Genomic DNA, 144179 nt, shown 5'->3' with positions numbered 1-144179 from the left:
ACTCATTGTTACACAGTAGTTTACCACATATTAAAAAATACTTAGGTGTAAATAGTTTAATTAAACACAACAAAAAACTAGTAAGATCATGAAGGATCATGCATACATTGTTGTTATGAAACTGATGAAACTAGTGAAATTAGCTAACATGTCTCACACATGCATACTTAAGACATTAAAAATTACTTGTAGATACATTTGATGGGAGTTGTTTCTTTCATTCTTCGGATAATACATATTTTTATAATCTATTACACTAACAAATGGTAAATATAATAACTTGTCATAAAGACTGTTAAGGATATGAAAGCAGCCATAATATTTAAATCTGTTAACTGTACCTTCTAGGGTGACAGGGAAATAATTCCTAACAAAAATTAGCAAAACTTGTGTTTGAAAATATAAAACAAAGATGTGTTTCTAGGTCATTTACCATTTTGTCCTTTATCCACTTCCTTCACACCGATAGGAAAAATAGAACCCAAGAGAAATTCATGATGCAGGAGGCAGCTTGCAAGCTTGGGCTTTATTACTTGATCAATTTTATACACTTTTTAAAAATGTTGAGCTTAATTTTCCCACACGGCTCATTTGATTACGTTCTCCTGATCGAGTCACTTTAAATATAAGCTAATAGTTTTATTTATCTTAAGCTTATTTGTAAACAGAGTGTAAGTATTTATTCGACGTACCAAAATACACAAAAATGTACAATTGTACACAGATCAGGCTGTTTTTAATATTTCGTTGTAAGCCACGAATTCGTTGCTTCTCGACAACGGAATACGAGTGGAGCGTTTATGAGCGAGCATTCATACTTACCTACATGACGACGTCGTAGATCGTATAAAATGAAATATTAGAACAAGTTTTATAAAAAATTGCTAGAAATTTGAAATTTTACGATGAGGCGGCGGGAAGCAATACATATTCTTGGTGAAACCAGCCCGTAAATATTGATTAAGTTTTTAGTTAAATAAAATTACGAAATTTATTTAAAATTTAATTTCTACATTAATAAATACAGTTATGGATATGCGATTAAAAAAATGAAAATGGAATTAAATAAGTAGAAATACAATAGCCATTCATACATTTTTCTCCGTAAAATTTCGGTTATCTAAATGTAGGGACTTCTCCGTAAATTTTTTAGTTATCCAACTAAGTTCGCTAGAATATTTTTTGTTGACGATGTAAGAATTTGCTCGGAAAATTGCATTTAAACTTAATTGAAATATGCTACAGCTCCCAAACTCAAGCAATATCGAATTTTACTACATACTTATCTCGTAAAATTAGACGTTGTAACAAAAAATAAATATGATTAATAAATTTATTTTTCACTAATGTTATATAAATATAAATTTTTAAACAATAAGACTATCAAGAAAAAAATTAAAATCGCGCAACATCAGTAAAATTTTCTCTCGAAGCATTTATTCATTGAATTCAGAATAAATATTATTCTCAATAAATGTACAAAACCATATATTATCTAACGAAAATACCACTCATTTCTCATAACATAGAACATAAATCATGCACAGAATACTTATATACACAATATTTACTAGTATTTGTCTAATTAGTCCGCAAAATGACATTTTCACAACCAAATGTTGATCTAAATAAATAAATATATACAGTAACACTATTGAATTTTATCAGCTTTTTGTTTCGATACAAGAAATTTGAAAAGGCAAATAATCTCATAAACTGTTATACCTATATAGAATACATAACATTATTTTAGTTGAGAAATTCACATGAAAAAATTACTATGAGAGGTTACTTAATTACGAAAAAACAAATAAAAAAATTGTGAATTTGTCCAAGAATATTCAACCTAATCCTATTACTTCTGCGATCTCCATAATTTCTGCTGTCATTTTTGCTGCACATAATTTTTACATTCTGGTAATTGACTATGAACCGATTCGCAAAATTTAAGGCAACAAGTGTTCAGTAAGTTTCACTTTTACAGACATAATTTGTAGCTCCGTAAAATGAACTTGACGTTTAAGTTTCATTTAAGCTAAATAATACATAAATGTGACAATGAGAGTGATAATACGTCCCAACAAACATTTAACAACACAAACTAAAAGTTAGATGTAACATGAGCAATAAATGGTAACACTTTCAGAACAGAAACATTAAATTTATATCTACAACATCAAAACTAGCAAAAGGATTGCAACAAACTGTAATAACATTACACTAATATGACTCAAGTGTGTTGTTGTTTCACCCATAACAAAACGACTCTAAATACTAAAATACAAAATACCAACAGTAAAAAAGTGCATTTACGATTTGGTCAGGTGACTCATATAATGTTATTAGTATTATTATTATTTCTGACTCACTTCTCGGTTGCTTATAGTACAATAAATATAAACAGGTACATAGCTAACCATAAGTACGCCATTTTAATCAAACTTTCTACCGATATTGACAAAAACACTAGAAAAAATCATTGAGCTTATGGCATTGTTAGTACTTAAAGGAAACCCTATTCAAGTTACTTATTAAAAAACAAATTTCTTATCATGTCTTTAAAGCTTAACCCAAGCTGAAGTTTCTTTTTTAACCAAGTTGCCTTAATAAAATCACTTCCTTTTTCTGCAATCATCATAGTGGGTCCGTTTGTATTACCCCTAACAATCCTAGGCATAATTGATGCATCGATGACTCTCAAATTTTTAATGCCATACACTCTTAATTGTGGATCTACCACTGCTGTAGGATCGCGTTTTGGTCCCATCTTACAAGTACCAGAATAGTGGTACATAGTACCAGTGTAAGAACGCACCAGACAGGCCCAGTATTCATCTGTGCCAAATGTAAATTGGTTACAAGCAGGCATTGGAGTTGTTACTAAACGGACGCCGAGTTTTTGCAAAGCTGGTGTTTTTAGCAAGTTTAAAGATTGTTTGATTCCTTCAACCATTTTTGCCACGTCAATTTGTTGCGAGAAAGTATTTGCATAAATTATAGGGTAACCGAAGACGGGATCCGTGTTATTGAGTTTAATAACCCCTCGACTTATTTCGTTCAGTAAAATGGATCTTATGATAAAGCAGTCATAATATGCTAACGGAGTTACTTTTGCGGTGGAAGCTAAAATCGGATCGGTTACTATATCTTGGACATTACCACAGTCAATAGAATACTGTATATCAGGACGCTCAGGCTCAATTTCATATTTGGTTTGAACAAATGCATTTAACTGAAGAGGACCTGTTGATGACAAAGGCCCGGCCTGTTCTTCTCTGTAATAAATTGCATCTTGAGCTTCCTCTTCAGGAGTTGCCAATGTTGAGGTTTGATTTGATATTTGGAACAGTACATTATCGAGAGTGGGATGATCCATCAAATTGTACCCTACTGGGAGGTCTTTGAGAACCTGAATTCCGAAATTTTGCAAGTGATGAGCGGGACCCACTCCACTTAACATCAGTATCTTCGGTGACAATATGGTTCCACATGAAACAATAACTTCTTTCCTAGCCATAGCTTGAACGATTTTTCCATTTTTCACATATTCCACACCATAAGCAACTTTGGTTTCAGGATTTATGAGTACTCTAGTAGCATAAGCGTTGGTTTCAATGACCAGATTTTTTCGTTTGTTTCTTATAGGTCTAATAAAAGCCACATTTGTGCTTTCCCTTTTTCCATTCCTTGAGGTAGTTTGTAATATGCTAGCACCAATTTGATGGCCTGAATTTTGGTCATAAATTGGCAATCCTGCTTCTTCCAAAGCCTTTAACATTGCAATTACATTTTGATCCCGGTACTGAAATCGTTCAACACTTAAATATCCTCCTGTTCCATGAACATTAGGTGCTACGTTCGGCACATCGTGGTTGTCTTCAGATTTTATAAAGTAAGGAAGTACATCTTGATATGACCAGCCGGGATTACCGTATTCCGCCCATTCATCATAATCTCTGGGATTTCCTCGTAGGTAAATCATGTAGTTAATAGTCGATGATCCACCCATAACTTTTCCTCTAGCCCAAGCACACTGACCATTTTGTCTTGCAAGGCAACTATAAGGATTAGGTTGCGTCATGAAACCCCAGTCAATGTTAGAACGTTGTAACAGTGGAGCAAATGACGGAACATCGGCCGCTTCAGGTTCTTCATCGCCAGCTTCAAGTAACAAAACCTGTAACATAATAATAACAAATAAGTTTGTGTGTTGCTGCAACGTTTGTTTTCCCAGACTTTATAGAAAACATTCCCACTGTACCGTAAATCCTAAAGTAAGTTTGGAATACAAACATCTCTTTGAATAAGTTTTACTGTACGAGCCGTATGACGCATCGTTAAATCTTAGTTTATATGTAAAAAAAATTGACAGGAAATATCTAATTGCTGTGGTTATGTGTACTTTTCTGTCGTTCTTCGTCCAATTATTGTAAAATTTTGCATGGAATCATACGATTTTTTAGTTAAATTATGTATTGCTATTAAATATAAAGTCGATTTTCGGATGGCGTACAAGAGATCGGAAACCTACACTTTCTACATTATTTATTATTTCAGTAAAACTTTTTAAAAAAGTAGGAAATCACAAAAAATGTGGAATAACTCCTGCACATTTTTATAATTAATAAGTCTGAATCATAATAATTTTATTATTATTAATATTATTATTATAAGATCCACTACAAACCCGAAAATAACAGGCATTCAGGCAAGATTTTTTATCATTATCATCATCCTCTTTGCCTTTGTTATTATCACTCTAATACATTTATTAAGGATAATAACGTATACATTGTAGTTTTTTTCGGTAATATCGTATCTATTGATTTCTCTTTCTGTTCAAAGTTGAAGTTTTATGTCATAAATTTTAATAAGGTTACAATAGATACAGCGCAGTTCGACATCCGTAAAACGAAATAATTTAGTTAAAATGTAAAATTACGTGGTCCTTCACGGTTAAACTTAATGTACCGTATATCCATAGACTTAACTCCGCAACCATTATGTTCTCTCAAATTTTCCATCTTAAATTTTCCACTCTTCCTGTTTCAGTACATATAAAAAATCTTTTTAACTTCAATAGAAATTCCATTAATTTACCATGTAATCAATGAATGAATCAAGACTTCGCGTGTGGTTATAATGCAACACTATAGTTTCATTACTTGGTTCAGTTTAAACTAGCTTTAACGTTACAAAAAAATGTTTAGATCCGTTGACGACTGAGAACAAGTAAAACTTAACCTTGACTTAAACACTGTGCGAACAATATAGGTAACATTGAATCAAACTTAAATAAATTTTCCTATTTGTACGCATAGTGGTAACAAAAAAAAAAAGTGCTACATAATTTTTAGAGATATTGTTATTAAAATTACAGAAGTGGAACAAAATTATTATAACAAAAATGGATCTGGTCGTGTATACTAAAAAATGACTTTGCATCACTGACATCACTTTTTTGTATTTTATGGAATATTTGTCAAATAACATTTATCTAAAATAAAACTATCCTTGAGACAGTTTCGCCTTGTGCGTAATTTCAAAGGTTACTTGCAAAATTTCAGGCTTGCATATATTTTTCACTATAATCTTTCAGAATTCAATTGCATCGAAACCACAAAATCCGGAAAATAAGTACTCCATTGTTAAATAACTTTTTATCTGTATTGTGTATTTGTAAGAACTACTCTCATGCACCTCTTTTCACTCACAACATTTTTAATTAGATGACAGAAAAGTGAGAGTGTTATTAATAGTAAGTAAGTAGTAAATCGTTTTTACTGTAATTAATGAATTTTGTACCCAGAAATTGTGATTATGTCACCACGATGAACAGCACGTGAGCCTATTCTGGTAATTAAGATGGCAAAATTGGTAACTATGAACACAAAGGAAAAATTAATTTTAATAAAATTGCTTTATTGCACCTAAAGCACTCCTCTTTTGCACATTATGGGAACGTTTATAAGGAATTTTAATTAAACACATCTTAAAATTCATTTTCAATTTTTATTAAAATTTTTATACAGAGGTTGTAACTAAAGTATGGAAATATTAACTTACTAATTAGTTAAAAATTCTAACATTTTTCTAAACTCTAAAACCCGAACTATATCGCGTTGATCAGGTCGTTTTTGACACTATCAAGGCTTAATATTTTGAGAACAGATAAGGACATTGAAATTCTGTAAAATCCATTGTTTTTAGCGTGAAGTAGTGAAAACCGATGTTTTTCTTGAAATAATTAAATAATTTGGACGTTCGTACAGAATTTTCAGTTTAGAGAGAAGAAAGCAATGTTCAGCCTCTGCAGCTTTTTAGTATTGCATATAATTATTGTTTAATATTCAAAGAGGTAGTAATTATTCTAATTTTAGAGCACGTACAACGCTGGCAATAATAATATTACCATTGAAAGAGTTTAATGTCAATAACGAAAAGCAAAACATTACAAACTGGATAAAAAAGAAAATGCAAGGTAGAGGTCTCGTTCGCAGACAAATGAGTCACGGTTTAACTGACTTGTCATTCCAGTTCAGTTCAAATGCAGAGAAGCAGAACAACACTATAATAAATCATTGATGCAGAGAGTGTGTTGTTGAATATAGTAAATAAACTATTGTTATTATAAGCTGGTATAGATATTTAAAATACACCTGGAATGTCAAAGCAACAAAGCTGTTTGCATAATAATTGAATATTGTTTGCACACATAATCTGCACTTCTAACTGGTTCATCTTACAGTTAGAATTACAACAATAAAATGTTCATTAAATAAAACTGTTGAGTGCTTAAACCCAAAACTAAACCGATTTAATCAAAATTACCAATAATACGACACGAAGACTAACTGCAGTTAAGTACTGCCATATTTTTAGCAATAGTAAATACGTCACTAATTTGTCAAACTCCATTTTAATTTTTAAAAGGCACATTGCACAAGCCACCTTTAAATGGTCCTATTCAGTTTCACTAAATTCGAATCGTAACAACTATCTTGTTTCTATTTTTTCTGGGCTACCCTTATTATAATTTCTTACCAATATTTTCTAAGTAGGATATTAAAAATAAATAAACTGGTGAAAAAGCTCTCATCTGTAAAAACGTGACTGTGATATAATGGACTGCGTTCAAAGGATAATGATTTAAAAGTAAAAACGAACGATACGGTTGGTTCATAATCGCCTTTGTGAAACTTTAATGAGGAAGATACCTACTTGAGGTTCTAGATGGAATTTTAACCAGAGACATTACATCTGTCACATGAGAATAATTATAATATAGTATAAAGTTTAATTTTATTAAAAAACTCATTCAATGAAAATTTTACACTAGAAAAATTCTATTTTTGCGGAATTGCATAATTTTATTGTTGTCTTTTAAAGGTCATAATTTACCACGTGTCCGTAAAAGATTACCGAAGGCTTTGCTTTATTGTTACCATTTTGTTAGAGAAAATCTATTTTCCTGTTCTATACGATTGTCATTCAATTGAGTTTGCAGCGAATTTAAGTATGATTTGCTAAAAAGTTTTGAAAATAATTTTTAAAGTGTTCTAAAAATTACTAATTAAAATGTTCATAGCATATTTAGTCACTACTTGACATATTTTTATTTCCATTAGTGGATTACAAACGGTGCGTTAATTTAAGGCCATTAATTTATAAAATCCAAAGTACACAGCAGTAAACTGCAGCACCGACTGCCACTTCTATTGGTAGTAAAGTTATTCAAAGGGAAGGTCTACAGACAATTTTTCCGCCAAACCGCCCAGTTCTCAATTTATACACAACAACTAGTTGATACCTTAAAGTTGTATTGTTTAAGATTATGTTGTCAGCAAATTTCAAGGAAATAAATAAACTGTTGTTGAGGCAATCATCAAAATAAAGAGATCCATAAAGCAATACATACTGTGCAGACAATTGTGAAATATAAAAGAATATCTGTTTCATAAAAAATTATTTAAAATTTAGTACCCAGGTTTGAAATCAGAACATATTGTCTACCAAAAACTGTACTTAAACCCTGTGACCCGAAAGATAAAAGTGTTACTAACTTAATCATGCGGTTAGTTGGTCATGTAATTAAATTCCACAAATCGAATTCTCGAAATTAAACCTCATGCGTCATTAAATGTTTAATAGCTCTTTAATTTTTAATTTATTTCTATAAATTACTCTAGGTTTACTAAATTTATAGTTACTTTGAATTTAATGTAACTATCCATATACATTTCACAGCTTGTAAGTGCACTTCTAAAATTAAAATCAGCACGTGCACACACTTTTAGTTGAACATATAAATTTATAATCATTTATTAAAACAATCGAGTAGTTAGAATATAACTTCTGAATTTTGCTTTTTATGACAGTAATAACAGCAATAACTCTTAAAATATTTATTATGGGGTTTAAAGACTATAGCATACAAAAAAGTGACAAATCTTTTTCACATAAAATATTAGTAAAATTTTGTTTGAGACCAGTGAACTGGTAAAAGCGTTAAAATTTAGGGACCTTGTTATCATTTTGTAACAAATGTTCTACTGTATAATATAGGTACTTAAATAAATAGAAGTGTTTGCTATTAAAGAAATTTGACTGATTCATAATAAAACCTTCAACTTTGAGTTCAGGCCAGAGACCGACACTAGTATGTGTCATGCAGAACCAATGTATTTTTTAACAGGAAGTTTTTCCTAATTTTACAAATCATTTTAATTAAAAATGTTTTTACGCTTTACCTACCACAAAATCTCAATTAGTTTTTAGAACAAAGTGCTGGTTAAAGAACTTTTAATGGTTACGACGATCTAGTTACTCACATCAAGTTTCAAAGCAGACAGACGACATAAATTTGCAAACTTGCAAGGCTGCAGGGGAATGCTTAGAAATAGTTACGTTTGTTGATGTTTAGAGTTCAAAACCGATGTATGTTGAATATCTGTGTAAAAATTGTATGTGCTCAGTTTATAAAAATTTACTCCAGATCACTTCGTAAAAAATCGCTGAAAAATCAAAAACCATGTAAAAGCATTTCATGTTTACTAATTTGCTATGAAAGACTTGTGTTTCAAATTTAATAAATATTTGATGTCTTTTTTTAAAGAAACTATTGCTCTGTGGATAAAAATTGAATCACAAGAAGACATGGAACTAGCAGTCTCAATTTAGATACGCAACATTCTCGGGAACATCTCAGAAAAAAATTGTATTTCTGAATCAGAGAAAGAATCGTTGATAAAATTGAAAAAACACAGGTTTTTAAAATAAGTTCCTAGAATTTATGGACTATGCTTACCGCTTTATTCGTTGGAATTTCCAGATTTGATTTTTAAATGAGAAAAGTTAAAGGCATAATTTTTATATTGGCGTAACAATCTTGCCTCTCATACATTACTTTGTAAACATGAAACCCTTAAAATTGTAAGTGAAAGTAATTCTTATTACTTTTAAATCACCCATGATAACAGAAATTGTATTTTTTTTAAAGCACTGATTCTACATGGAACTAAACAAGTACGGAAGTACTTTGAACCTTATTATTAGTTATTTTCCACAAATTAACTAAAGAATTCCTTTTTTCTACTAGATATTAGAGAGAAAATGCAAATAACCTTGTTTTTGCATTACATAATAATTCAGCGTAATTGAGAATACCATTACTTATTAATATTATATTAACAGACTGTAAAATAATCAGAAACGTTCACATGAAGATGTAAATACTATCACCTCCTAACTGCGAGTAAATAGGAACAACATGAATTGCAGAAAATAGTGTGATACTTACTTGAAAAGTAATATCATGTAGTTATTAATTTATAAAGTCATGGGAGCCAGTGTCCCAGAAATACTAGCCATAAAAACAATATAAACGATATTCTTTCCTACCTCGTGTTAATAAGCATCCATTGAAATGGAACACTTATGTAATCACGAATACTGGCAATAATCTATTCGCATAAAAAAATAATGAATTGTGAATATAAAACGGAAGAATTATCTAATATATAAAATTTCCCGATTTTTTAAATTAATTTAAATTCTTCAAAAAGGTGAAAATTGAAAACTACAGTTTCTTCACATCGTATTCGTAATTATTATTACAAATGACCCTTAACGAGACAAAATATTGTGTTTCGTTAAGGGTCGTTTGTAACAAGAATAAGATAAACTTTTAGTTTCTACGAATGGTTACTTCCTCTTCTCATCGTATCCTTCCATATTAAATAAAAATATCGTTTCTCCTTAACGGTCGTTTGTATTAAGAATTAGATAAACTTTTAGTTTCTACGTGTTCTTGCTTTCTCTTCTCATTGTACCCTTTCGTATTAAATGATTTGTATTTTGTCTCTTTATATATCGTTTATAATGACAATAAAATATAAATTAAGTAAATATCTAGTTTCTAAGCAGTCTTTCTTTTTTCCTGAGAAAAAGTCTTCCTGCGAACTGTACCGATTGAAACACTTTTTCATTCGCCAAAATTTCATTTTAAATTTTAATAGAATTTAATTTCACCTAGTCGGGCACACAAACTTTCTTACTGCCGGTATATTTTCACTTCATTTCACTTTTTTTTTACTATACTGTTTTCAAAGTTAAAGAATCAAGTTTATAACATTACAGTTTTTATTTTTCAACATTCACTGAAGCAATTTTTCAAACAAAGGAGACATCTGTTAATAAATCTACCTCATTTTATATCCTTGAATTAAATTAATAATAATATAATGCAAAACAATAAAATTAATAAAAAAGATAATTATATAGTACTTTATAATTACATTTTTTTATAAATTTTTAATACATGCATGTCCATATTTTTATTTTTACAACTTCATGTTCCTGTTGCATATCTAATAAAAAATAACTGGAAATATTTAATGGTAACTGTATAGGTTCATCCAGTACCGAATTAATATGGAAATTGTTTCCTTTACTTAAATAAATTTGTTCCTAAGATTTACGGAAAAATGAATGATCTATTCGCATGTTTTTGTCTACTTGTATAATATTCATCTGACATATCCGGAAGTATCATAATGCAATTAGCGTCATTTTTCCAATAAAATTAAAAATTTTCCAAAACGTCAAACTGTATTTTTTTTTTTTTGTTAGGCTAAGTTCATTCCAACATCTTATCTTAGAATTATTAATTAAATACTCGATGTAACTTACCCTCCATTGAGGTATTTCTGTTAAACGGTTAGCTAAAACGCATCCGGCACTTCCTGCACCCACCACGATAAAGTCATATTCCTGGGTATTTTGCTGATTATACTGTTCATCACTGTTATAATCGCTAGTCCCACCGAAATATTCATTATATCCTGTGCCAAAATTATAGCCGCTTTGACCGGAACTATACTGAGAATCTAAAGAATATCCAAATAATTGCGTGACGAGTTGCAGGAACAAAAACGCTGGTGGCTGGCAGGTCGTAATGGTGGTTTGCACCGCACATGTTTCTGCTAAGTTCTGTGGTACCCAAGACATGCTGCCACTAATGCGTACACTAAACTAATCGCTCCACGATCCGCAGGTGTACAAAATATGTCCTTAGATAGTATGTGTAAAGTTTTTTTTCCACCAAAATCCGTATTGTCACGCCCTTCCAAGACGTGCTTTCACGAATCGGTTTCACTCAGTTCAAATAAATCGACAGTCTTTGTTTAACTTGGCGGGCTTTATGCAAATGCCTTATTCGGTTGGCAATTGGAACAAAGGTAAAGGTTTCTCCAAACGAGTGATTAGTTTATTCTGTGCCGAAAAATTGACGCCTGTTCATATCAGTCTCTAAACCACTCACTAGGATTTACATTATTTAGAAAGGAATCACACATAAGTTGGTGGACAAAATGTGCAATTTATCTATCTCATAAAAATTCTTTTCAGCCCATAATTAAACGAAGCAAATGCATATTTTATTGGTGTTATTTACAAATTAATTAATACGGACTAGTCTATTAGAACGTGATCGATCAATGCATCCGGTACAGAGACAAGTCAGGAAATTGTTCCGCTTCAGCACTTGTTGAATCTCGTTATAGTTTTTGCATAATTTTGACAAATTAAAACACTTGCAAAAATTCTCCGGACTGTATCGAATTTTCTAAAATTCGTAACCAATCACGGAAAATATTGACGTTTTTGTTTACATAAAATAAAAAAACTTGTCTATACTTTTGTTCACTTCCTTCTTACATAAATTACCAAATTTTTAGTGGTTAACTATCAACTTTACGCTTTTAATTTGGTTAAAAAAGTCGAAAAAGTTTCTACCATTTCAGTGAAAACTAGGTGCTGTAATTAAAGCATTTCTCAGTAAACAGACTAATATTGCGTTGTGGTAAACCACTTAAAATAGTTCGCTGGCTGGTACATGTTTTTAAATGTAGTTCACGTCGTTATTCGTACTGTATTCTGGAGTTTTTTTTATGAACTTTTAAACAGCGGATTAATAGGATTGTTGGTATATCTGAAATTTTCAACAGTTGTATCCTCAAAAATTAAAAAACTTCATGCAGAGGGTCCATAGTATGCGGATTAAAATCCACAAAATTATACTTTATATTATACTTTATAGATTGTAAAGTTATGTACACAATTTTTTCTCACATGTAAAGCACAGAAGTACCCACGTGTACCTTAGGGTTTATTTTTTAGCACAAATTTATTTAATTAGTTTCTGGTGCGACGATAAATACTGTTTTGTATTATATATTACACTATTTTACTCTCAAAATTTCAAAAAATTAATTAAGGACTCCAGGGAACGATCCAGACAATTTTTACTCTTTCATTTTTCACCAATACCTTACAGTAATGTGCAAATAATACATTTTTTCAGTACTGTAAAGTCAGTATATTATAAAAAGATATAATATAAGTAATCAGCTAAATCAATATTTTTTGTACAATTCATCCCCAACTATGAAATAAGAAATCCGGATATAATTTGAACAAGAGAAGCATAGCTTATATTAGAGACTAGCTGACCCCGTGAACTCCGTTTCACCTACAATTTAATTTTGAATCTGCAAAATCGAATGCTTTGAAATCTTGCAGATGTTTTAAACATATGATAAGCATAATAAATTTTTATTCAAAATATATTTACTTATCCCCTCCAAAAAATTGATGACGTCAGCCCAAAATTTTGACAAATGAATCCTATCTAAAATGTCCAAAATAGGATGAGACTATACTTGTGATTTATCATTCCATTCATATTTTTTAGTTTTGCTTATAGGGGGTGTCTCAAAAAAATTAATCACTGAGTCAATTTATTTTATTGATTGAATCAAGAATTGCAAAACTGAATTTTGAAATATTGCAGACGTTTTGAAGTTAAGTTTGACATGGTCGGTTTTCAATCAAAATATATCTGTTTATCAAGCCCAAAAACTTGAAGACGTCATCTCAAGATTTTGCCGAATAAATCCTATCTAAAATGTGGAAAATATCATCAGTATATTTTCGTAATTTATCACTGCATTCATATTTTTTTAGATTTGCTTTTACACTGTAAATTGTTAAGAATATTTATTTATTCCCCCCAAAAAATTGATGGAATGGCTCACTCGATTTTCGCAGATAATTTTGGGAATACAATACAGTTATTTTTAGTATTACACTGCACCAATCCAAGGTGGTATATCAACGTGTTGATAGTAAATGTTGATTAGGTCATCACAAAATTGTGTGAAGAAAAGACTCAACTCGAAAATGCTGAATATGTTTCATTATACTTTCGGTGCGAAGGAAGTTCTGTCGAAACAACGTTCGATCAATTTTTTGACAATGGTTGATATAAATAAAACTCAGTAGATGCTCATACTCGAAATACGAAGTATCTACTCGAATATCAAATCAAAATATTTCTAGTTTTTCTAGATGATACTAATACTTCAGTAAGTAACAGTTGATGCTCAAGTAGCATCTCGATACAACAAAAAAAGACAACAGTGACCGTGTTCAACCATCAAGGCAAAAATCGAGTTACCAAAATATAAGTTAGTATGGGGTAGACACCTTGAGATGGGAATCTCTATGGCCAGTGTTAGAAAAAACGCACTGCACAATTTATGAATAAATAAAAGTTAATTACATGAAAAGTTTTCGATATTCCTGCTCCTAATGTGTTTTTCAAACTGAATGCACCTTTTGACGACGTTCCACATTCATGAAAGTCACCATGTTTAGTTAAAATTCACTCTTACAACGATCCTACTGGTTTTCTAAGCTACTTTACAGACAGCTCAGTTATTTGCCACGCCGATGCTCATTTCTAGATTAAATGCTCACAAAACGCGTAGATGTTCAGTTTGTGTTCGGAGAGATACAATGTTTCCCAGTAGGTACTCAGTACATAGAGTAGATGCTCAGGTATATAAGAGTAATAATGAAGTAGGTACTTCGTACTTCGAATATATACTCAGTTTTATTCATACCACTCAATGTCTCGCTTCAATGTTTGATTATGTTGATTATGAGCACAACGCTGATCAACTTCCATATCCGAATTACCCATGAAATAAATCATTGCGGTTTGCACCTGAGGTAGTTCGTCGCACATTTGATTGACTTCGTGGACCTATGTGAGGTTGTCGTCTTCTCGGCATTTTAATGAACTTCATAAAACGACACAGAATTATTTTTACAGTCAATCAAATCTGTAAATTTTGTCTTGAGAATTTTAAAATATTGAAAACTTCAAATTAAATCTTCGAATAACGGTAAAGTTTGAGGTTTTGTCGAAACCAACAAAGTGAATATAGGTAAATAGAATGGCAGATCAAAATTAATAAGAAACTTTCGCAATGTGTAATTAAATTCACTTTAACCAAGACTTTTCTTAAAATAAACGACGTTTTTTTTACGAAAAACAAAGAACGATTTGAAATGCAATATACTTTTCACAATTGCACGGAAGAATTAGTTTTGTATGACACGTCAGTTAGACGACAGGTCCGTCAGAAACGTCAACTATTGAAATTAATTCGAAGTGGCCATTCCCATGCAAAATTTTTAGAATTTTTTTATTTTTTAACTGTTCTTTTAAGTTTTCCTTATTTTTTTATTTATAAACCATCTCCGTAATATAAAAAATTCTTCAAATCGGTCAAGCCGTTTTTGAGTCTTAGCGAGACTAACAGGAACAGCAATTGATTTTTATTATATAGACGATTAAAAAATGGGGGTTGGTGGTAGAAAGGTGACAATTTAGGGTTATGTGTATTTTTTGATGCCAATTCTTAAAAAAATAAAAATAAAAAATTTTGTCCAAAAAAATAGACAAAAATTTTTTAGGGTGGGCCACCCTTATCACTTAGGGGTTTAAAAAATAGTTTACAACCTATTGTCAGACCTACCGAATAGACACAAAAAATTTCATACAAATCGGTTTACCCATTTCGGAGAAGTTCGGTTACAAACATTGTGACGCGAGAATTTTATACATAATGCATTATTATTTTAGAACAAATTTCATTACCATAAAAAAGGTTATACTGAGTCGACCTTAAAAGATAGACATATGCTGTCGCGGACTTTTCTTTAGAACTTTTAGAGGGGAACAATTTCGTCATACATGATTTTTACGTAACATTAACCGTTTAAGCAGCGTAAGCAACGGAAGCTGTCAAAGGAGGAATAATTTTCCCGTTTTTCCGAATTTTTCATTGCTACTTCGCTCCTAATGATCGTAGCGTGATTTTATATAGCCTATATGTAGATACGATACATGGACTATCCAACACAAAAAGATTTTTTGAATTTGAACCAGTAGTTTCTGAGATTAGCGTGTTCAAATAAACAACAGCTTCAGCTTTATTATAAAAGTATAGACAAGATTAATATGCGGAATCAGAAATTTATATTTATTTCCAGAACAGTGAAAATTACATTTTTCTTCAAACGTCAGAAATACGGGTCATTGCATACCTCAATTGATAAATACAAAGTCCCACTTCACTGCCTTGACAGGAAAAAAAATTTCTGCTTAGGCTGCAAAAATTTTTTGCTGCCGCTGAATCAACCAATGAAATTTAAGCCTAGCCGTCTTATGTGTTGATGTTGATGTTCTCACTGTTACTAGTGTTTTGTGCTGCCAATGTCAATCAATGTGACAACTGTCATATGTCATTTGTCACAATTCAGTCGGTCAGAGTCGAAGATTTGAATTATAACTGTCACCTAAATTAACCAATCATCATGCACAATCAAGAATAGTCATAATAATATAAAAAGGTAAAATTTTACAAAGGGCACTTCACGATTTCGCACAAACTGTTTGCACACAACTCTTCTACAGCACCCCCTGAACACGTTCCTCACCTTCAAATGTTGTAGAAATGCTTACTTTTGCCACAAAAAATTGTTAAATTTCCCACACTCTTCAATGGGAAGCCGTTTCCAACATAACCTAACTTTTTATAGTCAACAACACGCGTACATGTAATGTCGGGTATTTAGTGAAGGCAGGGCGCTTCGCGCCCTGCGCCCCATTGCAAACATACCCCTAAACGTGGCACTTCTTGCTCCGTGGATCATTGTCATTGGAATTCGTGCGAATTCAACTATGTGTGTAGTTGGTTGCCTACATGTGGCGCAACTAATAGGGTGCAAACCATAGGGCGAAAGGGGCGAACACTAAATATTTTTTTGTGACACAAGGAAGCATTTCCACAACTTTTGAAGGTGAGGAACGTGATCAGGGGGTGATGTACAAGAGTTTTGCATAAACAGTTTGTGCGAAATCGTGAAGTGCCCTTTGTAAAATTTCACCGAAGTAACAACATTTAAAATATTGTAAAACAAATAGTATTTGTAGGAGTACGTGATGGAATCAAAGGTATTTTGATTGCTAGAACTTGTCCTCTACAGATTTTAAAGGTGGCATATTTAGGTGAAGGTTGTTTTAAATAGCTGAAATTGGAATATTAAACAAGAAGAAAAGGCCTCTCGGTGAGTAAATTTGCCACTGACCTATTTTCACATCAAAGTGAAAAACTATATCGATACTGAAAGAAAAAAATCACACAGTTATAGAGTATAGTGACTCCAATTTTTCTGCCTAGGCTGTTTTCGCATTTTTTCTGCCGGTCATCAGCGGCAGAAAAAGTGAGGGGTAGGTACCTACCTGTTTGGTGATTATGATTTATGATCAAGTGTCTGAATGTTTTAGACCTTAGAATACAAGTTGGTTATCGTATTAGTGCTTTAAGAATCAGTTCTAAGTGATTTTTGTCACAATTTCTTAGATTTCAACATTTTCATGTCCAATAAATTGGATCCAGTTTCACGTTTGAAGAAAAAATAGCATGTTTTATACGGAGAAAAATGACTTTTCGTGGCTCATCTGTAATTGCCGGCCTCGCGCGCTCGGCCGTCAAACCTACAGATTCGCCACGAAAAGTCTCATTTTTGCTCCTTATAAAACAATATACTATATTCTTCACATTATTTCGCAAAATTCATTTTACTAAGTGGTAAAACCAGTTAAATCCAAATGGAAATACTTAAGTTGTCATATCTTGTTTATATTCAATAATGAACTGAACTAGAACTGTCTCTTTCAACCTAGTGAAGGAAACCGCAGCGAATTTGTGGTTTTTGGGAAATTTAACTTCGTAGCCTTGGAGATTCCGATTTATAATTACTCCCATATAATTTCTTGAAGAAACTTTTGTTCGTATTAACATTAATCGTAATTGTTATGACCTCCTTTTCTACATCTGAAAAGACAGAATGATTCAGATCTGTATCACTGTGGTGATTCTGACAATGACGAACTTTTGCACGTCTGTTTGTCCCAGGACTGCCAGTTTTATGTTTTCTCGACGTTTTATGACCCCTAGAGTATCAAAAAAGTGGTCCCCCGACTCTGTCTGTCTCTCTATCTGTATCGATTTATATATATTAGACAGCCCGATCAAATTTTATATGTATTGTTACGTTGATTGTAATTAAAATCGGCATGGATAAATCTCAAGAATTTATTTCGCAGTAATACTAAACTACACGACTAACTATACAACAATTATGTACAGAATAACTCCAACTCGACTGGAATCTATTTGACTAGACACTACTTCTCCCATTGTTTGAACTTCACTGACTCCTCCCGACGGTGTTTCCCATTTAGACAGCCACGCGGTCCTTCTCGAAAAGTGGCTGTCATCGTTTCTGAGCTTGTTCTGGAGCACCTATTGCGACTTCCGCTTCCGGGCCTTTCTTGAGCGAACGCCGTCCAACCGCCGTCACCGGTGATGAGTCACCATCATCGCTGCACATACTAGAAAACTAAGGTGGCGTATGGGTTTATTTCGTAACACTGCCCCCTTCCTTCAAACATCAATGGTGCCATTTCTTGAGGCGGCCTAAGTGAACAATCTTCATTTTCCTCTTCAACACTTCTCGAATCCCGTAAACGACATCATTGATCCTGGTCACGACAACATGGGTCTTCCCAGTATGGTGACAACTTCGGGCAACGACGATTCCTTCTTTAGGGGTTAAAAAACCATACCCAATCTCCTGCCTGGAACCCTCTTGAGTTGTCCCTAAGATCGTAACGTGTCTTCATTCTACCACTCGCCACTCTATTCTTGTGGTGCAGCATTTCGTAAACGCTCCGCAGCTTCTCCTGTAACCCATCTTCGTAGCAGTTGTCATTCTTCTTGTAACTGTTCCCTTCTTCGGTTACTAGGAGGGGACCCGCTATGTCTCCTGCAGTTCGTCCAAAAGACGACCCGACATTGTATGGTTGCATCGGCCCTCTCGCCCTAATCTTGGGTTTTTTAACCGCCGCACAAGTCCTACACTGTCGTGCTTTTTCGAAGTAGTGCCCTGATTGTAATGGCCAGAACAACTAACTGCATTGTGACATGCCTTCCATCCGGACTTTCCCAGGCTTGCTTAAGAAATCCGTTTTCGACACGCAAGGGGTCCCATTGAGACTATAATGTCTTGAGGGAAGGTGACTCGTCTGATATCTCCGACCAACCTGGCCGTTCTACACCATCTCCTTTCCATTTGATCAACGGCCTAATATCCACGTCCTCCTCCTGGTTTTTTATAAACGGAGCTGTCATCTTCTACGACTGCTTTCTTTCTGCGGTTGAATCGTGTTTTGCGCTGATCAACCTCATCGCAGTGTTTGCAGTTCTGACAAGGGATAAATTTTACATGCTTCGCTTCAAAACAACGCTGATTCATCTTGAACTCTTCATTTCCAAGACATAGGATTTCCTTAACTGGGTCAACAGTCAATCCATGGCGGCTAACCAAATCCATTCCAAAAATGAAGTCATCTTCCATGCTAGCCACGAGAGACCAGTGTCTTATTCTCAGCTGACAAATACAGATTTCTACCGATGCTTCGCCCATGATCGGCGTCGACTCTCCAGTTACACAATCTGATCGTTTCGGGTATAGTTTCTACATCTTCAGCTCTCACGAATTTTCTACGTACAATGAATACCTCAGTACCAGTATAGATGATAGAGTTCCATTCATCTTTCCGGGTGTAGCTGAACCTTTGGTGAAACTTCTTGTTTTCACTTCGCTGGCTGCCTTATTCTCACCAGCGAATCCATTCCCCAGAGTACTGGTTCCTTTTACATCTCGGTGATATCTCTGTTGCGTGTTTCTTCTTGGAACTGGTGATCGAGCACGGCAATCACGTTTGAGATGTCCCTTTCCACTTCCAAAGCGCGTATGAGAGCATCAACTGACCTATGACATCTAAATACTTGTATACTTTTGGAAATTTCATTCTACCCTAGAAAATTTTATTGACAATAACGAGACGGACAGTAGTACAATGGGAAGAAATATTTATGGCTCACACCAGATCACCCGAGTTTTCGGAGAACATTTAGCAGGTAGTTGTACTCATAAAATAATGGTCGTTTTCGTTCGGGAGTAACGATGGTCCCTGTCCGAACCTGGTTTTCTAACATCTGGGAATTACCGGCACTCGACAACTTTAAGTTGTAAATATCTCTTGTACTACTGTCCGTCTCGTTATTGCCAATAAAACTGTAACATCTTCTTAACTTCAACGTCGCGAGTACAGTTGATAAAAGTTTCTGTCGCAAACCTCTCTTGAATAGTCAGTGGTGCTTCGGAGTATGCCAGACGTACCATTTTTTTGACATCTGCTGGAAATTCTTGTAGAGATTCTCCAACTTTCTGTGTTCTTGTCTTTAATTGGGCGGCAAAAACTGCGCTTTAGATGTTAATCCCCAAATCGCAGTTCTAGAGCAGTTGTTAAGGCACTATATTTGCTTACATCGTCGTCAGACAAGGTTTGAAGTATATCTCTGGCGCTGCACCTCGCAGAGCTATCATCAAGACTTGCAGCCATCTGTTCTTCTTCCCAAGAATTTGCTGTCGCTGCTCCTTGAAACTGCTTCTTATGCGATGACCACGGAGTTTGGCCATCATGGTGGATGGTTGAATTATTCTGGGGGCCGACGTTACAGATGAACCAGTGGTTGCTGCATTTTTTATTGTCTTTTCAAATTTCTTCATTCGATCTTCTATAGTTTTCATTCGATCTTCCACGCATTTATGCATTGATTTTTCTAATTCACTTTTTAAATGATGCTCGACTTTTTACTTTTTGGTCTATTAAGATCACATTTTCTGCGACAACATCTTGCGTAATTTGCAGATTTGTTTTCATGTCCTTCATTCCTTCTTTAATCTCTGTTATTTCATTTTTGTTTGCTTCCACATCCTTTTGTAATGTTTCAGTTAGGCTGATTATTTATTTTCACGTCCATCATTTCCATTTTTTCGTTCATTCTTTCGTCTCTTGCGTCCATCTTCTAACCTATTATCTTGTTTCTTGCGTCCATTTTTTCGTCCATTTTCCCCATTCTTGCATCCATTTTTTCGTTCATTTCTTTATTTCTTGTGCCCATTTTTTTGTCCATTTTTTCCTTTTTGGATTCCATTTTCTCGTCCATTTTTGGGTCCATTTTTTCATCCACTTTTGCAAACATAGCCATCATCTGGTTTACCTGATCCTCCATTCCTGCTGCAGTTTGAGCCATGGTCTCGACAGGCGTAAATTCTCCGAATTCTTGTCGCAAACTGCCCATATATATTCCGTAAAATCAATTATTGATCTAGAATCACACCAGTATTACGTTGATCGTAATTTAAATCGCCGTGGATAAAACTCAACAATTTATTTCGCAGTAATACGGAACTACACGACAAACTATACATCAATTATGTACAGAATAACTCCAACTCGACTGGAATGGATTGGACTGGACTCTCCCATTGCCTGGACTTCATTGATTGCTCCCGACGGTGGTTCCCATTTAAACAACCACGCGGTCCTTCTCGAAAGGTCGCCGTCATCGCTTGTAGGCTTGTTCTGGAGCACCCGTCACGACATCCGCTTCCAATCGACCCATCATTGCCGCACATACTAGAAAACCCATAGGCGTCATACCGGGGCGGCGTATGGGTTCATTTCGTAACAGTATATTAGGAATATCATGCAGAGGGTAAAACGCTAACCAAAATTTGGCTAATCATCCGCAACAACATTTCATGACATCATCTTAAAGGATTCTGAAGTAAAATAATTTAAATGTTATACAATATTATACAGGGTGCCGCATCCAAGTCTGGATATAGGGAATTAACATGGGAATTGGTTTTTATTTTATAATATCTCCCCAGATCACTTTAAAGCTATTATTGAGTGATGCCTTTGTGGAAGTCGAAGAGGGCTATCGGCCAGTATTTTTTTCAAATCGTTGCATCGCGCTCATTCACTGTAAAAAGGTTTTAAAAATCGTATTTTGAAATTCGCGCCCGATCCGAATTGTCGCGAAGTGTTCCGTCGTACTGTCGAAGTTCGGCGATCGCGTCTTTTCATTACCCATGCAAAATTCAAATGTCAAAGTGAAATTAGAAATTATTCTCATCAGAAATCAACGAACAAGTCAAACTGAATTATTTTATCCAGTGTGATGATTATTGTAGGACAAATTAAACGGAATAAATGCACAAATTGATCCATTCATTCGTCATAGTGCGCGACCCCGTCAAACGAGCCATCTCGAACTACAATCAGACCGTATACAAAAAACCCAAGATGAAGACTTCGAGCAGCTGGTTTTCCTCAAAACCCCATCAAAGCCCATCGGCAGCATTGTGAGATTTTCTGGGAACCCTCAAGTTAGGAATGTACTCGGGCTGCCTCACTCAGTAATCACTGAACGACTCAAATTGAATTATTTTATCCAATATGACGATTATTGTAGGTCAATTTAAACGGAATAAATGCACAAACTGCACAAAATATTTTATTAGGTTATGTTGCTGGTGCTGATCGAGTCTTTATTACTAAAATCTGATTAAAATGCCATCTTCTACTGCGATTAGATGAAAAAGCGAGGGTCCGCTTTTCTTATTGTGTGATGATAAGATTTACCATTAAAACAGCTGGCGCTTTTGAAGAGGACCTTTTAATGAACCATTTAGATAACTACAAATAACAAAACTTAACAATTGTTGATGAATGACGTAATGAAATATTGTACGAATCTGGAGAAGTATTGCACTATTTTCAAGAATTGCTCAAAAAGACTGCTCTCAGCAGCTGTACAGCAAGTAAGCCAATCTTCAAAACTCCTACGCGTGTTGATCAGTATTTTAGTTGAAATCTGAAGACAATATTGCTGGATTGCTTGTTTCAGCGCTTCTTTGTTTGTGTAGCTTGTCTGAATGCAGATGGTCGTGAAGAAATCTCTAAAGAAAAAATTATCAGGGGTTTAGATCCGGCGATTGCACAGGCCAATGGGACGGTGCAAACTTTCCATTCCAACATTACGGAAAAATACTGGTTCAAATAAACAACATTTATGCGAGCTGTATGGCTGGAGATTTGGTTCTGGATGTAAAAGACCTGCTGCAGATGCCGCACCCTTCGAGTCCCAGGAAGTATTTGCTGAGCTAGCATATTATCCTACTTCTGAGCATTCAATCCGGATTCGATGAAAAAAAGTGCAATGACATGATGTCCTAGAAGCCCCAGTCATACACTGACAATTGCACGCCATTGATAACGAAAGTCATGGACCACGTGAGCGTTATGTAATGCTCAAATTTGATCGTTCTGACGATTATAACTTCCCTTAAGACCAAATGAACGTCAGTAAAACAAATTTTCCTCAAAAACTCTCCATCAGCCTAGATTCTCTCAAGCGTTCCTTCGTAAAACTCTATAGGTGAGAAGTAGTCCTCAGGCTTCAATTTTTTGTCGTGATGCTTTTTGAAATTCTTCTATCTCATCTGTTTAAGATCCCTAGAAAACGTCGTGCCCACCTGATTTTATGTAATTTTTATCACCTTTGAAAATAAATGTAACTTTATTTTGCGAAATATTATTTTTATTTTTGTTGTTGTTAACACAATAAACAAATAAAACAGTAATACAAAAGTTTCTGAATCCCAAAACACATTCGTAATAGAGAAAAATACTTTAAAATGTTGATGAGTCAATGTTCTACATTTCTCTCTCAAAAATTTCCTGTAATGAAGATGCTTCCTGGAGGCAAAAAATCCATCCCTGCTTAAAGAATGTAAAATCAATTGACTTCCAATCTTTAGTGATTCCAAAAAAAGGGGTGAAATTTATCCATATTACCTACTAATTAAATTAACCGTTGAAGAACATGCAGGCCCCCGCTTTTTCATCTAATCGCAGTAGAACATAGCATAACCTAATAAAATATTTTGTGCAGTTTGTGCATTTATTCCGTTTAAATTGACCTACAATAATCGTCATATTGGATAAAATAATTCAATTTGAGTCGTTCAGTGATTACTGAGTGAGGCAGCCCGAGTACATTCCTAGCTTGAGGGCTATCAGAAAATGTCACAATGCTGCCGACGGGCTTTGATGGGGTTTTGAGGAAGACCAGCTGCTCGAAGTCTTCATCTTGGGCTTTTTGGATACGGTCTGATTGTAGTTCAAGATGGCTCGTTTGACGGGGTCGCGCACTATGACGAATGAATGGATCAATTTGTGCATTTATTCCGTTTAATTTGTCCTACAATAATCATCACACTGGATAAAATAAGTCAGTTTGACTTGTTCGTTGATTTCTGATGAGAATAATTTCTAATTTCACTTTGACATTTGAATTTTGCATGGGTAATGAAAAGACGCGATCGCCGAACTTCGACAGTACGACGGAACACTTCGCGACAATTCGGATCGGGCGCGAATTTCAAAATACGATTTTTAAAACCTTTTTACAGTGAATGAGCGCGATGCAACGATTTGAAAAAAATACTGGCCGATAGCCCTCTTCGACTTCCACAAAGGCATCACTCAATAATAGCTTTAAAGTGATCTGGGGAGATATTATAAAATAAAAACCAATTCCCATGTTAATTCCCTATATCCAGACTTGGATGCGGCACCCTGTATATTTCCTATACTTGTGGCTGGTGGGATACGAATCCGTTTTCAGTGTTTTCCCTAAACGGCCAAATTTCGCCAAAAAATTAACACAGTATAATTACATTTTACCACTAACATAGGATATAAACCTCCGTGGCTTATGTATCAGTACGCGGACCTGTGTGTCGCACGTTCGATGCCAAACTTTACTTTTTTTTTTCCTTGTGTTGTGAGTAGTATTATCTATGTTGATGCCGTCATCACAAATTTTTGTTACGGAAAAACTCACTTGAAACATACGCTCCTTTTTCGGTTTCTCCATTGCAGTTTTTTAAAGAAATTTGTCCTCTCCTGTCTTTGGCGGAGACAAAAACAATCAAATTTCCTTTCCTTTTAACGCAGCTGCTTGTCAACGAAACGCACTAATAGTGAATTCTTTGTAAGTATAAACATAAACAGTCGAACTTGTGCATGTAATAATTAGACACTGAGAAAACCTGTTTTCTCGTAATTATTTGTTTGAAATATACTAGATTTTGTCTCCACTTGTATGGAGGGCCCCGTGGCAATTTGTTTGTGACTCGAAAAAATAAAGAATGAGTTCATTTTCCCGAAAATTTGGGAATACAAATCTATTATTATTACTGTTAGACTGCCCCTTAGACTGCCCCTACCCAAAATGATATACGTGTACGTACAAAAATGTTGATGACGTCTTTATTACAGCTTATAGATCTTATAAAAAAATAAAAGTCAAAAAGTCAAATTTTGTAATTTTCCAAAAAAACTGAATATGACTTCTTATAGGTACTTCAGAGGCGAGAAAAGTCCTGTCGACCAATTTTTTTTGTTTTTCAAAAGCTTATTTCGGAAGTGTCCGTCGCAATTATACGTCGATACTTCGGAAAATCAGGAAGACACTTTTTGGAATCTTCCTTTTAGTATAATCGTATCTTCTCCGAAGTAACAGTTGTCTTGATATTAGTTATATTTTTCGAAAAGTCGTAAGACGTGCTGGTTGAACACTTAAACCTCAGTTGAAGAATTTTATTAATGTTTCGTTATAACATTTTCTGGAGAAGAACGATCTAATACTGAGGATCAAAAAAAATCAACATAAGAAAATAGGCTCTGGAATGGCTGTCAGTTTTTCACTTGCAAAATGATAGCAACTTGTGCCGCCAATTGACCTCATTATTTTGATTATCCCCTCCCACAACTTTTGATATTTGTGTAACTGTAGTGTCACTATATTCATTCAACTTGGTTTAGTTACAAAGAAACAAACTGGGGGTTCTCTGAACACACCTATCTCGTTGTAAATAAATACAATAGTGGCACGAGTCTGAAAACCGCACTAAGGTAATAATACCTAAGCATAAAACTATTTCAAAGCTGTTTTTCGACGAATATTCATCTAATTTTTTTTTTTGTAAGCAAATATGCGACTCCAACCGTGAGTTTTGACAGAGTCTGAAATCTGATCAAGCCGAAAGCCAAGACCCAACCGAAACGTAGTACGCCTGACCCCAACTAAACCCGAGAACCAATTTCTAGTTATGATGTTCCTGATGCATTTCTACTTCGAAGAAATTTGTTTGTTGCTTCAGTTAGCTTACTGTAGGTAGATAATTCGAAACCATTTTGGTGCAAATTTACATATTATTAATGCTTCACTAACATACACAGGTACGTTTATACGTAGCACGAGCTTAATCAATGCTTTATCGTGTCTGTGCAAAATCTGCTGAGTGTCCAAGTCCGACGCAGTGTTTGCATCCGACCGAAACCCTAAACCTAAGACCGAACTTTGGCCGGCGAAGCCCGACCGAGTAGTCTGAAATATTTTTCTGTCCGTCCAAACCCGCCCGAAACTAAGGCGACTGATGTTCGCCCGGATCGAAGGTCGGGCCGGGCTCGGTTTCGGGCTAAATTAAATCCATCTCTTGTTATTGTTATTACGGAAAGGAATCTGGCTTTTTGACCCACTTTTACAGTATTTTTTAGTGAAAACTTTTAAAGTAATAGCAACAAAATAACGATATATTAATTGTTTTAAAAAGCACAAAACCCTATATGTACTTCTTACTTTTGATAATATTTTCAAATACGTTTTCAATTTTCATCATAATTATTATCTTAATTTTTCACATAAATAATTATATGTAAAAGTTATTTTTTAATTCTTCAGATTCAAAACCAAATGCACAGTTTTACAAAATGCATAGAATAGTTCGGTTCGGTTGTTAACGTATTTTTCCCTTGGGGTATAAAAAAAACTGACGAAAACATTTTGTAGCACTTCTATAACTACCTTATAATTATGCGGAGTATGCACTATATATAAACGTAGGTACACCAAAACATTTAAAATTTTATTTCATTTATTTTTATAAAAGGAATGTCTAAAGTTATTTAACCAAAACATTGTTTGTCTCTAATACACGACCTCAAACATGTGTGTGTCAGACTAAATACCTCTTTTGTTTTATGTAATCAACACATATTAATTTCATTACAACGTTACTCCGGTTTTCCGAAAAGTATAAAATCCGTAAATTGTTCATTGTAAAAGTAGAAACATTACTGAAACTATTTTGAGATGTACACACAAAGTCACACCAATTTACGTTGTGCTGAGAAAATTGGTAAAATACAACAATTTATACAGTGATTTATTGATGGATATTCCGTAAGCAAGCTTTTTGAGGGGATGAATTAATAAATTTTATTTAATGTACCGTAATGTCCAAATTAAACTTAGCGGTGTACCGCGAGTGGTTTCTGAAAAAATGTCTGTCCTTAATGATAAAATATAAACCCTTGCATGTAAAAATAACAAAAAAAGTTAAACGGTGAAAGGGCAAAGGAGCAAGTTTTAAGTTTTCTTAGCAGTATCCAATTACGCAATCTAATCTAAAATATTAAAGCCAGAAATCGACGGTATAATAAATTTTCAACAGACGACATACGGACAAATAGATAAATAAACATGCAAACGGAAACGAGCACTTTCCTATTCTGTAAGTAAGTAAGTGAATGCTAATATACAAAATTAGACATTCACTAAAATAATACGATTTACTCAAAACAATGAATTTCTTCTTTTTTTTTAATTTGCATGAGGTAATAAATTATGGATGACAAGTAATAACGTATTTTTTAATAACTACAATAAACTAAATAAGTTATCAGATTAATTGCATTTTTTAACAAATTGATTGACTTAAATATGTAGTTGTATAATGAAATAAATTCTAGCCTTATAACTTATGTGGTTTTGAAAGTAACTTGAAAAAATATTTTAAATGGTCACATCAACTGAATCATCCAAGCAAATTATTTATACCAACACATATGCAAATACTATTATTAATTGTTAAAATTGTTAACTGCTGTTAGCAAATAACGGCACTTTCTATTCAATAATAATTAATTTATGATATGCATTCTAGTTATCAGTGCTATTTTAAATTCACAACCACTCACTAGTGGAAATAAAATAAAATATTATCAAATAATTCTGTTGAGTTTTCCCGATTTTAATGCACCAAATCTTATTTGAGAGTGTTTGTGAATGTAAAATAACTTAAATTGTCAGTGAGAGTAAGTGGAACTTGCTACAATTAAACAAGACGTAAATATCATGTGTGGTTTAATATTTAGAGTTATATAATCGATTAAATTGGGTATCAAAAATACACAGTTACCCAACCGTAATTGCAAGAATGAGATTTTAAAAATGAATAATATTTACATGCGTACATATGATGGCTGTGTAATTAATATTAAAACCGGTTGTATCGCAAAATCATAATTTTTGGACTTTAAAAACTTTATTTCCAGAAATAAATCGTGCAATTTATTTATTATTATTTATGCTACCATCATACTTATCTCTGTATGATATATTTTTTGAATTTGTTGTTACAGATTAAGTAATAATTTGTATCTAGGTAACGCATGTGTTTGTCTAAAAGCCTGTTTTGAGAACATTGTGTGCTACATTATAAACTGCTTTACCAATTATGAAGACTTATGGTGTAGTGCTGACCTGAAAAGCAAACCCGATGGACATATTCTATTCAAGTAATTAAGGATTATTTGAAGAAAAATGCCAGTATTATTTTTAACAATACCTCCTAATATTCCAAGTTCTGAGTCTTACATTTGTTTTTACGTACATTTATCAAATCATCACACACTTGGTTAAAATTTTGCAAAATGTTAAAATTTTGTGTGGTTTTACTAACGTTTTAATTGAAAGTTTATATGTCATTTCTATTGTTAACGGCTGTATATACTGAGACCATGAATGAAAATTTGAGTGGTTGCACGTCATTATTAAAAGGAGAATATATTCCACACTTAATTGGAAGAAAAACTTATTAATTATTGTCTTCATTTTTCAATGGTATGTTCAGTGTGTTAATTACTACTTTATTGCAAATCAATTTCCAAATTCTCAGTAATAAAAAAACACATTTGCTGAATTTTTCAAAAAAGTTTTCGCACAGGTTACAAATAAAGATTTTTTTTAATTTAAAAACAGGAATACAACCATAATTGCATAGTGAGAATGTTTGTGTGTACTACCGTCAAGAAATATAGTAAAACTTGAAGTAGATTTTAAAAAAAGAAGATTTAAATTAGCGGACGTTATAAAGTCATAACGCCCGTTATCTCGCTATAGTGCCCTAGGGTATTATGAGGTTATTGTTATTGTTAATAGCAACCGTTTCTAAGGTATTATAAGTATATAGTTGACAGGTGAAACATATTTTTATTTATTTGCTATCTCATAAGATGTTCCAGATGTCTGTATTTTGTTCAACGATATTTCTACATTTTGATTATTTAGTATGTCAAGTCGTAAACAAATTGGATTTGCAACAAAAACCTATATTTGATTTGTCAAAATTCTGAAACTTTAACGACTACATTTAAGTCAAAACAGAATGACACCAGTGACAGATGTCATGTGCCTTCAAACATTCACACATTGAATTATGGCTAAACCCACATTTGTTTATAACGGAAATTACATTTTTTTTAATCTTTTCCATCACGTGACTATTTTATTTGCAAACTTCAACAAAATTTACTGTCCTACCTTTGATTAAAAGCATACTGGAATACTTGCAAAAAGAAATTCGTACGTCTAGCCAGGCAAAATAAGTTTTTCTATTATTTCAGTTCAGTGTCTTCAATTTAAAAGAAATCACAATAACACTGGTACTCCATCATTGGTCAACGTGATCTATCAATTGCATTACGGCCTGTGTTCATGTCTGCTTTTTAACTGAGGTTTGGCGTATGAAGGACGTGAGACTTGCAATATAATTCTATCCGATGCAACTACTAAAAGGATATAAGTCTATGGTATCAATGTTGCTCATGTCCCCACCTTCTAGTAAGCAAGTTGTTGTCACAAACTGGGACTCTGGCGGAGGCAGACCACAAATTTCAGTTTCTAATCCAAAGTCTGGAAAATTTGGTACCTTGTAATTCTGTCAGAATTAGTATATAACTGGCGATCGGCCTCGGGGCGTTAAGGCTACAAGGAAACCAAATCGTTGTGAGAACGGGGAAATAATTGTGATCGGCTCGGGAAAAATGGTTAACAGACATTTTCCATCGATACCAGAACCACGGAGGTTCTTTTGTTGGGCCCGGAGCCAGGTGTGGAGTGGTATGGACCCTCAATGGTGTTCTTAAAAGTCTGGTCCTTCAAACTTGGCAAGCTCGCTTGGGTGATGGTTCTCTGCCTTTGCCGTGGAGACAGTGTACTCTTCTAGATTGCAGATTTATGAGCAATTGATGAAAATGTACAGCGTCTCACGTCTTGTAGGTTAACTAATACGGCTGCCTACCTCTTTCATTATGATGGTCTTCCTGCATTTTTCCTTAAAGATTATTCGGTTGTTTTATCTGAACCATTGATGCAGATTTTTAACTTAGTTATTGAAAATGAGGCATATCCAACAGTATGGAAGAAGTCTAAAATTATTTCTGGTCACAAAAATAAATGTCGGAATCTTCTAAAAAACTACAGACTAATTTCCATTAGTGATAATTTTCAGCAACTCTTTGAACTATTGATTCATCACTGACTATATTTTTGCCTTTCAAGGTCGATTTCACAGAGTCAACATGGGTTTGTGGCAACACTCACTAATTTATTCTGTGTAAGACATTTACCAATCAATTGATTGCGGCCTACAAACAGACGTTATATATCTAGACTTTTCAAAGGTTTTTGAACAACTGGATCATGGTATACTTGTGAATAAGCTTTAAAGCATTGGTTTCTCCCGATCTTTACTGAATTTTTTCAATTCATATTTGACTGAACAGAGACAATATGTACATGTTACAGTTCATCGGTGCTAAATGTTACGTCAGGTCAGGTCAGGTCAGGTCACGTCACACAAATACCACGCAATAATAATAATACTTTATTCTCAACAGGTAATAATACACCCACTTACAGGAAAAAAATTAATAATAATAATGAAGTAGTGCAGTAAATACAAACAAAAAGGAAAAATATATCCATTAGGGTGATTCAAAAAAAAAAAATATTTTTTTTTTCGTGTCAAAGAGGTTCAAAAGTTTCTTTTCAACGTAAAAAAATACCAGTTAAAAGTTGAGCTCTTAATATTAATATTAAGACCGTCCGCATCGCGTTTTTCTATTTCCCATAAGAATAACATGGGAAAATTTTTGTTTGCACCTTCTGATTTTTATTGCTAGCCCGTCGTGTGTCGTGAAAAAAATTCAATCACATATTTTTATAGAGAATTGAACGCTCTACAAAAAGTGTCTCCTATGATTTTGCGAGAAACCTGACTATGATTTTTTAACCCACTGATGCTGAAAATGTTCGGAAAGAGTTTTACTGGCCTTATTATAGCATAAAATTATAAACAATTACTGTTTAAAAAACTAAATTTAAAATGTGTATAAATTTTTGTGGTGATTTATTCCAATAAGACCATCAAATTTATTGTAATGCATCAAAAACGTCAAAATTTGGATAAATTGAACTTTAGCCTAAAATAACTCTTCAACTATCAGGTTTCTCGCACAATCATAGGAGACACTTTTTGTAGAGCGTTCAATTCTCTATAAAAATATGTGATTGAATTTTTTTCACGACACACGACGGGCTAGCAATAAAAATCAGAAGGTGCAAACAAAAATTTTCCCATGTTATTCTTATGGGAAATAGAAAAACGCGATGCGGACGGTCTTAATATTAATATTAAGAGCTCAAATTTTAACTGGTATTTTTTTACGTTGAAAAGAAACTTTTGAACCTCTTTGCACGAAAAAAAAAATAATTTTTTTTTTTTTGAATCACCCTAATATCCATATATAAAAAATTATTGACTAAAATAAAATGAAGTAGAAATAAGTCAAAAACGCAACTCTTAACTCATGGTTGGACTACAATATTAAGATTTTAGTAAAAAAAAAACAAAGTAAATTATTTTTTACCGCAGACTTTATAAATGGTTTGAATAAGAGTACCTAAATTATCCGCTTTTATGTCGCAAAATTTAAATATATGATTAAATAGTTCACACATGAGAATTATGGGTGATCTACGTAACGCATTTGTTCTGTTTGCTAATGAATAAAATGTTAAAAACTGTCGAGAACGAACACGAGAATTGTACAGTTCATTTTGGTAATAACTAAGTTATGTAAAAAAAAGTGATTGTATGTATAATACGCCTAATTTCTAAGACAACGAAATTGAATTGATTTAACAGCACTACGTGATCACACCTCCTATCAGGAATGATAAATGACATGAACGATATGACAAAAATTTCAGGAACTTACGTTAGGCGGATTCTATATTTTTAATATGGATTTCCCAAATTTGAAACCATATTAGTACTCCGTATTCAAGTTGAGATCTGACTAATGAGTAATACAGATTGCAAAGGGTAGAGATATTGAGAAAATCATTACAGTTTCTGTAAATGAAACCTTACATCCTGTAAGCTTTTGACACAATTTCTGTCATATGATCATTAAACATTAGTCTATAGTCTATGGTCAAAGGTGATTCCAAGGTCTTTATACTTTTCTCCACGATTTAGGATAACCACATTGAGACTATAATTATTCAAAATAATAGATCGTGTTTTTTAGTATACGAAACTACAAAACATTTCTTTTTATTTAGTGATAAACAATTGGTGTTCCACCACTCAACGACAGTATTAATGTTGATTTGAAGAATCCTACAATCATCAATAGTGTTAATTTCCAAAAACAATTTCCAGTCATCTGCAAATAACAACTTTTCAGAAGATATATGTGCAACAATGTGATTCATAAACAGTAAAAACAAAAGTGGTCCCAAACTAGATCCCTGAGAAACTCCAGATGTCAGCGAATATATTTCTGAATAGAAGTTACGATATCGTACTGACTGCACTCTACCAATAAGGTACGACCTGAATAGTTTAAGTAATGACTCAGTGAAGCCAAATTGGCGCAGCTTGTCATGGAGAATAAAGTAATCGATCTGATCGAAGGCTTTAGAAAACTCCATAGTCCATATATATCGCGTCCACTTGACTTCTACTATCAATTAACAGAGATACGTATTGGGAAAAACATACCAGATTCGTCACAGTTGACCTCTTTTCAACGAAACCATGTTGGTATGGTGTTATAAAACATTCCACAGATGAATAAATTAGCTTATTCATTACTGATTCAAATGTCTTCACAAAATTACCTAATAAACTTATGGACCTGTAGTTCTTTACATCAGCTCTATCTCCAGAGTTAAATATGGGAGAAATGCAGGATTTTTTCCAAAATTCTGATACCTGACAATCTTTGAGAATAAGACTGAATATTCTAAGCAAGGGAATCACAAAGATATATGCACAGCCTTTGAGTAGAAAGCTAGGAATGCCATCAGGACGGGATGTAAATGTGTTTTTAGAATTTTCTAAGGCAAAATGAATATCTTTTTCAGATAGTGAAGTGATAGCAACTGAAAGCTGACCTGCTGTTACATTCATAGTGCGAAAAGGAGCTAAACAATCGGACTTTATGGCTTGTGGACAACATCATTCTCTGTCATCATAGCGCATTAAACCAGGAATACGTGTTCTCCCTTTGTTGTTATGAAGAAACATTCAAAATGACTTAAGATGTATTGCACCATTATTTTCAATATTGCGCATGTACATTCTATAAGCATTTTGAATAAGCACTTTACACTTGGAACGATAGAATTTAAATAGATGATAGTGATGAACAGTTTTACATTTCTCATACAGTTTTTGCAACAAGTATTTAGTGCGTATAGCATTTCTTATTTCCTGATTAAACCAGGGAGGATATTGTCGACGATTATTATTATTGAATTTGAGTTTAAATTTAGGAACAGGAAGACCAAATTGCATGGAATTTGGCATAAAACAGAGAACAAATTTCATCAACACTACCATCAGTATCTAGGAAGTCCCAGTTGCAAAAGTAAAGCATATCATAAAGAACTGGAAAATTGGCCTTTCTAAAGTCATATTGTTCTAGATTATTCATAGGGAAAAACCGATCAAAGGCAGTTACAGATTTTATAACTATACAAAGAGAAGAATGGTAAACATCATCGTCGACAAAATTGAAATCAGAAGCCTCTACCTTGAACTCGATATTAGAGAAAACTAAGACTAGAATATGATGATATTTATTTTGCACATTATTATGCTGGTATAAATTAAAGAAAGAGTGGAAATTATTTAGAGATAGAGTTTGATTCAAATACCGTTTTGGCATTTGAGAAGATGGCACAAAGCTGAAAAGAATGGTATAGAATCTACCCTAAAACACTCGATAATACTTTCACACCACTGAAGGTCACTCAGAGCAACACTTTATACGTGTATTAGTTGCACTTGCACACGCAATGAAATACTCACTTAAAAAATCTAGTATTGCATTTAATTACTCTCTGGGGAGAGCTGTATTGGATAGGCCTGAATTAATTTCTCACCTGGATGTTACGTTTGATGCAAACTTTCATTATCTGCTCTTATTATTAAAATTTTAATTGAAGCTAAGAAAAGTTTAGGTTTTTCGACACGTAATGGTTGTAAATTTCTACACAGTAGTACTTTAAAAAGACTTTTCAATTCTTTTGTACAAAGTAGGCATCACTGATCTGGTTTTCCCATCATATTAACCATATATCTAGTACTGAAACTGTACTGCGTAGATTTTTGAAATATCTGCGGTATCGTGATGAAAGCGTTTATATCCCTTGTTGGTTTTCCGCAGGAAGATCTTCTAAATCGGTAGGTACAATTTAACCAGGAAGACCTATCCAATTTTTTTATACAAGTTTCTGCATTGCCATATTGACTGTCCTGCTATTCTAAATCAATTGTTTTTTTAACATTAGTAACAGGTCTCTGGGTTCTCGTCATTATCAACTTTTCTTCCCACCCCAAGAACACAAAAATAAATTTAACCCGTTGTTTAATCTTTGTTTTGTAGGTAATGTCATCAGTCATGTTGTGGATCTTTTTAACTCGTCGTTCAAATGTGTTAAATCGTTTGGCCATAAACAAACTTTTATTTTCAATCATGAAAGAGAATAATACCAACATTTTTAGTGAATTTTGAAAATATTATAATCTGATATTCGGAATTCAAGTTCTGTTATTATAAATTCACCATTGTTCCATAATGTCGTTTACATTTTAAACTGATTGCTTATGCTACAGCACGTACACTATTAATTGAGTCAGCGTGTTTTTTCCGTGTGTCCAAAAATACATAACAGCATCATAAGTCATCATAAGCAACTTTTATTGGATTTGTGCAGAATTCTCCAACATAAATCTTATCTGTTTGAATTTTTGCGATATAACATAAAATTCCGTCAACAAATCGCTTTTGAGGGTTAGCAGCAATTACTAAATGGAATGTGATTACGATGAGTACAATAGACAATATGGCACTAATCGTCTTAATAGCTGTAGGCAGCCGACTAGATCGGAGGGAGCTCACGACTCAATCACGATGTGAAAATTTCGCCCCAATATTCTCGCAGGAAAGTCGATCGCTATCGTTGCAGTTGCGCTGCAAATTACGCCAGTCATAATTACGTGAACCTCTTAAAAGATAGAGAAGAATTAAATAAGCATATCTCCTACATGACCGCAGGATTACTGCAGCGTTGCATTTGAGTGCATTTTTCTAAGCACGATTTCACAAATACGAAGAGACAATTGAAAATTGCAATACCGCAGAAGTTCGTTTCCAATTTACAAACGCTGCATTCGTCCTTCATTTGCTGTCGGCATAAAAAAGGAGGAGTTAGACCTGGCGAAAATTTGGCAATGAAGCTATAATATATTTCAGTCAGGTGTGTTAAGACGTAAAGGTAATTTAAAGGAAGTAACAGCGAAATGGTCCATAAAGGATATCATTTGGGCACGAGGAATAAAATCGAGGATTGATGCAAACAGCCGGTGGGTTTTCGGGTAACGGTCTGTACCATAAAATGTCCATAAATGCAATTTCTAGGAAGTCAATCGCGAAGTGTGGTGTTTTGGGGGTGGAAGAGGCGGCGTAGCACGTGACGCCAATGTTAAGCGATCGGATGTCCTCCAAAGAGTCCAGTTGTAGCCTGAGACAACAACCTCATTCAGATACCAAAACAATCTTAACTCGAGGGTTTATTGCTCATCGATATTGCTGCGCACCGATCGATTTTTCATTTCATTAATTTTTTCTTATAAATTTTTAGAAGCTTTTTTATGACTGGGATAACGCACAGTTGTATAGTCAACGATGGGGTCTACACAAATAAATTTCTCCAACGCAATAATGTAAAAACCAAAATAAAACTGCAAATTAATTTCTTCATTGTTCAAAGTTAGAATTATAATTAATGATCTTCATAATGCATAGCTAGTATGTACATTAAAAAGGTTCACTTTATTGTAGAAGAAAAACTCAATGCGATTTTGGCAAATCGCCATTCCACACTAACTTAGTAAATAATAGCGGAAACAATAAATGGAGCAAATTTTTGAACGCTGTATGAGTTTTAAAAACTTTATAAGCTAACGCTATAGGTGTTAAATCGATTTTCTAACACCATTACGTAAGTTTTTATCTTCATAAAACATAATTTAATGAATTTGTCTGGCTTCTTTCCATCTTTGTTACAAGCGGATAACGAAGCTAAGAGATTTAATTAACGAAAAATACAAAGTAAAATATGGCATAAGCTACCTTGTTTGTGTTATGTATGAGATCGGTAGGGTGAGTGTTACTAAGGGAGATTTAAATCAAAATGATTTAATTTTTTGATGTTCAGCTATTTGTAACATTCATACAAATTAGTAAAATTGGATAATATTTTATATGTTGAACCTCTACTTCAGATTTGCAGTCCGATGAATCTAATGTTGGTTCAATATAAGTTTAAAACATTATTCAAAATTCTGTTTGTAAATATTAAGAAGAGGCAAAGTATAACCAGCGTAAAAGCTGATGCCTTGGTGAGTAAGATATCACAGATAATATTTACATGTAGGTACTTCAAAATTAAATGAAATTGATAGCGTGAGTATTCGTTAAGTTCTACCTGAGAAAGGCTAACAGTACATCAAAGAAAAATGGAAATGGCATTGTTTTCAAAATTTCCCATTTACTGGCTAGTGCCACTGTTTTTTTAATAACTAATACTTTATAAATTCCAAAAAAGCTGGCAACAAAGACCAAAATGAAAATCCTCTTCTCAGTCGAAAAGCGGTCTCATTTTTATTAACACACTCTTTTTAATCTACAGGAACAAACAAGGCACAAACAGTTCACCGACTATTATGGTGGTGACCAAAAATTCGCGAAAAGGAAATGAGTTACAATTTGTTACATAACATCAGAAACAAACAAAAATTCCCAAACATTATAATTTTGTTGCTCTGGAAAAACTGAAAGTTCCACCAGATATCTGCTTAGCTGTTTTCTCTCTTACAGAAAATATTACCTACAAGATTCAGATCTCTAGTGAAGTGAATTTTAATATAGACAAGCTAAAGATTTTATTAGGAACAAATTTTATTTTAGCGGTCATTTTTAATCCGAAATTTTCAAGCCACCTTCACACTAGCCTTTTTTGAACTCTTGCACAATAAAATAACATTTTCTATAAAATCTTCTATACACTCTTTACTACTTACTAGAATTAAATCTATTATCCATGCCCTTCATTTTTAATTTTGTAAAAAATTTTTCAAGCTTAGGCCAGCAGCCAATTAATAAAATTATAAATCAAGTAAAATCAAACTGGCCAAAAACGAAATTAGCAATCGATAACTTTATTATAAACCATGGTATCGTTTTTTCTGTGTAAATTTTTATTGAAACTTCACGTCTCATCTCCACAAGCAGATTTTAACAACGTTGGAGGCAAGTTACTGTTCTCGTATTCCCTTAGAAATTTGATTCCTTTTAGTCTATTATCGAAGTGCTCCATCAGCTATTTATTTTCTCTTACTGGATATTTTTCGTTTAATTTATAAACTGACGAATGTAAATGGTGAAAATTCTGTTTATATTATCTCAATAATCGAACGTGTAATGATTTTATTATCACACATTCGTTAGTACAACAATACATATACAAGTAATGACTAATTAGTCAGGACTGTTCCCATCAGGATATCCATTCTACGTTTTCTGGTCACTTGCTTGTATTCTGTTAACAATCTGATCAATACACTTCCAATGCAACAAAGTTGAAGCACTTTTATGATAACCAATTTATGATCAGACTAATACAGTAAGAGGTCCAGGATTTCACAAAGGGAGAAACAAATGATTAAAAACCAATCTGTTAAGGATTCCTAATACCCTTTAATCTATAAATTTTTCATTCTGGAATTTGAATTATCTGATATTAAAACGACAATATCTTTTGTCGTTCGTTATACTTCCCTCGTTTTTTAACTCTTCCAGACTGTTTCTACGAGTATAAAGCACAGATGAAACTGCACTCAAAGAGCATTCTTCGGAATTTATCTATCCAATGAAATCTTCAACAAACGACAGACGACGAGAGACGACAAACAAGTGGAAACGGTAGGTTGACTTTTTCATACTCTAGGGCTAGGAGCTATGAAACGTCCAGAAAACATGGAACTAACCGTTCAGCGGATGGATCCTAGTACAATATTTCTCTAACTTACGCTTGAAATGTAAAAATAAGACGAAGAGAACTGCTGATCAATAACTTTCTTCTAAACCTATTCCAGTAGTTTATTTCGTATACTTACTCTCAGTGACCTGCTTCATTTGTTTTACTTGCTTAGTTGTTGATATCAAAACATAAAGTCAAAAAACATTACAATTTATATTTGATTATATTATAAAGTCGTGTCATTAAAAACTTAAAAATAAAGTCAACAAACCGTTATAATGTTCGTACTTGTTTTCATTTTAAAGCTTTGTCCGTCACAGGAAGCTTATTTATTAATTTATTTGTGAAGCTTGTTTGCTACATTAACCATTTTATGAATAGACCTCAACTCAATAACATTTCTTTATTTTAAAACTCATACTTTTCTGTATTTTTTAACCATTTGTTATCACTAACAAGCGTACTTTATTTTTTCAGTTTTTTTTCATCTAAGTTTAAAGAAAAATCTGATAAAATTTTGGTATTTTTCTTTATAACTCTTATTATAAAGTATATACAATATGCACATACACATATTGAACATCTTTCACTCATCGTGCTCCCTTTAGAATAATTTCTTCTGAACGCATAAAGATAAACTTTTAACGTTCGGATCCGTTTAACCCCGAATAAAAAAAATGTTTCACCTGAGCAGCTCCCGGCGACGATTTGTGATAAGTAAACAAACCATTTTACAATGTTTACAACATCGCTATCACATCGTCCAACTATACGCTAACAGAACCGACCCCACGCAACAAATCGATATATCGAACCGATAAATCATTTGCATGGAGTTATGGGCCCTATTCCGACAAGATTTCAAAACTCGTTTTAGTTCCTCTCGCATTTTTATTACAACATTAAAATTGTGGCAGGCTTTATGATAATTCATACGAATCAATCACTACCACAGTTTATGACGCTGTGTCTACCAATCACCTCTATAAATTTCTTAAGACTTCCAGTAAATTTCTTCTACCCTGCCCTTATATAACGCGGTCCATCGACAACTTGTTTTATTTTCGGATTAATGTAAAACCACTAGGGAGAAATCGGGCTTTTACGCAAGGGTTAAAAAAATTGATTCTGTTGAAAGGGACAAATTGCAAATTTTCCTGTTTGCTGAACATTTTAGATACCCATTTTATGAAAATCTACCTATCGTTTCTGTCGTTAGTTACAAAAACTAAGTTACTCCATTATTCCACATGTGTATACTCTTAGCAGACTACCCACTCGATGTTATAATTTTTAGTAGAGGAAGGTAGTCTAAAATTATCAGGAATCGACTTAAAAGCACAGCTTTTTCTGCAAGCACAGCTTAGTATAAGCATAGCTTATTGACCACATATTTAAGGGTGTTTGCATTGTGCGTTGTTAGCTTTGGTAACTTTCTGCTGCAGTAGTTGTGCTGCTTTAGTAAAATTCGGAGTTCTCCGAGCTATGCGAATATTCGTGAATTCCATTGTCTTCATATTCCAATTTTCATATTCTAAAAAGTGCTCAACGTCAATACTATATAAACATACGCCGCATATTGTCGCATCAGTGCGTGTAAAAAGCTACCTTTATTTAGGTTATTTTCTTTGAAGCCTTCTATAAACGATGGATGTATTGATGAAGTGCAAGTTATTCCCCACAATGTATTTATAGAATCGGTACCTGTTTCAAAGTCACTATTCCTTCATCACATCCTGTTTGTCAAACTAACATTTATATGTTTCCATTTGTAGTTCTAATAAAGAAATCTAAATATAGTCGAAACTTTGGCATGTGACACTTCTTGCACGAAACTTTGCAATTAACATGTAGTAAAGCACAAAACAAGATTAGGATTATCACCTTATTTTTCACAGTATGCATAGAGAGTCGAAGGTAGCACAATTATTGATTAGAAGTTCTTTGGAAACTAAATAAATAGAAACCTCTCTCTCTCCAAGACTACTACAGTCACCGCAACGGTCTAGCTGTAGGCAGTTACGTGAACTTCCAGTTTGGTTGGGAACTGGGACGAATGCATACTTTTATTAATTATTTCATTTAGTTTTTTAAAAGCAGGAAGCCGAAAACAAGATGTTCCTTGTTAACAATTTCAACATGTCTTGTGTATGAATTACATTGTCATTTCTAAATTTTAAGAAATATTGTTACTTGTCTGTAGGTACACGGTACCAGATCAACTATTCCAAACGCTGGACCAGCGATTGTTACAAATTCTAGCAAAAATTTAAAACTGCAGTTGCTTTTTCTAATCCACATGACAACGAAAGATTCCTGGATAAAATATTCCAAATCTAACTATAAAAGCATAATATTTTCTTATTCTTTCTCTCCAACGCTTCTAGGAGTGAAAGGCACCAAATTGCTAAAAAACTACAGGAGCAAGCAGCTGGTAGGAACAAAAAATTGGACATGAAATACGAATCAGTCTGCAGATCGTGATAATGAAAAAATGTTCCAGAAACAGATTATAGTCTCTCATCAGAATTTTAAATTACTTATATTCTTTTAGAATAATACTAACGAAGATACTACATAACCACGAAAATATAGGCAAAAGTAAAAATAAGGGAAAGAAGCCTTTGCGGCCAAATGCAATCATCGAAATACGTCAAGTTAACCCAATCATGCAAACAAAAAAGTTGTTAAAGGATAAAAACAACATACAGAAAAAACGATAAAAAAAATAACTAAATATATGCAAACAAAATTCTAAAACCAAATCAATCTCAGAGTAGTAACGACGGAAAATCTCAAAGTGTTGATAGCAAACTAGATGTAGTTGAACACTTTCTGGAACTTCATAAAGCTTTTTGTCATTTGTTTTAAATATTAAGAGGTTACCGTTAAGCACAAACCAGTCTTATATTGAGACTGATATCTAATTAGGACAAATATTTAGTTAATTATTAATATAATAACTTAACAACTAGTATTTTTATTAAACACAAATCACAAACCAAACTTTCCGAATACTAAGGGCCGTCCACTCTGGTAAAAAATGCATAAAAAAAGTATCTTTTAAAACCACAAAGAAATACGAAAAAAATCAAAAAGAATAAATGTCATTAGCTTCATTACTCTGCTTCTCAAAACTAATACATAACTTCCTCTTCGCTAAGTTTTGAATTAACTATATAACTTGAAAGTTGTAATATGACAGAAACAGAAATAAAATATCTTATAACATAACCCGAAATACAGGGTTTTTATAAATCATTCCACCGCCTGTGTCACTCTAGACATGCAATCAACAGATTTGTCCAAACTGACAGTGTCAACAAAAGAAAATATAAGGTGATAGGCGGCACGCTTCCATGACGTACTTAGACCCTATAATCATTTATAGAAACCCCGTATACGAGGACGATATCATGTAACATGACAAAACACATGAATCAGGAATTTTAATGTTAAGATTTATATATTTAGTGTTTTTACTTTCAGAGCCTAACCTCCAGAGTACGAAAAAGTGATCTCCCGTTTCCGCTTGTCTGTCTGTCTGTCTAATTAGCGATAAGTAATCTCCGAAAGTACTGAACCGATTGTTGTCAAATTTTATATGTATATTAGGAATCTCACGTAGATGGTTAAACGTCAACTAAAATTTGACTAAACATCCCCACCACTAATTTGATGACGTAATCGCAAAGAATTCAATTTGTAAATGATTTAAGTGTTATAGAACAATGTACTCCTATGCTTGTGGTGAACGAATCCGCTTTGAGTTTTTTCCCTAAACTCATCCAAATCATACTACTTTCTACGTGACATTCTTTCGATGTATAAACATCAACACTTGAATTTAAGCTTATTATTAGCTGAGAGGACATTTTTTTCGTTGGTTATCGACTTTAAATATATTTTACATTATCCGTACTTAGGAGTGCAAATTCTTAATGTAGGGGGTGTGGAGGTGTTATTTATGCCGCTAGTTTTTACTTTATAGAGGCTATCACATTAACGAAAATCGCAAAAGAAAATTTGTTAATTTATTAAAGAAGCGGGATTATATTTCAAGGAAAGTTCTGTAGAAATAATCTTCGACCAATTTTTTTATTGAGTCATAATAAATTTCATTTACCTAGTTTTAACTCATTTAGAGTTAAGTGCAGAGAATGTAACAGACAAAAAATACGATGATTTGCTTTTATAAATACTTGAAATATTATACAATTACGCACTGAAACGATTTTTATCTTTTTGCCTTACATTTTATACATATTTGTCCGGCTTGAGAGCTTTTCAAACAATTAGATGAATCGAGATATCATATTTTCTGATTTTTTGGCCACTATCTTTCCTCGGATTGTCGCCTAATTAGTATGAAATTTACTTTACATTTAAAAGAAGAAGAGCAAAAAAAATATCCACTGCAAGCATACTCGTGCTTTTTAAAAATAGTTCGTGGCAGCCGACTCGGGGCGAAATGACGTCTTTAGAGCAAATTCTGTACAAATATTCTTTATTTTAATTATCTAGCAACTACAGTAATTTGCAGTTTACAAATTCACTCATCCCCGAACCCAACTATACATGTGCAAAATGTATATTTTTATAATAATTTATTATTCATCTAGCTCAACAAGTCCAATAGGCCTAAAGCTTGATTGTAATTTCACTCTTGTTATTCTTTGAAACTACGGCCCTCCACACTTGCCTGACCAACGCGTTTGTCTCTCGTTCATCGACGTTGACACTTCTGAGGTCTCTCATCACACTGTTACACCATCCAGGTCTTCTCTTTTTACTTCCCGAGTTCGTCGACCGACTCTCTACTTTTACGTTTTCTCGCCATTTCTCTTCCGCTTGTCTGTCTGTCCGTCTGTCCGAATGCCTGTCTGTCCGTCTGTCCGAATGCCTGTCTGTCTGCCGTCCCCATTTTTATTAGACAGATTAATTGGGTTTTAAATTGTATAAAATAACATAGTTCTACACATGTTGAGTTTTTACCCGAAACGTCCAGATTTTTGGAACAAAATCAAAATTATAATTTAATTTTGAATCTGGAAAACCGAATGCTTTGAAATCTTGCAGATGCTTTAAAGTTATGACAAGCATGATAAATTTTTAATAAAAATATATTTGCTTATCCCCGATTGATGAGGTCAGTTCAAAATTTTGAGTCCTTACTTGTGATTTATCACTGCATTAATATTTTTTAAGTAAATTTATTTTAATGATTAAATCAGGAACGACTCATTGCATTTTCCCGGAAAATTTTGGGAATGCAATACTGTTATTTTTAGTATAAGTGTGCATCAATCCAAGTTGATGACGTCATAAAATTGTGTAAAGAAAAAACTCAACTCAAAAATGCTGGATATATTTCGTTGTACTTCAGGAGCAAGGGAAATTCTGTTGAAACAACTTTCGACCAATTTTTACTTCCCGAGCGTAAGCAAAGGAAGTATTGTAATCGAGTCCGTCGGCCGACTCTCTACTTTTACGTTTTCTCGATCTTTCATGACCCCTATAAGACGAAGAAATAGGTCTCCCATTTCCGTCTGTCTGTCCGTCTGTCCGTCTGTCCGTCTGTCCGTCTGTCCGTCTGTCCGTCTGTCCGTCCGTCTGTCCGTCCGTCTGTCCGTCTGCCGTCCCGGATTTTTATTAGACAGATAATCTCCGAAAGTACTCGACCGATTGTTGTGAAATTTTGTACTTATATTAAGAATATCATGTAGATGGTAAAACGCTAACCAAAATTTGTCTAATCATCCCCACTACTAATGCGATGACGTCACTTCAAAATTGTACATAGTAAATGGGTTTTCAATTGTATAAAATAACATAGTCCTACACATGTAGTTTACAACTCTGAATCGACTTTTCACCCGAACCGTCCAGATTTTTGGAAAAAAAATCAAAATTATAAAACAACATTTTGAAATTTAATTTTTAATCTGCTAACCAGAATGCTTTGAAATGTTGCAGATGTTTTAAGGCTATAAAGAGCATCATAAATCTTTAGTCAAAAAATATTTGCTTATCCCCTCCAAAAACTTGATGACGTCAGCTCAAAAGTTTGTGGAATAAATCGTATCTAAAATGTACAAAATATGATGAGTCTGTACTTGTGATCTATCACTCCATTCATATTTTTTGGATTTGCATATACAGGGTGACTCAAAGAAATTAATGAATGCGTAAATATATTTTACTGATTTACTCAGAAACTACAAAACCGAATGCTTTGAAATCTTGGAGATGTTTTAAGGTTATAAAGAGCATAATAAATGTTTAGTCAAAATATATTTGCTTATCCCCTCCAAAAAATTGATGACGTCAGCTCGAAAGTTTGCCGAGTAAATCCTATCCAAACTGTAAAAATATGATGAGTCTGTACTTGTAATTTATCACTCCATTCATATTTTTTGGATTTGCATATACAGGGTGACTCAAAAAAATTAATGAATGCGTAAATATATTTTATTGATTTAATCAGGAACTACAAAACCGAATGCTCTGAAATCTTGCAGATGTTTTAAGGTTATAAAGAGCATAATAAATGTTTAGTCAAAATATATTTGCTTATCCCCTCCAAAAACTTGATGACGTCAGCTCGAAAATTTGCCGAATAAATCATATCTAAAATGTACAAAATATGATCAGTCTGTACTTGTGATCTATCACTCCATTCATATTTTTTGGATTTGCATATACAGGGTGATTCAAGAAAATAAATGAAAGCGTAAATTTATTTTACTGATTTACTCAGGAACTACAAAACCGAATGCTTCGAAATCTTGAAGATATTTTAAAATTATCATAAGCATGGTAAATATTTGATCAAAATGTATTTGGTCGTCCCCCCTAAAAAATTTATGACGTCACCACAAAATTTTGCTGAATAAATCCTATCTAAAATGTACAAAATATGGTGAGTCTCTTCTTGTGATTTATCATTCCATTCAAATTTTTTCGATTTGCATATACAGGGTGACTCAAAAAAATTAAGGAATGCGTAAATTTATTTTATTGATTTAATCAGGAACTACAAAACCGAATGCTTTGAAATCTTGCAGATGTTTTAAGGTTATAAAGAGCATAATACATTTTTAGTCAAAATATATTTGGTTATCTTCTACAAAAAACTGATGACGTCAGCTCAAAAGTTTGCCGAATAAATCGTATCTAAAATGTACAAAATGTGATGAGTCTGTACTTGTGATTTATCATTCCATTCATATTTTTGGATTTGCATATGCAGGGTGACTCAAAAAAATTAATGAAGGCGTGAATTTATTTTATCGATTTAATCAGGAATTACAAAACCGAATGCTTTGAAATCTTGGGAATATTTTAAAGTTATTATAAGCATGGTAAACTTTTGTTCAAAATGCATTTGTTCATCCCTCCTAAAAAAATTGATGACGTCACCCTTAAATTTTGCTGAATAAATCCTATCTAAAATGCAAAAAATATGATGAGTTTGTACTTGTGATTTATCATTCCATTCATATTTTTTAGATTTTCTTAAGAGGTGGTTCAAAAAAATTAATGACGTCAATTTATTTTATTGATTAAATTAAAGGCAACACTTATTATTAGTATTACACCCCAACCAACCCAATTTGGTAGACACAAAATTTGTCAAAGGAAAAACTCGGTTGAAACATAAGGGTAGCACGCTTATTTACATCGACCTTAACATTACAGACCTGCATTTGTTTTATGCGCTCACTTGGTTCCGCGAATGTGAAATAGACATGTTTATAATAATCAACCAATTGTGAATTTCACCGTCAAGAATTAAAATAAAACCCAATGTTTTATATAATAAGCGGAAGTCGAAGCAATAAAACCGATGGTCGTTTTGTTTACAGTTTCTCTGTTTGACTCTCACGTATGCTGCTACGCTTGTCATCTTAAATTAAGAATGTTTATACATAAACGATTTTCAGTTGCCTTTCATATTAGTCTAGACAGCGGATTTTTGTCGGGCTACGTCACGATTATAGGTGGGGACGCGCTGGATCGCCGGGACTCAGTAGCGGCTGAATTTAATCGGTACTAATTCCATAAATATAATTAACGATTTATTAATCAAACGGCTAAGTAAATGAGAACGGGAATTAACAGCAGAGTGCAACGAAACAGCGTTATTCTAATCTCAAATAAACGAAGTGCAGTCCGCAACCGCAATGAATTCGCATCCCTTAACGAGCCGTACGGAGTTTGGCCTTGCCTAGCCCGACAGAAATCCGCTCTCTAGATATTACACACCGGCGCCGTATACGTGAGTAAATTGTTTCGTTATTTTATTGATTATAAGAAATCAATATTCAAAACGACCCAATTCATTTTCCCGAAAATTTGGGAATACAATAATTTTATTCTTAGTATTACACTACATCTATCCCAACTGAAATACGTGTCCTTGCAAAAATGTTGATGACGTCATCACAATTTTTTTTTAAATTCCCACTACAAAAATGTAATGAGAAAAAAAAACACAATAGGCATGCAGTCGTCAAGTTTCCGACAGCGAGGGAAGTACTGTCTAAACTCTTTAGACCAATTTTTTCTACTTGCCCACTGGTTCCCTGTAAATTACATATAATCATTGTAGCTTAGCGAACATAGTTATGCTTGGTTCCTTATATAAAGTTTGAATTTCCATATTCGTCCTTCTTCTCCATCCCTCCTCAATTTTTATTCCTCCATATGTGCATTTTAGTATTTTCCTTTCCCAGCTCTCTAAAACTTCAGGTCTCCCCTGCATAAGTTACTGAGTGTCCGGTGTACTCCCACTTTTATTTTTCTTGATAACTATTTTGATTTCATTAGAATGGATACATACACTGCCATATTTTTGACTTTCCCCCTCTAACTTGTTCTTCATTTCCAATCTTTATTATTCGCAGATGATTTTCTTCGTCACCTCCTATGTTTTCCATTGTCATAATATATCTGTTTATCTTCTTTTGATTAATTTCTAGACCTAGTTTTCCAGCCTTTTTTCAACTTTCGGTATAAGTCTTTGCAGTTTCATTTTTAATTTTGCTGTTATTGCTAAGTAGATCATCCGCAAACGCTAATACCTGTTGTTCATTGATGAAAATAGTACCGTAGATACGGAATCGCCCTGTATGAGCTTTATGTTCACTTAAAATTCTTCGGATTTAAAATCTTCTCAAATTATATGGTTATATGTATATCAACCTGAGTACGGTCTATCACATTAGGTCACTACGTTACTAATAAATATCTCAAAATTCACTCTCAAGAGGTGAGATATGTCACCTGTAGACGTTACCAATTAAAACCTATTAAAACTGACTAATTGCATCGCATTTCATGGTGATTTCAAAATATACGTGTCGGGTGTCCCAAAATTTGTTGTTCAGCTTGCAGTATTCTTTCTGTCCTATCACGGCCACAATCGTGAGTTTGAGGTTGAAGGTACCATGATCTCGGAGATGCTGTACCACTGATGCAAATGTTCGCTCACACCATACAGCATTACCATATCGACACACTCTGAATTGGAAAAATTTACTATAAACCAACTCCCGACCGTTCGATGCAAGCAACGTATAAATGACTGGCCTTTTCGTGTTTTTGCACGTTTCTTATCAGTCACTCTTTGGTTCTTAATCCGAGTCGTTCTGTGCCATTCATTGAAAGAATGAAGTCAAGAAACACTACCAGCGGCGTGTATAACAATTTATATTTAATTTCAAATAATGTTTTCTAAACATTGCTACCACTTTGGAACGTGAATTTTACACAGTGAAACAATCTTATTGTGAGTTGTTCCCCATTTTGTTTATGCCACATATTTCGAAATCAGGCTGTATATTGTACTGCCAGCTATAGATTCATAATTCAAATTGTAGCATGTCGACTTAGAATATCATTGCCGAGCTTCATTCCTTAGTTAGTCTTTCAAAAATGAACAAGGTGTGAAGCAAGGTGTATTTTTATAAGCCCTATACAAATAAAATTCTGAATTTCACTAAATTTAACTTCACCAATTTAGTACGTAAACTCGAATAATGGACCATTTTCTTCCCACACAATTCGAACGTGATTTTGACTGTGCCATGTTCGTTATTGTCGTTTTATGAATAAGCAGTGTGCACGTGGCGCCCATTTATGTTATCGAATTTGGTGTTAGTGTTAATTATCATATTATTCGGGAGTGTGCGTTGATGTAGTGAATAACCTGAGCAAAAGGACGGAAAGTCGCAATTAATTCCCGGAGCTCGTCGTTTCGTTCCGGACTAGTCGGGTTTGCTTGTCGGACCAAACAGAAATAATTCCAAGGCACTGGAGCAACGTTCATTTCACATGAGAAGCATTGTGAAGTGGAGCGACCGCTCGACCAGACAAAATACTTTCGGACTTCCGAGTTCGCATAAGCAACCGCAAAGAAAAGAAAATGTCTCAGTTTTGATTTATACCATTATGTTATTTTGCTACAATAACATATTTTACAGAACAATATCGTAAAATGTTCGTTTTTATTGTGTTTCATTTTTTTGTTTGCGACGTTTATACATTTACGTTCCATATACTTTTGCTTCGACGTTTCGCTTATTTATGGAATAATACTTACTATAAAAATTTATTTTTTGAACTTCGGCAACGTACTTCGATTAAGTTAACTGCTCTAGTTAAGTGTAAACTACTGTATAATTCATTCAATTCTTTAGAGTAAATGCAGTAATGTTTTCTAAAACTATTCCAACTCAAATTCTGAAACAGCAGTGAAAAATTTAACTTCAGTAAAGTAAATAATCTTTTCCTTTTTTGTGAGTACAAACAAACTATTCGCATCCATTCATCACAGTCAAATAAAAGCTAGTCACTTATAGCATCACATACAACCCTTTAACGCAAATATATCCTTCATATTGTATTTTGTAGTCTTAAATTCCAGTAAAGCATGTTATACTTCAACATTTACCTGTCACGAATTTTGCTAATTCTGAGATAATAGTTCATTTTAAAACAAAATTCCGTTTATATACCTACTTACAATCATTTAGCTAAGATGGTGCATCTGAACTGTTTACAGCGACAACCCAAAATACATATTGCACTCTCTGGGTTTCAATAATTATTTTAAAATTATTTTGAATCCGAGTAGAAATTTCAATGCGAATAATTTTAATTTATGGAGAATGTAAGAATGCTAAAACGACGGCACAGTTGTAGTTTCGAAATATTTGAAATTCCTTTATAACAAAATAGACCTCGAAATAAAAAAAACAGATTGCTGAAAATCTTCTTATAAGACAAAGGCTGTAACTAGAGGTATAAGCGAGTCTTTCAGTTTTTTCAGTCCCATTGTTACTACATCGAATGTTGCATGATCACAAGCCCACTGATCATTTTCATCATTAAGCAGTTGTTTCGTAATAATTTTCTTTCAAATTAATAACCTGTTCAATTGACAATTTTTTTACAGTTTATTTAAAGATAAACTTGGATTCACATTAATTTTGGGTCAGGTCAACGTTGTTGAATAACCCTGTATATTTAGCACGCAGTCAAATGAAAGTATTATTGTGCATTATCAGTACAACTATTATAAAACCAGAAATATTTTATACTTTTTCATTATTTTATATTAATGCTTAAACGATTTTAAGCCGTTCCAGAGTTAAAAATAAAATAATAAAACAGGCTAAAATGAGTTTTAAGAAACCGTTAGTTTCCCCTGCAGTGATTCCTTTCTCATCCTATTTGCTTGCCATCTTTTGAATTAATTTCCCTTTGTTAATTATCAAAGTTAATTAAAATTAAAAACTAATTATCCCATAAATATCTACTAATCATTATGACTAATTTGTTGCATTACTCGTTACATAATATTAATTAAACATTTTGTACTTTTTTATGCCAGTGTTGCGAATTTTAAGTAGACTATAGATACTCCTTAAATTTGATTTCAAAACAAAATTAGCGTTAATTCGAAAGTGATAAATAAGAATTGTGTTGACCCCATTCATTTTTACCTTTTGTCATCTTCGATATCGAAAAAGAAGTATTGAATTATTTTTATTTAATCAGGAGTGGGAAAATAATACTGAGGGTATTGTAAAGACAGAAATATAAGTTTTTAATGGAAATCATTATATCTAAACTTGCAATACCCATCAGACACTCAAAATTGCCACATATGGTATTAGCATATTTTAGGATATAAAGACAGATCTGAATAACCACAGTATTATCTCTACAGATCATTTTAAATTCTCACGCTTAGATTTAACTCAGACCACCACACGATTCACTATTAACCCTCATTGACACCAAAACCGTAAGTGCTAGAACTTCTTTTAAACTCTTCACTCATATGTAATTGTTGCGGCCTCTCAAAACAACTGTTATCCATTAAGCAAGTTTCAAATTTACCCTCACTCCTGCTTACAATAAGACATATATTTTTTCTACTTTAGATATTGATAATTTGCTGCTAGAGTTTAGTATTTGTAAATATACATTTATAGGGCTGCAATTAGAAAATTAATTTATATCCACAAAGCTGTGCTACGTACATACATACTATTCAACTAAATTTTTTATGTATTCATGTCAGTGGTGTTTTGTCTCTCCCTTGTTTTGGTTGGTAGTTTCAACACATAAACTTTATACCCAAACCCTCTGTCAATATAGATGATTTAGACCCACATATTTTGTTCGTGCTGACACAAATTATATCCAAAGATTTGTAAAGTAACGTTGCTGCGGTTCATTTTGATTTTTTATGTGAAATAAATCAAATTTAATTTAAATTTTAGGACATTAGTTATGATTGCACAAAATACATCAATTTTCCATTTAACTTAATCCGATCTGGTTAGGAAGAAAACACCAATAAATTTACCGAATACGTGCAAAAGATTTTCTCTTCTTTTCTGTAAAAATAGGTTAATAATGTTATCAATGGTTTACACATGCTCTTTTATGCCAGTCATATATTAAATCTCCGATATTTATATAAACTAATAACGTACTTACATGGACGTTTGTTATTCTTTTAAATGCTGAATTTTGTGAAGAATTAAATAAATAATTACCTATTAAGTATGTCAACAGCAATTAAGTTATGTTTGTTATGTCCCAGATGTTAGTAAAGCCGACTGTACTCATATTTATTGTATAAAATTAAATTCAAATATAAAATTCCAAACAATATGTAAGTTTCCGAGATTACTATTATTGATCTTCTGTTTCATGTTGCCACTTATTTATTTGGTTTAGTGAGTTTGTGGAAACAAATACTTCCATATAAGAGCAACTGAAAGTATCTTCCCTTTAGTGAGATTGATTGGCTATGGAAATTTTTATATAAATATTGCAAGAGTCAGGTGAGATAAAACTCTTTAAATACTTTGGACATCTTGATAAGAAAACATGGAGGAGTTCTGTTTAAATTACTTAATTTTAGAACTCGTAGAGAGTGTATGTGAATACACAGGGTTGTTTAAAAAGTCTTCATTTGATACTTAGGTAACTGATATAGTAATTTTATTTATTCAAAATGTATGTTTATCAGTAAAAAGAATAATAATATTAACAACAGTTTTTAATTTACAGATAGACGGTCATGTACATACATACAGCACTGGTTTAAAATCAGTTACGCCCCTCTGATAACTTTAGAACCGCTACAGCTACGGCTTTAAAATTTAAAACATAGAGATGAGTAATCAAGTGATATTGATGGTCCCTATAATGACACCTTGAAATATCAAAACTATGACACATAGATAATAATTTTAAGTGATATGAAGTAACCCTCCTTTGAGGGTGTATTTTATTCTACACATGATAGCAAAATTTAAAAAAGTAGACATCAATTTAGGTAAAGAAAATAAAGAATATTCGTTAGCCGTTGACAAAGTTGCTGTGGTAATTATACGAACTTCTTATCAAAATGCGTTTCTCGGATATTTTAAGTTAAAGTAAAGTAGATAAAACAGGTTTTTCTTCTATTACCAGGTCCAAGGTGTTCATTTTTTATTAAGATAACATATTTTTTAAGTACTTACTTTTTTTTAAGCTTGAAAAATGCAAATACGTACAGTTAATTCCAATGTTATTTTTTATTTGTTGTTATAGGAATTATTTATTACACTAATTAGTAATGGATTTTTTTAACTGGGCATCGATTTTTCTCTTGTTTAATAATATACTGTTTTTTTTACTGGAAATAAACGTAATTCCATTGTTATCTTAAATAATAAAATAATAATAAAAAATATATAAATTGATGATTTGTTAACCAAAACAATCAAAATTTAGATGGCTGAATTAAACGGTTGGAATGAAACAGATTATATACGTCACAAAACCTTTAAAAACAGGTGGATTAAAATAAACATTGATAACTGGAAAATTGCTTTAGTTAATTAAGTTTGCATTACGATTTACAATTGCATTGTCAAAAACTCAATCTGTTAACAACTTAATCAGTTTGATTTTTTACACGGCACATTGTGAAACATGAGACTTGTAACAGTTTATTTAACATTTATTTATTTTAATTATTACCAGTGCCAAAAAGCCTCATTAAGTAAGTTGAAATTAATTGTGTGACATTTATTGCTACTTTTTCCAGAATGTCAGGAATATGGAAAAGCCGTGTATGTTCAAAAGGAAAGTCCAACATTAACAACAATTTCAAAAGTAAATAATGTTTCTGAATGTGGTATTGTCTCAGTTCCATTAATAGTTGGTGGGGAGTTGGCATCTGAAAAGGAGTTTCCACACATGGTAATGAGTGAAAAAAAGTAGGTATTATATACACGTGCATACGATAATATTTCAGGCTGTAATAGGATTTGGATTATCGCCGGATGCTGAATTAAAATGGGACTGTGGAGGTTCCTTAATAAGCGAATTGTATGTTTTAACAGCAGCTCATTGTCTAGAAAGTCGTCAGCTGTAAGTTAAATATTTTTTACGCACACGTATAACCACACTAGACCATCAAGAAATGCTGCCGGAAACGTTATTTGATGGTTTTCGTATATTCCAATTTACTGTATAACTGCAAGTAATATTTAATTCGAATTAACTGTTATTGTGTGATTAACTCATGAATCTAAAAATTGAATTGGTATTTATACAGCAGTAATATACAGGGTGAGTATTATTATAACGGGACCCTGACCAAATTTCAATGCAACACAAAATACATATCTCATATCTAACTTTTTTATATTTTATTTTTCTAACTTGTACAAACATAGTTACCTAGTAGTTAATTTTGACTTTCGCAATAATTCTATTTTTCAATTTTGAGCTCCGATAAGTTTTTAGTCGTCGCGATAAGATGAGGGTTAAATACATGAACGATGAAAAGGTTGATATAATCTTGATTATATACTCGTTTCGAAATTCAAGACTCGGCCCCCTACGGTCGCGTCGTCCTGTAAAATTTGAGTTACCGGACATATGACGTTAATTACTATTATTTACATTATCTTTTTCTAGCTGCCCGCGAACAAAATTTCAGAATTGCAACCTGAGAAAAGAAGTCGTCTTCTCGTAATTTTTGACAGTTTATGTCGGACGATTATCAAAATTATTAAATTTATACCACAGTTCTGTTTCTCTTTCATTATTACCAAAATCGTATGTTTTTGATATAGGGAATCATAAACATAAAACTGGTTAAATATGAAGGCAGCTTCTCTATTGGTTAACTTAATCACCTTCCAGGTTGGACAATTCTTTTTGCGAATTATCACCCAAATTTTGGGACACTTGTACATTAAGAATACCGATTTAAGATTGTTTTCACTTTAAATAAATCTGGTTAATAACCAAAAATATAAAATTTTTAGAAGCTGAAACATGGAAATCCCTTTTTCCAAAATAATAGGAGTAGTAGATAATTTCAGTTTTGTTCATCAACCAAGAAAACGTGATGCTGATTTCGACATTTGTCGATATTTATCTCTCACGTGCAGTTGTAAGAGAAAATACATTAACAGTCGTAATGGCATGAATTTACAGAGTGATAAAATAATTTCTAGTTTAGCGTACTGTAAAAGCATGCTGTTATTGTTGTGTAGTTACATCAAAAACTTCCATCATTAGAAACAACATAATGTTGAAAAACAAAAAAGAATGTAAAAACTACTGGATTACTATACAGACCCAAGCACTTGATGAAAATCTCCTCTATATATATCATGAATTTTAAACTATATCTTATTTTTTTAAATAAAATTACTTACAAAATATTAAACAGTATTTGTGAATTCTTAATTAAAGCACTTGAACGTTTTTCAGCGGTCCTTCACAGAAAATAAGATTTGGTATCCTCCGTCTACAAGATACTAGTTCCAATTTACAAGAACGCTTGGTGACTAAAAGAATTCCACATCCAGAACATAAAAGCCCGTTAAAAGCAAACGACATTGCATTAATACAGATGGACCAACCGATAATATTTACGCCGTCTGTAAGACCAGCCTGTTTAAGTGTAAATGATATTAGACCTGGAAATAAAGCTCTTGCAACGGGGTTTGGTAAAGTTACTTACGGTGAGCATTATTGGTGCATATTACTAACAAAAGTATGTGTACTTACATATAAGGTATTTCACTTATTAAGATTTATTCCTTACTTTACTTTTATGAAAACAAACTGCTAAGCTTATGTAGGCCTAAATATAGTTAACTATACCGAATGTCCAAGAACAATTTTGTAATCCTTTTTGGAGTTTTGATTCCTTTCTTTTCGTATTATAGAACACCACTAGGGCACAAAACGTTTGATTTCTACTTAGCTTACCCAGCTGTTATTGTACCGCCACAAATATATTCATTACGCGCTGGATCGCCGGGTGATAATTGCTGAATTTAATCGTCACTTGTTCCATAAATACAATTAAGGAAAACGTAATTAGTAAAACGGCTAAGTAAATGAGAACGGGAATTAACAGCAGAGTGCAACGAAGCAACGTTATTCTATTCTTTTTATACGATATTATTGGAGTTTTAACTCCTCTCTTTTCGTATTATAGAACACGTGTACGACGCGCGCCGGAATAGGATGTCGAGTTTTATAATAATTAATTATGATATTTCTATATGATAAATAAATAAAAAAAGTATATTTTATAATAAACAACAATTGACAATACATGGGACTTTAATTAACCCAATCATCAACATTGTCAAAAAATACAAATGCAACATATTTTTGATTTTTATTATTGACAACGCTTAACTTAAAATTCCATCCGTGCATCCCTCGGTCGACGCCCCCTTTTTTTTTTTTCTTACTAATTTCTTAAAAAATTATTGACTCTGTTATTTATTTCGGTTTAAAAACAATTTTTTCGAATTTCTGAAAATATTATAGTCATTTGTCAACTGATTAATTTAAAATATACCCGATTGTGAGAAATAATCGAAACAACGTTTATATCTTGAGAGACGACACTTTTATTTAAATTACCTTTAAAATCTATGCACACTCACTAATTCTAGATCTTTACTATTATCTACCTGTTGAAGAAAAATATAATATATATAAAAAATTGGTCGAAGATTACTTCGACAGAACTTCCCTCGCCTATAAAGTACAGCTTATCAAATCCAGCTCTTTCGAAAAATTAAAAGATTTGATTTTGCGAATTTTATTGTTTTGTATGGCAACCATTATTATAATCTAAAATAAAAAAAATGTATGTAATTCAGTGAAATAATAAAACAATTTAGTCACGTCTGTCGGATGTAATAACAGCGGTGCTCCTGAAAACAGAACTGAAAATCATTTATGGTACTCGTAAGACAAATAGCGAAGACACTTATCAACCTGTAGACGTGAGAGCGAAACAGAAACTAAACTAAAAGATATTTTCAACGAATTGCAATAACCGGATCACAATACCGACGATCCAGACTTTTTTATTGCTTTGACTTCCGCTTATTGAACAAAACACTACATTTTATTTTGATTTTCGATGTTGTAATTCAGATTTAGTTAATTATAACTTGTTTAGATCTAGAGGAGGCTCAGCATCCCCTAGTCTCCCCCTAGCTACGGCCTTGTCTAGGGGTTATGAAATATCGAGAAAATATGAAAGTAGCAAATTGTCCGATGGACTCCATTACTGTACGTCCTTAAGTTATCCTCGATAAGAAAAACAACTTGAAAGTGTTTATGTTTCTACATCGGAAGAATGTCACGTAGAAATTAGTTTAATTTGAATGAGTTCGTCCCCTCAAAACAGAGGATCAAACTATTAAGTAGTAAGCTACAATCGACAAAATGTTCTGAATATCATTATTATAATTCTGTATTTTCACATTTTCGGGAAAATGGGGTGAGTCGTTCTTAATTTTATTAATAAAAAATGTGAATGCAATGATGAATCACAAGTAAAAACTCATCATATTTTGCACATTTCGGGTGGAATTTTAGATTTTGATTAACAATTTACCATGCTTAGAATGACTTTAAAACGTGTGCAGATTTCAAAGCATTTCATTTTGCAATTCTTGATTTATTCAATAAAATAACTTGACTGATTTATTATTTTTTTTGAGTCATCCTATATAAGCAAATCCAAAAAATATGAATGGAATTATAAATCACAAGTACGGACTCATCATGTTTTCTACATTTTAGATTCGGCAAAATTTTGAGCTGACGTCATCAATTTTTTGGAGGGGATAAATAAAAATATTTTGATTAAAAATTTATCATGGCTCTTAAAACTTTAAAACATCTGCAAGATTTCAAAGCATTCGGTTTTGCAGATTCAAAATTATTTGCAAAATGTTGTTTTATCATTTTGATTTTTTTCCAAAAATCTCAACGGTTTGGGTAAAAACTCAACACGGAGTCATAAACTGCATGTGTAGGACTATGTTATTTTATAAACCCATTTACTATGTACAATTTTGAAGTGACGTCATCACATTTTTGGTGGGGATGATTAGACAAAATTTCAGAATCAGATAAAAAGCGCAATTATTTATATTTTTTGTCATTTTTTCCAACACCCTATCTAGTGGACTTAGTTTTTTTTAGAACTAATTTTTGAGAAAACTAGATAATAACCTACATTGCTAATGGACCAGATCAAGTTCCGGCTCATGTTGTGAGAGATTCTGCTAACGCTAATTTAATAACAAAGTAGAGTGTATTTCTTACACAACGGGAAATATCTAGAATTTGTCTGGTTCATAACAAAAGTGATGAAACCAACATTGTAAATATTATAGACCTGCGGCAATTCTCTGCAATTTTGCAAAGGTATTGGAAGGTGTTTTATGTAAGTATTGCCTATCATGTCCATGAATAGTTGTGCAACGTTTTGCCGAAACAAATTTAATTTCGATAATACAGTTTGTGTGTGACGGGTTAGACAATAAGCATCAGGTCGATATTATATATGCTGATTTTTCTAAAGCTTTCGATATTCTTTCTCGAAGTTAGTATTCCTCTTTAGTGAGGGTTCCTCAAGATTATCATATATGAAATCGTTACCAGTTGGATCTGTTGCACATGTTTTTAACACATTATTAGTTACCTCTTTGGTATAGACGATATATTGTGTTTGCAATTTTCACTTTTATAAACTGTTAAAGAATAATAGGTTAGTTGTAACTCGAATTAATTCTAGAAAACAAAAAACAAGTAATGCTATATTCTAGTGTGTAAATAGTTGGGCTTACTACATCCTCCTTTAACTCTATAGATAGATATTATTATCATTATTATTATTATTATCATTTAAGGATGGTAAAAATACAAACTTTGATTCGATTTTTTCTCACACTCCGTATTTTTTAACCCAAAATAGTTCAATTTGTTAATAATTGTCAAGAATTTTAGCTGATTGCTTTTATAGGCAAGATAATTTTAGTCCCATTTAATAAATTCGTGACCAGTTTCTTTAAAAGTAAAGATTGATCTAAAAGCGCCTTGAATTTCATCGTTCATCTTTACAAATACAAAAGTCAAAGTAGGGGATAAATCTTCAGTAAAGCACCCCATATACATATATTTCTTTTCAGAAGCAGAATCGGGCAGCGAAAGTTTAATGAAAGTAACACTTACGATTTATTCCAATGATAAGTGTGAAAAAATTCTACCAGCTAAAGAAACAATACGGAATACTATGCTATGTGCAGGGAAGTTAAGTGGCGGAAAGGACACATGTCAGGGAGATTCCGGAGGACCCTTACAGACTGTTTTGAAAGATCCTTATTGCATGTATAGTATCGCTGGAGTTACTTCTTTTGGGAAATTTTGTGGCTTTGCTAACGCACCTGCCATTTACACAAAAGTTTCCAGTTATGTTTCGTGGATAGAAAGCGTTGTATGGCCATGAACATAGTAATAAATTTGTTACTTAGAAAAAGGCAGTGAATACAATAAAATATATGAACTTCTTGTAAGCTGCATGTCTAATTTCAAATCGAACCTTTAGCGACGTCTAGTTTTGTAGTGTACAAACGTCTTCAGTCGCATCATAGGGAGGAAAATTTATTCAGTTAATTATTATTTATGTTAAAACAAATGTAAAAACCCACACGACAACAAAACTGTACTACCAACCTCCCGAGAAACATTTAAATTATTTGCGTATGTCCTTGACCTTTCAGATCATTTGGAAAAAATACGTACATTTTAGGATATAATAGAAGTAATAAGTTATTATTACTATTGTTAAATAGTAATATAGTTTATTTGCCCAACAGAAAATAATGCCAGTAAGGGGACAATCATATTACATATAATAAAGTAGAACGACAAAAAATGCTGAAAATTCGACTATACCGACAAAGACAGTAAAAACTCTGGAAAGATTTAGGTCTACGAAAACAACTCAAAAGATCAAGTCTGAAACTGTTGTAGGAATAATATGAAAATTTTATATCCCTTGTCAAGAAAGATTTCCACAATGCTGTAGATGAACGCGGATAGTATTGGTCGGTTCTTGATGGGTTCTTGAACGTAAAATACCAAGTTTGCAGAGCGTGGCGACCTCTACCCGTCGTTCTTGCAACGAACACATCTTAAACGCTAAATGGCAATTGCAGTAATCTGTAAACTGACTTAGTAACTAATCCAGTGAATTTCTAGTTTATTTTGTATTAGACAGAGGGCACTCTTGTTGTTTTTATTAAAGAGACCTTAGTACTTCATTATTGTTAAATCATATAATAAATCAGGGAGTAGTTATCCCAAGAAGATGATAATGGTTATGCAAAAGTCAAATTAAAAACTATACATGATTCATTTATGAAACATTTTTTATTGTACACATAATCATACAATAATAGTACAATATAACTTATTCCCTCAATAATTATACATACAATATTTTTTTAAAAATACTATTAACACTAGTTTTGAAAGCAAAAAGTAATATTATTAAATAATAACAAAAATGGTCACTTCCATATCTGGATTTCTCTGAGACAATGAAATTTCATATTTTTTCTGGTATTTATGTTAAAGAGGAAATAAAATATAATAAAAAAATAATAATAACGCGTATACCGTTTGCTTTACAACAAGAAAATTATGAAAATCTTGTATCCTCTATTCTAAGGACATAAATCTTTTTAAACAGCACATCACACTAAATATGGAATCCATTCAACATACGATTTTTCTTTGTACAATAATTATTTTACATCGTATACATAGACGCCACAGTTACAAATAATAAACTTGATTTAGCGCTGGAAAGTGTTGACTAATTCTTTTTGCTACATACTTTCTATACAATAAAAACAAGAACAAGTGTATACTTTTCCGGAGCTAAATTTTAAGAAATTACACGTTTAATTACAGTCATTTATTAAGTTTACAATTAAAATGTGAATCATATTATTGCGTGAAGTATTTGTTCTTTTTTTCCAAGTGAGTATACGTACGGTTTAACAATTATCTTCTCTATTGTTATGCATCTATAGATTACCGTATACATTTTAGACCCGGTTTAGTTGTATTTATTGTTTAATGGTAATATCAAATTTTCGTAGGTTACACCTATAGATAATTTACAATTAAATCAAATTTAAAGATAAAACATTTTTGTGGGAATTCAGTTGCTTTACAACTAATTACATAAATCCTCTCGCCTATTTGCCAGTTTAATTTACCTACGTAAAAACTGCGCTTTTGAATTTAATAACTATTTTTTCAAACTATCTTAATTTTTATTGTCCTAACATTTACAACCAAAGTTTTGAGTAGTTTAATTCATACTCGCCACAAATTCTGACTAAAAATCGATTTTTAGAAATTTAGTTTTATGACGGTAAAATTTTATCAGAAATATTTATAACGTTTTTACTATGCATAAGTATTTGCAACAGTTAATTTTATGTTCATTATCTTAATTACATTAAATTGAAATTTACAACTAATCAAATCATTACTTTTATCGCAAGAGTAAATTCTTAAATGAATTATGAGATTGATTTTATAGTTTACATAAGTATAATTTCTTCGTAAATACAATAATACGTGTCACAAAATGTTTATTCATATTTATATCCTATTTCATGTGAACACAATACTTACTAATTTCATGGATTCTGTTTTGTTATTTGTAAAAAATTTTACGAAACTTATCGTTTCACATAAGTAATCGATATAAACTGTGGTTTCGCAGTTTTGGTCAATTAACGTTGAATGGAAAGTTTTACATATTTATATGTATTTTGAAACTTTATTACAAAGAAACATAAAATGACGTGAGTTACAGCTGGAGAAAAATTTGCTTCAAGATAAAAATAACTTAACTAATAGAAAAATTATATTGTTTAGAATAATAAGTGGAAATATGCTCCTATTAATTCATACTCTTCGACTATGAATTACAAAAATTTTAATAATGTATTAATATAAGTTCACAAGATAATTACTACTTTGTTAAATATCACAAAAATTATTTTAAATCACAATCACAAATTTAAAAAATAAATGCATTCTTCATTAGTTACCAACAAATGCATTTATAAATTTAAAGCGGTCTAATAAAAAACCATGTAATTATTTGAAATTTAAACTTTAATATAGCCACACATTTAAAGCAGCCGTGCTTTTGATTTAGTTTTACACCCAGATTTTTTTGGCTTATATAGTTTATTAATATTGCTTGGGGACAATATTGCTGATTACCTATCTTAACTGTATATTTAATGAACATTTTGAAGCGATAGATGAGAAATTAATTAATAAAATACAAACAGCCAAAAAAATTCAACAAGCGAATTAATCTGCGCCTTGTCGACTAGTCAATTTTGCCCAGTTTCATGGGAAATTCACACACCTTTATAAATCATGTTAACTTTCACTTGAAGAGCACATCCTTACCAAAATCAAAGTAAAGGAGGAAACCACTGTAGGATTTCCTAATACCAAGCATAATAAATATAAATGTTATAAATAAAAAACTTCGTATCTAACTTGTACATGATAGCTCTAAAATAGTACTTAAAGTACTTTTTTCCTGTGAACTATTGACCATGTTTTTGATATTTTTATGAAACTCAGAGCTATATTCAAGCTGTAAACAAACTTGGACAAAGAAATGATTTAGAATCTTCTGACTAAAATATACATTTTTTTGTGTGATCACGGTAATACTTTCCTCCTAACTTTTCCGAGTAAGTATTATTTTAACAACTCTCTGACCATTTTATTTTATATAAGTATCTGATATTGTGATACTGCCTCTATTTTTGTAAAAGAAGGGAAGTAAAAATGTTGCGCGAAGTTATCCACGTTCGTCTTTAAAAATGGGAGAACACTGAATTTTTGAATAACATTTTTTTTTTATAAATGTCTAAACCGGTTTGTTCGAAAATCGTACCTATCATTTGATATTTTCTTGTGTAAGAAAAATACAAATGTGTGACGACAGATTAGTGAAATTTGAAACTGAACACTTTCGATAATTAAAAATAATTTTAACTGACTTCTGTAATCCAGTTTTGTCAAAGTGCCCCAAAACATATTTTAAAAGAGCAGGCTCAAAATTGAATCAATTATAAACGAAATGTGTATATCTCCACCATCTAAAATAGGCAAACATTATTTTGCTACTTATATATATAAGTACAATAATTCGGATAAATACTAATTTTGTTTATTATCAAATTATTACATATATCGACATCCTATCCTCTCTAATTGATTTCAAGACCTCATAATGTCTTTTTGGCTGTGGTGGATGAACGATTAAGCTTGCAAAATTTCTCAGCATTTAACAGTTTTTTTTTTTTTTTTGTAATAAGTTATTTATAGAATCGAATGTTCCGGATAAATAAAAACATGATGTCATAAAAGAAGCACCCTTGAATTGATTCACTTATTTTTTATAAAATATTTTAACAAATTATAAGTAATTCAGTATCCATAAACTGGCATTTAACCAAAGAAAGGCATAAACAGATGAAGAAAAAATAGTCTCTGCGTTACCCTGACATTTCTGGCAAATAGGCGCTCGAATATTAGGAATTCCAAAATAATTGGTATATATATTGATTTGAATAGTACGGCTGTTGAGAACGTTTGTGCTTTGTGTAACTGAAAGCAACTAATATACAGAAGCATTGTTGTGGGTGTCGTAGTTGATCTGCAGGTAAGAGGGAATGGCGGCGTTGAGTTCGGAAGCTCTCCGTCGCAGCGCTGCTATGCTGTGGCCGCGCCAAACGTCCTCCTCTTGTTCGTTGGGGGAGGTGCCCGCCGCCACTGGCGGAGTGGCCGCACTCGAGCACGGTATTTGTGGGGGTGGCGAACCACCCGTCCCACCATTTCCGTTGCTACCGCCACCGTTGTTGCAGTACGTCATCATGCTATCACCTGCAACAGATAAATCACCACACTCAAAATCGAATCCATGAAAGCTAATTGAAGGAGTCATAGGCAACATCGAAGAGAACTCTTGCGTCGCATTTGTGATTTCCAAAAAGTTTATTATTATTTACGTAAGTTAAAGTATCGTTAGTAATGCATAATCGGTTTTACTTTTTCTTTAGTAAGCGCGTAATAAACTAGGAACTGGAAAATAGATCCTTAGATTCATCTGAAAATGTGTTATCAACTTTTTAGTCGTAATGACGACTAATAAATGGCGATATAAATCAATTTTCACGCCAGCAAAATGCTAACCGATGCACATTGACACGACTTTATTGAACCTTTTTAATGCTATACGAATATAATTTACCTAAACCTAAACCACATTAATTTTGGACATCTAAAATTGCAGCATTCAACGCAACATTTTGACTTAGATCAGAAAATGAGGTGTTGTGGAACAACTCAACGCACCAAAAGAAAAGCCAAGACATAGGCATATTTAGTGTGAGATTACAAAATGTTAAACATATCGTGTTTTTAGTTTAACTTCATTCGAATCAATGACGCAATTGCCATGAACGCAGATTCGACCGCCCTCTGTGCTCGTTGTGTTATGGTGTTGACGAAAGTCAGTTCAGTTTAAAATTAATCTCTTATTTTGAGTTAAATTAATTAAATCTATTTTGTAGATACATCGGCATTGGATAATTGATTTCTTCTGATTTCGAAAAAGCTTGAAAGCTACTATGTTAACTATTTTTTTGCACTCATGATCTTTTTTGATGGCTTTCGTGCATTCACCAGGGTGCGGGAGTTCGAACTTCCCGCACACGTGCATTTTAACTTCCCGTTGCCATGGTAACCTTAAAATACTCGCGTAGTGTCAACATTGTGATGTGTTGACGGCGCCATTGTTTATAAATAACTCACAGTTAATTTGTTCAGTTTAAAGGTTTATTCGTTGCAAAAAATATTGTACACAACACGTTCGTGAGCCTGCTTCCCGCATTCACGCAAATGCGGCACTCCCTTCGGTCGTGCCGCAAACAAGCGTTCATGCGGGAAGCAGGCTATCCCGAACTAGTTGTGTAAATTACTATTTCACGTCTAGGTACCGTTATCTGTTAAATTATTTGCAATCCATTTTCCTCGACTCCGAAACATCGGAAAGTGCGTTAACTGTTAACTATTTTCCTACAAATGAGTTATTTTACATTTGACTGAAATTAAAATTATTTAGTTATGGATCTTTTTTTTAATATACAATCAGTGTATAAAATTTGAAAAATTTTAGCTGCGAGACCTTCGTCATCAGAAAAAAAAGCACTAGTTATGTGTATAGGTATTTGCTATTTATGGCTTTTTCTGCATTCCTTTAATTCCACTGGATCCGAAGCGACTTATATTTTCTTGTACGACTCATCATGTATTTATTTAATTTCTTTTACTAAACTCCATTTTAAAACATGAACCATTTTATGTCTTTTGGTGTGGAAAAACAGAAAATCCGTCTATATCTGTATTAAAAAATATTACACCTACCAATAGTTTACTATACATACACAATATACTTACATAATTAACAATTTTTTTATCATTTTCACCGAAGTTTTTTATACACTAAGAATAAATATTTTAAAACACTATACAGCAGAATACGACCTGAGTTTACAGCTAGATTTGATGATATACCTAACATTTTTAATTTAAATGGTTTTCCCCACAATCGAGTTAAAATAGACACTGTTTATTGCACTGAATACACGGAGCTTTCATAAAAGTTTCACACACATAGTGAGTGGTTTAAAAATGGTACAAAACTTCCAGTTTTTAGTAAGAGGGAACACTTTTCATTGAGAATAATTGACACTTGGAAATTCGTTTCCATAATGTTCATCTAGTAATAAAGATTAATTGTTGGTTGTTTCATTCTGTCTTTAAGATTTTGATCACTAGTTTTCATTGTTCTAAAATTGCAAAAAAATAGTTAAATTAAGCTAAACTCATGTGTAGTAACATTCATTTAACGAGTACTTAATTTGTATTTTTCAAAGTAATATATTCCAATTTATTTGCTAGTTGTGTCTTAGCAGTAGGTAATGGTCTGTTCATTCGAAAATACACATTTATTGTGATTTTTTATAATACTATAATGAAGCAATTCAGAATGCGTAATGAATCTACTCGATGCTATTTTGTAGAAATATGCAGAATCCACAAACATCTGCCAAAATTATTTCTAAAAACGACTGGTGTATTGTAAAAAAACAGACTACACAGGCATCCATACATGTCATCGTTTTGAATATTGTAACTGGATAACTTCCTTGGTAACAAAATATTAGATTTAATATTCTTTAGTGATGAAGTTGTTTATATTTTTTTAGTTATGGTAAGTCGCAAAATTTTAGATGCAAAATACCGAAGACTTATACATAGTTTTCTTGACGCAGTCTACATTCCAAGTATGAACCTACGTTTTTCAAGGTAACAGATAAACAGACAAACGATTTTTTGCAAGTATCTCATACCAACTGAATGATGAAGAACTTCGACTAGATTATACAGGATAGGGCAACAGCACACGTAGCAGGTTCAACTTTGCGCTATTATACAAAAGTTTTATGACAATCTATTTATAAATCCAGAAATGACTTTAAATTCCTCTGATCTTACGACATCATTATATATTTTTTAACAGATAAGTATTTAGAAAATAGACCATTCAAACAGAAATTTTATAATTTAAGACAACTGGAAGATTTTATAGGAGAAAATACACATATAAACGGTACTGATCAGTAAACGGCACAATCAAATAAAAAACATTAACTATAAAATACAAAGGTAGGTACATAGTAAATGGACGAAATAGTAATTTTTTAAACACATCATAAATGTTGTAACATATTTCAACCCAAGGCTAAATCCAAAGAACCTTGCAGTTGTTTGTCAAAATTCAAAACTTAGTAAAAACTAGTTTGTCAAAAATTACTTGAAATAAAAATCCAAAAACCTGCGACTGAATTCAATAATTTTGTATCACTCTTCCTGAACTCTGTTGACAAAATAAAACAAAATGGAATGCACTGTATTATACAAGGTGAGTCAATAAGCTCACCCTGCTTAATATCTAATTGATTTTAATTATTATTAGAGACAGAGATTGGAAAATGTCTTGGTCTAAAATTTTACGACTCCTTCAACAGCTGAAACTGAAACTGTCTTCAACTGTGCGAGTGCTCTGTTTTTGAGAAGCAAGAACACGCTTAGTTTTTTTAAATAGAATCCTCTATATATTTTTAGACATTATAAATGATCTTTTTTGAGCTTTCACAAATCTACATATTTTATCTTTGAAATTTCGAGGCGACGTTGTCAATTTTTTCGACGCTGTCCAGAGGGAATAAGAACTAATATAAATTCGTCACGTATTGCTTTCCCAGGAGGCCATAAGCAAGTGACACAACGTGACTACTGTGAATTTGTGGTAAATTTAATGAATTTATTTTTCATTGTAATTCGGTAATTATTTGGTTCTGTACGACAAAGCTAACTGAAATCGATTTAGAAAATTCTAGTCTTATAAATATATCTATAATCAGCGATAAAAAAGGCACCGTAAGATAGACACTGCTGGAAAAAATAATTCGGACACCTTCATATTTGTAATTTTAACGCTAATAACATTTAAATTAAACTTTAAAATTGCTATTGAGTAACTCAATACTAATTTCTGCACATTTCTCTATAACCTCCTTTAATTGTTTTCTCTTGGAACTTGCAAAATCATTTTTTCGAATTTTTGTTTAATTCCGAAAATTGTATTAAGTTTTGAACTTATTCGTTTAGTATCCAGATAGTTGTGGATTTTGTTTTTCTGGTTACCATGGCTACTGCCATTATTGTTAATGCGTTTCGCAAATTAATTTGCTGTTGTAACTTATGCTTGTGTAAAATGAGGCCTGAAGAAATGGTAAAAATAGTAGCTCTTCATGATGATGGTCGTAGCATGTGCTATATTGCTAATGCCTTAAATTTCGCAAAAAGTACTGCACATGATTCATTAAGACGATTTCAGGAGAGTGGTTCTTACAACAGGAGACCAGGTTCTGGCCGAAAGAGGTCTACAACAGAAGGAAAAGATGGATTTATCCTCCTGTGCGTTTTGAGAGATCGTCCTTTAATATCCAATATTATAGCACAACGATTAAGAAATTCGCATGGTTTCTGCAAGAACAGTCTATAGAAGACTGCGGGAAAACAATTTATCAACTCGAAAACCAGCAACGGGTCCAAAACTGTTGGCATAGCATCCACAGCAAAGATTAGAATTTGCAAGAGAGCAGCTTGATTGGACAATCGACCAGTGGAAAAAGGTTCACTTCTCAGATCAGTCCAAATTTAATTTAAGATCACTAGATGGACGACAACGGGTTTGGAGAAGACCTAATGAACGTTATGCACAGTGCTGCTTTAACGAAAGAATACCCTATGGAGGCAGAGGTGTTATGGTCTGGGGAGGCATATCATTAGAAGCTCGAACAGATTTAGTAATTATGGCAAGAGGAAGAATAACAGCTCTGAGATACATTACCGACTGTTTAGTAGACTATATATTGTACCATACGCACCCTTTCTTCATCTTTATGCACGACAACTCCTGTTTACATATCGTGAATGTGATAAGAGATTATTTGGGTGAGGTTGATATCACAAGGATGAATTGGTCAGCACGTAGCCCAGATCTAAATCTCATAGAGCATGTCTGGGACGAAATGGGAAAACGCATTAGGAGACGTGAAAACGTTCGAGAAACAATTCTGAAACTGCAACGTGCTCTTCGGGAAGAATGGGAACAGCTGGATCAAGATGTAATAGCCAACCTCATCCAAAATATGCCACGACGCTTAAATACTGTAATTGAAACCCGAGGAGGTAATACCCGATATTAATCAGGGTAGAGTCTAAATTACAACGAAAATAAGTTGAAGACATTTTCTTGTACAATTCGATATCCAGAAGTCATTTCTGGCTTCGTTTTTTCGAAGATTCCTAGCGTTTTTCGAAAATCGTCAATTAAAATACAGTTATTTCAAAGATTAGTACTTTCTTTACTTTTTTCACATCTTAGATTCTAGTTAGTTTCCACTCCCGCTCGACAGAAGAAAATAATTAGCACCGCCCACCCACCCGGTCTCCTTTTCAGTGATTGATTTCATCTGATCTGAATGAAATTAATGATCTTATACTGAACAGAAATAAAATTAGTCGTTAGAATGAGAAGAGGGGGGTGGGTGGACGGGGCTAGTATTTGCTAAGATAAGACTGATTTTGGCAAATAACATATCCTCTAAGGAAAGAGAGGGTGGGTGAGCGGGGCTAGTTTTGACAAGAAAAGACTAATTTTGGCACTTTTGACATTTTCCACCATTTTTCAATTATTTCCGAAAATTAGTTGCACATTTTCGTGTAGACTTCGAAAATTCCTAGCGTTTTCCGAAAATCGCCAATCGAAATACAGCTATTTTAAAGATTAGCACTTTTTTATTTTTTTCACATCCTAGATCTATTATTTGATTCCACTCCCACTTGACAGAAGAAAATAATTAGTCCCGACCATGATTTTGAGTTTTTTCACTTTTTTTCTATTTCCACTTGTTTTAGAATAAAGTTGTTTTCTGTTCATGACCTAATACCTAGTTTTATTATACGTGACACAAGATTCGCATTGGCTAGACCTCTTACTACAATTTTTAACTTAGCTATAAAATCATCCACCTTCCCTGACACTTGGAAGATAGCCAGAATTACTCCCGTATACAAAAAAGGTGATGCTTCTGTGATAAAAAACTACAGACCTATTTCTATACTTTCGAATTTTGCTAAAATTTTTGAGATACTCATTTATAGAAATATTTATCACAATGTTAAAAGTCTCATCTCTATACATCAAGATGGATTTTTACCTGGACGATCTACAATCACTAATTTAGCTATAATAAGTCAATTCATTTCACAACAAATAGATAAGAATGGACAAGTCGATGTCGTCTATACTGATTTTTCCTGTGCGTTTGATTCCATTGATCATCATGTTCTTTTATGTAAATTAAGTTGGTTTGGATTTGCATATGGTTTCTTAAAGCTAATGGAGTCTTACCTTGACTCCCGACAAAATTATGTTTTCTATAATGGTTTTCAATCTAAAAATTTTGTTTCCACCTCTGGAGTGCCACAAGGGTCTAATTTAGGGCCTTTACTTTTTGTAGTGCTTGTCAACGATCTTTTGGACTCATTACGTTGTAAAGTGTTAGCATATGCTGATGATATAAAACTATACTCCTCAATAAGATGCTTAGATGATAGCATTTTGCTTCAAAATAATCTTGAAAGGATGGTAGACTGGTGCAAAGAATTCAAATTACTATTAAATACTGATAAATGTTTCATTATGACCTATACAAAAAAATTAAATCCAGTTTGCTTTTCGTATCTTATAAACGATAAATCAATTAAAAAAATACAGTTAGTAAAAGATCTGGGTATCACATTTGACTCACATTTATCGTTTACTCAACATATGCATAATATATGTCTATCTTCTTCGAAAATGCTTGGCTTTACATTTCGACTTACAAAAGATTTCACTGACCCACAACTAATCAAAATGTTATACTTCTCATTTGTTCGAAGTAAACTAGAGTATGGGTCTATTATCTGGTATCCGTATTATAAATCACATAGGCTTGCCATAGAAAAAGTTCAACGTCGTTTTTTAAAATGTTTATCGTTTAGAATAGATGGAATCTATCCAATTAGGGGAATGGAATATAATTTGTTATTAGCACGACACCAAATTCATAGCTTGAGTAGCAGAAGACAATTGTACAGTGCTAATTTTTTATGGAATTTAATTCAGGGAAAAATTGACTGTCCTATTTTATTGGCCAATGTTAATTTTCACGTACCACGTATCGTCTCACGTCATGCATCTTCATTTCTGCCTTCAATACCAAGAACAAATCAACTACGTAAAGCCCCACTGGAACATATGATTCAGAATGTAAAAAAGTTTTGTGATGATGTATTTTTTTGTAAAATGAATCAGCTGCGTTAAATTGTTGTTTTTATAATTAATGTTAATTTAATTATACACGTATTGCATGGTAGGCATAGTGTGTTGGTTTTGATCCTTACGATCCTTAACTTGTTAGTTATTTTATTTAATTTTTTATTTTTATTTATTATTGATTTATATTGTCCTGTAATAGGGTTATCTGTTGGGCAATAAAGGTTATTATTATTAATATTATTATTATTATTATGAATACATTAATGTTTCTCTTTTTGGCATAGTTTCTACAAAAGTTCGATTGTTATATCTTTAACAATTGCAGGTAGTCACAAAAAATTCAAGTTGTCCAGGATTTTTTGTCCAGCCAAACGGCGTTTTGTGAACCTTAGATTTTGGAAAAATATGTCTCCCTCCTACGTGTGTCTGTCTATCGCCTGTCGTCGGTTTGGCATCTATCGGTGTCGATTCTTATTAGTGAGATAATCATCGAACTACTGGACTGACTGTTATTTTTAATTTTATTTAACGAAAATTTATCTAATTATTCTCACCAACAGAGGATTATTGTTATTATTAGTAGTAGTAAAAATATTCCACAGGGCGAGCCCCAATTACAGAATATTTGAAAACACAATGGAACATTGTCGTGGTTTATTGTCTTAGATTTTACTATAATCCGGACACTTCACCGCATGAGGTCATGCACGAAACAAATCAACTAAACGTTGGCCGTTATTGGAAAATCTGCACATATTACAAATAGTTGAAAATTTACACACATTATTTCTAGGAGTAGGCAAATAAAATATGTTACGCTGACGCGATCCACAGGAGTTGGTATTAAAGCACAATTTGGAAAGTATAAATGGACAGTCAGTAGAACCATTTAAGATCTTATATACTCGTACTCGTACAAATAAAAAACGTGGATTCTTTTAACATTGTCAACCAAACTCATTACTGAATGTCATAACAAATCACCTAGAGGAAAACCTATAGTTGGGTATGTACCATCCTCTCGAAAATGAAAGATATTTCAGAAATTTAGAAATTTACGTAATACACGTTCCAAACTAGGAATGTGTACGGCATAGTACGGAAATCAAATGGTGAAACAATATAAGAGTTTACTTCTGACCAATGCATCAAATAAAAGAATTAAAGTACGATTCTCACAAAAATCCTTCGAGTTTCGGATAACAAATCGCAAGGTCGAACAGGCTTGCACCCTAACGTAATTTACATGTTCCACAGATGACAATTTAAAGCCAAAAATAACACCCAGGTTTGAAACAGTAACAGGTCTTCGGAATACTGTACCATTAATCTCATAATCAAAGTGAATGAGATTTTTCTTTAAGCTATACGTCATAACTACACATTTGTCCTTGTTTATAGCTAGCTTGATATGAAAACACCAGTTAATAACTAAATTAAGATGGTTTTATAAAAAAAAAAGCAGTCATTATGATCCCGAATCTTACAAAAAAATTTAATGTCATCCGCATACATTAAATAATTGATATTTATCCGAAGAATGAATCGTTGATAAAAATATTATACAAAAGAGGTCCAAAAACTGAGCTTTATGGCGCTCCAGAACCAACACAAAATTCATCAGAATTATATCCAAAACAATGAACAAATTGTTTTCTCTCATGTAAACAGGAAATTAACAGTTTAATAAGTTTAAGACAACAATCAAAATTATAAAGTTTACAAATTAATAGGGTATAATTCAACTTGTCAAACGCATTCGAAAAAATTACCTGACAACCATCGGCAATCGAATCAGCAATAAACTGAATAATGCAAAGAAGGTTGGTAACTGTAGATCTCTCATGTATGAAATCAAGTTGGTAAGATGAAATATAATTACTGACTTGAAAATAAAGTTGATCATAAATTAAACATTCAAATATCTTGGCAAAATTATTAATAAGCTGTACAGTTGTATAATAGTTCTCCACAAAATTGCGACCTTTACTTTTGTAAATAGGAATAATTTACACAAATACACAAATAGAACATAATAGCTATAAGCTCGGATAATATTCCACCACAATCTCTTATAAAGAAAGCGAGAATTCCGTCAGGGCCCTTAACATGATTGGTTTTCAATTTAATTATCGCTTTAATAACATGATCAGAACTAACTTCAGTCATTACAATACTGTTACTAACAGTAGTTGGCATGTTATCAACCCTCTCATCATCAATCCTTGTGGTATACGTTGAATGGAAATATCTAGGCATCTACTATATTCTGTGCACTTGAGGCATTACCAATGACGTCACTTCAAATTTTTCATAACAAATACCACTTATATTTTATAAAATAACGTTTTCCTCTAATTGTGGTTTGTGACTGCACCTCGAGTTTTCCTGTACACATCCAGATTTTCGCAAAAAAAAAATACTTCAAAATGAATAGCAGCATTTTCTCAACAGAATGTTCGATTCGATTACCTTATACGGCCTTTTTTTTCTTATACTGTAACTGGTATTATCTATATTTTTTAACTTATAGGGGTTATCACAAAAGATAAAATTTTCCAAAATTAAATTTTATAATATTGCAAAGAAGCAGAAAATGCTAGACTGTACTTCACGGACAAGGAAGGTTCTGTTTAAATAACCTTTGACCAATTTTTTAATGTGTAATAAATATGTAATAAAATATATTTGAAACCTAGGACATGTTACTAAATTATTATTACAATACAATTTCAAATACTAAGTATGAGTTTTTTTTTATGTGACTACATATGTTGTTTCAAGTCAAAAAGTGCAAGATTAAAGCAATTGTTAAACAATAATAATAATGAGACAACGAATAAACAGTCCACCAAGTTTTGTTTCTATTTTGTTGGTGCATTTATATCGTATTTGGGATAATATTAAATATTTATTTGATTTATTTTTGTGTTTTAAGATTTTTTTTAGGCTAATTATTTTCGCGTTTATTTGACAACGTATAAAATAAGGTCATACAACAACAAATTTTGAGAGATTTGATGATAATGTTGCTACTTTTTCTAAAATAGATAAATATAGTTAGTCTGCACAAATCATTCCGCAACTTTTGGTATCAAATTTGGTTGTGAATTGCTACAGTTTTCTTTTTTAGTTTTTATATTTTGTTAACTACTGACAATATCAGCGTGCAAATTTATTTTTGAAATTCTTGTTTTAGGTTTTTAACGGTAATTTAATTAAACACTGTCATTTCGAAGAATAGAATTTGTTATGTTTAAGCCTTTAATTTTTTCAACGGTAATTTTATATTATATTACTTGCGCAATACGTGCTTTGAAATTCAGTTTCAGCTAGAATTTTTTGTAGATGATTATTTTCAACTTGACGCAAACGCAAACAATCTTCATTTGAGACTTAAGAAATTTTACACTCTAACGTATTGCAAACAATGTGCGTTGTGTGAGATATCTCTGGAAAAAGTAAACACATTTTATTGAAAAATCCTTTTTGTTAATATTGATAGAGTACCTGTCATCTACTGCATGTTCACTACGTAAAAAAAAACTCAGCAATATTACTCACCATATTTTGAAAATTTGGAAACTTATGTAAGTAGGACGGAATTACTTTTTCAAAAAATTTCGAGAGGTGCAGGCACCAATAACTCTTAAAAACCAGAAACAAAACTTCACGTAGATTTTAAAATGTGACGTAAAAAATAACTAAATAAGAGAAAATTGTTATTATAAAAAATATGGAACACAAAAAAAATTAAGTTTGAACAGCTAGCAGCATAGCTGACATTTCAAAAAATGCAGCAGAGAGAAAAACCCTCCGTACTTCATCGATATCTAATTGCATTATTAACTACATTTTTAAAAGAAGCTTTTAAAAAACTTACAAGTACTATCCAAGCGACGGCCGCCTTTAACAGTTTAATTTACTGAAGTTATTATTAGTTATCACGAGTCTATTACCATTCATAAGACGAGTGTACATATATAACGAATTCTTTAATTAACACACAATTTAAAGTTTTTAACTACTTCGTTAGCAACTTTAATAATACTTTTACTTTTAAAATCGCTAACATCTTGACTACATGCACGATGTCTGAATATAATGCTTGTATATACCTAGCGTGTCCACTGCACGTGAAAAATATACATTCAGACTGGACAAAGTCATAAAAAGCCAAAGCAAACAAATTTCATGTAAATGTTGTATTAAGGGGAATGTTGTTTTAGTGTAAATCTATTTGCTTTTGTTTCATTAATTATTCATACGTATATAGAAAGGCATCCTGTATTCTTAAACTAAAGATTTCTAATGAAATATTAATTCCACCTGTTTAAAAAACCTTCCACTGGAAAATACCCATGATAGGTATAAAACTAAACAAAAAATTGGTAACGGTACAAAAACAATTTCAAGGAGGTATTGTTGTTGTTTGTTTTAACAAACAATAGTTGAGTAATTGAAATAGGTAAAATTTCTGTGAGTAAATTCTCTTATGGGTGAATTAGCAAGGCATTTGGTGTTTTATGTGCAAACATATAAAAATGACTAAGTACTATCATTTTAAAAGAGTGTTAATTATTTTAAGTATATGGTAATGTGTTCTTTAAACAAAAGGGCTACTAACACAGAGTGGTTACTTGCACGGGGTGTTTCATAGGTATGATTCACTTTAACCACACTTTTCGTTGTGTAATTTTTTGTGTTTGGTATTCTCTGAAACACTTGAAATTTCGCACATTTTCCCATTTGCATTTTAATCTATGTGCAGATCTCGGATACACGTACTTACGAATGATTTAATATTTACACTCATGTTTGCGAGAATACAAAGATGGTACCATTACACGCTTAAGGGTACTGATGCAGAAATTAATTGAAAATAAATAAAGATACGCAGTAGCTGTGAAAGAAATCATGGCAAACACGTTAATGGTAAAACATGTGTGCAGAAGTAATTAGAATAGTTGACGCGTATTTCGGTAGCGGGTAACGAGGCTGTTTCTAATCACTGCTAATTGTATGTTTTGTGGTACTCTGTATCTCTCTCAGCCCCTCTTCCCCACTGCGGAATGCCGCACTGAGTTGTTACTTTCGACCGAAGGTGTCAAAAGTAAATGTCGTGGGTTTGTTTGACTTCAGTTTATTCAGCGAACAGTAAATGTTTAGGAGTTATGACTATTAAATTTTATAAACCCAACTCGGTTTGATTTGAGACAATAACACTGGCTTTATTCAATGACTTTGATCCCCAAGGACAACGACTGAAATCAAGGACATAAAACTGCACAAGGCTGAATAAAAAACGTCGTTAAGGGGAAAATTATTCAATTTCCTTACTAGCCACCTAGTTGTAAGATATCGTTGTATAATAAAATGATCATGTCATAACATCAGACTTTTAATATGAACTCGTATCCCCGTTATTGATTTTGAAACATATAATATTTATAAAAATTAAAGACAATTTTTGGAAATATTTTATTACAGTCTTCACTTCCCGAAAAAGATTTAAATATTGTAACAGGACCCACATTAACAAACATATAAATGTTTAAATGTAAAATTTTAAAATAGCATATTAAAAAATAAGTTTCATAAGAGTTATTTTAGTGTACGAGTTCCAAAATTTGAAAACAAGAAGTTTTTTTCTACTTCGCACCTTTTTTTCATCAGAAAAAAAAATTGTTATTATTTTGCCATATTGTAACATTTGAAGTTTAAATTGCCAGAATAATAATAATTTATTACTAACAATGTGTGAAGCCGAAGACAATTTTACTCCCCTCGAAATACCAAGGAAAAATTTCCCAAAGTAGCACGCAATGTGTTTGGGCCTAGCAGTGTTTAAATCTAAACTTGTTCGAATACTCCAGAGCTCCACAGGTGCAGTTAGATGAATCAAGTGGCAATAAAACGGTTAGAGGTAAAAATAATTTTCAGCAAAATATTATGATAACCACCTTACCTGCCATTAATCTAAGTAACCAAGACACATCAAATGTTACGATTAATGTGTATCATAATCATAAATTTTTTTGGTAAAATTAAAGAAATTTGTTCCTTTGCATTATTTTATTTATTGTTTGAAAATGACATTTGTAACAAGTACCAATCTTCAAAACATCACCCTTTTTTTATCTTCTAAACGAAGTGTTTAAAAAATTAAATTTACAGTATCAAATTTTATGACTTACCTCACTTATTTACAAAATATGAACCGAAATGTGTTTATTCATCCTGAATTTAAGTAAAACTTATACGATATTTCAAAAACTTTAATGGATGATTTAGCTTAGTTTTGTGGCAATTTAGGATCAAACCAGTTTTTATATTTCGACGACACGAAAACAATATTTCTGGACGTCGTTTTACCTATAAATTAACTTTTTCAGTTGAATAGAGCAGTAAAAAAACGATCGAAAGTTGTTTCGGCAGAACTTCCCTGGTACAAGTTTGCGGTGGCGTCATCAACATTTTTACAAGGACACGTATATCAGCTTGGATTGGTGCAGTATAATACTAATAATAACAGTATTGTATTTCCAAAATTTTCTAAGAAAATGGAGCGAGCCGTTCCTGATTTAATCAATAAAATAAATTGACTCATTAATTTTTTTTTGAGCCACCTGTTTAAGCAAATCTAAAAAATATGAATACAGTGATAAATCACAAGTAAAAACTCGTCATATTTTCCACATTTTGGGTAGAATTTATTCGGCAAAATTTTGAGATGGCGTCATCAATTTTTTAGGAGGAATAAACGGGTTTTGATTGACAATTTACCATGCTTACAATAACTTTAAAACATCTCGTTAAGATTTCAAAGTATTCAGTTTTGCAATTCTTGATTTATTCAATAAAATAAATTGACTGATTCATTAATTTTTTTTGGGTAACCCTCTATAAGCAAAGCTGAAAAACGAGGTTCTTAAATTGATCAATAAAAATTGGTCGAAGGTTATAAGTATAATCCGATAAATCCAGTTCTTTCAAAAAATTAGAAAATTTGATTTTACGATTTTCGTTTTGTGATAACCGCTGTAAAGTAAAAGCCAGAGGCATAAATAACACTCCTTGTCCTTCAGCACTAGGTAATAACAATCTGAAGCTCAAGTGTTTATTTATGTTTATATCTACATCGAAAGAAGTCACGTACAAATTAGTTTGATTTGAATGAGTTTGTCTTCTCAAAACACAGGACTAAAATTGTTCATTAAACCACAATCGAACAAAATGTTCTGAAAATTATAATTCTTATTTTATCATTATTATATAACGACGTGCTTATTCTTCACATTTTCGAGAAAATGGGGTGGGAATAGACACACAAATTTTGAGAATAACCTTAAAATATCTGCTAAATTTCGCAGCAGTTGATAAGTTAGTAAAATTCAGATTTTTTTTCAAAATGAAAAGATGTATCTAGCAAAATTTTGAGTTGATGTTAGAAAGGTTTGAATGCATAAACAGTCCGTTTTGTAAGTATTTCCTAAGATAGATTTTCAAGTTTTGTACGGCACTGAATTTTTCTGAAAATGTAGATATTTAAGATAAATAAGGGTGAATTGATAAACCACATAAGGGATGTTCGGTTAATAGTCATACAAAAATGATAAGATCTTCTATGGGGTCTGCCTAAATTGATTTGGATGAGGGGATGATACAAAGAGTAGATAAACTCGGATACATGCTTTTAACTCTTTTAACTGTGGCAATAGATTTATGTCGATTAACACTACTTAGAATGAGAAGGCAAAAAAATAACAGTTCTCAAAAGGAGCTGTGCACTTTTATTTAAATTACGTAAATAGAAAAAAAAAAAAAACTATTAGAAAGAAGTAAGTAGTTATTTAAAAGAAAATTTTTGGAGGACGAGGACCAGCAACACAAACTACTCCAATAAACGTTAAAAGCCAATTCTAGTAAGTTTGAGAACATTATTAAAAAAAAAATTTGACAAAGTGAACTGTTTGCAATCTTAAAGTCAAACGATTGGGAACCAAAGTAAATAAAAAAGAACAAGCAAAATGGCGAAAAATTTACAAAAATAAGCTTGTTTTTGTAGGGAAATCAAACGGTTCCCAAGCACCCGAAAAAAATTTTCGGCACTGTGCAAGCAAAAGTCCATTCAAAAATATAACAAAATTTAAAAAGATGTAATAAAACTATTGAAGAACGTTTCGAAAATTCAGGAAAAAATTTTGGACAGTCTGGAAAAAACTGCTGATTATAGTTTACCACCGACTTAGTCCTCATAACTGACTTGGTCCTTTATAATAACATAACACTTTTGTTACATCATTGTTAAACATTTCATTAAAAAATAATGTTTTCACCTAACATTTAGAAATGACGATATCAAATTATTGGTGCGAATGAACAAACAAATTTTTGTTAGCGTTTAACTGTCTAGACGATAAAGTATACACCCAAAATTCCAAAACAATCCCTGCAATCAGTCTCGTAGTTTTGGAGGTTAAAATAACGCAGAGGTAAACGACAAACTCAAATATTCATAGTCGTTACTTAATACACATGTAACCAAAACGTACATATTTCTTGCTACTTTGTAATGTCTTTGTAATCTCTTATTAATTATAGCAAGTTATTTTTTTAGATAACTTTAAACCCATTTTAAATAAAAAGAAAAAATTTGATTTCAGTTGCTGAAGGAAATGCTTTCTTCTTTTACATTACCAAAAAACAAATTTAAAGCCGACATGCGACGCTATGAATACAAAAATTCTTACCTAATGAATTAAGTCCATAGTGAGCTTGGTAAACGGTACTTGCAGCTGCCGTACTAATTGGCAGCGCCGGACTCAGTCCCGAGCTTTGGTTGAGTTGTCCTAAAGACTGGCCGAAACCGCTCATAGAAACTGAACTTTGACTAAGTTGTCCCAAACCTGTAATATACCGAAAAGAACTGTTTCACCCATACGAAAAACACTTACTTTATTATTTACAAATATTTATTTAGGCTTACAAGAAACATACCTGTCGCCATTCCAGCGACTCCCCATCGTGACTCCGACGTACTAAACATGCTGGACCCACAGAGTCCATCACCCATTGCCCCGAAAGGGGGAAGGCCGTGCGAAGGTAAGAGAGCACCTGGAGTTCGGAAGACGTTCGTGGTCTTCTTCCGCTTTTTCCACTTTGCACGGCGATTTTGAAACCATACCTGCAATAAAAAAATAAACCCTATATTATATTAATCTGGAAAAGATACATAAATTTATATACAAAAGCTTCAAATTGTCACCTTGCAAGCGGTTTTTTAAAAAATCTCGAATACAATTTCGTTTGTTGCACAAAAACTTATGTGGCACTTACAATTTTTAATTTAAACACGTAAAGGTAGCTTTAGCGAGTTCTAAATGCGTTAATGTGATTAATGTAGGTAATCTCATACTTATTCAATAATGCATGAAAAGATAGCTATCATTGTGGTTTTTCATATCATGATTAACTATGTGGTAGTTCATTTATTTATATGTACATTCAACACAATTAACATAAAAATTATATTGGTGGAAATAACCCAACTATAAAACTTTTTCTTATCCTATCTTATACACTTTGTGTGAGACAAAAAAATCACCAAATTTTGAATATGTCGTAGAAATTTTATGTCAAATTGAAAAAAAAACAAAATTTTACAAACCCCTTTTTCTGGATGAAACATGGTTATTTAATAAAAGTAGTATATGTAAATTACTAAAGGAGCGTCTCTAATTTTTTAGGCAGTCATTATCAATGTTAATTCCGTTTCAGATGATAATCATAGTGAAGATGATGACAGTAGCGCTGATGATTTGAGTTGTGCTAAAAATTAATTCTAATAATTAAAGAATAAAACTTATAATTATTCAGATAATTTTAACATCTACATGTATTTTAATGCACTGAATTTTGTTCCGACGAAGCTCCAGTGCTGCCTCGTAGAATATATGTAATTGTTTAACATTAACACAACAAATAATAAAAACTAGAAAAAAATTAAATATTGAGTGAAGGATTAAGTCTGAGAATATAGAAAAAAATCACTAACACAAAGTACTTGGTTGTGATACAGAGTGTATACAGATGGCAGTTATTTTAAAAGAGACTTCGTCTTTTGCCTCTTCATCGTACATACCAGGAACCGCAGTTAAATTGTTACTTGGTAGCGTATCAAAGAATGAACGCATTTTTTTAGACAGTCCATATATTTCATTTAACGCTAATAACTGCGCAAATATACACAACAAAAGAAAAAAGAGCTTAATTAGCGCTACTAAATTTAATCAAAATTTCCTTCCAATAATAACGTCTTTCCGAAAGCAAGCAAATTGTACTTCTTTGTGAAACAAATCGGCTATAGAGTATGCGTGAAATAATTTTTAATAGAGGGTTGATCACCCAAAGTCGCATTATTGAGCGGCCTCGCCCGTGAAAGCTGACGTGCCGGAGCGCGTCCTGACATTCCCCAAAGCCTCCACCCTCTTTGAGTTCAAATTCTCCGAGACAGCTGACTCGATCCACTTTATGAGAGCTCAATTGATTCCGCGATTCCATTTTGTCGCCGGTGAAATTTTCTCGAATTAAAAAAAAATCTTCAAGCTAACCGAAAGAGAGAGAGTAGTGATAAACGGTCCCAGTTGATAAAAGATCAATGTGTGGAAACGGTGTATAAGCGACGCACCATCATTCAAAAACTGGGGGATATAAATCTCGACGGACCTCCGACTGGCCAGATGCGTGCTTTACCAAAGGCGAAAAGCTAATGGCGTTGGATTATTTAGCATCCATACGTCTCTTACCAATGGATAACCACTGTCATGTGGCCCAAGAGATTTCCCGAGTTTCCCCAGATACCACTGCACGAAAGTGAAGAAATATGTTCGTAGGTCACTTCAGATTTGGGCGAGACTCTTAGGTCTGAATTCATCTATTTGTTCCACTTTAATTTTTGCCCTTTTGTCAAAACGGAAACAAGTTCAAATTCTCATGTTCATTATATTATACTTAGTATTAATTTATTACTGTAAAGATGACAGTTTAAAACTAAATATTATTTTAAATTTTTAGTGGGAGTTTACTTTGAAAATCAGTTACAAATATACTGTACATTTTACATAAAATTAGTTACGCAGTACAACTGCTGCCGTCAAGAGTGGTAATATAACTAATAGGATAATAATTAGCTCCACCAAACTGAAGGAATTGGTTACGTGTTCTCGAAAGTTAGTAAATTTTTTATCAAACCACCTCGGTATTTAGTATGCGTGAAATAGTTTAACAGAGCGTTGTTAATGGTTTTGGATTATTTAACATCCATCTATCTCATATCACTGGAGAGCCACTTTGACACAATCAAACAGTTTGTTCGGGTTTCCCCAAATATCAGTGCACGAAATTGACGAAATATGTTCATAAAAAGACTACGGGTAATTAAGTACATTAAGCTGAAAAAGTTTATCCAACATAGTACATCGCTAACAGTTTAGGAACTTTCATAGGTATGTAGTAATTTGTTTATGAACCGAATGTGTTTCAATCAATGCACAAATATAGAATATATTACGTTGCTGGAGCGTTTTTGGTCGGTTTCCAGAGTCTGTTATGATATGATGTGTAAAGAACCAAAATGGATATACGGTGGCAAAAAACCTTCATCCTAACATTTACATCGAATGTGGCTGTCTGGAGGGCGTAATGCCGAACAAAGAGTTTAGAACATTCTATTATGCAAATACTGGAATTATAATATTAAATTTATTTTGAACAGAAGAGTAAAAAAGTATTACTTAATATAAGACTTCCTCTGTGGTTTCAATTAAAGATACAATTTCAGAAATGATTTTGACGACATTGCTTACTTCTAGATAATAAGTAATACTAGTTTACACGACTAACTGTACATCGATTATGTACAGAATAATTCCGACTCGACAGGAATGGATTTGAACTAGACTCTAATTTTCTATCTAAAAAGTCACGCGTATTCTTCCAGATCCAGTTTGCAATAACCGCTTCGAGGTTGTTCTGGAGCCCGCGTCGGCGATGATGAGTCACCGGATCGCCACTAGAAAACCCCTAGGCATCCTATCCGGACGACGTATGGGTTTACTTCGTAACAATAGGGTAAATGTGTACAAGAGTACGCACTTAGTGTAAAACTGTCAACAACTTTTTAATTTTTTTGGATAGACAAATTTTATGATATGGGTTCGTTATATACATGTTTAGAGATCAGATATATTTAATTGTACGTCCCAAGATCGCTATATTTTAAGAGTAATTTCAATTTTTGTCAAGATGTGTAAATGCGCACTCTTAGACAGTTCATTGCACAAGAGTGCGCATTTGAACGCTTATGAGTGCGCATTACATTTTATGAAAAAATATTTGTTTCTAAGGTGAAAATAAATGGGAATAAGTGACTACAGACTACACATAAAACGGGAGTTCTATTTCTTCGTACTCTAGGGGTCTTGAAAAGTCGAGAAAACGTAAAAATAGAGAGTCGATCGACGGACTCGATTACAACACGCTCAGGAAGTAAAAATAAAAACAAAATCACCATAACCACCACCACACAACTTGAAAAGCAGTACAAAGTAGTAGAGTTAAATAATTCATTATCGTATGATATGTATCTCCAAGACTATTAGACTACGTATTGAAAGCAATGCCCACTCTTATACAATACCTCTCTGCGCACTCTTGTACATTTGTACATAACCTAATGTTTTCAAAGTTAAAAGCTTTTGATGGATAGAAAGTATAAAACTGTTAGTGTATAACGAGACCTTAAAAGTTACAACTAATGAAAATTATTACTGTAAAATAAAAGACCTGGTACGTACCTTACAAAAAACTAAAACTATGAGCGGTAAAAATTACATCCACACAACGTGCGAACATAAAATCGTCAGTACGACCAAACTATAAACTATATTCAGGTCACTTTTGCACCTTTATCTCAGGTTTAGCATTAAATTCTGAATGGTATAACTTCATCTTACCCAGATGGCACTAATAAGCAGAAATCATGACTGCGTACTCTTATACATATTCGCACTCTTGTACACATTTACCCTATTCTCAAATTGTAACCTCCATAGTTTAGAACACTACAGCATTAATAAATATTTTTGCACATCCATTAACTATTATTTTAGGACAAAATTTCTGGTTTAATTATTTTCAAGCATAAGCAGTATACACTTTTTAAAATAACAGCAAATAATTTAACTACCGTTTTCTTAATTATTACAAAATTCCTCCAAATGAGTTGTTAATATTAATATTAGTACACAATACATGCTGCTACTGAAACCCATTGAACCGAAAATTAGTAACAGTAGAAAATTGTTTGAAAAAAAGTAACTTAAAACCCGATAACTTTTTACCACGAATCTGGACGAATGATTTAATTGGCCACTATGTCGCTTCAGTTTGTACAAAATTCATGTCAAAAAGACATCAAGAAAGCACAATAAAGCACTAACAACTCAGAAAAAAATACATTATTACCAATGGATACATCCACAGTAACGAAGTCTTCTCTCCGTCATAAAATTTACGATACCGTAAACTTTAAAAATTTTGTTATGAAACTATATTAAAAAAGTAGAACGCCCTTTTAATTAGTTTTATTTTAGTTGTAGTACATACTACATTTTGGAAGAATGTGCAGGATTACTACTAATCAGTATTAACGAAAAAGTAAAAGTGAAAATTGCTCCTTAAAAGCAAGGGCCACCACCACGTTCGTTAGCACAAGCACCATCAAGAGAAAAGTAACAGAATTTAATTTAATTCAACTTAAAGCGTATTGATCAGCTCCACAAGAACAGTTTAACGCCTAACGCCAGTAGAAAGAAGGAATCGCCGTCTTTTCACTTTACAAGTAAAAACAGTTGAGACATCAGGATTATTGTCAAAAATGAAAAATAACTGAGATTTTAAACCATATTTTCATGAAACTGTGCGTTTATGATGAAAACAATATACTGACATGACAAAACAAAATTTTTTGGTAGGTAATATAATATATACCATAATTTACAGTTCTGTAAAATAATTGTTCCAAATACTCTAAACTCTTATCAATATTTACTATCTGATCTCCACACATTCAAATTAAGTAGTTCATTGTCACGGTTATTAGAGTTCAGTTAGAGCTCATTCTAGATTGAATAATACGTTTGTTTTTATTTATTAGTATTTTTAATGAACACCCACGTATGCAAAAAACATAGTCTGGAGTGTTTTTTTGTATGGAAATGACGTATCACTTATTTGACTATTATTGAATTTAACCAAGAAAAAAAATCAAACTTGTTTATGGATCGGATATCTCTAAGTGGACCTAAAAATTAATATAAAAAAGATTTGAGATCGAGCTCCACATTTACGAATTTGGTGTTTTATTAAGACAAAGAGATATTTCGAGAAACCTCTGCTCTCGACTTCACCTTGTTAGATAAAATGAAATTAAGTGTTTAACAGACAACAGAAAAACATGTTCTGGTATTGAAAGTGCAAATTGCCATTTGTATATTTCGTATTTACACTATACAATACACGATATTAAAACAAAAAGTTGCACAGGATCAGATCTAAAAATCTGCAACTGCAAGGGAAACTGTATACCTAGGTATGAATAGTTCATTGTTTTTATTCTAGAGTGTCATATCTAAGGCTCGGATATTATGCCAAATGCAAACATATTTTTACCCAATGCTAAACCATTTAATAAAATCGTATTAATACTTTCTGATGCTCCGTCAAATATGGTTAAAGCTGGAACCCACTTAAAAGTATTTTATCCAAGTTTGATTCATTGCACTTGTCTCACCCACGGTGTAAACAGAATAGCGGAAGAAGTACGAAATCAATTTCGAGTGAATTAATTAATAATATGAAAAAGGTTTTTGTTAAAGCTCCTTTAAGAGTACAAGTATATAAAGATACACTATCAGATGTACCATTGCCTCCTAAATCCATCATTACACGATGGGGTACATGGCTTGACGCAGCTTTATTTTATTTCAAATATTCCTGTGAGATGAAAGAAATCATGTCAAAATTTGATGATCGTTCATCTGCAGCAATCAAGGAAGCTAAAAAGATTTTAAATAGTCCTAAAGTAATTTAGAACTTAAGTTTCATAAATAACAACTACTAATTAATTGGTGTAACATTAACAAAATTAGAAAAACAAAAACTACCCCTATGTGAATGCGCGTAGCTAATAGAAAATAAAAAAATATATATCAATAAAGCATAAGGTCCTATCGCTCAAACCGTCTCAAAAAAACTAGACGAAGTCCTTAGTAAATGAGAATTTTACTAGACTAACTAATGTGGCAAAAGTTTTAGATGGACCATTTTCAGATGAGGTAAATATAGACCCTCAAATTGTGTCGTCTCTTATAATATGCCCCAATAACATCTGTCGATGTAGAGCGTAGTTTTTCAGTGTAAAAATATAATTTAAGTGATCAGACATTCATTTAAAATGGAAAATCTAGAAAAACATATTATAATAAATGTAAATAATAATATTTTTCAAGAGAGTAACTAGTTAGTCAATAAAATAGCTAGTTAATATAGTAATAGAAATAGAATACACCGACATAGTTAGTTGTTTTAATTTGTAAATATGTAGTTTAAGTCCAAATATATATTATCTAAGATATAAGTGTTAAGTAAGAAATGACTCGTGGAGCAAGCTCTTGTTTTATGAAAATACCACTTAGTAAAACCACTGAATAACACATTTGTTTCATACCTGCGTCTTAACACATAACTCACTTTGGACCAAAAAAAAGGATGCTCGTAAGAAAACTAAATATACTGTATGTACAAGTCAGGTAACCATTGTTTTCCCTGATTAGGCACATCTTATAATTGTTCGTGCAGATGCCTTGTACCTTATATGGTGTGTGAAGTGTCTTTCATACACCGTTTTATGAACTTATTATTTAAATTTTATCATTTATCTTTCTCATCATCATATCGTTAAATCTTTCATAGTTAATTGTCGACATCTCCACAATCAAGAAAATTACTGTCTGTCAAAAAATATGTGCTACATCCGACATAGTACTGTTGGTTCTTGTTATATATTATTATTTTCATCAATTCCTTATCAAATAAATTCTGAAACATCAAACAGTATATATTTACATCTCGGCATATACCTAAGCTTATATTTTAACAAGACATGCTTCATACGTACATATCAATAAGAGTGAAATTTCAACAACATGATGCATATATTATTAGCGTTTTTTTTGTTATAGTTTTACAAGTTGTAGTCTCAAATTTTAGCTAGAAATCATAATTTGGTCAAACTTTACGAGTTCTGAAGTATATTTCGACTTGTTTTGACGATTCTGATCGACATGACATACTGCGTTATGCAGAACCGACTTAATTTGCAAAAAGGAGACGATTAATTTTTCACATTCTGGCGTTTGATACAGATTCAAGAAATTCGTTAAAAAACTTCAGAAACGTTACTCTCCAAGCGTTTTTTATGTTTTCTAGCGTTTCAGGCACCCAGTGGGCCCAAAAATCCCAAGGAAACCATCAAATTTTGGTTTGGAATCATATTTTGCTCGAATTTTATGAGTTCTAAAGTATATTTCGACGTGCTTGCCATATGCAGAATCCACTTAATTAGCGAAAAGAAAACGATTGGGTTAACTTTTCACATTCTGACGTTTGTAGATTAAAAAAATTATTTAAAAACCTTACTAAACGTTACTTTTTAAGCATTTTATTGTGTTTTTTAGCGTTTCAGGCACACAGTGGGCCCGAAAAGCAATGCTAAAAGTATAATTATGTTATTCAGGTAAACTGCTTTCAGCAAGCGAGTTTATTGAGACACTGCCAGGGAATTTACTCTATCAGAGCTTCATGTATGCGGTTTTCAACGTTACAAGTATGTCTACAAGAGACTGAAAATTTAACCCATGACACCTAACGCAATGTAGCTTCATTTGTTCAAATATGTAATAAGTAAAATTAACGCTTTTCAACAACTCTGATAAACGTCGTGGCATATGATTTTCGCTACATTTTTTTATATCAAAAAAAAAAAAAAACGTCCATTTGACGACTTTTTCATTTGAACACCTGTTATACCTATATGTGTGTTTCTTCGACAAAGACCACTTTTACTGTACCTATCTCATTTCCAATAAAAAGTGGACAATGTCTTTAATAAGATTTATACAGTTTTTTAAGCTGAAAACTGTGGTGAAAGCCGCGTTCCCAAATTTCCATAAATAATTGAGATATACTTACTTCAATGTTTAAATAACACGATGCGTAAGCATAGCAAGTATGATATAATTAAAAGTGACATTGCAAGTCAAAGTAAATATGCATAAAATTAAAGCAAAAAAGGATGGACAGATTATATTTGATATTTCACAACAATAAGTCTGTTATTAGTAATAAATATATTACCTCACGTTCTGAAAATATATCCACTGACAACGCAACTACAAATGTGATCTAGTCTTTATAGTGTTCAATCAATTTAAACTCAAAAATTTAACAAACTTAACACTTAACAACTTAAAAATAATCAATCTCAGCAATGTTACCACAGTAACTTGATAGGTATAAGAAGAAAATCTGAGGGACATCAAGTAAAATTTTTTTGTTATAGATCAAAATCGAATCGAAACATGTTCGTGAGAAAACTAGTTGGATAAAAACCTCTTAATGTTGAAAGAAGTGTTTACCTGGGTTCACTCGAGAATTGATTCAGCAGTTTATTTATTTTTTGTAATTTTCCAATTTTTTCTTTTTTTTGTCGTTATTGTATTAGTGGTGAAAACACTAATCCCAGTATCACTTTACCTCCATCTCAAGAATCATATCGACATTTCTTTGCGTCCTACAGAAGTAAGAAATAATCCACCACATTTTACATATACACTAAGTAAGTTTCCGCGACGTACCAGAATGTAAATTAACATAAACTACAACTATCGCTACTGCTACTACTATGTAATATCACATAAGAATAACCTTTATATTTGTACAATTTTATAATTGTATGTATAAACTTTGTCAATGCAATTTCACACTTTATTAAGAACTGTATCTTGCAGAATAACATAATAAAAGAAAGAGTTTTCTTGCTTTATATTACGTTCTAAAGATGTCGAAAACTTATATTTAAGATGAATTTCTCTAGCGTGAATCAACAAAGCTTTATGTGCTTTTATGAACCATTTGTAAGTTCATATTGTTTACAACCGTTTAAAGTAATGTTTTTTTGTGAACAATGACTTTTTTATTAACCGAACTGGTAGCGAAAGTGTGCCATTATAAATAAATTCGCTTTTACGATCCGAATGTAATAAAGACTAGGGCTGCGGATAAGGCTGTGGCTATATTGCTATTCTAACAAATGGTTAATATGTTAACGTTATTGCAGCGGTAAGCCTGCAGGGAGTTAATTTCGGCGTTGTTGGCATCATTAATCCCTAATGGGGCGCGGTTGATGTATGATCATACTAGCCCTGCTTCACGCCACCCTAGCGGCTATATCTGTGCAGTGCGCAGAAAGTTGAACTCGTTTTGAAACGTACCTCATCGATATCTCACCTTAACATTTGAATTACCTTTGCCTATACTTTGTAATCTAGCAATACTTCGGCGTGAATTCACATACTTTGTTAGTCTTTGTCGTAAATTTAAGTTATCGCAAGTATCTTGCACAAACCGAAGGCAAAAACTCAATTGCAAATTATGTTGATTACCGATATAAAAATGAGCGAATACCATGTTTGACTTTTAGTGAATTTCTTATTTTCGTTTTCTTGGCACTGACAGTGGATTGTAGGGCCGTGTAGTAAGACGTTGCCATGAATTCCTATAGCGGATTAGGGTTTACGAGTTTCGATTACCTTTACGGCAGTTCTAAAGCCCGATGAGCGCGTTATGTTATAAAATATTACGATTTGGGGAAAATCGTTCGATGGCTCAATCTATCGCATTGCATACAAGACTTTGTTTTTTCATAAAAAGACAAAATGTATTGTTTAAGGTATAAAAGCTGAGGTTAACATCCACCTAAAAACTAATTTCTACTGCGGTCAGGTGGCATAGACGTTATCTATACCCAAAACTCGTGAAAAAACCACGTATACACAAGACTAGAAGGCAGGTTAATATTTTCACATGTGGATGCTGAATATCACAAGTTTCTACCCCATCGGCACGTACGTTATTCACCCTACTTGTAAATATAGACAGGTCAGTTTTATGGTCAGTAAACATATAAAATTTAAAAAAGTTATTGTCCACAATGTTACTATATATATCCTATACACGAAATATTTTCCAGTTTTAACGCTTTTATAACAAAGACGAAAAGTGAATCCTAAGTCTAAAAAGCTTATAACGATCATTTGCGTAAGACAAGCCACGGACGTATTGTTTATCTTCCAAATGGTTCACATTTTAATACAGTTTTATACAAATAAGACCATAAGTATAATAATTATTACTAACAACCACTCACAGTTCACAGTTACGCGAACCCCTCCACTTGACAAAAAAGTCCCCTAGTACACCACGAAATTTATTTTTAAAATAATGATGTTGGCAGCACCAACAATAACTGTCAAATAACTGCAATACCAACATCATTATTTTAAAAATAAATTTCATGGCTTACTAGAAAACATTTTTTCGATCAATTAGTATATTATGATCAGCGGTTTCCAAAGGATAACCCGACAAACAGCCAGTGCAATGGTGCACCTAAACCTCCGGATTAACTTTCAGGTGGCTAACTGTACAACACAAAAAAGGCTAGTTTATCTTTTAAATTCATCCATATTCGGTGGTTCAATAGTGCACATTTGATATAATCCGCAACGATTATGGCATTACAAACTTAGTTGTAGAAAGGACAATTTAAGAAAAACAACAATAAATTGTTAACGTACTAAGGTCCAATTATGTATATAAGCTGCAATTGAACCCTAAAGCTGGAGACTAAGGACACTTGAAGGTTACCCGCTGTAGTCCGCTCTCTGATTATGATATAAGAGTTAAAAATGAGATTTTATTTCATGAAAAGGCATTTTGCAACCCTTCAAACAAAATAAAATCTCACTCTTTAGTTGTACTTATATTATACATACACTATTTTTTCTTGGAGCCAAAAATTGGAGTAACAATTTATTTATTAGTTACTGAACATTTATAAAAATTATAAAAAAAGACGTCTGGCTTTTGGTTTGCTAAAAATGTCCACAATAATGAGGAAGTGCCAGAAGCGGTATTAAGTAAAAATTCTGACTTGGTGCGTAGTAAATCTAAAGAGTAGTACACTTATTCTTATTAGTCTATGGTCGTTTCAGGAACTGCAGTAAAACGAAGAAAACCGAAGGAAAATTATTCAAAAAATGTAGTTCTGGCGTTTTTTGAAGAAAAATCCAAAATGTTGAAATTCTCAACTACTCCATGATAACAACCTCAATAAAATAGTAAGAATGATCAAGATACCGGGTGACTTTTTTGAAATTTCTGATCTAGTTTTCGCTGCCGATTTCGACGTGACGTCACTAAATTACGTACGTCGTCTCTTGAACATACAATCTCACGTTTTAACATATCCTGAATTGTACATTTTTGAGGCCGAATTTGTTGTGTCAATAAATTCTTGGGTGATTAGATCAGAAATTAAAAAATCACCTGGTATAAGTAAATATCATAAATTCACGGCATTTTTGAAAAGAAAGATAAAGGGCTATCCTCCAAAAACGTCCTAAACGAGAGAAAAAGTAGACACTTTTGTTCTTGAAACCGAACCATAAGTATCTGATGATCAAAGTAATCCCTTTTTATACTGCCGATTCATATTTGACACTATCTTAAATTTTGTAGGTTGCTACGATTATGGGCATATTTGGTGCAAGTTGAAATGATGAAGTTGTCAAATGATGGTTGCTAACATATGAGAATTCGAAAACGAACTGAAAAGAATCACCATCTAAGTAAATTTTTGGAACGACAAACAATTCTATCTTGAATTCTGACATTTACATTTAGTTGATAATATATAATTGTCTCCATGTTTTTAATTATAGAAATGTTGTAAAATCCCTACCGGAAGGAGTGTGAATTAGTCATTTAATTAATTGTACCCTTAATTCCAATGTTTCTAAATAAAGGCTAATCAATTTCTCAGTTGTTTATTACCAGAAGTAATGGGGTTTACAAACTTTTTAACTCTAGAATGAAAAATTAATTACTTATTAGCGTTAGAAGAATAATATAGAATTTTTAGTTACTCAAACTACCACTAAAATACCGGGTAACCATTAATGATAGACGCAAATTTTTGTGTTGACAATTCTGAATTATTGGCAGCCATGCTAGTATATCAGTCGACAATTGTTATTTTTAAGATGAGCATGTCTAACAAACGTGTCGATTGGTTGAGATGATGGCAGTTTGGTATCATAAATGTCAGTTTGACAATCAGGTATGCCAGCATAAACTTTTATATGTTGCCATCCTGACAGTAAAAAACACAAACATTAATATTAACTCGGTATTTTCGCATTAACTTTTAGCATGAGTCGTAAAAAAAAGTTTTGCATAGACCCAAGTTTTGATGTTGAAGGAAATTCATCACGCATCAATGAAGTATGTTTTTAATTTTCAAAATTTGTACTATGGTATTACCTAAATATACAGCCCATTTATAAAAATCAGTTTTCATTGTGACTGCTCTCAATTCAGATTTAGACTAATTTTTTTACTATGCTTTATTTGCTTAATCTATCAATCACCACTGATTCTGAAATTGAAATTATCGAGGTCGAACAAGTATGGAATATGAGATGTTCATGAATAACCCCGGAATAATCAAAGTAATGTTATGAAAATACATTGGATTGAGAAAAAGAATGCAAATATTTGTGAAAAAATCATTTTGCCATATTTTGCACAAACAAATGAAAAATTGAAGCGTTCTGGCAGCGTATGCGCCCAATATTCTATGGTGAAAAGTACGATTTTCCTGTAACTATTACCTTGTTGATATGTCGAAGTTTTCCATAGATATTGATTGCTTTTCTTAAAGAAAGGACACCAACTAAATAAATCTAGTGTTTTAATGAGGAAAAAATGTCGAAATTCTTAATAGAAGCTCCACATGATTTTTTTTTAATTCATAAGTAAATTCTATCGATTTCAACAGATGAACAAAATTTCTGATACAAACACGCATATATTCAGCGACGGTTGATTATTCTCAACATAGCAAATGAGGCCATTCGTTATTTGGAAATTTTTCGTAATAATTTGAAACTACGACCAAATCTTGTTTACAGCGAACTGTACTGGTCACTCATATCGGCGCATTTCGGCTAAACTTTTAATGAATAAGGATGTCGACGTATTAGAGTTAAATAGACATGGAGACGAAAACTGTCTTGAAAACTTTCTTCAGAATAAGATTGAATTTGCAGGAAAGATTATGTATGAGAATAATAAACTATCCTCTAGTAGTACTTATTTAGTTTATGTTTTGCATCATTTGTAACGTTCGCTGCAAATATAGCAGGTACCAGTAAATCAATCATTTCAACTTTGAACAATAATTTTACTTTCAATTTTAACATTTCTAAATAAAAGAAAAAGATTTTATTTGACATAAAAATGCTTGCTAAAAATTCTAATATTTTATTTACGAATTCTTTTAAACATTAGCAACACTGCAAACAAGGCACACATCGGCATCATTTCAAATTAATGTTCACTGTCCGAGTTATCATTTGAGTTTTAAAACCTTTACCTTGGAAAGCAATATTTTCAAATTTTTTTCTCTGAAAAATTATTCAGAACCACAACTTTGTCACTAACCAATTTAATAACTTAATAACCACCAGCCAAAAAAAAACCTCTTTTATTACAGATTTTTAGGAAAATTACGATTTACAGTAAATTCTTAAAGAAACTAAAGTCAAATTTTAACAGAATTTATAGAATGGTTTTAACCACTGATGACACTGCTTCTCATTTAAAATGCACTGCTCCTGGGTTTTCTATAATGTCAAATTACCATGAACTCGACGATAGTTGTGAAGTGTCTGAGTTTCAGTAATGAAAGAGTAAATATTCCTGCAAATTTCACAAATTCGATTGATCAACACTGAAGTGTGGGTACATGTTAAAAAAAATCTCAGTAACAAATGCATTTTTGATAAAGCTTTTTATAAGGTCTGCTTGGATAAATCAGTTAGAGTCATCAATTATAAACTACTCTTGTTATTGTAGACTGATTTCCAGACATATTTGCGAGACTGAAAAGCTCACTATGGAAACAACCGATCGCAAAGCTTTCTAGTTTTGCTTGAACAGTTTCAGCTTTTAAGCCTAGCATCTAACTAAACACATAAAAAATTGTAGTCAATCTTCTTTTTAAAAACAAATATGGGAATTTCTAATTAATGATTTCAAAATCCATATGAAGCGTATTACGTCAAAATTTCCAAAAATTTAGCATGTATGTGTCATTTGATGTGTCGAAGCGTTTTTTCCAATTTTAAGACAAATTTTCTTTTGTTTTCAATTTTTTCTAAAATATGTGATTTAACTGAACGAAAACAAAGGCAACGATTTTGCTAAAAACAAAAAAATGTGAGTGAATTACATATTTTAGGGCAATGTTGTATTTATAATCCGAGTTAATAAAACTGCTTTTATTGGCTCATTTCTAAGATATACATTTTACTAAATGTAAAGTTGCTAACTAATTATTATTTTCACAAACGTAAAGATAATAAATCATATGTTAAAGTGAAGCTTAATGTAAAGAATAAGGATAACCCACCTCACCAAATTTATAAAATCTTTATTATAGGTATACCAGTAACATTTTGCTTCTTAGTTCAGTTAACGAATTTGATAGGTAAAAAATCCTGCAGGATAGACGAAGTAGCCTTGCAAATCATAGACATTAAAAACCTTGACATATAAATCGGGAAAATAATCTTATTGGTTGATATTAAACAGTCGATGACGCATAGTTTTACTCTTGTTGTGATGTGAAAATAAGTTATTTGCCTACCGATCGTGCATAATTTATCATCGTATAAGCACCTGAACTGTTTGCACCAGAAACTATAAAATTAAGAGAAAAAAAATGTAGTTACGACAAAAAAAAAGGTACTACGTTCCTAAGAAAGTACCGTCTAAACCTAAACAGTGGGCAACAATGGTTACTATAATTTATTCATTATATTCCTGTTTGCCTTTTGCTTCAGTTATAGTAGCATATATTTAACATATTCAACAAAATTTTATATTGGAGTCAGATTAGATTTTTAAATCACATACCCACGTAGGTATTTTGGAGTTTGGCATTTTTCAAAAATTATAGCGGTGTTAGTAAAAATTAGTAGCAAATCATAATGCGATTTAATTTTGAAACAATCTGATTAGTTTTCGTTCGCCTAAAATTATTTTACGATTGTAAATAATAATAAATTAATAATAAAGCAAATTATTTAAATATTTGTACATGTTTTCATACACCCATCATATTTTTAAAAACAAATTTAACAAACAACCAGGAATAACAGTTATATTTTAAAAGAACCTTTGCCAAATACAGATACATACAGCGTAAAATAAAAGAATATTTGTCATAAATTTTGTAGCTCGAATAATTAAATTAAGCGAATGATACGTTATAATTTTATATGAAATTTATGTATTGATTTATAGTGTTTATCTAATTTATTAGGGCACTGTTGAATATATTCAATTGAAATGTAATACCTGAAAATAAATACTTGTTAAAATTTCAAAATTTAATTTAATTAAAGAAGCTAAGATCATAAATTACGAAATCAGTACAACAAGTATTAATAATACGATTAATTTAGCTATAAACACCCCCAGCCCTAAGTAAACACCTAATAGTCTAATAAAAGTCACTGTATCACCTCCAGTATTAGCGATTAAACGTGATCGTTTCTCGCCCCCTTTGATGGCTGTTTGGTGCCCCGTAGGGTATGAATCACAAGTAAATTGAACAGCAGATGAAACATGCAAAACCAGGTGATCCATGTTGATCCATCTGCTTAATTGGTAAACCGTTTGACCAAAGGATTTAAAAGTAACCACATCAAATTAATGAATGGTGGAGTGCTAGTGAATCATGTCCTAAGAGCTGTGCTTTCTAATACAATATGTGTGAAAACAGACAATACTAAAAGCACAATACAGTAACAGTTAAGTATCAGTTGAGCAATTGTACGACGCAATAATACTTTCTTACATTTTTAGCAGTAATAATGAATCTCTTGCTATTTTCTGTATTACAAAAGATTTTGTCGTTTATTCGAAAATGAAACTTTCTTGTAAAAGAGTGCAAATAGAAAAAATTAAGTGAAAGAGGAAGAAGAAATATATAAATATAATAATCTTTTTTGGAATTTTACAAAGTAATATTAAATTTAGTTTCCACTGTTGCGTACAAAATAAATAATTCTACTGACTCTACCTACTGTATGTTTGTTTTCCTATGCAGAGATTTATATCGAAGGGTAACATTCAGTACTCCCTTCGGGATAAACGCGACAACGCGAACACCCCATCCACAAAGGCCACGGTTCATTATACAGTCAAATGTCTGTATAAATGTTTAATGAAGAGTGATGATTTGATGCAACAAAAGGCATGCTATGTTAAAAGAGAAGCTTCTCATTTTGACAGGATATGCTAACTAAAAAATTACGTCCTTTATGCAAAATCTGTAATTTCATGTAAAATACAAAACCAGTGAGTGTACATGAAACAGACATAGATGACACAAATTAAAGTTCTTGGTGAAGGCGACAAGATTATTGCATTTGTTTTAGCAACTTTGATGTGGCAATTTTAAAACGCATTTGCTGCCGGCCTGCTGTTTTTCATTAGCGGTGGCAGTTCTTCTACATTTTAGTTAAAAACGGAGTGCTTTACTGATGCATTTTTGGTGTGTTTATTTCATTTTGCAATTCAAATGACGTTTTTGACGGATTCTACAAAATATTAAATATTTCTACTATTTATATAGATAACATGGTTGAATTAGTAAATAAATAATAAACAATATCACTTCTTTATTTCTTTATTATTTTATTGTGAGTCTGTAGTTTTGGGCTGTTAATATATTATCGATTAATTTGGGTTTTTGACCATTCTAGCAACGACGGATATAATATGAAACGAAAAGTTTTAAGAATAAGACTGATAAGAACAATATTTTGTTGCGAGCTGATGATGAAAATGCTTTCATAAAATTGATTCGAGATCTTTTCAAAATGTGAATTTTATCTTGAGAGGTTACGAAATTACCAATAAAAATAAGTAAAAATTGTTATAATAAGTAAATACATCACATGTTACGCTCTATACGCCAAATAGGAAACACTAGAAAAATCCAAAATAGTGATGTATTTGTTCAAAGTATCTAAACAATTAGTTTAAAAGGTCCTTAACTAACATTTCTTAGATAGGGTCGGTAATTATAATTTTAAATCTATACAAAATGGTAAATTATATATTCTAATTCTATATAACTTGTAAATGGATAACGTATCAACAAACTAAGAAAGTGTAACGTTCTCTAATAACAAAATTATCTATAACGAAATATACACAAACTTTCAGTGTTCCAGGACTACCTAGTTCTTGAATTACACTGACAATGAGTTTTTTTTGATGTTTTCTCGCAATGTCTTCGATAAATAATCATTTTTCTTACAATTATTTCTAGATAAAAAAATTAGTAATCGAGGCAAAACCCATCGGTATTCTCCTGGAGTAATATACACTGACCATTCTGGTCCCTAATAAGATTTAAATGTGCAACGTACAAATCATCTTGTATCTTTTTTAAACGTGGCCATAGGGATTCCCATGTTAAATTTTTACCCCATGTTAACTTATATTTGAGTAAAGATTCAGAGTTGAAATTTTTACTGGTTGTAATTTGGGTCATCTTTTGTCGATTTTATTAAAGGTTATGCTTTAAATTAAAGAATATTTCTTAAAAAAATGTATATATATTTGGGTATTTTTGTGGGCAATATTGTAGGCAACCATATAAAAGAGACGTTTACCTGACGTTCTTAAAATTTGATTACTCGTTCAATTACTGGTTTTTAGTGACTGTAATTCGTCAACAAGCCGCAGGACACAGTTAAACAAAAAGTGGAAATGGTCACTGTTGGATACATTAAAGGCTTATCGACAAAGAGAAATTGCGCAAAATTTTGCTGCAGCAACCACATCGTCCCACACCCGGCAAAAGCACAATTTAAAAATTTTATGACAGATTTATAAACGCTCGATCGTGGACCATAAAAACGCAATTTCAGTGAAATTATCTTTTATTTTCTTCATTTATGTTTAAAATCCATCATTCTATTTCTTTTTTAAAACTGGAATAAAGGTATTTAATTATTAAATTAAAATTATGCTGCCAAAAATGACAAGTTAAAATGATAGGTCAAAAACTTCCATGATGTACCAAAATTTTTTAATCAAATAATTTTTATTTTCAAAAGCACAAATTAACAATTTACATTTATAGTAAAAATCGAAACAGATAACCATAGTTACTAGTACATTAAACCGTGCAATTAACAAAAAACGTCTTCAGTTGACATCCGATCACCACACGGTCTTTCTAATGGCTTACACTCACATGGGAAGAAAAAAACAGCTAAAAATCGAATATCAACAGGAGGGCGGTTTTTGGTACGTTATTATGCAGTTATGGAATCCTGTTATTCCGAATTCTTTCCTGTTAAAACGAATGTGGCTGTACTGTCATACCAAATTCATACAATACTGCCATTCCAAATCCTGTAATACAAGATGGATTTCATCTTATTCATTACATAAAAATAAGTCAAAGTTCAACGTTCAAAGAAATTTTGTTGTTACTATTGAACAGAAGCCGTGCTAATTTTCGCTGCCTTTAATTTTAGTACCATTGTCCAGATGGAAATAATTCAACCTTTATTTTTAACAGCAAATTAGGAAATACATGTAAATTTGGCACTGTGAAACCTCCTTTATCTGTGAGACGCACAGTTGTATTTGATTCTCTGATATTTCAAACTTCGAATCCGTAAGTATTTGGTTCTTCTCTGGGAAATTATGGCACTCTTATTATGTGAAACCTTTTCCAACATTAGAACTAGACAATTGAAAGAATGCATGTTCGTAAGATCACAAATGTCTAAGTTAATCGAAGATGTGGGTTTGGTAGAAGCCTGACTAACATAGAACAGCAAGTCACTTTTTTCAACTTCTTGGGTTAAAAAAAAAGTCTTCTGATTTACGAGATGGTATCCAATAACTTCTCAATGCCTACCAAAGAAAGAACTCAAAACTGCAAGTTTTGATAAAGTTAGTAACGAATAATGTCAACTATTTCACCAAAACCAGCATCAAGGTTTCTACAGTGTGTTATGTGTGGCAGATATCCGCTGTTTGTTACAACGGCATGTTGCCGTAACTAACTTGAGCTTCGCAGTCGTCAGTTTTAACAAACTGAACTTTTTTCTGTGCATTATCGTGTTTTGCAGAAGTAGTTGAATTTATTTTTGAGTTATTTCATCTTTATTTAATCATGCTTTGATCCAAAACAACTACTGAATTTAAAGAAATACCTATACCTTTTATTGCGACTGATAGAAAGCATTTCCAATAAAATCTGACACAGTTTCCAAAAATATGTACCTAAAGGTATTGATTTCAAACTTAGTGAAGACAAATAACTGGGTCCAATAAAATAATTAACTTAATTCTTTCTTTTATAAGCACCACCAATTAAAAGATTTTTTGTAACTACGGCCTGAAACACTGTTTTCAATACGCGTGTAACGTCCAGAAACCAAAAAGTTGCCGGATTAATCCGGCAAAAACTTTCGGATTTTTTATGGTTATTATCGATATCGGTTGGTATTATCGTCTTTAATTCTGTCACCGACAAGTGGGTTATCTGAGTATGTTTACACAACAAAGCAAAGTTTTGAGCTTGAACATCCAACACCTTATTTTAGCAATAAATAAAATACCTAACGGGTGCAAGGTAAAAAATCCTGTAAAAAGCTGTTCACACACAGTAAAATTCTCGGTCGTGACGTGGATCCTATTAGCTTTCGGCAATGGAGAAATTGTTTATATCTTTCGTTTCTATAATTAACTACCACCAAAAACACTATAACGAGTAATTTTATTTACATAAAAAAAACCGCAAAAATGGTTGTGTATCACTCATCCAGAACATGCTTTTGCGAAAACTTGTTATTTGCTTATCCTCAACATATCAGTGCAATTCAAAATATATCGTTAACCACCGAATATTTTTTTTAATTTAAATCAAATGAAAATCAACCTACATTAAGTACAAAAAGTAGATCCGTCACAAATTGTACTTTGGTGAGATGAGCAACCGACTAGATTATAACTTGAGCAAGAACAAAAGATCTTTCAGTTTTAACAATAACAGACAAAAAGGAACCAAGGCACAAGGAAAGAAGAAAGAAATTTATAAAATTTTATGAGACACAAAGGGACAAATAATCATCTTTCAGTGGCAAAATAATTTGTTTTTTTGATACATCCAATCCCTTTCCTGGATATGTTTACGAGTAATAGTTTCTTTTATGAAGTTATATTTCTCATGTAAATTACACCCTGCATGATCTACTATGAAAACAAAATTTCGCCTACACTTAGTTAACATCAGCACAATAAACTAATGTAGTACTTAAACTTAGAAAAAGGGTCGAAGGTGATTTCGACAGAACTTCCGTCACCCTTGAAGTACAGTCCAACAAATCCTGATTCTTTGAAAAATTATACATAGAAAATTTTTCTTCTCTGACATAACTTTTATATAGTAAAAACCAGTGGTGCAAATGACACCTCGAACCCCGTGTACTGCGGGAGTGCAAATACGGACAATATAAACTAAGTATATTCAAAGCAAATAACAACGGAAAAGAGTGTATTAAATATTATCAGTGTACATGCTTAACTTCTGTTGTTTATGTTTATATATGAAAAGAATGTCACATAGAAATTTGTCCGACAAATCCAGCTCTTTAAAAAATTATAAAATTTGATTTTACGATTTTCGTTTTGAGATAACCTTTGTAAAGTAAAAACCAGCGGCATAAGTAACACCCCCCAGCCCTGCGCCGTACGGACAATGTAAATATATCCAAAGCATATAGACATAACCACCGAGATAAAATATCCTTCAGCACTAGGTAATAGCAATCTAAAGTGTTCATTTATGTTTAAGCATCGAAAGAATGTCACGTAGAAATTAATTTGATTTGAATGAGTTTGTCTTCTCAAAACAGAGGACTAATATTGTCCAATAAAAATTTGTGATAACGCCATCAATATGGATAACACTAGTCACAGCACAAAAGAAAAGTTGTCACAGCGCATTACCAGTGCAAGAAAAGAAAAGTTCGCTATCAGACTTACGATGCAATGCCGCCGGTTCGCCGAGTAAATTCAAATTCAAATTTAATAGGTCTATGGTATTTCTTAAGTTAGTTATATTCTGCCGCATACGCGGTTAGATGTTTTCTTAATTATTGGACAATTTTACTATATTAAATACATATTTCATGGCGTTTTTCCCTTTCTAACATGTAGAGGTTGTTTAAGATAGTTCATACTTTTTATTCTATTTTAATCCTTTGCATCATGATTTTTCTTTTCGTTTTACAATGAAAATTGTGACAAAAACATTGCTTTTTGACGGTTCACCGAGTAAGCGGCTCATGTATCTCGTGGTGGTAATATAACGTTATTATACCGTGCAATTATTTTTGCGAAATTTGTATACTACAAATGTAGGAGTATACATTTGTATAACATTCAACTCATTTTAAAATACGGTTCATTGAGATGACGTCATCAAATTCGATATTTCTAACATACATACAAAATTTGACAAAAATCTATCCAGCAGTTTCGTAGATAACATGTCTTATAAAAATGAATGCAGACAGACAGACAGACGGAAACGGGAGACTACTTTTTCGTACTGTACTTAGCTTACGCTCGGGAAGTAAAAATTATAAAATTAGATTTTACGATTTTCGTTTTGTGATAATGATAATCTCTACAAAGTATGAACCAATGGCGTAATTGACACCCCCAGGGGGCCGATCGGCATAAGTGTGGACAATATGAAAGATATATATAGAGCAAGTAACCAACGGCAGAAAATGTAGATATTCCTAACTTCTCAGTACATGCTTAACTTTGACTATTTAAGGTTATACTTCGAAGGAATTCGACTATACAGTTTTTTTTTCCAAAACTACTCATAAATTAAAAAACATTTATTCGACAATACCATAAGATGACGGACAAAGTCTGATTAACGATTTATTAGGTTTGCAGCAACCTTAAAATATTTGCAAGATTTCACAGCATTCGGCTTTTGCAATCTCAATTGTAAAATAGTATTATATAATTTTTTTCCAAAAATCTGGATGCCATGAGTAAAAACTCTACACAGATTCATAAATCGCACATGCAGGAACATGTGTATTTTATAAAATTTAAAGAACATTTTCATTACCGGTTGATTATGTTTATTATAACCTTAAAACGTTTGCAAAGTTTCAGTGCATTCGGTTTTGCATTTTCGAAGTTAAATTGTAAAATGCAACTTTCATTATTTTTCAAAAATTTGGATGTTTAGAGTAAAAGCTCAACACGGATTCATAAATCACATGTAGGAGTATGTAATTCAGTAAAATTTAAAGAATATTAATTCGGCAAAACTGTGAAATGACGTCATCACTTTGGAAGAGAGCATAAACGAAAAAAAACGATTAACGATTTATGATGCTTCCCATAACCTCAAAACGTTTGCAAGATTGAGAGCACTCGGTTTTGGAATTCCAAGTTGAAATTGCAAAATTTTGTTATACATCTTTGATTTTTTTTCCAAAAATACATAAACACATGTGCAGGAGTACCTTATTTTATAAAATTTAAATAATATTTACTAATGTAAATTTTGGAGGAGGCGTCATCCTGTTGTTGGTGGGAATGATTGGCCAAATTTTGGTTAGCATTTTACCATCTACACAATATTCCCAGTACAAAATTAAAAGTTTAAGTCGTTTCACTATAGTTTCGGAAATTATTTGTCTAAAAAAAATCCGGACAGACGGTAGACAGACAGACTTTTGCAATTTAATTTTGAATTTGAAAACCGAATGCCTTGAAATCGTGGAGACGAAGTTGTAAGCGTGGCAAATTTTTAATCAAAAATATGACACGCTACCCCCCAAAAAATCGATGACATCGTATCAAAATTTTACCGAATAAATTTACAATGTGGCTCAAAAAACTACATGAATTAATTTATTTTATTGAGTAAATCAGGAAGGGCTTAATCTATTTATATATATCAATATATCAATCACACTGATACATGTTTAAACATACGTGTAGCACGATTCTTTCAATTTACTTTAACAATACAAGCATATCTTTATTTTAGCTCATAGGAGTTAAAAAATAGTTCGGGTAATCAAATTTTATAATTTTTTTGAGAAAGTTGGATAACTTTTCAGGGACAAGGGAAGTTCTGTCGAAATAACTGTCAACTTTTTTTAGTCCTTTCTCTCATGAATTTAATTGTGTAACTTTATAACTCATAAATGGAAGAGAAATGTGCAAGGACTCTTAACTTATTTTCTTTATCTTTAAAAACTCTTGTTGAATTTATCTTAAAATTTAGATACCCTATATTGTTCCGTTTTATTCCAGACGTAGATATGTCATTTTAAGGTATGATTCCGTCAAATTCACTAAAATAATGTGACAACGACAGACTTTTTGTCTTATAAATATCCATTCTCATTGACGATAATTTAACCTAAAATCTACAATACGCAAATTATCTACACTGCTTCAGGCCAATTATTTAAGTACTAATTACCTGCCTTTATACTTGCAAGTTCATTTAGGGTTTATAAGAGTGTATGGTTTTATTTATAGTTGTAACGGAAAATCACCAATACTCTGATTTAATTACAATATTCACTTATTCATTGAACTGAAAGCGAAACCCGCAGAAACTTTGTGAGGGTTACCAGGATCTCCAAAGCTCGTGGTCTTCGTCGTCTAACCCCAAACTTAATCCCGAAACACCGCAGGATTGCCAACTTACGTAACTCGTGCCAGACTAATTAATATAAATTGAATCGCATTTTGTAATTCCGTTCCCAAAACCTGTCGACTTTTAGACTTTATATGTATACAAAGTAGCAATAAAAAAACAGGAACGTCCCCTTATCAAAACATTCAGGTAGGGACCTCGCATGTACTAGTGAATATTGGCTACCATAAAATTTAATGGTTTGATCGTGTGGCATGAAAGCTCTTCCGGTTTGTTTGAATCTTTCAAGTCGCCGCCCAGTCGTGTTCATTAAATCTGTGGCGATTTTTTTATCGTACCGCTTAATCTAATCACTTGATTAAACAATAGCACTCACTTGTACTCTGGATTCGGTTAGTCCGATTCTCATTGCAATTTCTTCTCTCATGAAGATGTCGGGGTAATGAGTTTTCGAAAAACACCTTTCGAGTTCATTAAGTTGTGCAGGCGTGAACCTCGTCCGGTGCCTTTTCTGTTTTGCGGGTTTGTCTCCGTCGTTAGAACTGTTGCTACCTAGAGAATTGCTAAGTGACGGTAGTCCGTCGCATAACCCACTTAAACGGGGTTGTTCTAACACTTTTAGTTCGTTCTGGTGTCTTTTCAGGTCCTCTCCGCACATTTCTTTTATGCCTGTAACAAGAAAAAAAAGTTTAAGTAAAGTAATTTTATACATGGTGACGTGTAGTATCATCATCATAACAGACCCCTTTATACTAAAATGTGTAAGTACCGAAACATTAGGTTATGTAATGGATACAATATTTTACTTTTAATGAAGTATTTCTATGTTTTCTTTATTATCTAGCTGACAACTGTTGTGAAATTTCATATACTCTTCAGTGTGATTTCGCATCCTTTCACATAACAACAATTGTTTACCTGCAACCTGTATTACCACATTTTTTAAAACATAATACATTTTTTATCGTTTAAGAATTGTGCAATAAAAAATTCGTAGGTATGTTTAAAATCAGATTAAATATGTCAAAGATTTATATTTGTAGGAGAAAATAAAATTCTTCCATTTATTCAAGTAGAAAAATTAAATCTCAATATTTTATGATTTATGATTAATATTATTGGTTACAATACTTAGAATCAGATACAAATAAAATCTTTTTTTTCCAAAAAAAAAACTACTTAGGTATAACATTTAAACTAGGATCTGAACCAAAATTTATAAGGGAAAATATTTTAACGCAGTTCTTGAAATTTTACTATTTCTTTTTAGTATCTACTTTCAAGCAATTATGTTTGCAAATTATGAAACAAATTTCTTCATTTCATTTTCTAGATTAAATACAAGTTGATGAAAAAATATGTATTTACTATATGTTCTAGATACGTTGCTAAGAAAGCTCTGTAGAACTCGAAAAAAATGAAGAATTAACTTAAAAATTATCAATAGTAATACGTACCACTAGGGATAGAAATATTATCGATAATTTTTTTTATGAAGCACAAGTGTCTGTTGTTATAATAATTCCCGACTGCAAAGCAGGAATTCTAGTTCTAGTGATAAGTATTAAAAAAACGTTCTCCTTATATCTCGAAATAAATGACGCAAAAGTAAAAAGATAACAGAAAATGAATTTAAATCCTCCTAACCTTATTCCAAATTTATAAGCAGTTGTGAAAATAAAGTCAAGAATTTTATAAAACTGGTACATAGTCAAAAATGCCATTAATGTTTGTGATTTTTTTTTAATACCAGATTGGTGACATATTTAAAATTTTATGATGACACAACCTAATTGTCAAATTGATATTTATAACACCAAGTGAGTAGCTGCGATCATCTCAACATATTTGTCAGGCGGGCTCATGTCAAATCTGACAACTGACATTCGAGCATTGCTATACTAGACGCAAACATTTAGTGCGTTTATGGCTTCAAACGAATTTAACTCCCATTATAACTCAGTAGGCCGTCTCAGCCGGATATCTTAAACCCGCTTACTAATAATCTACCTGAAAAGACCTTTTCTAGTAAAAGCACAGGGCACTACTGTTTCGATCGTCCCTGACACGTGGCATGGTTTGCATTTGCTAAGTTTTATGAAGAGCCGGCTATAAAGTACTTTTTAAACGTCAAAGCCACAAACGCACTAAATGTTTGCGTCTAGTATACCTATCGATAATTCAGAACTGCCAACAAATCAATCATTAGTCACTCGGTATTAACTTCATATGTAGGTATAGGTACAATGTAAAAGGTACCTTGGATTTTAAAAGATAATTTCTAACATGAAATTTCAACGCAAAAATCTTTGCAGTTTTGAACCCTATTTGTGGAAAACTGAATGGTTTTATAAACAAGAAAGTCAAACGAATGTGGATTTAAGGGTCAACATAAAGGGAAAAAATAAAGAAATTATTACACAAATATAATGTATATGTAGATTCAAAATTCGCGACTGTAGCTGCTGTAAAAACATTGTAAATTCAACGTTTTCAGCTTTTTGAAAATATAAAACTTCACTAAAAAATGATTAAATGATTCGAAAACAGTAAAATGTGATGCACCACTTTGTCACATCAGTGACAACAAAATTTAAACCACATCGAAAGCGCAAAACATGTAAACGACACAAGCTTTTTAGTTGTGAAAGTTAATTTTTACTATAAGCCTTTGCGTTATAGAATCTTAAAATACCCTTATTTTCCAAATTAATGACCGCCGTCTATCAAAAAATTATCACGGGACTGTAGGCTCAAACATCGTAAGAAAATTATGACAAACACAGTCGGGCACAACTTCACATTTAAACTGCTAAAAACTAACCGGCGTTTTTCACTTAAAAATCTTGTCATATGCTCAGTTGTCAGTTAAACGTTCTTTATTATAAAATAATGATATACTTCTTTATTAAAACATTTTTCAAAATATTGACATTGATTAAAATAATGATGATGGAAAATCGGATGAGATTTCTTAACGTTGAAAGAACATAGCGATTGAGAGCTACCAGAATAATTAGATAATTCTAGTTCGTCAGCTGCGATGTCATCCAGTTTGGGACCAGGTTCATCAAAAGTAAATGTCTCTGTGACAAGAATAGATCGGCAAAATTCACTAATAGGTCTAAGGATACTTTCACAGGCTCCTCAAAACATCCCGAGGAAATAGGAATAACTCCTGCAGTGGGTTTAATAAACGGTCCTTTTAGTAGATGTAGTTAATAAGTGTGAAATTCGACAAATCGTTGGTTAACAGCAGTAATTTTAATATTTATTCCCACGGTAAAAATCGATCTTACTCACTGCAGTACTACTCACGTATACCGGATATGACACATTACCGGATTTTCAGGATTAAAAATTTACAAATATATAAGTGTTCTAAAAGTTCGGGACCATCCAGGAAAAACCTACTTTAGCCCCAAAAGGATTAATTTGACATTTCAATAACTGACAGGAAATAAAATATGTCGTATATAGACAATAGAAGAAAAGATTTGTTTCACAAAATAAATGTTACCAATAAATTCTACAATTGTTTTCTTTTTAAATAGAAGATTCCTTCACAAATAATTATTTTTACCTTTTAAATGAACAAGAGGTAGATATATGCCAGGTACCAATACAGCACTTAATATTTTTATACCTACTTTCAAAAAATGTTTCGGTAAAAGTAACTACCATTTAGATACAGTACAGAAACTAGAGACGGGTGAGTCCGAATTGCGCACATGACCTGAAAAAGATAGGAGTTGCGCCCTTTTACCGCTCAAAAAATAACCGAATTGCGCCCACTACCTGAGTGCTCCCTTACAGTGTTCTTAGACCCTACAAGGCAAGGAAAATTTACTCTCCATGGAAAAATCCAGTGTTTTGTATCGTCAGTAGAGGATATTTCAATTAGGTAAATATAAATGAACTCTAAAAATAAATTGATGAATGCATAGTTTTAACGAGGTGCCATTCTTACAATAAGATTACTCTATGCCTACCTAAAATGTACATATAAAATGTATATTCAATTCAATTAGTAGATAAATTGTGTTACCCTGCTATGTTTTATAGAATCAAATTTTCCTCAATCTGATTGTAAATTCATGCATCTATTTGTATATAATCTACACAGATGCTAATTGGCTGTTGTTTCCTTGTATCATGTGGGCCCACAATGAAAAATTTTGAGGAGCAACAACAAATGCTTGCAAATCGTCCCACACGAAATATAATAACTTAATAACTCATTTAGTTCTATCATCTAATAGTGTTACCTTTTCGAAACATTAAAGAAATTTGTCTTTATGTAAAAATTTGTTTTTTTTAATGAAGAAAAACACCATACCTGGAAATTATGAAAAAAACCTCCAACAAAATTTTACCTACTTCATGGGGGATAAAATATTTATAGGTAGCGGGCGCAACTCGGAACATTTACTTACAGTAAAATGTGCGCAATTCGAACTTTTTGAGCTCGAAAACTCAGGTAGCGGGCGCAAATCGCATATACATCAATAAAAAAAATCATCTCCGAACCGCCGGAAAAGTTCACGGGTATTATTTAATCCAAACCCAAAAATAGTTCGTCACATTAACGTGTTCAGCTAAATAAAGACAAGCTTTTCCATGACCTTTTTCTTTAGTTACAATTGAGTGCGATGTAACAGTGATTTGAGGTTGCGGATCTTGCAGTGTTAAAAACACGAAAAATTTTTAAAAACTTTTAGTTTGAAATAGCCGAGAATAGTTAAGCAACCTGATTATGTGAAACTTCAAAAATGTTATTACCTTTAAAAAATGAATCAACTAGTAACTACTCTTGAATTATTTTTGAAGCAATGATAAGTCTCAAATAATGTAATGGAATATCGCATTAAAAGACCACTAAAGACACTAAAGAATTAGTTTTGTTGATCACACACTACTTGCAACAAGAGACTCACATTTTATAAACCTGCATATAGGAATTTTGCCAAAAAGATTAATATAATCTGAATCTTTCACACAAAATTAAAAACAGTTGATATTTTATGATACAATAGTAGAATTTGTTCTCCATTATAGGTACTTGTTTTTTAAGGAGAAAAATCTAAGAGGGATTAAAAATGTAACCAGTCACTAGAACCCATTATGGATTTTTTTTCTGTTTCGATAATATTTCTTTGGCCATTTTATTTGGTTGAGTTTATTGACCATTAACAGAATTTTCGTGTTATCTTCCTGTTATATACAGATACTTAAAATACAGTATCTAATAATTACCTTTGTTATAAGTTCTAAAATGTATTTCATTTCTCAAAATTTCCTTTCCCATAATTTAATTGCCCCTGAAATAATACCACCACAAATTTGTACATTTGGCACATCCACTTACGTTTTTATAGTACTTAAACGCTTAAAAAATTAGTTTTCATTCTTAATTTTTTGAAAAATATGAGATGATAGAAGGTCACCAAAATTCTTTAAAAAAAAAACAACCAGGTACAACAACTTCTTGATTTACATCTATTCTATTGAATTATAATTTTGAAATCAAAGATTTTCTGAAAATCCACTTTTCCGTTTCAAAATATTTTTAATGTCCCTCTCTTTTATATTTTTCGTCTATGGTCGGAATCTTAGATAATTAGGGAAATCTTAGATAATTAGGGACTTAGTGTTTCTAAAAGCCAAAAATACAGCTATATTCAATAAATTTGCATACACTTACTTTAAACCATTTAAATTAGGCTCATATTCACCATATCACTGGATTAATTAAATAATTTTGTTGACATGGATCGTCGCTTCTCTCACAAGACGAACTCATCCATAAATTCATTGAACAAAACTAAAACAACCAAGCTTTGAGCTGACACGGCTAATCCAACTAACTGTCAGAAATTTGCCAAAATGTCGTAAAAAATTAGTTCTTTTGAAATTTAATTTTGTGATTGATTTCAAAAAAATATAAAACATTACAAAATTGACTGACAGCCAACTATTTATCAAATTTTAACAGTCTGTGTCCGTCATCGTTACACTACAATAAAATTATACCATGCATGCATTTTCAAAAGACTGCGAGTAAAGCTCGACGGGAATTTTTCTGTTTTATTTTTTACTAAATTTTTAAAAAGTCAAAACTAAATTTTTGAAAGGTCAAAGGAAATAATTTCATATTTAACGTACAGTTACTGTTTGAGATTGATTGACGACGATGAACTAAAAAAACTATTTTGGTTTTCATACAATATACCTACTGCAGTTTTTTTTGGCTTGCATAGGTATACACTACGCTGAGATGTTCCCAACAAAATTCTTACTTTAAGAACAAATGTTTTAAAGAAAATCAAAATAATACATTATTTTAAAAACAAGCAAGCTTAAGTAATGTCCATTCAGTCTAAGTGAAGACAGTTACACTTTCAATTAAAGAAGGTAACGCAATCAAACTTCTTTAAATACAGACCTTGTTAAACAAAATATCACTTAGTTAAACAAGATAAATATAGCTACCCGGACGACGACAAAAATATTTTCTCTTAATGCAGATTTTTTGGAGTATGACAAATACGCAGAAAAGTCGTGGCTAGTGTCTGTCTATAATACTTTACAATAGCTGATGTGAAATCATATTCAATGCAGCTATTCCCTTCAAAGAATTTAGGTCCCCATAAAAATTTTATTACACTAAACATAGTAGGTATAAGAAGAATAAAATAAATATTATAACGTAATAAAATTCGTTCATAACAAAAATTATGATATTTATCTGCAAATTTATTCCTAAATAGTTATAAGTATGATAGACTTTAGAAGCAAATACCTATCTCCCAAAAATTTCATCAAACAGAAAATTTCCTAAAATATTGCAAATTCTGTTGCAGTGTATTGTAACTTCGTAAACATTTTTTTGTGCCAAAAGTATCTTTATATTCATTGGCTTATTTTATTTTTCGTCGTAAAAATATTCTCTTAAGATGTATGTTTAAGTGAGATAAAAAATACCTACTTCTGTACAGAAGCTTTTGTGCGTCGGTTGGATAAGAAGACATAACGCACGCACACGGTTGTTTAAATAAGATATCTAGTTAGATAGATATTCTTTTAAGTTTGGTAAGTACGTACCCACCATCATGGTAGATCAGTAACTCAGGTACTCCCGTGCATCACCTAACAATATTCTTGTAGTATTCACCACTTGTATCAAACATAGCGCACTATCAAAGAATGTTAACTGAAGTACATCCACCACAGAAAATCCTAGAAGTAGTGGCAACCCGTTGTCCTCCAGACTTAACAGAATGAACTACCGTCGTCTCCCAACCGCCGGAAAAAATCTACGGACTAGTTAACTCGTAGGTATTCAAAAAATTTTAGTCACATGAACATGTTTAGTTAAAACAAGTATAACGTCTCCATAAGTTAATTTTCTTTAGAACGTTTGCAGTAAGTATGTAACAACCGGATGAGGACGCGGGCCGAGTACTAAAAGTATGAAAGAGTGTGTGGGCCTCCGGCTGCGTGTCCCTAATTGCATGGCCTACCGGAGCGGCCCGGCGATATTGGCTTAATGAGGGCGAGGCAGCTTCAATTTAGCCCATTTAACTAGCCTATCGTTAGTACGCTGAATCACTAAAGACTTTAGCGTCAATTAGTGCCCCCACTAACTTACCGACAGGGCCCAGATTGTTGAGCATGTTTCTGCTGCAGACGACGGTGTCCAGGCTGACGCACTGCACTGTTTATTTAATGAGTACTGATTTGATACTGAATTGTGAATATGTTGTTGATGCTGGGAAGAGGTACGAGTGGGAGGTGAGCCAATGGGGGCCGAACCCCCGCCTGGGCGGAGCTAAGGGCGCGGGCGTGGCTCCTACGCTTCCATTGCATGACATGGTGGGTGTTCTTCCGACACGACGAAAACGAACATGCTGCTGTCTGTTGCCCGGACGGAAACGCTGCCGCACGCTCCAGACCCGGAGATACACGCTCTGCTTGCTCTTTTTAATCAAAAAACTAATTAAACTTTTTCTATTGCGTTTTCGAACGAATATTCAGGCATTCCGAACTGAAATTCCTACAAGAACTTGAGGGGAAAAGTAAGGCTTTGCCGTCAATTGAATGAAGGTATGTCACATGAGTGAAATTCTTGGTAACGACGTTACAGGACTCAAATAATATGCACTTTGTCGCTGTTTTTCACAAAGATTTAAAGGAATTGTTTGTTTTTTTATTTTTTCTTTTCATGAGCACCTTCTTAAGGGTCGATTTCATTAGTTCGTTGTTTAGCAAACCAGTTTGACAAGTCATCAATTACCATGAGGATTCCGTTTAAAACATTTGGTTCCGTTAAAATAATATGCCTGTCAATCTTAAGTATTGGGTGTTTAGATCTACAGAGTATATGAACTAGGTATATTGTTGCAGCCTCCAGAAAAATTGGAGCTAAATTCAACATTAATAGAATCTAATAAATTTCAATGGAAACTATTTCAACCAAATATCACAACATTTAGGCATTTATAAAAGACGTTTGTCAAAAGTAATTATATTAATTACTGTAGACATAGATAGTTACCACAAAATATAGTTACCACAAAATAGGTATATTGTAAATGTTTACGATTAAAGAAGAATCGTCCATGGATAGGATAAATATATATATTTTATTATAATAAACACATCACACAAATGGTAGTGGATTATTTACGTACCTATACATGTTAAATTCAATTTATTCTTGAACAACTCACGATCAAATGCTTTGAATAAGTAGTTTCAGAAAAAAAAATTATCGTCTCTGTGTTAATATGTTATATATATATACCTATTTATATTATGTTGAAAAATATCGTTCGACTTTAAAAAATTTAATTAATAAGCTTTAAAATCAAATTCATCATTTGTTTTCATCACGTAATACAATACCAAAAAAAATCATTCCAGTTTTTTAGGAACTTTCCTCAAAACATCAACAAAATTAATGACCATAATATTTCAGTTATTTTCTGAATCAAACTAAATGGGAAATTCATAATTTCATTTAATTCATGTATAATATCTAGTAATCTGAACTAGGTATATGAGGTAAAATCAAGAAATAGGTATCATTGAAAAACATATATACCTACCTACATGAAAAAGGATGATCTCAAGTCTAAAAAATGAATCCATGATGATGCAGCTTTTTAAAATAGACTCAAAGTGTTCAGTATAAAAACTACGCATTCTTTCTTGTGGACATACACAGCCCAATGATAGAGGAGTATGGGGAATTTTTAGCATCTCTGTGAATAGTAGCAGATATTTAAAACATATTTATGTCATAACCTAATTTTAAAAAAATGCAGTTTACACGATGGAATGAAAAGGAAAAAAATTGGTCGAAAGTTGTTTCGACAGAACTTCCTCGCTCCCGAAGTACAGCGAACATGTCCAGCATTTTCGAAAAATTATAAAATTTATTTTGCGAATTTTATATTTTTTATGAGACGTCAATCTTGCAAGAACGCGTATTTCAACTTAGTTTGGCGTAGTAATAATAACAGTAATAAGTTTTGCAGTTCTTGATTTAATCAATAAAATAAATTGAGTCATTAATTTTTTTGCATCACCCTGTATAAGTAAATCGAAAAAATATGAATGCAAATGCAATAACTTCAAAAGTGTGCGGTATACTTTACTGAACGATAAAAAAAGCAAAATAATAATGTGAAACAATACTGCAAACACAACTCAGGCGGCAGCTCTTTGTGCAAGTGGCTGCCTGGCTGCAAGTTATAAAGTAGTGGAACGTCCGGAAATAGCCAATTTTACATTTTGCACAATATCGAAATCATATGTGTCAACAAAGGGTCAGTCGAAGACGAAATTATATTTTTGTAATAACCAGATTAAAAACAAATAAATTGTGTTTTCCGTTACATTTAGGACAGAAGGGGTCCCTTAACTTCGGAGGCCTGATGGTGCAGTATCACAAGCACATCCGTATAAAACCTTCTCTGCAAAAGTACGGACACTGTAATAGTAATTTACACCACATTATCAACGACAATAGTAGTATCTGAGCAATATGCGTAGTGTTTAAAATGTTGATGTTTATACATCGGAAGAATGTCACGTAGACATTTGTTTGATTCGAATGAGTTTATCGCCTCAAAACAGATGACTAAAATTATTCATAACCCTCAATTGAACAAAATATTCTGAATGTTATTATTATAATTCTTACCTTATCATTATTCGTATTCTCATATTTTCGAGAAAATGAGGTGGCTCGTTCTTAATTTGATCAATAATAAATTGACTGATTCATTAATTTGTTTGGGTCACCTGTATAAGCAAATCTAAAAAATATTAATGTAATGATAAATTACAAGTATAGACTGATCATATTTTGTACATTTTCGCAAGGATTTATTCGGAAAAATTTTGAGATGACGTAATCAATTTTTTGGGGTTGATAAACAGATACATTTTGACTAAAAAGTTGCCATGTTTACAATAATTTGAAAACGTCTCCAAGATTTCAAAGTATTTAGTTTTACAATTCTTCATTGAATCAATAAAATAAATTGACTCAATCATTCATTAATGTTTTTGAGACAATCCGTGTAAGCAAATCTAAAAAATATTAATGCAGTGGTAAATCACAAGTATTGACTCATCATATTTTGCACATTTAAGATAGGATTTATTCAGCAAAATTTTGAGGTAATTTTCTTTCCGAAATCAGGACTTTTCGAGAAAAAATTTAATACGAAATCATAAACTACATGTGTAGGACTATGTAATTATTTTAAACAATTTAAAACCCATTTAGAATTATGTACAATTTTGAAGTGACGTCATCACATTATTGGTGGGGATGATTAGACAAATTTTGGTTAGCGTTTCACCATCTACATGATATTCCTAATATAAATACAAAATTTGACAACAATGAGCCCAGTATTTTCCTAGATTACCTGTTTAATAAAAATCCGGGACGGCAGACAGACGAACACACAGGGGAACAGACAGATGGACAGAGAGACGGAAGCGGGAGACCTATTTCTTCGCACTGTAGGTGTCCTAAAAGGTCGACAAAACGTAAAAGTAGAGAGTCGGTCGACGAACTCGATTACAACATTAGGTATATCGTTATATGTTAACCCTGCGTTAAAACTTCATTCAAAAAATTGTTTACACAGAATTTTCCTAACCTTTAAAGCACAACATATGCAGCATGCACAAGACAGATTGAAATTTTGGGAAGTAACCTATGTTTTTGGGATAACCTCATAAGGTTTCATGTGCAAATTACATGAGCCATTTCTGAAATACTAGACTGTTTTTTGGACCAACTTTATAAGCATTTTTAAAAAATGAAACAATGTTACTGCAACACCACCCCTCCTCATGTTAAGACTATTCAATAAATTTTCACTTATTTAATAGTTTCTGAAAACTAGTCCATGAGTTTTCCAAAAAGGATAAATAAATAAGTAGATTTTACCTAATTCATGTTCTGTAATTCCTGGAATAATAGTTGTATCTAACCAAAACTTAAAGAACTCTTATTGTAGAATCGGTTTGCAAAATTCAGAACGGATAACGATACACGTCGTGGTACCTACACATTTAACGTAAGAACTATGTTACCTTTAAATAGCATAATTAATTTTTGACAGAAACGATTATATAAAATTTGCTTAAAGTTTTACCATTTTCACGTTATTGGTAGACTAACTATACATCAAAAAATAATAAACCCCACATGAACAAATTTCCTTTTGACGTTGAGTTTGGGCTACTTAATATTTAATGACAAAAAGTTCAACAAAAGTTCAACTTAAACACAAAGATTAACATATTTTAAAATTATAATTGTCATTCTTTTAATTTATGTATTAAAAAACGATCCGTACGCTATAAGAGATTTTCTAAGTTAGACCACACCATAGTATCAAAATGAATAGTCTCCCCTTTGATTATTTGTCTTCCTTAATAAGATAAGAATTAGAGGAGACTGTGCAGAGGGGGTAACTATGAGCCTATTGATTTTTGCATAAAAAAATTGTCATTAAAACTCAAATTTTATGTTTGTTCTAATTATTTAATTTATATTTATTTAGATTTGTTTAAATACTCCCCACTGCTAATTCACGAAATAAAAGTTGATACAACAAAGAACTACTTATACTTACTTATTAAAAGATTCTTAGAAAATATCGAGTCTGTAAACATACATTTACCATTTTAATTAGATGCTAACTTTAACATTAAATAACTATCGTTCTATCGTCTCAACTTAAAAAGAAATATAGGTGGCGACCCCATGTGTATGTCATATTTTCAATGTACTAAATTAAACTTCCCCCTTCAAGCTAAAAGCAATAGCGTTTGCAGAATTTCAATATCTCTGTCCGTTCTGAAGATATTACGCCTCGGAGTTTTAGCTGAGACACCTCTGGCACATCATCATTAATAATGAAATTCACCTACAATACAAAGACATCTATTTGTTCACAATATTATTTTGTATTTTAGCTTTTTTATAGAATTCCATTAATATAATAAAATATAATGTAAAATTAGTGTTTGCATAATTGACCAGATACAAAGGTACAGAGTAAGTAAGTATATTAATTTTTTCGGAAACCGTCATGTGACATATTGTGAAAGAAATAAGAAATCCTTTCTTGATTGAGCAGGTACGGTAAAATTGTTGAATTCGATTTCAATCAGACATGTACAAATGCAGCCAATTTTACCTAATTTGCGCCTTAATGTATAGAGGTGTAGCATTAATTATTATCTGACTGAAAATTTGAAACGTTATTGAACCAGTTTTGTGGATGCCGAAGTATAAATGCCGACTATGCCGAAAATCTGCTTGTTTGACAAACTGGCAATGGCTGGAATTTCTACTAAATAATATAATAAATATAACGATAAATATGAAAATTCTATTATTTCTAGTGACTGTCATTCTTTCGGACGTTGAAAAAGCTAAAACTATTGCTTGTTCAACAGTTTTTAGCGAATAATCAATAACCAATATGAAATGACATACATATAGTAGTACCCGTTGAAAAAACGGTGAATTAATATTAAAAATTTAAATTTGCATGTATATTAATATGGCAAGTCAAGTACTGAGATAATTTTCAATAAAATACAAAATTACTTATGTCGCAAAATGTTCCAAATCCATAGAAAGCAATCTAAACTGAAGTACTCGACATTTTAATGCTCTATTTTCTGTCACTCAGAGTACATGACTGGAGTTTTAAGATATTTGTTACGTATAAAGCAATGCAGAAAATATTTTTGTATGAAAATTATTTCAGCTTACTAATTACACTCGTTCAGTCTGGGTCCGCATCAGCCAGTAAAACATCTATATACACCTAATACCTACCCCAAACTTGACACAAAATGCTAACTCATATTGTTTACCAAGTTAGCATCTTGAGGACTTTTAAGGTTTGCGGCAAGTATAGCACGAATAGGCTCAGGTATTTGTTGTTTAATGAGTAATGACACTCGTAAACTAGAAGATATTGTTTTCCAGTTTGTTTGCGATCAACAAAAATCGCGCTTGGACGGTCAACCTGTTGTTTTGGGTGCCTACTACATAGTTACAACAGGGGATGAAATATACAACTCATCATCCACCCCTGATTAGGGGACGATTTTTGTTGACTGTGCGTTATAATTTTTATTTATACGAAAAACAAAACTATATATATTAGAAAATCATTAACAAAGCCTCATTTAGATACAGAAAATAGTTTCGAATGATTTATACTTTTTTTTCCTACCATAAAGTACGATATTTTTGGATATTTACAATAAACTTGTAAGAACCAGATATAAAAAAATGCCATTGAATCTAGACAAGAACGCAGCGATTTATGATACGTAGATTTTTGGGACTACACGTAAAAAAATTTTAGTTTAGTTAATGCTTGATACAGCTTAGCTGTCTTTCTCGCTTCCCGCTTTAAATAGCGGACAATGAAAGAGTCAGTTGTTCGTCTAGCGCCAATCTGAGGGTGTTTTTGTAGATCATACTTTATTTTATTTATCATCATGCTTCAGCAGCCCACTTTTGTTTTCATTCCTTACTATACAAAAAATAATCTTGATACAACGTTGATTTTGATTGGAGCTTACACCTTGTTTATTTAAAGTCAACAATGCCTAACAATGAATCAGCATATTTTCGATTCCATCATATTTTTTAGCTATGAATACACAATTATCAGCTCCATAGATAACAGGTTTTACTACCTTACGTAACTGGACTTAACACTGTACAGTGTCTTTACTAAAGTTTTTTGTAAATGGCAAACGGAAAAAAAACTCAAAATAAGAATTTGTTTCTTGTTATTCTTAGTTCATGGCAGTTTATACCTAAATACCTATATCCAATTATTACGGAAAAATAAATTAATTACATAGAATTATAATAAAATCTTTATCCTTCATCAGTGGAGTTTTGGTTCATCCCTTTAAAAACGTGTTACTCATAATCGTCACTTTTTAATTAGCTACATTTCAATGTCGCTCTGGTATTAATATTGATTGACAATGCTTTTAACGATTCTACCTTATTGTTAAAATACATACTTAAAGTTAAAAAAATGTCATAATGAATAGAATAATCAATGAATAAACAATTGTTTGAATAAATGTTTCGTTCATAAATATCATAGTTGCACTGATTAGCGAACAAACAAAATTATTTTCTTATGCTAATGTTGAAACATCTAGCATAGTAATCAACAATAAACAAAAGCATGTGGTTAAAATGTCTGTTTTTGATATTCCTACAGTGTTAGATTTTATAGTGCAGAAGTTAATCCAGAACGCGAAGCAATAAAACAAACTGAAAACGATATAAAACTCCACGATCAATCTACATGCACCCTTAAATTCTTATTAAATCGTCGAATGGACTATTTTACACAAACGAGGACATAACACTTCCTTAAATCTGTCTGTCAAAGTGTCGAAGGAATAGGTCAATAATGAAGTGAGACTCGCGGGAGAGATTGGCCTGATCGGGACCATTACGAGATCAACTATGCTGCTCACCCCTCAGTTCCAGGACAATGACAACGTCTACGCTTCGTACTTGGAACTCTGCTATACGGACAGGATATTGACGATCAAACGACGACATCCAACATTAAATTAGATTGCATTTGACTATGAAAGGCATAAATTAAGGGCATCAGGACGCAATAGTACATTAGTCGTTCTTGTTGGCAAGGATAATAAATATTTAAAAATTAAAAAAAAAAAATTATTAATCTTATAATGTTTACAAAGCTTAACTGCAGGGATATTTTGGCATCACAAATTGTCGGTTTAAAATAGGTTTTTAATATTTAATCCCATAAAGTGAGCGATTCTTTCTCGAAACAAATTTCTGGTCGTTAGTTTACTTACGGTACTTTCTGTACCCTAAAAATTTGCTCCTTTTGAATTTTCTTTTAACAAATTAACACTAACCAAATTTTAAAACTAAAGTTAGATTGTTTTAACATACTTTATATATACGCCGAGTGTAAGCTAAGAAACTATGTTCTAGCAGTATTTATTAGATCTATTAGATCCTGCAGTGACCACTCAAATGTAGATACTGTAACCTCATTTGACATATACCTGTTACAACTTTTAGAACTTAAGCGGCTTAAGCCAAAGCATCCTTATAAGTCAAACTGGCTATTGTAAGCTTTGTGGACTCGAACCGCAAGATTATTACTGTCCATTGTTGGCGTAATATAGCTGTGAACTGAGTTAAGTAATACAATAGCCAGTTTGACTTATAAGGGTGGTTTGGCTTAAGCCGCTTAAGTCATAAAAGTTTTAACAGGTGTATGTCAAATGAGATTACTTTACCTGGGTTTGAAGGATGTCTCATAGAATGACCTGTGTATAGAGCAGATTTTAGAAAATTTTAACACTGTGCAACAATAGCAGGTATTCAACACAATATTACGAACATTGGCGTGTGCTGAATTAGATATTCTAAGATCTGTGACATATTCTAACAATTGCCTAAATGTTTACTGCATTATCTATGCTATTACTGATTGCAAAGGCTACTTGTATATTTATGTTTTTGCACTTTTTGTGAGAAAATCTGATTGTTAAAATGGAGTTTGACTTTTCGACATTGTCTACTAACCAATTCACTTGGCCGTTGAGAATGTATGTTCAAATCATTTCGAACAATAATGAGAACGATGTGAGTGTCTAGTCAGAAAAACTGGCCAACATATTTTGTGAAAAAATTTTAATTTTTGCTTCCCGAGCGTAAGCTAAGAAAGTATTGTAGTCGAGTCCATCGGCTGACTCGCTACTCTTATATTTGAAACTTTCATGACCCTTAGAGTATGAAGAAATAGTTTCCTGTTTCCGTCTGTCTGTCTATCTGTCTGTCTGTCTGCCGTTTGACCGGATTTTTATTAGACAGATTATCTTCGAAACTACTATTTGGTAATACTAATTACCTACGTAGGACTATCATGTAAATGATAAAAAGCTAACCAAAATTTTAATTTGTAGATATAGTCCAACTATTAATTATTGATTTTAACGTTATTATCGGGATTGTGGACAAAAAAAAAACACTTACAGTGATGAGTTTTTTTTGTCCACAATCCCGATAAGAATGTTAAAACCAAAATTTTGTTAATCCTACAATCCAACAATTTGATGACCTCCAAAATTTACAACAGTAAATTTGTTTATAATGTTATAAAATACGATATTCCTGCACTTGTGGTATATGAATCCGTGTTGACTTTTCACCGTAAACATACATATTTTTGGAAAAAAAATTCAAAATTGTATAACAACATTGAATCTGCAAAATCAAGTGCTCTGAAATTTCGCAAACGCTTTAAGGTTATCGTAGTCATGGTAATTTCAATCAAAATTTATTCGTTTATCCCCTCCATTGATGACGTTATCTCAAAGTTTTGTCGAATAAATCCTCGCTGAAATATGCAAAATATTATGACTCTATACTTGTGGTTTATCAATGCACTCACAGTTTTTAGAATTACTTATAGGATGATTAAAAAAATATTCTATTGGTTAAATCAAGAATGACTGACTCCATTTTCCCGAAAATTTGGGAATGCATTGCTGTTATTTATCAGTATTTCTCTGCATCTATCCAAATTGATACATATATGAATCCTTGCAAAAATATTGATAACTTTATCACAAAATTTTGTAACTAAGAAACCCATCTGAAACAAACATACCTACATAGGTAGGTAACTTTATTTTAACTTATAAGGGTTATCATAAAAAATAAAAATAGTAGTTATATAGTGGGGCTTCTAAGCCAGGTCAAATGAGGTCAAACTAACCCAGCAGCCCCATTACTTTTTATCGATCGATCATTGACCTTTAAGGTCGGCACGTGGCATCGGTCATCGTCTTGTGCAAAATCAATCTTATAATTTTTCGAAAAATCTGGATTTATTTTCCTTGCACCAATTTTTTGATAGCACAATTTTTCGTTTTTCATTTTTCTTCGATTTTACAACTTTTTGATATCACAATTTTAGGTCTTCAATTATTCCGTTTTTTTATATTTTTTATTTAGTTTTTCGAACTTTAATTCTTTCAATTTTTCAATTTCTAGACTTCCAAATTTTTCAGTCTTGCAGTTTTTCGATATTACAATTTTCGACTTTTCAGTTTCTCAATATTTAATTTTTCGATTTTTCAATTTTTTTGTTCCCTCAATTTTTTTCATTTTTCATTATTTCATTTGCTTTACTCTTTTAATATTTCCTTCAATTTTATCCTTTTTCGTTTACTCACTTCTTCAAATATAAGTCTTTGATTTTTCAATTACTCTATATTTCAATTTTGATTTTTTCAAGTTTGCAGTTTTTGAATTTCTCACTTATCTGATTTTCCGATTTTTTAGATTTTCAATATTTCCAGTTTTCAATTTTCCGTTTCTTCAAGTTTTCAAGTTCCTGATTTCCAATTTTTAAATTTCTCAAAGCTTTCACTTTATACTTCTTTGTTTTTCATTTTCGACTTTTCAGTTTTATAGTTTTCCCATTTTTCCATTTTCTATTCGAAAATTTGAAAAAGTGAAAAACTAAAAAATCTGAAAAAAATATAAATTCGAAAAATTGAAAAAACGGAAAACTGAAGAAATGAAAAATCGAAATATGTATTGAAAATCTAAAAACCGACAAGTTTAGAAATCGAAAAAAATTAATGATCCGGAAAACTGGAAACAAGAAAAAACGAATCGAATCGAAAAATTGGAAAACCCGAAAATTGTAAAAGCGAAAAATTAGAGAATCGTCAAAACTGTAAAATCGTAAAATTGTAACAATGAAAATTTCAAAAATTGAAAATCTAAAAATCGAAAAATTGAAAAGATCCACTAATTGATAAACAGAAAAATTCTAAAATGGTAAAATTGAAAAAGTCAAATTTTTTTTAAATCATAATAATTATAATTACATACATATTTAAAATGAAATGTAAACAAAATCAAAAGCTGAAAAAACAAAAAATTGAAAAATCGAGAAATTAAACAATCTAAAATTGCAAAGACCAAAAACTAAAAAAACTGAAAATTGAAAACTGAGAAACCGCAAATCAAACTCCAGATATTTTAAATCGAAAAATTGCAAACCGAAGAACTGAAGAAATCAAAAATCGAAATATTGAAAATAATCTAAAAATCAACAAACGTAGAAACCGAAAAAAATTGATGATCCGAAAAACTGGAAAGAAGAAAAACCGAATCGAATAAAAAAATTTGAAAACGAAAAAATTGTAAAAACGAAAAATTAGAGAATCGTCAAAATTGTAAAGTGAAGAAGAATATAGAAATTGAAGAAACAAAAAATATGAAAAATTGGAAATCGATAAATTGAAGAAATGAAAAGTTTCAAATCGAAAAATTGCAAAATCTTAAAAATCTAAAATTTCAAAAATTGGAAAACTGACAAAATAAAAAATTTAAACTTGACAACTCAAAATTTGCAAATACACAACCTGAATAAACAACAAAAAACCTGAAAAATTAAAGAATTAAAAAATTCAAGTCAAAAAATCTGTGGGAGTGTCAATTACGCCACTAGTTTTTACTGTATAGACAAAGAGGTTATAAAAAAACAAAAACCGCGACAAATTTTTACAATTTTTCAAAGAAGCGGAATTTGTTAGGTTGCACTTAGAGATATCTCACATAGTTTTATGTATTTCTGTCTCTCTTATAAATTTTATACAGTAGACGTATGTCCATGGTCTTAGGCTTGTAATATCATATTTATTTGTAAAATCTTATCAAGCTTTGTTTTGTAGGTTGTTATGCATCTGCCTCACAATAAATTACTTTAATTAATCTATTAAAGATCATACGAATAATTTAATTACCTATTTAATTAATTACTAATAGTAAAATTTGAATAAATTTCTATAACGTGTTGTAGGAACCTACATTTGCTCGAACATTTCCTGTCGCCCTGTCTATTGTTTGTTGTTAATTTTAATTTATTGTAAATGTGAAAATTATAGATTTTATATCTAATAAAAATAATTCAACATTTCGAAAATTTTGTCAGATTTTTAACCAAGGACAACCAAACAGTGATTTTGAACAGAGCAAGGAGCTTTATGTAATTTTGACATTTTTATTAACAATAGCACTTTCCAAAAAAAAAAAAATGAAGTACATTGAGAACATCCTTTTTCAATTGTAGGAAATCTATCTAAAAAAATTTGTTTGAGGAGTTTTTAACTTAACGATTTTCTGGAAACTTGGGCATATTTTTATGATATTAAATTTGTAGTTCTAAAACTCAGTAATCCACCTATCCCTTGATTCCACTACGACGTTTAAAATCACATAACAATTATTTTTTCAATAAGTTTCCGTTTGTATAGTTTCAGTGTTGCGTAATCAATTATAATATAACAAGTGATATGATTATTATCGATAATATTTCGAGTGAAACCGAGCTGCAGATTCAACGAGTGCGAAGCACGAGTTGAATGTGCTGCTTCGGTTTCACGAGCCATATCTTCGATTATTATTAACCATATCACGAGTTATATTCAACATGAGAATATAATAAATGAACACATTTTTTGATAACAGAATTGATTTCGTCGTTTTGAGCTTGCCCCCAACGTTGGCAAGCCATAAAAGACAAAAAAATTTATGAAATTCTAAAATTTGTCAATTTGACAGTTTTTAAATTTAGGTAGCAACAGACCACAATAAGGCAATAAAATTATTATCGCTGTGATAGACATGTAACTAAGGGCAAGAACAAATTCTATTGGAAGAAATGAGGTCATGTGATACATGAATTATATTCTCCTAATAATAACCTCAAGTATTCACATACCTCGAAGAGTAGGTATATTTGTGTGCGATATAGAAAGAAGCAAAGGGAGCAAAACAGAAACGCAATATAAGCCAGTAAAATATTTCCCCATTAGCGTGAAGTGGTGCACTGGCGTTGTTGGTTCATATTAGCTGCATTCCAGCGACGGTCGAAGCAGAACATCCTTTGACTGTGCCCGGAATAAAGGACATACAAAACGCGCGCAATACCAACCTGTCTCGCATGGCAACCGGGTGACGACGGCGGCGGCGATGCGTCGTATTCACAAACTGCCGTCAACGGCAACTTGAAGTTTCAATTTTGTTACTAGTACAGCATCACAAGTGGAAGGAAAGATTGTGGAAAGCGGATTTATTAATTTTGAACTGGCGAAACGGTGAATGACAAAGAAATAAAAAAACACCAACGCACACACTTTACTCAGATTTTATTTATTAATTTTAACTGAACTTTTGGGGTATAGATTTTTTATGTATGTAGTAGATGTCTAAGGCTATAGATTATTAAATACAACTCTACGTTTCAGCACTAAATAGATAAAAAAATAAGTAAATATTTCACACAGAGCAACCAATGGAAAAATCACGCTGAATATGATTGTTGTAGCAAGATAAAAAAAAAGTAAAAACTTTTTACACATAGGGTAATTAATTAAATAAAGTTAATAATTGGAAACAAAATGTCAGTTCTGTCAAATTGGTAATTAAATTTTATTTATTTAGTGAAATAAAGGCTTTTTCAGAAACTAAAATTTTGCTTCAGCATGTTGTGTACGGCACATACTAATTAATACAAAAGCACGAAACACTGTACTCATTTAAGATTGTCTTCGTTTTATATTTTGTGACACTACACCTACTTTCTATCATTTTATAGATCAAGTGTACTCCTGCTTACAATTTTAGTATACATTCTTGAAACTGTTTAGCTGCACCTTTATCTTTTCTAATTTTTCCTTCTAATCATCTCAAATTTTACGCATGTAAAAATAATGAGGTTGCCCCTAATATAAAAGCTGTTATTTCTGACGTTGATTTGTTAAGCTTATCGATTTTCTCGTCATAAAAGCATCACATGAAAACTGAGTCCTTATAGAAAATTTGATATTTTACATTTTTTATACAATATTTATTTACAGACTCTGTTGTGAATTCTTGTAGTTCTTTCCATTAAAACTTTATTTTAGGTAATTTGATAGAAACTGACTGTACGTAATGTTATTTAAAGTTTTTTGCGCCAGAACTAATTCTTTGAAAAAATTTACGCTCTTAAAAAGACTTTATTTTTAACCATTCACCTTTAGAAAATATTTTTAATTAACGTTAAAGTGAGTTATTATTTTATGCCGACCTTTGGAGTAGTTGATTCGCAAAAGTTGTTCTAATTATAAGACAACCATATGCTGATATGCATTTAATTTATGGCCAGGTTGTTCAAAACAGTCGACCTGCGGTTCGGAGATACAGGAAATTACTTCCTGGCAGAGGAATGCCGGATAGTAGAGGTGTTTTCGCCCAAGTTCACAGAAGACTGGGGTTTTGAACGTCTCGAATTCAATTAATGGGATGCCGAAAGTAATCCAAAACGAATGCTATCGAAAAATATGGACTGATGGTGAGCTGAATATCGTGCAGTTAGTCGTGGGATGGACGGAACCTCTTACATCACGAAAACTTACAACTTTCGGGTTCAAACTTTACGACCAGAGTGCAGAATGAGCATCTGTAGATGGTTCTTGAAAATATTCTTTTTACTGATGAATTTAATTTTTCTCGAAATGGAGTAATAAATTTTCGAAATTTTCATTACTGGTCCATAAACAATCGTTTTTTGACTTGACCTACGAGCGCGTATTGATAAATTCTTGGCCTACCATTGAAGGAGAAGACATATACACACTTAATACAATGGTCATAATGTAATTCTAGTCCTCTTAAATACTTAAAATTTTTTGTTCTGATATGAAAACCAGTGCTCCACGATGTCGATCACCTCTTCATTTGACGAGTATCTTTTTCCCTTCAAGGGTTTTTTTTAGTTTGGGAAAGAGATAATAATCAGAAGGGGCTAAATTTGGCGGATATGGGAGATGCTCAACCAATTAAAAGTGTAGTTCGTTAAATTTCTGTAGGGCAGTCAGAGACTTGTGGGCCAGAGCAGTGTCTTGCAGAAAGAACACACCTTTTGAGACTTTTCCGCCACGTTTTTCGATCATTTTTCTCACAATTTGATCACTAATGAAGAATAATATGCCGCCGTCACAGTTTTACCAGCTTCTAACTAATCTGTTAAAATTATACCAGTCTTGTCCTAAAAAATCGATGCGAGCACTTTTCCTGCAGATTTCTGAGTCTTAAATTTCTTTGGGCGAGAAGATCCTCTATGTTTCCACTTCTTCGATTGCTCTTTTGTCTCTGGATCATAGTGATGGATCCATGTTTCACCTATTGTTATAATTCGATCCAAAAAGTTGGATAAATCCTCTTCAAAATGGTTACAAATCATTTTGGAAGTTGTCACCCTTTGTCTTTTTGATACGTATGCAAGCATTTAGGGATCCATTTTGCAGATAATTTTCTCATGCCTAATTCGTGATGCACAATATGGAAAATACGTTCATAATCTTCAATGTATCCATTTAAGACCAATTCAACGATCTTCCAAATCAGGTCATGTAGGTATGGCATCAATGTTTTCTGGAGTAGACACACAAACGCATGTTCATCTTTTACCTCTGTTCTATCCCTTTTGAACTCCGCAGTCCAGTTCTTTATAATGACATAAGAAGCACACTTATCCTCCAGTGTATCCGGCATATCGGCCTAAATTTCTTTGCCGGACAAACATTTCAAAAAAGGTACTTTATAACAGATCTGTATTCTATTTTATCAAAATTGCAATTTTTGCCTGACAGTTTTTAAAAAAAAATTCTTGATTGATGACCAATAAACATTTTACCATCAAACTTGGTAGACCTATATGTCAAATATGCTAGTTCCTGCTATCGCAAGCTTCTAGATTGTCATCAGCAAATATGAATTTTTCGTCTATTTTATTGAATAACTTTTTAAATATTTATTTTCGAATATTGGCTGCTTTTTATTTTTTACAAAAAATCAACATATTCAACAATGGATTGTTAAAGAAGGGTTCATAAATTGGCCACCTTAGATCCCCTGAGCTTAACCCACTAGATTTCTAATTTTGAGATCTTGTAAGAACTTTATTTTATCCAGCACCAAAATGCAATAGCTCTTTGAGCAAGAATTATGGACATAACAAATCAAATTATTATTAACGATAAATGAAAATATTTTGCCCACAATAAGAGTGGTACACATTTTAAACATTTGTTGTAGAATTGTTTTCTTTTTTACTTCCCGAGCGTAAGTTAAGGAAGAATAGTAATCGAGTCCATCGGACGAATGCCCAATTTTATATTTTCTCGACGTTTCATGACCCCTATAGTACGAAAAAAGTAATCTCCCGTTTCCGTCTGTCTATCTGTCTGTCTGTCTGTCTGTCTGTCTGTCTGTATATCTGTATGTCTCTATCCATTTTTATTAGATACGTAATCTCCGAAACTGCTGGACCGCTTTTGTATGCTCATTAGAAATATCATGCAGATGGTTAAATGCTAACCAAAATTTTGCTAATCATCCCCACCAACAATTTGAAATGCGAATTTTCAACGCAAACATTTGCTATTAAAAAAGATGAGTGAGGCCCCAAATGTACTCCACCATTTTCAAATTTTGGCGGACGAGATCACTGGAGATTTGTTACCAAATAAATTTGGAAAGCGGTACGGATCTTGGCATTGAGTGGTACTAACCCAAAATTCATCAGGCAAATATACCCTAAATATTGAAATCAAAACTCGTACAAAAGTAGATTTTTTACCATTTTACATCAATAATTAATTTCGACGTGTTAATGTATTGTTACGTTGTACGGGTGATTGAAATCGGCGTGGATTAAAACTCAATCTATTTCTTACTCGAATTTACACGACTAATAACTGCTACAGCGATTATGTACAAAATAACTTCGGCGTAACTTGTCTTGACACTCGTTGGACTGGACGTGATGACTTCAGGAATAATCCCTGTTCCCGACGGTGGCCTCTATTTAAATAGCACGCGGTCCTTCTCGAAACGCCTACGTCCCGCTTCTGGACTTCTCCGGAATCCCTATTCGCGACTTCCGTTTCCAGGCGTTTCTTTAGCGCTCCGTCGCTCAGTCGTATTGAGGATGAATCATCACTGGCGTAATATGACCATAGAGTTCGCAACGGTCATAGGCGTCGTACCGGGGCGGCATAAGGGTGCCTCAAGATCTTGCAAGAAAAATTGTGGCTCGCTAATGTCATATCCTATTTTTCATTTTTAGATATGGCAGTACAAAAAAAATCTACGTGAAAGCTTGTTTATTACTGCTGTGAGGCCGTTGGTTAAATAGTGCTTTAAATATATTTTCCATTGTCCGTACCGGTGCAATTTGCACAATCCCTTGCAATTTGCGCTTCCACGGTGCAGGGACTGCGAGAGTGTTATTTATGCCACAGGTTTTTATTTTATAGAGGTTATCTTAAAAAAAGCACAGCAAAATCTATTTTTACAATTTTTTAAAGAAGCGAGGGAACTTCTGTCGAAATAAATTTCGACCAGTTTTTTTGTATAAAATTGCATTATTGTTCGTTACATTGTAATTATTAACAAAACTCAAAATCGAATTGAATGAATTTGAACGGACCATTTTAATACCCAATGGAGTCTATTCTATAACGATCTTGTTTATTTTTAACATAATTTAATTTTACGAACCTATTAGTTCAATAAACAAACAGTCCTATTCTGGATGCAAAATTTTAACAGACCTGTTAAAAAACAAAAATTTAACGGTACTGTTTATTGTGAACGTGCTTAGAGTTTGCCTACATATTTACATACTATTTTGCAGAAATTTGGAGCAGGCTAGAAAATGAGAAGAAAAAAGTACTTAATCCAGTAAAATAATCACGTGGAAGAGGAAGAGGAATTAAAATTAACCAAGAACTCGTTGGAAAATAAAGTTGCCCATTTCGCTATAGTCATGGAAAATGTTCAAACATTATCTGCCATATTGCAAATTTGTGAATTAAGTTGCAAGTTAAAGTAGAAATGGATTGTAATGAAGTACCATATATATGAAGTAATGATATTGTTACGAAATAAACCCATACGCCGCCCCGGTACGACGCCTATGTGTCCTCTAGTATGTATGCGGTTCTTCTAGTGTATAGTAATACTCATCGATGAGAGCGGCCGGCGCTCGCTAGGGAAAAGTTTGGGACCCAGAAACCCTCGAAGCGCCGTTCTGAATCCATCTAGAGAAACGCTATAGGTTTTAAACAGAGCCCACCTTCGGGAACGACTTAGTCGAGTCTAGTCCAAAACAACGCGAGCTGAATTCAATGGAACCGTGAAGAGCCAGACGAGTCGCGCCGGAAATAGTTTGTACATAATCGCTGTAATAGTAAAGTTAGTCGTGTATATTCGAGTTAGTAAGGGGTAAATTGTTGAATTTAACCCACGCCAATTTTAATTCGCCCGATCAACGTAACGATATATTAGAGTGTATCAAAAAAGTTTCGTTAAATCTTCTTCCCTAGAAATCCCGAGAAATTTATGAAAGTGCATATCAACGTTTCGTGGAGTGGTATAAGGAAAAAGCAGTGCAAATATATTCCGAGGATGTTAAAAGTACTAACCACAGTCTCAATTTAACTTTTGATACCTGAATAATTTTTATCCTAGGAGTAAAAGTAACATTTTAGCTCCTAGGGTAAAATGTGACTAGTTTGTTCATAGGATACCATCTTTTAATATCTCAGTAAAGAAAACGTTAACCTTAGAGACGCCTGACAGTCAGAAAACGTCACGCTTTTATGACGGTTGGAGAAAAAAACTTTTCTTATTTCCTACTAAAACGTCAAAATACTTTTTTTGATTCACTTCCCACTTTTTTTGTACAGATGTGATGGAGAACTTACTTTTGTGTTCTTGGCTTTCTGTTTTGTCCAACATTTTTTTAAATAAAAAATCCAAAAATGATTACAGTAAAAGCGTCGTATCTCGACTCCAGGCAAATAATATTAAGAAATTATTTCACTACTTCCTCAAAAATGTCAAAATGATTGCCTTCAAACACGTTATCTATTTCATTTTGTTTTGAAACACCAAAAACATGTTCAATGCAGCCGTTTTCACAAATAAATGTGATGTTAAAATTTCAAAGGCATTTCCTTAACGTTCCGATAAATTTTATAAATAAACAGCTGTTTAAATTTTAACAGGCACGGTGTTTACCGAAGAAGTATTGATACATAAACAGGGTGTTAATTTCTAACATCCTATTAAAATAAACATGATCGTTACAACATCGGCTTCTATACCCTTTAAATAAAACACAAAAATTAACAAAAATTAATTACATATTCTGAGACAATTCATCTTCTTTGATTAGCCCGTAGACTGTGACTCTATGACATTACCTAGCACTTTGCAGTTTTCGTAGCAAATGAAAACCACATGCACTAATTTATATATAGAATTTTTCCTCCATAATATATACCTACAATTATTACTTATTTAATTGGGATTTCAGAAATTATGTACGAATTTCTATTCCTTAACTGGAAAACCAATGATCGCAGGAGCTCGTCAGGTGTGCAAAATAAATAAGTGTAAGGAAAATTTCGCAATTGTTATCATTTAAGTCGTTATAGATTGCAAAAGGTGGTACATTTTTGATAAATGTCCCACAGTTATCACTCTGCGATGTAAATAATGAATGATTAAACGGATATTTATGAAATAATAATGTACCCAAGAATATATTGTAAATCGTAAAAGGTGTAGCTGCAACATCTTTTTGGGTTTGACATGTGCTTTAATTTTTTTTTTTTTTGGTTAAAATAGAAATAGTTCTGATATTTATGAGATTTTTTAGTACTTGGTTCAATGGAGGTGGTAAAAAATTACTCCGCTTATTAAATGGAACCATTGACATTAAATATTGTTTTATTAATTTTAATATTGGCTACACGCATTGTTTTGAAGTGTAGATAGTTTCTATACTTTGTCTCAAGTGATGTGGTCATTAGCAGCAACAAGATAAAAATTAGGAATAACTTATAATAACACATTTTTTTATTCTTTAAAATGCCGTACGAGATTCAGCTTACATGTTAAGTGTGTATATTATAATTATTATTATATTGTTGACTTATAACAATTTCTTTTCGTAAATTGAATAAATGCAAGGCATTTCTACAAAGTAAGCAGTTTAAAAAAAATAAAGTAACATCTTAGTCGATAGATGCTATTAAACCGAATTCACATAATGCATGCCACTGTAGGTAGGTTCAGGTGCATTAGAGTGAATATAAACATTCATATATTAACTGTTTTAATGTTCTTGTACACCACTCAAACTGTAAGGCAGAGCTGTTCAGTACTTCAAGTAAAAGTACTTGAAGTAATACTTCAAGTACTTTAAGTACTTCAAGTACTTTACTTGAAGTACTTTTATATTTAGGTACTTGGTACTTGGTACTTGGATTATTTCTAAAATGTACTTGAGTTTAGTACTTGATTTTGCCAAGTACTTTACTCCAAGTACTTCACTCAGTATTTTAAATACTCTTGAATTACTGGAAGTATGAAAGCGGAAATTTCAAATACTTTAGTCTCTATTTTACGAAATTTTCACATCTCAAAATAGGGTCTGTTAAATACTTGAAGTTATTAATTCAATTATTTGATTAGATGTATTTTTATAGTAAAATCGCGTTTGTTTCCTGTGAGGTTATATTTTGATCTGTGATTGTGGATATCTTATCCACAATATGACGTACATTTCATAGGTACTTGCATAATGCCGATAGATAGGTAGGTAAGAAAATTAATGTCATAAATATGTATGTCATTTGAGAGTGGATGACGACAGCAGAAGGGTCGGAGATCTGTGTAAAATTTTCAGCGATGTAAAGCGGTGAATATATGAATTTTGTCTTTTTTGTATTTTGGTCTGGAACTTAACTTTGCGGGTAGTTTTTCAGTACCTTCCCGGTACCCCAAAGGGAATCGGGTTTGTTGACGTACCTGCTAAAGTGCAAGGTCGGATTTGAAAATATTTGAGAAATGATTCAGTACTCGTTCAAAAAGATATTTATTCTTTCATTAGTTTATTAACCCCGCCGTGTATTTGTCAGTAAGAAGCCTGGTCAGGGCGGAGAACTCGGCAGGGGATTATCCCTTTTATTATAATAGCAATAGCTGATGGCAGGTACAGACTTTCATATTCGCCTCTTCCTCGTAGAATTTAAACACAATTTTATGTTAAATATTTTGCTATTTAATTTTCTTTATCATGTTAGACACTCGTTTTTTACCAAATTTTCTTTTTTTGTTTATCATGGGTCAGCCATATAAACTTGTTTGTTATTACTACTTATATTTTCTCACATTACAGTTTCAAATAATCTGTTAAATTGTATGAATTATTTGAACACCAACAATTTAAAAAGACGTAATGCAGAAAAACAATGATTTTAAAAGTCACACTAATTAGTGTCATTTATCTTTCCTGTGCGGATTTTATTTATTACCGTACAACAACTTTACGTATTACATTGCATCGCTTAAAACCCTATATTGTTCAAAATGAAATATGTTTTGTGAAACTCGGCTCGTAGTACTAATGTTTTTTGTAATCCAGTTGATACGACCATGATTGTATGGTTTTGATGAGTACCGAATTGTACTTTAATATTGCTCGAAGGACCTTTGTTTTGTTGTGTCCGAAATAATAGACAGCGTTCGGTTTCGATGTTTAAATACAGGACGGTTACAGAAGTACTGAATTTACATTTGTATTTACAATATCAGGTAAAGATACCCAAAAGGGTTAGTGGCCGCTTCCGTAAATGGAACAAAATACATATTCACATTATAAAAAAATACAAAGTTAATGAAATTCGCGATTAGTTAGTATAATTGCCTAGATAAATACACCCCTACGAAATATTTTAACAATAATAAATTTAGTACATATTTACCTGAATTTTCGCAAAACCCGTTGTTAGGCATTTCTTGAAGTCATTGTAGTTATCAGTTACCTACTAATGTCATCTTCTTTGGGTTTTCAGGTAAAAATAAAAAATAAGCCAATCGAAAATGTAAAGGAAAATTCTGAAAGTATTGTGGCACTAGAGGAACAAAATTTTGTATAAATGGACGGAACAGCATTACGAACCTATTATTTGTGATTTGTCAGTGTAAAGTTACATACTTATAGATAGACAAACATCGTAGTGATTAGTGTTTACTATTTAGTCAATGTAGTATTTAGGTTAATTTAATAATTTTTAGAATAGTAACTACGTAAGTGGTAGACAGATATATTCAGGAGTATGGGGCATTCATTCCAAGAAAATTCTCAGCATTTTTGGTAATCGCAAAAGTAAAAAACGACTAATTACTTTGATCACCTTGATATTTTTCAAGAGTTAAAGTTTTCGCTGAAAATGGGCCCTCGTTTTAGGCATTTTATTTTTTATTTAAAAAATTCATACGTTTTTTTTGAAAATGCAACATAGTGACTTAAACATTTATCGCACTGCTCTTAAAATTTTTTTCTGAAAAATTTCAGTTTCACAAATCCGGCCCTGTGCACTTTCACAATGGGTAATGATTAAGGGTGCTGTAAACTACCCACAAACTTAAACACGGAACGGGTTCATAAAATTCATATATTTTTAACACAACTTTATTAAAAAATCAGAACGTTTTGGTGGTGAACCAAAATTCAAAATATTAAAAAAAGGCAACAGAAGCCTGAGAAAATACCATACAGCGCCAATGTTTTTGTTATAAATTAATAGTAAGCATACATAGACAACGCCGTCATGTATTTTATTTTAAATTTTAAATTAGAAATATACGTTAATTTTGTCGAAGGCATTGTGTCGACAGAAAGATGTAAAAATATTTCAAAAGAATATTGTTTATAAATAACATAGTATTACTAATAAGTGAGCTACCATTCTGGATTTAAGTTGATGCTTATGCAATTTTTTATGTGGCGAAATATGTATTATTGTATACTTAAATTCTGAGTATTAAAAAATTCAGTTCTAAAATATATTAAACTTTTTTAAAAAAACAGGAAAAGTTATCTAATTCTACAGTATTTCAAATAATTAGAAAGTACTTGAAGCATTTTCAGTACTTCAAGTATTTGTAAGTACTTGAAGTATACCTCCAGTACTTCAAGTACTCGTAAGTACTTGAAGTAATGTACTTGGCTTTTACTTCAAGTACATCTGAAAAGTACTTGATACTTGAAATACTCTTGCTGAAAGTAAGTACTTGGTACTTTACTTGAACACTATTTCAAGTAGTACTTTGTACTTGGTACTTCAAGTACTTTTTTTGAGTACTTTGAACAGCTCTGCTGTAAGGTAAATATTACAGAAGAAAAATTCAAAAGAGAGAGTTATTCCAGAATATGGAACACAAGGTAATTATTAGAAATGCTCTAACACATTGAATTTACGCTGCAAATTCCTCAAAAGAGTTTTCTACATTTCTTTATTAGTTAAAAAATTTTGGCAGAAAATTTGATCACATTCTCTAAATTCTCCTCTGTAACACTGAATTTGTAAAGCCATAATCGTTGCGTTTTATATCTAATGTGTAGTATCGACGTCTTCGAATGTGAATTTGAGGAACTAACAAACTGAAGGTTAATCGCTTCGACGGGTGGTTTAGGTGCACGGATAGTTTGGCTATAATCCGTTCTTTGATAAAAATAGAGACTTGACGATATATTGAAACCTAAAAAAAACCTCTTTTGTTATTTCAGTGACTGTGGCTCAGTTTGTAATTATTTTTACTTTCCAAGCGGTAGCTATAAGAGATTGTAAGAGTATCATTCTGTCTCTTTTTATTCCTTAGTTTATAATAGGTATATTTTCCAGATTATAGCTTTTGAAGATTCAAGGAATTCGTTAAAAAACTTCAAAAATGTAGCTTTTGACAGTTTCCCTTGTTATTTCTAGCGTTTCCTGCACCAATTGGGCCTGCAACCGTCAAAACAACTGTCAAAATTTAGCTAAAAACTACATTTCTGTTGAAATTTATGAGTTCGAAGGTATATTTCAACTTGTTTAGTAGTAATTCTGAATGACTAGAAGCACTGGGGATATGTAAAATCGACACAGACACGCAACTTTTTCGATCTCATCTCTCTGTCATTTGCTTTTGTCGATCTGTTGAAAATTTAGTCAACAAATCGTCCTCGAAACTACAAAAACAATACCTCAAACATTTTAAATATATTAGCATAACACGTTAATTTAGTTTTATTTGTTAATACCTTCCGTTTTAACTTTAAGTATAGGGGTTGTTGTAAGAAATATTTTAATCTAGTAGATTTTAATTTGCTTAATATTAACAGAAATTAGTGTGTTTATCTCTTCTGTAAAAAAAATCAGATGATAAGTAAAATGTGAAGACATCTACTTCAAACATTTTGCTACATATTTAACTCTAATCCTACTACTATTAAATGAAAGTTTTTACTACATTTAGGGCCAGTTTCATAATTAATTTAAAGTGAGCTTTTGTCATAGAAACAAATTGTTGTAACAATGGCTTAAGGTCACTTTAAATGTAAAGAAGCTTTAGAGTTCATTATGAAACTTAAGCTAAGTTTTTAAAAATCTCGTTAAAAATGTAAATAGATAAATTATCTCATACAAAAATAATGTATTGTTATATCGTTCCAGACAATTAAATAATTTAAAATTTTTATTATAACTCTTTTAACCTAGTTGTATCTCAGTAGTTTATATTTGGATGTAGCATTGTCGTAGTTGGACTATCCACATGGACGACATTTGTTATGCCTAAACTATCAGTTACGCGTAATGAAAAATGAATTAGCAATTAATTGATTCAATTCTGTGTGCTTTTAAAGCGTAAAACCTTTTTTATCGAATTCACGTCATTTTGATCGTATTAATAAATACCTATGTATGTATTTTTAGCAAACCTGGATCAATCACGATTATTATTTTTGACAAAAATTGTTTACTACTTTTTTACTATCATTTTTTTACTTAGAAAAACATATTTATTTGTCTTATCTCCCAGAATGTTCACTTTTGCTAAAATTTCGCTAAAATATTAATCCATTATACTCACTTGACAATAAAATACATCCTTGACCGGATCCATTACTCAAATTCGACACTTTTGCAGAGTGTAAAACCCATTATGACATAGCGACATACCAAGTGACAAGTAAGTATTATGTAATACGCATAGTATTGCATTTTCCTCTCTGCATGGGAATTGGAAATGATCAAATCAGTTCTACACTCAAAAGACGATCGAAGAACAGTTGTTGATACGAAATTCACGCTATTTAAGTTTATACTAATACATTTATATTGTAGAATTTTCTGAAAAATTATTATTTTATTTTTATTGTTAGATATATTATATTTATACCTATTTATCGTAACTACTTAGGTGATGGGTATATTAAATTTAAATACAAAATTTTCATTACAAACTCTAAATTTTCCTTGAACAACTACACTAATGTGAAGGCCAAATGTAAACTGTTCATCGTTCATTAGGATCTTTTCTGCGGTTTGAATTGTGCTATTTAGTGAATTCTTCACATAACCTCCGGTCAGTGTCCCACGTAGTTTTCTGAGTATTTTTTGGCAGATCTATTTGAACGTCACTTGTCAAATTATTCGTAGCGTTTCTATTAAGTAGGTACCTTTGATTTTTCGTCATTTGCCTTAGTGCGAATATGAAGTATTCAACGTTAGTTACCAAGCAGGGTTTACAAGATATGTACACATCACTGTACTAAGGTGCTTTTTAATCCTTTCACTGGACTATAATTTTTGTGTTCAGGATTAAAAGAATTATTTTGTTCCATAGATATTTAAGATTTTTAAATTTTTTAATCTGGTGTAGGTATTTTTAGATCGGAGTTTTCCATTACAAAAACATTAATTCTGTATCGTCAAAAAGTATGCATAAACTACCAAAATAAATTCTTATTATGTAAGTGATTAGCATAAATGTGTTAACACATCAAATGGTAGATAATGTTATCGTTAAGAGTTTTTCTATTTTATACATTGTCGGTTGCATCCCTTTAATAAATGATAATTACTGATAATATGTGAATGTGATCGGAAAAAAACGTTACACTTTCGTTTTCTAAAAATTTGTATTGTTTTAACTAGTTAATACTACTTAATATAGACACCTAACAACAAGTTTGTGATTATCATTTTTTTTTAATCAAAATCTAGCAGCGTCATTACCTTACCAAGTTGTATATCCTCTATTAATCACATGTATATACACATCTATAGTCTTGTCTATTAGATAAAAATTAAGCTAATTTAACTCTTTATAAGTGTTAAAAAATAAATTTACATTTTAAAATTGTCAATTATCGCAGAATTAATTATGCATCTGAAGTATATTTCAACGATCTTAGCAATCGATTCATTTGTTTCTTATCAATAGGAAAAATAATCAAAATAGGCTCTAGTCAGCTGCATCTTTTTCTTTATCTTCACCAATTTTACGTAATTTCAATACAGCTACAAGCTGATTCATAATTTTTTGAATGGAAAGAGTTAATCTTAGTGCCCTTTTTTGTGCTTATATTAAACTATTTTCAGAGACGTGTTGCGAAATTCTGTACAAAATTTCCCTTGTTAGATATAATATTGTGCCAGTCTTGAAAGTAATGCATCTAAGCTAAGAAACTGATTTCGTTTTCCTTTGGTTCCTGGTACCAATTTGTAGTGTGGATACTGTTCGGTTAAAGCGTTTCTTTCAATAGAACGTAAGTCATGTCGAGGAGATCCTCTCATAAATGTAGCTAGTTTTAGAAACAAGTATCTAATTAAAAGTCAAAAGATTCAGCAACAAAAGTGTCCTTCAAACATAAGTAGAATTCGTTTCACATACATTAACAGTCCTATCATAATTAATAGCTTATATAAGTATTTAACGCTTTTCCCGTTTTCTGTATAATCGATCATCTCACAAGAAAACGATCCGCCTTCACGCACACTCACTCGAGGTATGTGAATCGGGCTTTAATTAACGATGAAGCGAACTGAAGGATTTCGGTTTAATTTGCCGACAGCTCCGTTCGATCTAGCGAAATGTCCAGAGCAGGAGAATAGGAGCAGGATCGGAGCCGTCACAGCAGGAAATCAAGAATAATGCGGACACGAAACTGCACTCGCGCTCATCCCTCTCGGGACCTAAAATGGCGTAGGGTACAACTGATACCCTGCTTTCTCTATCATTTGCCATTCCGATGTTTCGTCGGATTCGCAACAACTATCAAGCCAAACCCGGAATGAGTCTTTTAATTATCGCTGCGGTAATGACGAAACGATGCTGCAGATTTTCGCACGCTTTGTTGGGATGATTCAATTGAAATGGCTGCTTTGACAGGCAGTTGCACACTTTTGTAATTTAATTTTCAGAGTGGGTGTGGTGGTGTGCAGTAGACAGGATATATCGAAACGACATTTCCAATTTAGTAATACAGAACGTTATATCTACTTTCGGATTTCTGCAGCAGTTTTCTGATTTACCGTCTATTTAAAGTACATTTCTTTTTAAGAGTTTTAATTTTTACATACATGTGGTGCATTAATGTGACGCAGTTTTTTTTTCAAATTCATTTTATGTTAGAAACGCCACATTTTTTATTTCTTTGAAATCTTTTCCGAGAATGTTTTAAAAAACAAACGTATGAACGAACACATTTTATTGGTACTCTCAGACACGGCTGATTCAATTTGCATGAAATTCCTTTAAAGTTTAAGTAGATAGGACGTTGTGTTTGATGTTATGCTGCGTATATCAGAATACGTATTCATCTCCACCAAATGTTACGCCCTAGCAGGTATGCGGTCTTTGCTGTGCTGCAAAGGCAAGGAACGTTCTAAACAACTAAGTTTTTTAGCAGTAGTCCTAAACTCTGAATGAAGCAGGCGTTCCAAAAATTTCCAGATTAGGGTAGGCTATGGAAATATTTTTCATTTCTTTAATTAAACCTTACTCGTCAAAATTCAAACCTGTCAAATTAAATTTCCAGTAAGGTTAAAATACAATCCTTTTTGATCGGGGACGTTGTACTAAAAGGATGTATAAATTTAAATTTTGTTCCTGATAACTTACCTACGCATTAAATACGGCTAAAGTGTATTTATTTGTTAATGAGATAATCATCACTGTATTATTGTTAAGTAACTTTGTAATGAAACTTAGCTTTAAGCAAGTAACAAGGTAATTTTACTGGTGAAATATGCTATCGATTAGTACGTCGTCAGTATTACGAACACTCTCTTGCCGTCCTGATTAATAAAATATGATGTTTGTTATTCCTATGTGTCTATAGATTCCTCAAACACCAATAATGTTTTCACCTATGTATTCAGATGCAAGTTCACCTTCTGAACGTCAATAATAACAGGTTGATTAAATTTCGATCGGACAAAGCGATGGCCTGGCACATGCTCCACACGTGCCACAACGGCGTTTTCTTTAATCAAATATTTAACTTCCACCGTGAGTTAATGTTTAAAAATATTTCTCTGTATGCTTTATTCAGAACCTCGTTGTTAAAGCACACATACCTCTTAAAATATTTTTTGTAGCAAAAAAATTAAAGAGAATAATAGATATTGAAACATAGAAAAACTATGTGTATTGAACAACCTTCACTACAAAGCTGAAAAGATTTAAGTTTATTTTGTTTAAGAACGAATATTCGAGACCATTACAATGAAAATACGAAATCTGTTAACGATACGAATTATTTCTATGCTACTGTTGCGTCAAATCACAAACTCAAAGGTACGCTATAGACCGTTCACGTAAACTAATTAAAACTTAGAACTTTGAAGCACGTCAGACAATGTTCTTCAAGCAAAGTTTAAATCAATAGTGTTTATACATCTGATTTCTCTAAGTGGAGATTGAAATCAATGAATAAAACTGAAATCTGCGGCCACGTTTTTTACAATTAATTTATATTAGAAGTTGTACATGTTTCGAGAACCGCTATTTTCGTCTTCAGCCAGAGTAACTAAAGTTACAGCGTGCTTCTTTTTTTATACAATTATTTGCATTTTTCACATATCAAGGATGTAATAATTACAAATGCAATAAATATTTCTAAAAATATAACAGATGCATAAAAAAATGATATATGTAAATATTAAATAAGAGCATATTTTTACTTTCAAAGCGTAAACTGGATACAAAACAATAGGTCTCTCGTTTCCATCTGTCTGTCTGTCTGCCGTCTGTCCGGATTTTTATTAGACATTTATTGACATCATCTCCAAAATTGACAGTAGTAAATATTGTTGGAATTTTATAAAATAAGATACTCCTGCACACGAGGTTTAAGAACCCCTGTTGAGTTTTTATCCTAGGCATCCAGATTTTTGGACAAAAAAATCAAAATTGCAACATCTTGCAATTTATCTTTGAAAACTTGCAAAACCGAATGCTATGAAATTTTGCAAACGTTTTAAGGTTATCATAAACATGGAAAAAAATATTTTTTTTCGTTTATGCCCCTCTAAAATAAAAATGACTCCATTTTACAATTTTGCCGAATGTTCTTTAATTTACATTTACCAAGCATAAATTTTGGTGATTCCGAAAAGATTGTTTGTTATTTCAAATCCATTTGAATGACTCGGGTTTAAAAATTTCTCTTTTTTTCGTCTATTTAAGCTATTTTTTTTACCTGGTTTTACATCTATTTTAAGATACGTACTGTACAATTTTTTTAAGCAAATAGACCAATTTTGTTTTCATAAAATAAAAAAAATCAATTTTTGTCGTGAATTTTTTTTATGCATTTTTTAACATTTCACCCTATTTTTAAGGTTATTTTTTAAATGCTTCCAGCGGATCCATATAGAAACCGACTTTGAGATTTTTACGAAAAAAAAAAACAAAATAAAAGACAAAATTGGCCTGTTTTCTCAAAAAAAAAAAAAAAAAATTATAAACCACCTTATAATAAATTAAGAAACAAAATGTGAGGTGAAACGTACCATTTTGCTTACCACTAATTTGTTTATTATATTCAACTTTCAAAAACCAAATGCCCTGAAAACTTGCAAGCTATCTAAGACTATCGTAAGCATAGTAAATTGTTAATCAAAATTTTTAGTTTATGGCCTCCCAAAAAATGATGACGTCATTTTATAACTTTGCAGAACAAATTTTCCTTAAATTTTAGATAATTACATAGTCCAGGTATGTGTAATTTAGAATCCGTGTAGAATTTTAAAGTAGACATCGAGATTTTTGGGAAAAAATTCAAAATTTAGTTTTAAAATTGCAAAAGAGAATGTACTGAAATATTGCAAATAGGAAAGATGATGATAAATGGTTAACCAAAATTTGTTCGATCAAGGCCTTCCTAAAAATCATGACGTCATCTTAGACGAAGGAATAAATGTTGTTTAAATTTTATAACATAATATCGTGTTTACTTTTTACCTCTAACATCCAAATTTTTGGAAAAAAAATCAACATTGTATAATGTTTTACAATTTGACTTTGAAATTGCAAAAACCGAACGCTGTGAAATCATGCATATATTTTAAGATCGCTTGAAACATGGTAAATCGCTCATTAAAATTTGTCCGTCATCTTACATTTTTGCCGAATTTCTTCAAAATTATGAGTGTTTTGGGGAAAAAGTTGAGTATGAATTAATCAATCAGTCCGCTGATGCTTGTAATCTGAACGTGCTAATAGTCGAATTCGGTCGAACTATAAACATTAACAGTCGTAATTATACATATACTTAGAAATTGAAAATGTCTATATTTTTCCCGTTAGTTATCTGCTTTAAATATATTTCATATTTAAAGACGCAGGGGTTGCGGGGATGTTAATTACGTCACTTTATAGAGGTTAACAGTTATCACAAAACGAAAATCGCAAAATCTAATTTTATGATTTTTAAAGAACCCGAATTTGTCAGACTATGCTTCAAGGGCGCGAGAAGTTCTGTCAAAATAACTTTCCACAATTTTTTTACTAGCTTTGTTTTCTTGATAGCGTCATCAAAATTCCAAAAACATATTTTTTTTCAAAACGCCAATGTCGCCGGCAAAACCGGTAATAATAATAGTAATAATAACCAAATAACATCTGTATACAATACCTTAGGACCTCACTTTCCTCAATCCCCCATGTCCTCAATCCGACACTGTAAAGTTATGTTTTAAAAGGGTGTAATAGAAACTAATTTGAAAAACTGTGAAGACAGACGTCAACTGCTATTCATTTATTCATTTATTTACTGAAAGTTTTAAATAATCCAACTACTAAGTTGAATCAAAGATTCGTATTAATTTTTTACCATGAAAATAAAATAAAAAATCACGTAAAACGTTAATAATTAAAATAATACCTAATAAATTAATACACAATAGCAGAGCACATAGGGTAAAATCCAATTTTAACGATAAATACTCATGTGTGAAGGTTAGTTGTTATTTTATAACACTTAATTATTATTATTTATTAGTACTTTTGTAAGAACATGAAAAAGTTTGTTATATTAAATTAGACAAAACACACTATCTTTACTCACTTCCGTCAAGGTTTTATTCGATTATTGCACATTTCATCTAGACATGGGTTGTTTCGTGTTTGAACCATAATTTGTTCTAATAGTATAATATTAACATCTAAAATCGAATCTTATATGAACAACAAACAATAAATCTCATAGAAGGGAATTTTGTTTCCATGCGTATAATAAAACGAGAACGTTGGAAACTCCAACAGGATAATTTGCGTCAGTTTTAAAATTAGTTAGCAGTCTGTATTATAATATATTTAATATCCTTATCGATATATGTAATATGTTTTTCACTGACCACGGCATAGAAAACTGAATATTTGTTTGACACAGAGGTGTTAGATATCGATTATTTTTTGTGAACAGTAGTGTACAGATAGCAGCAACTTTCTAATTAGAGAAACATGCTTGTGCTAACAACTAATAATGAAACTATAAACGAAATAAATGCATCGGTACTAATATCTGTTATTCTAACAGGGAACAAAACTTACACCTATTCGAGTTTTATTGTTTGTTTTATTGTTATACATATATTTTTCTATGCCAGTATAACTAAAACAATAAAACAAACAATATACTTACATAATACAGAAATTAAAATTTTTCTTTGTCGTACAGATTGATGACTTTATACCTACCTAATCATATTCTAAAGCTAATTTTATAAACTTGTGTTAACCCCTTTATTTCTATTTTATACCTGTCACAGGTGTATCTTAATGAAGCGTTCCAAATAAATACTGTTTTTACATGTTGGCAAAGCATTCCCTGTTATTGCCAAACTAATAACTGCATTACAACTAGATTATGTTTGGTAGGGGACAGACTCTTCGAAACAGTGGTAATGCGAGACACGTGACCAAGGCTTACTCTGATCCGCAATAAGTTTGCTATGTGATTTATTGATAGTGACATGAACACTTAATTAGATAAAATACCACTGGAGTTTCAGTAAAATCCTTTTACTAATTGCTTATGTAAAAAAAGTAGGAGTAATATTTTTATTTATTGAAACTGCAGACATAGATTTGAAAAATATTCTCTATCAAAAATAAAAACAGTTATTTTGTCAATACACAGTTTAAAAATTTAAAGGTAGATAATGTGTTGTCTATCAACAGATTACACATAGTGAAATGTGTCGGTCGAAATTTAATATTCATAGCAAATCGAGAGCAGATGTAGCGGATTAAATAAAGAGGGTGCATAATGCGATACCCCCAAAACTAATCAAAAAAGAAAGAAATTAGGGTTGTATACATTAC

At 32.1% G+C, this 144179-nt stretch overlaps 3 protein-coding genes across 7 annotated transcripts; 1 reads left to right on the top strand and 2 right to left on the bottom strand.

Annotated features, from left to right (window-relative positions):
* Positions 1–2334: 2334 nt before the first annotated feature.
* LOC135134386 (glucose dehydrogenase [FAD, quinone]-like) lies at positions 2335–11508 on the bottom strand. The gene is made up of 2 exons (XM_064063048.1): positions 11191–11508; positions 2335–4177 (listed from the first exon to the last, which is right to left on the bottom strand). Exons 1-2 carry the CDS (start codon positions 11506–11508, stop codon positions 2525–2527), a joined length of 1971 nt encoding a protein of 656 aa, XP_063919118.1. The 3' UTR covers positions 2335–2524.
* Positions 11509–53156: 41648 nt separating this feature from the next.
* On the top strand, positions 53157–59013 carry LOC135134039 (serine protease snake-like). Its single transcript, XM_064062605.1, has 5 exons — positions 53157–53226; positions 53272–53426; positions 53482–53597; positions 54954–55207; positions 58697–59013. Exons 1-5 carry the CDS (start codon positions 53157–53159, stop codon positions 59011–59013), a joined length of 912 nt encoding a protein of 303 aa, XP_063918675.1.
* A 907-nt stretch (positions 59014–59920) lies between these two features.
* On the bottom strand, positions 59921–111536 carry LOC135134377 (homeobox protein orthopedia-like). Of its 5 annotated transcripts, XM_064063036.1 has the most exons (6): positions 110903–111277; positions 110787–110799; positions 104175–104467; positions 79582–79768; positions 79335–79490; positions 59921–63506 (listed from the first exon to the last, which is right to left on the bottom strand). In XM_064063036.1, the coding sequence occupies exons 3-6, from the start codon at positions 104454–104456 to the stop codon at positions 63241–63243; spliced, it is 891 nt and encodes a 296-aa protein (XP_063919106.1). In that variant the 5' UTR covers positions 104457–104467; positions 110787–110799; positions 110903–111277; the 3' UTR covers positions 59921–63240. The 5 variants fall into 5 exon arrangements, with proteins under 5 accessions (XP_063919106.1, XP_063919103.1, XP_063919104.1 ...); XM_064063033.1 differs by lacking the exons at positions 110787–110799; positions 110903–111277 and adding an exon at positions 111450–111536; XM_064063034.1 differs by lacking the exon at positions 110787–110799.
* Positions 111537–144179: the final 32643 nt, after the last annotated feature.

The sequence above is a fragment of the Zophobas morio genome, unplaced genomic scaffold (assembly GCF_036711695.1).
Source record: "Zophobas morio isolate AGI-343-1 ecotype UQ-CSIRO unplaced genomic scaffold, CSIRO_AGI_Zmor_V1 ptg000023l, whole genome shotgun sequence".
In the NCBI taxonomy this organism is placed as follows: domain Eukaryota; kingdom Metazoa; phylum Arthropoda; class Insecta; order Coleoptera; family Tenebrionidae; genus Zophobas; species Zophobas morio.
This window is presented reverse-complemented; position numbering and strand designations above follow the sequence as displayed.

Bases quoted from the DNA above. Each gene is read 5' to 3' on its own strand.
- LOC135134386 (XM_064063048.1), bottom strand. From the start codon at position 11,508: ATGTCTTGGGTACCACAGAACTTAGCAGAAACATGTGCGGTGCAAACC. The intron at 4,178-11,190 runs GTAAGTTACATC...ATTATGTTACAG, and splicing joins CAGAAATACCTCAATGGAGG to GTTTTGTTACTTGAAGCTGG.
- LOC135134039 (XM_064062605.1), top strand. From the start codon at position 53,157: ATGAGACTTGTAACAGTTTATTTAACATTTATTTATTTTAATTATTAC. The intron at 53,227-53,271 runs GTAAGTTGAAAT...TACTTTTTCCAG, and splicing joins GTGCCAAAAAGCCTCATTAA to AATGTCAGGAATATGGAAAA. The intron at 55,208-58,696 runs GTGAGCATTATT...ATTTCTTTTCAG, and splicing joins GTTTGGTAAAGTTACTTACG to AAGCAGAATCGGGCAGCGAA.
- LOC135134377 (XM_064063032.1), bottom strand. From the start codon at position 110,829: ATGTCTTCTTATCCAACCGACGCACAAAAGCTTCTGTACAGAA. The intron at 104,468-110,786 runs GTAGGTATTTTT...TTCTTGTTACAG, and splicing joins ACAAAAGCTTCTGTACAGAA to GCATAAAAGAAATGTGCGGA. The intron at 79,769-104,174 runs GTGAGTGCTATT...TTTTTATTGCAG, and splicing joins TAACCGAATCCAGAGTACAA to GTATGGTTTCAAAATCGCCG.